This window comes from Triturus cristatus, chromosome 7 (assembly GCF_964204655.1).
Source record: "Triturus cristatus chromosome 7, aTriCri1.1, whole genome shotgun sequence".
Taxonomy (NCBI): domain Eukaryota; kingdom Metazoa; phylum Chordata; class Amphibia; order Caudata; family Salamandridae; genus Triturus; species Triturus cristatus.
In genome coordinates, this window is record NC_140590.1 from 1,571,363,158 (window position 1) to 1,571,507,336 (window position 144,179).

The 144,179-nt window shown below is 43.8% G+C and overlaps 1 pseudogene across 1 annotated transcript; it reads right to left on the reverse strand.

Moving 5' to 3' along the window:
- Positions 1-3,419: 3,419 nt before the first annotated feature.
- Positions 3,420-80,681, reverse strand: LOC146812413 (solute carrier family 2, facilitated glucose transporter member 10 pseudogene; annotated as a pseudogene). Its single transcript, XR_014966851.1, has 2 exons — positions 80,545-80,681; positions 3,420-8,440 (listed from the first exon to the last, which is right to left on the reverse strand). The product of XR_014966851.1 is annotated as a solute carrier family 2, facilitated glucose transporter member 10 pseudogene (transcript).
- Positions 80,682-144,179: the final 63,498 nt, after the last annotated feature.

Sequence of the window (144,179 nt, forward strand, 5' to 3'; positions counted from 1 at the left end):
CGCGTATTGACTATATTTTAATTTCCAAATCACTTTTACCTTGCCTCCACTCATCTGAAATTGGTTCTATTTTTGTTTCTGACCATGCTCCCATTTCTACCATTCTTGATATATCTATCAATATGCATAAACAAGGTCGCTGGCGTTTTAATTCTCACCTTTTAACAGACCACACTTTTATTTCAGAAGCAACCGCTTTTATTAATGAATTTTTTGTTTTCAAAAATTCTTTAGATACTTCAATTCACAATAATTGGGATGCTTTTAAAGCATCCTTTAGAGCCTTTACTATTGCTTACTCCTCCAAGAAAAAAAAGCTAATGAGTGCTAAATATAAAGATACCCTAACACTAATAAAAAACCTTGGAACATAACTATTTCTCATCCAAATCCACTTCTTCACTAGACGAGTTAATCAAAGCTAAGTCCACCCTCAACAAAATTGCTACGATAGACGCTTGTAACATTCTTCTTAAGGTTAAATCGAAATTTCACAGAGGCCAGAACAAAGCAGGGAAAATGTTAGCTAACTATTTAAAAATTAAATCAGAACGTAAGAATATTGGTCCTCTTCACTTTGAAACGAATAATAAACTCCTTTCATCCGATTCCGATATTATTAATACATTTCAGTCGTACTATAATCTCCTCTACACAAAATCTACTAATCCCTCTGAGGAAGATTTTATATCTTTCTTCCAAGATATTCCTAAACCTCAGGCCCCTCCTGATCTCTTCTCACCATTGAAGGGGGATGTCTCTCTCCAAGAGATATCCGATGCTCTTAAATCCTTGAAAAAATCTAAAGCTCCTGGCCCTGATGGCTTTTCAGTTGAATTATTTTTAGCCTTTTCCTCAATTTTTATTCCTAAACTATTAGAACTTTTTAATTCATTCCTATCTAATGCTAAGGCTTGTGGCTCTTTTTTAGAAGCCCTTATTATTGTTATACCCAAACCAGACAAAGATCCCTCTTTTTGTAAAAATTGTCGTCCCATATCACTCATTAATTATGATTGTAAAATCTTTGCAAAGATCTTGGCTATTCGCTTGGAGGGAGTTATTCCACTTCTCATTAATCCTGACCAAGCTGGTTTTGTCAAAGGCCGTTTAGCTTCCGATAATGCCAGAATGTTTTCCAACATCCTCACCCTTAGTGCAAAATACCCTTCTCCCTTAGCCGCTTTATCCTTAGATGCGGAAAAAGCCTTTGATCGAATAAATTGGGAATTCATGATTCACACTCTACGATGGTTTGGATTTGGTCCAAAGTTTATTTCTTATGTCAAACTATTATATACAGATCCAAAAGCATGTGTTTCCGTTAATGGTCTTTTATCCCCTTATTTTTGTCTACAAAGAGGTACACGCCAGGGATGCCCTCTGTCACCTCTACTTTTTTTGTTATGTTTGGAACCCTTCCTTGAAAGAATTAGAAATAACCACCTTATTACTGGTTTTACACTGAGATCCCACCAAATTAAACTATCTGCATATGCAGATGATATTTTCATTTATATGTCCAACCCTATTTCCTCTTTACCCCCCTTTTTACATGAAATCTCACTATTTTCTAATGTTTCTGTTATAAACTAAATTTTTCCAAGACTGAGATTTTACCTTTAAATTCCTCATGTTACCAACACATGTTTGAGTCTACCAACTTTACATGGTGCCCTCAAAAAATTAAATACTTAGGAACATGGTTTTCCTCCAATATCCGTGATACCTTATCACACAACTTTACTGCTCTAAATCTAAAACTCAAAATTAACAATTTGCTGACCTCTTGGTCTCCTTTATTTTTATATTGGTGGGGGAGACTAGATACGATTAAAATGATGATTGTTCCCCAGATATGATTTACACTGTTGATGCTACCATTCAAAATACCCAATTACTATTTCACACAGATTAATTCTATTTGTTCTAAATTTTTATGGAATAATAAACATGCACGTATTGCCCTATCCAAATTAATTTGTCCAAAATCCGAGGGGGGGGGGTTCGCTTTCCTGACTTTCGTCTCTATCATAATGCTTTCTTAATTCGTCAATTTTATGCTATGTCCAAAGATTACCAAGATTTACCTAAACCTTCTTGGGTTACTGTTGAATGCTCATTGTTAAATGAATTTTCTTTACAGGATGTTGCTTTTATGTCCAATTGTACCTTTATTTATTTCTAAATATCCAACTTTGAAAAACTCTCATTCTCTTCTGCATTCACTTTTCTTCAAACACTTCGACAACTATCAATCTTTCCTAGCATCCTCACTATGGTATAACAAATACATCAAATTTCGTCACAAATCCTTTTACTACAAGCATTGGAAAGAAAAGGGTCTTTTTTATGTCAATCAAATGATTGTTGATAGTGTGATTTTGCCTTTCCATCAATTACAAGACACTTTTAATCTTCCTGATTCATGTATTCAGCAATATGACACTTTAGTTCCTGTACTCCAGAGTTGCTTACAGAATTTTATCTGCCAGTCAGTCCCAATTTCATTTACTCCAGTTACACCTTTATACCAAGTTTCTCATGATATCATTCCAAGTGCTTCGTTCATATATAAAACTCTATCCACAGTTCATGGTACACGGATTAAATCTTGTATTGAGCTAGAATGGGAACAAGATTTATCCCAATCATTATCTATCTCTCAATGGGAAAAATTATGGCAAAAACTCTTCATGACATCCAAAGCAGCAAATATTACTCAATCCCTTTATTTTATTTATAATAGAGTTGTTATTACTCCACTCCTTCTGCATAAATTCAACACATCACTCTCGCCCTCTTGTTGGTCATGCCTTACTGCTGAAGGATCTCTTCTACACTTACTGTACTCCTGTCCTAAGGTACACGTGTTTTGGAAAAATGTTTGGTCAAAATGTCTTATGATTTTTTCCTATAGTATTCCACTTAATATCCGCAATATATTTTTAGGTACTTTGTCACCCGATTTTGACCAAATTTCCTCCAAATCAATTTTATTCGAATTATGTATTGCGGTTGCTTTTAAGGTTATATTAACTTGCTGGAAAGACAACTCTAAGTTATCTTTTTTACATTGGTGGAATTTACTTTGTGATGAACATAGAATTGCTTCGGTTTCTCATGCTTCAATTCACTTACAGATCAAATCTGATCTATTATGGTTACCGTTAACTACTTAACTGTCATCGAATTCACCTTCTCTAGAATTTCATCTGTTTTTCTTTCTTTTTTCTTTTCTTCTCTTCTTCCTAGTTTCTCCCCCTTTTATTCCTCTCTCTTGCTTACCACTTCTTTTCTCTTTTCTTTATTTCCCTATAAAACTTCTGAAACATAACATACTATCTTATATTTTCACAGATATACATTGTTTTTTTTTTGTTTTTTTTTATTCATTTTTTTTTTTATCTAGGGTTTAGTCCTATCTTGTTTATGTATTATCTATCTATGGTTTTTAACAAATTTGTAATTACAGTTCTTAGGCCATTTAATGCTCCGTACGTTTCTAGCTCATTTGCTTACCAATGTTATTATTGTATAGGTATATACTTATAGTTTCATCTGAACGATGTATTATAATGTATTTCTGTGTTTCTATTCTTCAATAAAAAATTATTTAACAAAAAAAAATATATATGATCTGCATGTAATAGTGCCATACAATGAGAAACATACAAAGAATAGAAAGCAATGAAGAGCAGCTTTTGTTATTAAAAGCCTTTTTATGGAGAGTGCATTCTTTATATTCTTTTAGACTCTATTTTCAAGAGGCCCAATGAAAACGCCTATTTCCAAAATGAGTGATTCATTTTACTATAAAGTATGCAGTAATCCGCTTCACCATTGCCCTTAATTTGTCTCTACGGTTTGACACATGACGGACGCTCTTGCACTTACCTGCCATCAGAGCATTTCCGGTTTGAGTCCTGCGTTTGTGAAAGCGCTCCTTTTCAAAGAAGGCTGCTGACATAGACCAGGTGAGGGGTGCACAGGGCATGGCGGGATGCGGGGAACCAATGTAGGAGGCCATTAACAAGCATAAAATTAGATTAAAATGTTTTGGTATTTTTTTATTTCACAGCGGAGTAATGCATGGTGGGCCTTTTGTCCATATTACTGTGCTTCTTGTTGGTGACTTGACATGGAGAGTAAAATGCAAGTTTTGTGTTTTTGCAGAGTAACTCACACTGCAACCACTATGTAAATATTTTGCCATCATTATTTCAGTATGAGCAAGTAACTAACTGTGAGTGATACCCAAATATTTTAATGAGATTAGGAAAGTGATTGTTCCAGAAAATGTGTTAACAACTTATTCAGGAATTAAGCTATAACTGAACCTTCCAGGATAATGTGCTGCATGGCTAAACACTTAAAAGGTCCCAAAGGCGAGACCTATTGGCTATGCCAATGCTTGTTTTGGTGAGTACCTGCACTTATTTTTTTCCATTTAAAGCACTGAGTATAAGTACCTCACCCCCGCCCACTCGGTGCACCAGAAGGAGCGCTGGACCTCGGAACCCCAGAGGTCGGAAAACTGGCCCAGGTTGGCTATGCCAAATGTGGCACTAAGTTGACCACCCTCTAAGGGTGCCCCCTGCGTGGGCGCGGGTAGACTCAGTTTGAGTTTGTGGAGCTGGGGCATGGAAGGAGCCTTTGAGAAGCAACAGTGAGCCAGATATTGGCTTCTGGAGTTTAACCATAGGGTGTGCATCATCTTCGGTTCTGTCACCGTGTGGGGAAGAAGAAGTACGCCAGGCTCATGCGGTTTCACTAATGAGCTGTCATTGAGACCGACAGCGGCTGCAGAGGGCCATGGTGAACAGACACAGGAAAACAGGGCAGAACTGGACATGATCACGGCCTACCTAAAGGTTTCGGCCTCTGGAAAACCACAGGAGCTGAGGTAGAGTCACTCCAATGTCAAACAGAAGACACGTATTGGGGATAATGCTCTTGTAGCAATTTATGTGTGTCTAATCGATCACGGTTATAAGTCTGCCTATGTCCACATTTTTGTTTTCTGACAAATAGGGACCGCTGAAGGGCTGATAGTGCTGGACAGAGTAAGTGACATAACAGGCAGGTCTGCTGCCGAGCACAGGTCCCCGGCTCTCACTTCTGCCAACACGTACTGCACCACACAGGCACAGATGTGGCTGCTGTTACAAAATATCATTCACACCTGACACAATGCCCACAGACCACCCAGAGGACGGTGATAGAGAACTATAGAACTAAAATGGATGCCCGGCAACAGGAGTCAGTAGCAATGCCCTTTACACACCCTGTACCACAGTGTAACATGGAGAGAGTTCATCCTTCACAGGCATTGTCTCGGATGCAGTGAAGCATGGCGAGGAGCTAGTGAGCTGGCGAACATGTAACCTGCTCAAGTAGAACATACTGACAAGTATCAGATAGAGTACAATGGAGAGCAGACTGGAGGGAATAAGCAGGCTGGGGGGGAGGGGTCCTTATGTGAATCAAACTACCTTGTACTGTAAAACAAATGGATATCTGTGTTTTAGTAAGACACACTGTGTGCGCCCTTTATTTCCGCTGTTCTTGGAAATCAGGTTCCTCCAATTTTTATCAGCCTGCCTCAGCCTGTGCCGCCATGTTTATCGCTGCCACAGACACAACCTCTCCTTCACTCTGCTGCGAATAGATAACATGGTATAAAAATATTTGATCGACACAGTTAGCCAAATTCCATTTTTTCAATATTGTAAGTTTTTCGTAAGCAGCGCAGCGCGCCACCTGTGCAGCGCTGGTTACTAAAAGCATACAATATTTAAAACAAGCGGCCGCCATTGTCCCAGCTGCGCACGTCGTCCTGCCTGCAGTAGGAAAAAAGAAAATTGTGCTTACAGACTAATCTTACAGACTAATAAACACGTACCGTCTAACATCAGAATAAAAGAGCCAGTAGCCATGTGAGGTTACAAATGAAAAAAAGGCTGTACTAAGGAAAGGCTAAAAAACCGATTACTGAATCAGAAGCCTGCATTTACGAAGGACAAAGACAGAAGCCAATAACAAATATAGGCAGACGGTGGGCGGGGCTTCTCTTCCATACTCCACTACAGCAGCTCACCAGAGCAGCGCATGCGTGCTGAATCAGGCTCGACCTAAAAAGGAGTTTCCTAAAAGTGAGCAATGAACAGATAGAAGGCAGCCAAGCAAAAGCATGGTAAACCGTCAATGCTATGAGGAAGGGAAAAACACAAGATGGACAAGAGGGTGCCAGGAAAGCCACTGAGTTAAATGAAGCAAAACGGAGGGAAAATAAAGCCAACAAATAGCAAGCAACAGGAAAACTATAAGCCCCCTGTAAGTTGTAGGTAAGTCCACAATAGGTATTTCGCAACCAGCTAGTTTGCATTGCTTTGTAGGCAAGAGCTAATGAGACGAGCACCCATGCCTCCAAGTTGTTTTCTCTGATCACACTTGATATTGACATTTTCATATACAGTAACAATAATTGCACTCATTTTTTTCAATGTTATGAACTTTAAACAAAAAGACAGCTTTCTTTTTCTCGCGGTCATGATGATTTGGATAAAAACACATTCTATTTAAACTCTAACGTAATTTTGTAATGCATGAGACTAGCACATAGTGGTATGTTACTTGCGGCCTAGACATCCTTTGTACTATACGGTTTAGCTAGTTAAAACGCAGGGTGTTCAAACTTTGAACTTTCTTGGCCTAACCCCAAATTGAAAACATGCTCACAAGTTCCATCATGCTTCATAAAGTGATACAGTTCAGAGCGATATGCTCAGAAAACTGTGTGCTATTGAAAGACATCAGCTTTTTTTGTAGCATTATTTCCTTTGACTGGATGTGGTCTCCCACATTATGAACATAACAAAATTGTAAACAACTTTAAGCTTGCAGTGGTGATCAAGTCTGTGTTTGGGGCATGTGATCAATTTACAGCAACAGTCAGATTGATGGAGTCTCTCCTGACCTCCAGAAGGTGAGTAGTGGTCTAACGTGGGAGTCACTCGAAACTAGTGAAGCACTTACCATGTACAACAAAAAGTTTGATACTCTGATGCTGTTGCAACTATTGTGGGACTTCAGTGGAATTCAGAAACTTTCTCAACCAATTCCTGTGGCCTATATTGACATCATAGCACATCCAGCAAGCACCAGGATTCTTCCTCCGGCTTTGTCAGCACAGCCCTTGGAAACCAAGGTGGACATAACATTCACCATACTAAGCCTAACGGGGGACAAAATGGCAGAAGAATCATGCTGGAAACCTGCAGAGCTAAAGATCGTTCAGGCATAGCAGTAAAGGACACTGGGTTGGCCAGTTAGCTGCTGAAAGAGGACTAAACCAACGTCAACCAGTTCTTATCCTCATGTTGTCCCTGGAGCAAAGGAGGGAAATAAATGAATATTGGCGCTCACAATTGAGTTCTTCGGTTCTTCGGTTTCTTCAGTTTTCTCTAATAGACTTATTCCCTTATGGATTTCTTGATGCTGTATGTTTAATTTTTGGAGGATGAGATGGGAGGAACAGAATATTGAAAAGTTGAATAGGGGTTGCCACAGTAGGCAATCCAAACATATTTCCAACCCTGCTATATATCCTATAGGAAATAATTTCAATACCAACGTCTAAAATATCAATCATCGTAATCCCATTCTCATGAAGTGACCCCAGCATGCCTTGTTGATGAGGGCCCACTATCTCAGACAGAGATACAGATGGATGTGCATGAGATGGAGATGGTAAACCCGAAGATGACGCGCCAGTCACATGCCATTCAAATGATCCTAACAAAATTAAAATTAGGCTTCTCACTAGAAGTACCACTTTGCGGGGTAGCATTGAGGCTCTACTAACAGGATGATTCCTGCCAAACTGCATGTAATGAGATTGCCTAATACTAAAGCATGACTTAGGATCTCTTCTAGGAATAAATGGAGCGAGACGTTTATCTAAAACTGACACAGGGGAGTACGGTGGTCAGAAACCAGCATACAAAGATGGCCCCAAAGATCAAATACATGACCCTGGAGAACAGATGATAGAGGATGATTCTTCCAAAAATCCTTCCCAGAACAGCTCCAATTGCCATAGCACCTCCAAGGATCTTTTCTAGGAACATCCGCTGGGAAGCGCTTATCTGAAGTACATACAGGGCGAATACAGTGCGCACAATCATGTATCCCTGCATGAACCCAACTGTAAAATCCACCGCGGTGGACAACTGACGATAAAAGATGATTCTTCCAAAAAGGCATGCAACAACAATTTCAATTGCCAAAGCAGGTAAGAGGATTTCTTCCATAAACCGTTGGAAGTAGGTGTTTATCTGAAGCCGATGCAGGGCACTTAAAATTATTGGATATCCGTATACACAGACGCAGGCAAGGAGCAGATTCACAACGAACAAGAGGAATTTCACACCAGCCCCTAAAAGACAATTTAAAAAGGAGGTTAGTTTTCAAAAATAATTTTGTAATAGCTTTAAAAGTTATCAACTGTCATCAGAATTACAAGCTGATATTTGATTTTTGTTCATTTACATTGTTCCATAGCCCTCACGTCACTGCTTTTGATTGCTTTTATGGAGTGGAAAGGCAGGAACAGAGTTAAAGGGCAAGTTCATTAAAGGGGCCATCCAATGGATAAAAAACAAAGCTTGTCCTCCTCCCTGATGACATATGAACAACCATCAACAATAGCATACATGCCAACATTTTTGAAAAGGAAAGTGGGAGATTTTAGAACAATAATCGGGAGATTGTTTGTCTCCTATCTACTTCTATCAGGGCATGAATAGGGTCTATTGTCATGTTTGTCATGTTTGGGACTTGAAAGTATGTTGATGCAGTATCGTATATCCAGTGAGTGTGTGTTTCTGAAAAATGTAAGTATGTTTTATATATATAGCTATAAACCAAGGTGTATTGAAGAATGAGTGGGTGTATGAGTGGGTGTATAAGTGACCAAATGGCTGATTTAGTAGGTGACTGACTGTATACGTGAGTGATTAAACATGTCTTACTGAATGCATGGTTGAGTGACTAATCTGTGTGAATGTCTGTATCAGTCTTTCAGTTGGTATGTAGGTGGCTGAATGGGTTGGTGAGTACCTACAGGACTGTCTTTATGGGTTAATGATTGGTTGTCTGAGTACCTGTATGGGTACCTGAGTCTCTGTGTGGGTGGGTGTGGGAAGTGTGACTCCCTGCATGGATGTGTGAGTGGGTGATTCACTGGGTATATGGGTTCATGAGTGCATCTCTGAGGGGTTGTATAGGTAGCTCACGTGTGTATGGCTGTGTTGGTGAGTGAATGGCTGTCTCAGTGGTACATGTTTGAGTAACTGCATATGTGAAAGGCAGTGTATGTGAGTGTTGAACTATATAAGTGACTATATGTGAGAGTGAGTGACTGTGAGAGTGGCTGTATGGAAGAGTGTGTGCTTGTGTCAGTGATTGTAGAAGAGAGTAAGTATGTGTTAGTATCTGTATGAATAAGTGAGGTGGTGTGTGTATAACTGTATAATGAGTAAATCGCAGTGTGATTAATTCTTTGGGTGACTGACTAGGTGTGTGAGTAACTCCATGGGTGAGTGGCGGTATGTGAGTATTTGTATAGGTGCATGAGTGCATATATCAGTGGCTGTATTGATGAGTGACTGCGTGTATGAGTACCTGTATGGGTGAGTGAATGTGTGTGTAGACCTATTAATCAGTCAGTGGGCATGTACTAACTGGTATTGGTGTATCTATGGTTTAAAGAATGGTAGTCTGTATTTTAGAGTAGGTGTATGAAAGGTTATATTAGGTTGTGATGAGGCGCATAAGATAATAAATGGATGATGTCATCAGTGATATCATTTGAGATGTCATCAATGATGTCACTGACCATGTCATCAGTGATGTAATATGTGACGTCATCAACAGTGCATTGCGGGGGCGTGAGTTATAGTTAGCTCTGAATTTCTCTGGTTTTTGTTCGAGTGAAATGCCCAACTAACTATAATGTCCCTGAAACCTGTGGTTTTTTCAGTGAAATTCCAAGGTTTTTTAAATGCTAATTTCTAGCTATAATGTCCCCTGAAACCTATGTTTTTTTAGGGGATTTCTAAGGTTTTTTAAATGCTAATTTCTAACTATAACGTCCCTGAAACCCATGTTTTTTTCAGTGAAATTGTAAGGTTTTTTAAATGGTAATTTCTAACTATAACGTAGTCATTTTTGCACAGTGGTGCAGAAAGGGGCCTGGGCCTCCGACCAGCGCTCAGGTATTCTGCTGCGTAGGACTTACAGGAGGTACTAGGAGGGCTACTTGGCCTCCAAAGTCCCTGAGGAGTAAAGTGGACTTCATCCCCAACCCTTAGTATTCCAGGAGGCACGTTTGCAGAGTGGTGGAGAAAGGTGAGCATGGCCTCTGAAGACCTCTTAGCAATCCCACTGTGTGGGACTTACTGGAGGTAACAGGAGGGGTAGTACCCCAAGGGCAACCTTGGGGGCCAACTACCCCTCCTATTACCTCCAGTAAGTCCCACATAGCAGAATTGGTAAGTTCCCATAGCAGGCTAATCTCCCTTTCCCCACCACTCTGCAAACACACTTCCCCGCACAAGCTCTTGGATATGGATTAAAGTCCCCCTCACTACTGGGGGTCCTTAGGGGCCAACTAGCCTACCTGATACCTCCATTATGCCCCAGATAGTGGGATTGCTGAGATGTGGATAATGATAGCACGTTCCTGAATAGGAAAATGTCTTTCGTTTTGCACTCAATCTCAGAGATATGATCTCTTTTGTGAAATTAAACTCAGGTAAATCGGAATTTATTCAAGTGTAACTTGAGTTTATTAACCGTTGTTCAAAGTTAATGAAGTCAAAGAATTGTATTCATTCTTTATCAATGCATCATATATCCAACTGCCCAATGCATTTCGGGCTTTTTTTAAGCCCTTCTTCAGGGGCGGTACTAGTTGGTATGGTGATGTATAGGTTCTCCTGAACCCGGGAGAATCAAATTGGAAATGCTCCGGAGCAATTCTTTGACTTCATTAACTTTGAACAACGGTTAATAAACTCAAGTTACACTTGAATAAATTCCGATTTACCTGAGTTTAATTTCACAAAAGAGATCATATCTCTGAGATTGAGTGCAAAACGAAAGACATTTTCCTATTCAGGAACGTGCTATCATTATCTACGATTTGAATTCCCTACTCAGGGGGATTAATTCGTTTGCACCAACTAATTTTGCTTAAAATATTGACCTGGAGAAATTTTGAGTGCGCAACTTCTGTTCTAACTTTTCATTGCTGAAATGTGGACACAGGCCACGCCCCCTTTTTCCGCCACTCTGCAAACTTGCCTCCTAGCGCGCTCTTGGTTGGGGGATGAAGTTCCCTTGCCTCCTGAATGTCCATGGATGCCAATTAGCCCTCCTGTTATCTCTAGTAAGCCCCAGACAGCTGGATTGCTGAGAGTGGTCCGAGACCACGCCCCTTTTTACACCACTCTACAAACGCACCTGTCCTGTCTTTGCAAACTGCAATGTACCGGGCATCCGCAAAGGACCCCCACATTAGTATAATTAGTGCCCTGAGGAGGTGGTGGTCCCCGGGGCAGTGTGGGGGGCAGGAGCCCCACTCACACTTACTTCTAATTTGTGTTGCCTTTGGCAGGTGGCGGATTCCGGGGCTGGGAGGGCACAATCCTGCCACATTTAAACATCAAAGCCCCGGGGAGGTGCTGGTCCCCGAGGCTTGGAACCCCCCACCAAAAATGGGTCTGCGGGGGACAGTGTGCCACCTTCACAAATTATTATTCATGTCCCGGGAAGGTGGTGATTCCCGGGGCTGCGCGGCCCCTGCAAATATTAATAACATTGCCCCCAGGACCTGGCTCACCCGGGGGCTTCTACAAAACAAAGCACGGCAGCCACACTTCGTTTTGTTTTTAAATTTTCAACGGGATTCGCAAACCCAGCGCGAATCCCACCCAAAAAAACATAAAAATGCTTTTTTGGGCCCTCGGGTTCCTTGTGGGACCCCTTGAGCAGGCCTAGGGGATCAAGGTGTTTATACACTGCACCCTTATCTTCTTTTCTAATCGTTTTTGACCCTTTTGCTTGTGACTCAGTTCAACCGAGTCAGAGGATGGCTGCCAACACTTCTTGGTTTGGGGTGTTGGCAGCCAATCAAAATGAAGCCCATGGTTGGGAGGGTTTGCGAATCCTCCTTGGTCACCAGATATCGATATTTTTTTTATTTTTGAATTTCTCAGGAACTACAGAATAGATTTACACAATTAAAAAAAAAAGAACGCTTTCTGACCCAAGACCTACCTTTTTTCCAAAATTTGGTGTAATTCCGTTTAGCTGTTCAGGCTGTAGCTTTGTCTACATACATATATATATATACACATACATATATACATATATATATCTGTCTCACACAAAGAAAGATATCAAACCCCAGATCTTCCAAATACCAGCATTTATTCTTTTCAAACTGGCAGCATCTCTTTGCCTGAAGCGTTTCGGCTGTTCTGCTCCGCCTTATTCACAGGTGATGAAAATCAAATGCACATGAATGGAGGGCCTTCAATCCAAGTTGGCACGTGACCTTAGGAGAAAGCATACATCTCCCATAATCCTCTTGCAGTGTAAATATACTTGCGGTGTAAATACCTTAATCTGACGTTTGAAGCGCAATCCAAGACTGTGGCGGGGTTGTGCTTTGGGCTTCTTTGCGGTCTAAGACCTGTGATTGGCTTTCCCCCCCCCCCAATGTACGTCAAACCATAGTCCAGGCCCTCATTTTATCTAGGCTGGACTATGGGAACGTACTTTATTTGGGTGCTAATTATACCAGCATTAAACGTCTGCAGCGGGTCCAGAACGCCGCGGCGCGACTGTTGGTTGGGCTTCCTAGGTCGAGCTCAGTTACTGCTTTGCTCCCTAAACTGCATTGGCTTCCGGTGGAAAAACACGTTCAGTTTAAGGCCCTGTGTGTGGCGCATAAAATCCTGTTGGGCAGGGCCCCTTTGGGCCTGGCGAATTTAATCATGCCTTATACTCCACGACGCCCACTAAGATCGGCCGGCTGCGCCATGGTCTGCGTCCCTCGCGTTTTTAAAGCCAGAGCTGGTGGCCGCTCCTTTCGGAACTTAGCCGCCAAGCTCTGGAATTCTCTACCGGCTCACATTAGAACTATGCAGAAACACTTGGCCTTTCGCAAAGCGATAAAAACCTGGCTGTTCTCTGGTCCTGTTAAGTCTTTTTAGATCTGGCGGTTTCTCTGCATCTGCCTCCTGGGTACGGGTCTCGGTCAGGGCCGCGCTGGGACGCCCCGTTGCTGGGGCAGCCATGCGCGCTATAAATCGGACTAATAATAATAATAATAATCTAAGTTGCAATGTTTGTATCCATCCTGCTTAATAGCATCTGACAACATCGCAATCTCGTTGTAAAACATTTTATGTAAGTGTAAGTATTTCAAAATAGAAAAGTCACATACTCCATAAGGAGGCTTCCTTTGTATAACGCGGTTCTCGCTCAGTTTGTTTGTTGCCAGCATTAATTACAAATGATAAATCACGAGTGTCTCAGAAAAGGCAAGAGGAGACACTTTCCCTCCTGTCACCCTTTCTCACCTCAGTGCCTGTATTGCCAAATAAATGCTATTAAGCAGGATGTACAAGAACTTTGCAACTTGGATTAAGGTATTTATTTTTGGGAACTTGGTTATTCTCTAAACAGCTGTAAACAAATTGAATAGCGTTTTCAATGAGGGTTTTCTAAATGTCTGTGGTTGATTGTTAATGTGAACTATGGCAGCTAAAGGGAATGGTATAGGCTCAATGTTGCACATAATTCATGCTTTCTACACCTAAGGGAGTTGTGTCTGATGGCAGTAATGATGGCTGATATTCTCCAAAGCTATTTTGTACTTACGGTCAAGCTTTTAATGTCATAGTAATTTATCGAGCAATATGCAGCAAAACAACATTTGGATGATTTAATCAGTGATGTTATCAGTGATGTCATCAATGATGGCATTTAAGATGTCATGAGTGATGTGACAAATTATGTCATAGAACACGTCATGAGTGATGTCATATGTGGGATCATGAGCAGTGCCTGGCGGGAGCGCAAGTTATACTTAGCGCTGCTAACTCTAACTGTAGTTTTTTTGGTTTAAAATGTTAATGTTGTCACTGACAAATTCCCCTAATCATAACGTCACTTCAACCTTTCCATTTTCTCGATGTGTATCACAGAACATGCCACTTAAACCTTTGTGGACCTTTCAGTGTTAGGTAGGTACCACAAGGTGCGAATAAATACATACAAATGCCTGTTGCCCACCACTGCCACCTCTTTACTTCCTAGGTCCTTTAAATACTGTGTAACCCTTTACTGCACAAGTCCTTTCCCATTGTGGCTGGGCTGTCTGTCACTGCAGGGAGACCACACAACGACCTTGTCCACTCATATTCTCTACCATTATGGCTGTGCACTCTGTCAGGTATACCAAATGTATGATCCTAGTAGGGATTCTGCACAATCGCAATGGCAGGTCTGTTAGGGACCAGCAATATGTACTACATGAGAATATTATAGATTTGGACTTTAATATCTAGTGTCAGTGCATACATATTGTGAAAGTGTATCTGCCATTGCAAAGTGAAGACCAGATCCAGCCGTTACACGGGGAAATCCTGCAACAGTATTGAGGTACATAGATTTTTTGCTGCCATTCCCTTGTGCTCCCACCACTTACCTGCATTGGCCTGGCTGTGCAATGGTGTCAATACATAGATTCGAATGTGAAAAGTGGGACTTTTCCGAGGAGCTCACCTGTTAGTCATCATCAATAGAGTACTAGTTGAAATGAGGGAAATGGTTAAGTAAATGGCGGAGCATATGGTAAAGAATGTTGTGATCGATCCGGCACAGTGGGTGTCTCCTGTGGTCATACGCAACTAACCAAACAAAAAAGAAATCAGCTGGTAAATTAAAATTCTACATTGGCCTTTGCAGCTTAAATCAAAACATTGCTGTCGACAACTTCCCTCTGCCCAAAATGTTGACGGTAGGTACATTTTTTCAAAGCTGTCTGGTAGGTAACATTTTGGAGCTTATTATAGAAGGAGTGCCCCAAGCAAAGTGGTGGGAGTGTTGGACACAACTTTCTTTAAGGTGTTGAATGAGTTTTGCCTTGAAGGAAGGACATACCACCTCATACCTTAATGAAGGGCATTTCTGAACTGGTACTTGAAAGTCACTTTGGACAGAGCATGACTGTTAAGCATGTCAAGACACAGTTTTGGTGGTTGAATTTGTATGATAAGGTCACTCAATGTCTGAGAGAAATGTTTTAAGGCAGAAGGAGGTGCATATTTCCACAAAAAAAGACCATGGCCAGCACTGGAGGAGGTGTGTTTGGACTTTTGTTCAATATATACTTTGCTGGAACACTTGAGATACATAGTGGTTACATCTTTAATTTTAAAGTGACATACCAACCATTATTCCTATCAGGATCCTCCCTAACTTTTTTTGCAAGAGTGATCGTGCCATCATATCTTGACACAGATAGTAGGAAATAACTCATCTCTGAGGAAATGAGAAGCTTTTTGATGCAATTGGGGGAGAAAAGCAATGCAGCTGTGTAGAATCCGCAATCAAATGGAATGGTAGAGAAGGTGAACTGTATGGCTAGAGGAGTCACAGAGATTGCAATGAAATGTAGGTTGGGTGTGGAAAGAACCATGTCGTAAGCTGTATGAGTACAAAGCCAAAGGTAGAACATGTTTTTTATGATGGCAGAACAAGTAGGTCAGACCAAATTTATCCCAATGTAGTTGATGGAGGCCATCAAGTATGAGAGCACTTGCAAGGTTGGTAAAATGAAGGGGTATAGCAGTGAGAAAGTGGGTGAATGAAGGGGACTGAGTGCAAGTGATGTTGTAACACATGGATGGGGGTTGTCTAAGTTTAGAGGCCTATAAACATTAATTGCAATGAGAAGGAATTATGTGAATTTGCAGAATGGCTAGAAAGGGAACAAGCACAGAGTAGCTTTGTATTAAAGAGAAAATCTCACTGGCGAAACACCTTGTGGGGAAGATGATGGTGGTAGTTGTAGAGGTGCCATGCTGTTGTCAGATGTGGAGTGTTTGAGAGACACAGTGGTTCATTGGGATGTACAGTTGTGTGCAGGTGGTGAACATTCTATTTCCATGATGGGGTTGTGATTAGCGCCTTGTGGTCCAACAACCAAGTTTGAAGGAATCCAGTCAGACTCAATGACTGTGTGGTAATATATCTACAACTGACAAAGTCAAAGGCATTTTGGGCATTCTTTAAATTTGGTAATGCCATTTGTTTTCATATTGTTTGCCATGTGACTATTTATTATTCATGTGTACCATCATATATCTTTTCTATGCAATTTATTATGGGCCACATAATGGGCCATTCATTAAGGGATTACGCTGCCTTTGCGTCACGTAGGGTGTCGCAAGGGCAATGCAATCCTTAAGTCAGATATACCAAGCAACGCAAAGCAACATTGCGTGGCCCTGCGTTGCTTGGTAAATCTGAAGTAACACAAGTTTGCGCAAGTTGCTGCCTTGCATTACTCTCACCTGGAAAAGCGTTGCATGGGTCGGCACGGAGGTTCTCACATATCCACCAATGGATTGTAGCGCATTCATAGATTTACCAACAATGGCTAACCTGGTAACACATCAAAGTGCTACACCATCCCAGGGTGCGTGCAACATGAAGCAATTTGCTGTAGAGGAAGAGGGAGAAACTGAAGATCTATTTCAAATTCCACCGTATGATGTTGCTTTGCACTTTGATATAGGGGAGGTTGAAATAGCGTTGAGTGCAGTTACTAGTGGAAGAACCCCCAACCCGGACAGCATCCTGACAGATTTGTTTTTATATGATAGGGTCATCCGCCATGAGTATATATTGCTGTTAACGAATGCAATAGCCAGTGGTGCTCCTATACCCGACTCCTGGAGGGGCGCAGAGATCTTACCAATATATAAGAAAGATGATCATTCAAGCCCCAGTAATTATAGGCAAATAAGCTTTATTGATGCTATACAAAAAATAATGGCAAGGATGATGCTAAATAAAATACAGGAATGGATCACTGACAATGATATTTTATCACCGTTACAGGAATGATTCCTCACTCATGTGAATACGGTGGACCATATCTTTCGTTTTGTATTAATTTACTGGCATGTTGTAGTGCTGGTGGGAGGTACCATTTACGCCACCTTTGTGGATTTAAAATCTGCATTTGACCTGGTCCCCCGTAATAAACTTTGGTGGGTCCTTAAGGATCTAGGGATGCCACTAGAATTATTATCCATTTTGGTGAGGCTACAAGAGGAGGAAAACTTTGCACAGGTCTGATGGAGTACGCAGGGTAACATTACTAACCGATTCCCTGTATCCAAAGGGGTACACCAAGGGTGTGTTATGGTTCCACCACTTTTTTCCCTATTCATCAATGTGGTCATCAATCAGTTTACCACTTTCCTGACCAATGCACCCACGTTTGCAGGCACAAAAATACCCATACTCATGTTTGCAGATGACACACTTATCATCTCGAAAACACAGAGCGACCTTCAATGGGTGTTAATGAGGTTTGAAGAATTCAGCTAAGCCCATGGTCTTGCGATAAGCACAAGCAAAACTAAATTTATGGTTCTTCATAAAAATCGGGCCATCAACAGGAGGGTATCCCTAAATAATGAATATCTTGATCAAACAGATGTTTTAATTATTTGGGAATCACGCTTAGAAATAAACTTAACTGGTAACCCCAGATGGAAATCATGGCCTTAAAACACCAACAACTAGCAGGTGCATTGCTGAAGGAACATAAGTCCTCATTTAATAAGCCTATAAACCCAGTTCTGAAGACTGAAGATCTATAACACCAAAGTTTTAGGTACTGTACTATATGGTGCTGGACTCTGGGGTTATGAAAACTTGATGCCACTTGTTCTAGACCAACACAAATTTTTGAGAGGCGTCACTGGTTTACCCCAGAGCACTCCACTTAAGCCTTTATACTACGACCTAGGCTGCAGTAGATTGAATGAGATAGCAAGGTTTCGCTCGATATCTTTTTGGCGAAGAGTATGGACCACTCCTGAGCTATCACACTATGCCATCGCCCTCAAAGATGTCTGGGAAGCTGACATTTCTTGTAAAATTACATGGTTGCTAAAGGTGAAAAAGATATTGGTTAACCTGGGTGTGCGACATTTATGGGATGATCCAGAGGGTCGACAGCTCCCCGCAAAAAAAGAAATGAAAGAGCTCTATTTGTCTATGGTTGTAAAGAATAGTACCCAAACTTCTGAAAGTGCTATGATGACAGGTACATTCATAGAGTTTAAGCCTTGTCCTCAGTATGAACCCTACTGGGATGTTATATCTACGTCCAGAGACAGACGACTCTATTTTCAATTCCGGGTGGGTTCACTACCAGTGAATTCCTTTATGTGTAAATGGTGTAACTTAAATGATAGCAAGTGCAATTTGTGTGTAGAACTCGAGGAGATTTACTCACATATTTTATTTGTTTGCCCGGCCTACAAGGCCCCCTGGAATAAATGGTTGAAACCCTTATAACATAACATAACATAACATGTGTATTTGTAAAGCGCACAATTACCCAAAGGTGTCCTGGAGCTGAATAACAGATGTTTATTGTTACCCAACTCAATGGTACTTATGCAGAAACATGGGTACTACGTGCAGCACTGTTGAATGAGAATATTGTTGACCAACACAAATGAATCCTGTTTAATAGCAACTGCCAAATTCCCAAGTTGGATGTGGTCAATTCGTGAAAAAATGTTAAAGACCTCCGTTCCCAACTAACATAGCGATTAGTAAAAAGAGTAAGTTGACACATAAAATGGTTAGGCAAATTTTATATTGGTAGACCAATTAGTAATATTTAATGTAAACTTTTGTCTGGCACAATCCTGGTCTTAGGTATAGAACTCTACTTTTATTCCAGTGCTGTATTTACTGTTGTATATTTGACAGTTCCTATGCAAACCTTTTCATGGCTATTTGTTGTCGCATGTTTTTCTTTTTTCTCTTTTTCTTATAATTTGTCTTTTTTATGACATTTTGATGAAATAAGATATTTTAAAGTTTTTATATTAATGTTTTACATATGAGATACAGTGGTTTTATGATTAGTTCTGAATCTTTTAATCCATATATTGCCTCGAAGCCCTTAAACTCTAACTGTAAATGGCTATCGACATCTGCCAATTACTATGACCATAGGGTGTAGTACACCCCTAATTGGAATGTCGTGTGTATTTTTGTGAATGTCTTTTGTGATCTTGGCGATCGAAAGAAAGATTTTGAACCGAACTGAATATCCTTATTTCTCCTCATTATTTTCTCTAAGTGATCTGCTTTCTGTAGCACACTTAGATGGAGAAAAAAGCCTCAGAGGAATGACTTTGTTCAGGAAGGTGTTCTTTCCTGTACAAATATAATCCTATCTGCAACACAAGAACCCTAGCACCATGGCACAAGGGTGCCTGCATTGGCGCTAGGCAGCAGATTGTCATCAACACAGGGAAAGAGCAACAATGCACAATTTATCGGTAATATGGCACATTCTTGCCCTCTCCCTTTCTTGCAGCACAGCAAGTTGTCTCGCTGTGTTGCGTGAAACCTTGATAAATTTGGCCCCTTTGCACCATTTCAGAAAGGACCTCATCGGACCTCTTCGGATGACCTCAACGGAGTTGCGCACACCCCCCCCCCCCCCTTCAGCACCTTGAGACCCTTATAGGTGAGTAGTGGGCTCTACAAAACCCTGATTGATTGATTGATTGATTGATTGTTTGCTGTTTTTTTTCTTGTAAACAAAGAGAGGGGATGTGTTGTAGTGCGACTGCTTTGGAACACTGGAACATTAATAGTTCCCTTGTCATCATGACTCTCCTGGACATTTGAGGCTCTGCTGGCTGACTTGGAAGAACTCTTCTGTGATTGGTCAGATAAGAGTAAACATTTGACACTACTGTCGTTCCTGCATTTTTGCTACTTCATAATGCCTCCTTTTTAGGTCGAGCCTAGACAGCGATTGTGCTATCAGGATTAATTGTCATATGTACTATGTGGACTTTGACTCCTCCCAACGCTTTTTTGATTTAACTAATCATTTGTCTTGTGAAATTCTTTGCTTGCCAGTGGGCCAATTTGGCTTCCTGGTCCCTCCTTTTTGCAAGTTTTTCACTCCCTTGGAGTATTGCCACAGGACTTGTAGGCTTTTGCTTTTCTATATGACTTTCTGTTCATGATTTTTTTTTTAAATTTGTACAGCGTTTCCACGGCTCAGCGTGGAGCCCGCTTCACGGATGCCGCAATTTATCTTTCATGGATGCTCACTCTCCACTCCCTGCTCTCTCTCCTGGTACTGGCATAGCCTCTGTACCGGGTCTCTCGAATCCTTCCCTGGCTTCAATGTTTGTATGAGAAAGTAGGGAAGTTATGTATGCAGATCCCACAAGCTTGTATTTAAAAACAACCTTTGTCAATGAGAAACAGGCACAAAAACGGTCACCAAAACACTGCAACAGCAGCTCCGAACCCCTCAAGGATATAACTGGCATTGCCTCTGTAACAGGTCCCTTGAAACTGCCCCTGGTTATAATTGTAGCTATCGCTGATTCCACAAATAGAATGGGGGACTGGAGAAAATAGGCCGGGGTTACAAACTCTAATTTGAAACTCTTATTTTGTGACTTTTTTTTATTGTTTTACAAAGCCACAAAAGTGATTTTAGTTCTGCGAGTTAAGTATTAGATTGTCAAACTTTGTACTTTTTCCAGCGCCTTTTTTTAGTAGGGTTATTTTTATTCAACACTGCACGTCCACAGAAACCATTTACAAAAACTATTATTGTTATATTAAATCAGTAGGTGCCTTTTTAACAGAAATGGTATGCTTATTAAGAAACATTGATCGAGCACCTCCCTCTTTCTCATTTTGCTCTATCCCATGCTTAGTGTTGGGTATCTCAAGCACTTGTTTTGTGCAGTGTCCCCCAGCCCTGTTTACACCGAGATTGCCCTATACCTTCACGTTCTCGCTTCACCGGTTGCTTGTGCACATCAGAAAATACCCTTTGGGAGTTTGCTTCCTTCAAAGAAAGTGCAGTTCTGGTCTGTGAGCCCCTGGATCGCGCCCATTAGTCCACATGTTCTGCTTTCTTTCCTGGGTAGAGGTTTAGTAAAGCGTGTGTTTGTTTGCCAAGCCGAGCCTACCACTTCTTCTCTGTTGGTAGTTTATTACCTAAACGTGGCAGGCATTCTCCATGTGCTCCTTGTGGGAAGTTGGCACTGGGCCTGTGGGCTCCACCAATGGCATTGATTCATTTGCTGTAGTTTATTCTTCAATTGCGCACTCGGGGGTATATTCACAAGAACGTGTGATAACTACCGCAAGAGTAGCGTAACGCAACTTTCAATATCGCAGCCTATCGTGGGAAAATAACCCTGTGTCAACGTGGAATTCACAACAAGGCGGTAGCATGCGATAGTCACCAGAGAACGCACCAAATCTCCGTGTGTAAATCAACGGCAAGTCGCATGAATGCGACAGGCGAACGCAAAAAAACATGCGATGAGGCAAACCGCTATTCAAAACTGTGAAATGGAAATGTACGCGTACGACATCACATCTGTCATGTAGACCAAATGTGCACTGTCCCGCAGAAAAATCCAGCACTCCCCAAACAGTCACAATGTACATTGCCATACAGTCTGCATGTAAACCTGCACAATGCGCCACATATATGTCAACACAAAGTCAATACGCACCTCCCCTTCACATCACAGAGGGTCACACAACGCCTTCAGCAGAACACAGAATACAACACATCAGTGATGCCGGAGAGGACCACCACACCGTCAACACCGACAGCACATGGATATCCCACGCAACCCCCCACCAGGACCCGGACAGCCAAGCTACTCAGAGGAGAACACCGAGCCTGCAACAGACCACACAGCCGGAAGAATCCGCAAGCACAGCTGCCTCATGACACTTCACCCACCCACCCACACATCGCACCCCAATGCCATGTTCCTGCATGCCAAAAGGAGGTGGCCCAACAGGTGTGGGTGGGGGCCAAACCCCTGGAATGCAAACCAGTACACAAAAGTAGGTGTCTATCACCCTTCAGGGGCCACCAACACCCCACTAAGGAGACCCACACTGCCATAGAGACACATGCAGATGCACATTCACTGTACAGAACCATGGGCAGGGGCACTCAAATAGCAGTCACACACCCATGTTGGCTCTGCGTACGATGGCCCTGGCCACTCCCCTTATGAATTGAGTAGGTGACGACAAAGCTACATGTCCAAGCTCCAACCCGCTGCCTGCGGTGACACATCTGCATTCGATGTACACAGCACAATGTAATGGCGTAGGGCCCTCATGCATACAACAAGACCACAGGGACACACGCAGATCTCATGTTGAACTGGCTACGGGCACATGCGCCTGGCCCCTTTATTGGCAGGGCCACATGTACAGTGACGCCTGTGCTTGATGTGTGTGGGTTGAGTGTAAGCCATTCCGCAAAGAATGTCTGGTACTGGCAACCACTTGTGAGAAAAACAAGGACCCCCTGAACAGTAGATAGCACGATTCCTAGGACAGGGTAAAATGATATGAGGAAAGTAACTCCTAGGCAATCAGGATAATTCAAACAAACTAAATAAACATCATAATATAAGGAGAAACAAAAGGAAAGAAGAACATGTACGAAGTATATTTCCCCTTAAATAATCATTTGTTAAAAACTTCATATATATAAAAAATTGTGTACCTTACACAATATATCAATATTTGTGATGACAACATATACACAAGTGCAACTGAAACAGAAAACACATGAATAAAAGAGTCAACTGCTGAGCAACATGGAGGGAGCCGGAGAAAGTCGAGAGAACAGCCAACATGCAAACAGAAGTGTCCGTGAGTTGCAGTGCACTGGGGATGTGACACTAGAGATGAGCGTGCCCATGTGAAGAAAAAGTCTTGGATTGTGTCCCTCCGGCAGATACCTGATGCAGATGCAGTGGGATGTGTCATACCTGCATCATCTTCCCCATCAACGTCTCAGGGCCCCCACTCTGTTTGAGGTGACATAGCTGCACAACCTCTCCACAGGTCAAAACTCAATCAGTAACGGACAATGGCTTGCGGTGCACTGAGTCACTGGCACCTGGAGTGCTGAGCAGGGTATCAGGCTGATGATGGCATCCACGACAGGTCTGACCAACTCCGTAAGTCTGTCAGGACCACAGTGTCGACTGTGGCAGATGGCTTTTGGAGGTGGTCCTTGCGATGGTGGTGTGTGCCTCCTGCGGCGATGCCATGTCTGGGCCGGTCAGGACTCGATTTGGTGTGTGAGCCATGATGGGACGCTGTTGGGCCCGGAGGCTGCGTACAGCGCAGGGCCACAGAGAAATGGCGTTGATGACCCCAACACTTTAAGGGCTATCCAATATCTCAGAAGAAGAGGTCCCGGACCTGACAAGTACAGAGTTAGTGGCCCCGGATTCACAGCAGTCGGCACAGGCACACAGCCACGGGACGGTGACTTGCAGTGCATTCAGATGGGCCATGCGACCTGAGCGGGTCACCATCAATGTCCGAGGTGTATGTTGCGGAGGGTTTCGCGGGTCAGTGGAAGGTGTCCTCCAGGGCCTGACGCCAAAAGGTTTGATTTTATCCGGAAGCAGCAAATGGGGGAGTGGAATGCGACGGCCTCGTTGCCACCACCAATTCGGTATCAGCTACATGAGGATGAAAACTGCCCCCTAGTCCATAGATTCTGACGCCACCAAAGTTCGACCAGGGAGTGTCCATGATTGTCGGGGAACACACTTAGTGGCACCGGGGCTGAGAGGGAATGCTGTCTGCGATGATGCCGGTACGCTGATATTAACTCAGCCATTGCAAAATGAAGAGTCTGTGACCTACTGGATCGCAGTGTAGGCCGAAGGCAGTGGTCAGCAGTGGCCCACAGCCATGTGTCGTTGGCTGGCGAGGCACAGAGTTAATGACACAAGGAAAGTTGTCGGTAGTGTTCGATCAACTCTGTTACGATGATCTTGTTCCCTCCGGACTGCAACGCGTCATCCTCTTACGCCTCAACGTGTGTGCGATGACATGTATTCTGCCTTTTTAATAACCAATGTTCAGTTCCAAATCTGTGACCCACTCATGCACAGTATAGGCCGAGGGCAGTAGTCCACGTAGGGTCACAGACACATATGGTTGTGATGCCATGCACAGACTTGTTGGCACCACATCAAAGTGAGTATAGTGACTTGTCCTATGCCTTAAATGGTGATCACTGCTATGGTGTAATCAAGACTCAGTTCCAAATGTGTTACCTACCTGACCGTGGTGTAGACCTGAGGCAGAGGTCAGCACGGGCCATTCACAGAGTGTCGCCGGCATAGATTGGCTGGCCCCACCAGCCTCCATAGTTCAGGTTCGGTGGCACCACATGCTCGGACACCTCTGTGTATGTGACCTGGGTTTTGTCCGGACTGACTCGCATCTTCCTCTTACTCCTCTCTGTGCGACCACTGGTGTGGACTCTGCAATTCGTGATTTGCGCCTAGGTGCTGGATGTGGGACCTACTGGTCCGCAGGATAGTCCTGGTTCCTCATCCACGTATCGCCAGCTGGCGTGGAACAGGGTTAGTGGCACCAGGTGTCGCAGGCTGGCGTTGAGCAGGGTTAGTGGTACCACGTGTCGCCGGCTGGAGTTGAACAGGGTTAGTGGCACCACGTGTCGCTGGCTGACGTTAAACAGGGTTAGGGGCACCACGTGTTGCAAGAAGCCCATATGGAACTATGCCTCACTGATCGGGTGGGGGCTGGTGCTGTTGCCGCTGGCCCGGATTTGGGGTCACTGCCATTCATGACTCAGGACACAGTTTCACACATGGGACCTACTGGGCCGAGGAGTAGGCCTGAGGCGGCAGTAGAGTACGTCAACGAAAAAGGACTAAAGCGGGCCCGTGTCGTGGAGGCCGTGATGGTCTGAGGAGGCTGCCAAGGTCACGGGATTCGGGCCTGGAGCCTGCGCCGGAACATGGTGGGCCCTCCTTGACACACGCCGCTGTCGGCAGGTGCTCAGTGATGCCTGGCTGCGCAGGGGCAGGCCTGACAGGTTTGTGGTCCAGCGTGCCGGGATCCGGTAGGCGCACAGCGTCGCAGGCAACTCTGCTCTAGAGGACTGCGTCCGCCTCGTGGTGGGGTGAAAGGCGCCGCCCTAGCAGAGATGTTGAGCTCTCCAGAAGAGGACCACGCCCAGGGCTACATGCTTCTTATTCACACCCCTACACTGGCGTGGTGTACGCCAGGCCATCCAACTCCGGTCACGCTTAGGGGGGCGTAACAGGCAAGATTTCCGTTAGGTCCCCCACTGGCTGTGGTGACATGGTTGCGTCCACTGTCCACTACACTCCATACACCTGAGGTGTATTTCGCTATGGATATGGGTGTGTGCTGCATACTTCGGTCTGTCTGGCACATCTCCGCCACTCTTGGCATTGTGTACTTTCCCAACCATGATGCTACTGCATCCTTCACACATGCCTGTTTGCCACCTCTCCCCACATTCGGCTGTTGTGTGGCTGAGGTGCCATGCCGTTGATGGTTCATGTTCATGGCTTGGCCAGGTAACCATTGTGAGTTGTTCTGTCGTGTCTGGTGGGTGGGCATGTTGTTGTGCATGTTGGTTGTGATTTTGTGATGTGTGCATTGCCAGAGTTGTGATTTGCTTGGTTGTGGAGTTGAGATGAGTGGGGTGTTCATTTGGAATTTGCCAAGGGGCTGTTTATTTCCCTTGGTGCCATCCTGGGAATGCAGGTTGCTGATGGACTGTCGGAGGATGGAGGAATCATGCACACTGGCTGTGTATTTGAAAGCGACATTGTTGGAGGTTCCACGGTGTTCTATTGTTGCCTGCACATTGGGGTGGGACGTGTGCTTTCTGTTGTGGTGATTGTGTGCTGTGTCACCAGGGGGCACAGGTGGGACATGTGTGCTGTGGATTGCCCCCAACATGTGCGTGCATCCTGCTATGGCGTATGGTCCTTGCTTGGTCTCCAGCGTGACCTGCACATTGTGTTGGACTTATGGGGACTGGGGTACCAGGGTGATGGTAATGTCCAGGACAGGTGTGAGGGACTTGGATGCGGCTGACAGTGAGACACCGACTCTGGCGGGTGTTTGTTGGGGGGTGCCAGGGGCCAACTGGTGCAGCCAAGCCAGCAGCTTGGTGTGGGGTGGGATGTTGGTTGTCCGCTGTGTTGGTGCCGCAGGACTGTTGGGCGATCATGGTCGGGATGCATGGAATGGCTGTCCCTTTCAGCCTGTGGTGGACGGTGACATTGTCAGAGGTTGGGTCTATGTGGCGTGTACGCTTTCTGTGAGTCTGCTGTCTTTCTCTGCACTGCGTCTGTGGTGGTCCGGGGGGGTGTTCCGGGTGTGGGTTGTGGTCCTGGGGAGGTGTTGGTGGGTGTTGTGGCCCTCTTGGGTGTCAGGGCCGCATGATGGGTGGCTCCATGGCATCTGTTGCCCTTCCGATGTGGCCCTGAGCTGTGCTCCCTTTTGTTGTGCAGGCTGCTGTCCGACTTTACACCAGGTCGGAGCAGGTGTAGATTTCCTGGTGCTAACGCGCCTTATCGCCTGTTTTGTGTTTTAATCGCAGTTCTGTCTGGTCATTGAGAATGTTGAGGGGGGCCTCTGTGTTGATGTTTTTTGCGGCTGATATCATGGGTAAACTGGTGCTGTGGGCTAACACCAGCTTGTGAATGAGGCGATAACTTTATCGCAACTTTGGCTGCGATAAAGTGCCATTGACCCAGTGATTCGAAGTACTTGAACGCATATATTTAAAAGATGCCCACAGATTGCAGCAGTTGCTTTGATGCAGAGTGTACAAGATGAGTGAGCAGGACTTTGGGTGGGTAGCTTTATGCTTTACTCCTGCGTGTCAGAGATGTCAAGAAGCACGTGAACCTGTCAAGAGTGCCTCACGTCTCACACCCTGCTCGCATTTATTTCTAAGCACTCCTCGTCAACTGCCTAAGATACATCACAACAGAATATAAACTGCATGAATGTGGGACTGGGGCCCTTGACAATTGAAAGGGAGTGATCTGCCAGGCTAGAGTCCAACCACAATTATGGGTAAGATATGTTAAGAAGAGAACTTGTTATTAAATGCAATTAGCGTAGTAAAATAATGCAATTGTTTAATTAATAGGAGTTGAAATTCCGAGTATAAACAAGCCTAATCGATAACTAATAAATATTAGTTATTTTGAAGTACTATAGAATATCCTGCTTTCTTTCAGTTATTGTTTCTGAGCTGGTGACTAAAGATCTGTTTAGTAGACCAAATGAAGATTGCTAGAACAAATTAAAGCAGGAGGGTGGAAGAGGTGAAGTTGTGACTCTGCACAGCCTGCATCATCATCATCATTTTTGATGTTTTTTGAAAGGTTTTCATGCCCTTTCTTTACTATGTAATCCCAGCACTTTCCACAAGAATAGAACATCGAGAAAGGCACAATTAAATGTTCCTCCCTTCTGCCCTGATTTCACTCCTGTTCAGTATTTAGTGAATTCTCATTTCTTACTTTTTTGCTTTTCCTTTTCCCACGCTCTCTGCTTTCCTTTCCTGAATGCTCTATTTGCTTTCATTTTTCAATGCTCTCTGTTTTCTGTTCTGCTAAGTTCTATGTTTTGCTTTCATTTTTCTATGCTCTCTTCTTTCTTTTCTCCTATGTTCTCTTTCATTTCTTCCCACATGCCCTGTCTTCCTTACTGCCATTCTATGCCTCCCCTTTTGCCACACAAGCTGCCTTCTTCTTTCACATACCCTCCTTGCTTTCTGTGATAAACTTTGCTTACTTTCTCCTAATCAACCTTACATTCTTTCCTTTGGACTTTACCCTATGTTTCCAATGCACTCTGCTTTTCTTTCTCCCATGCAATCTGCCTTACTTTCTCCCATGAACTCTGCCATCCTTTCTCCCTTGCTGTCTGCCTTCCTTTTTCCTATGCACTGAGCCTTTCTTTTCTCCCTTGCTGCCCGTCTTCTCTTTTCCCTTGCTATCTGCCTTTCTTTTTCCACAATCTAAGCCTTCCTTTTTCCAATTCACTCTACTTTCTTTTTCCTCATGCCCACAAGATCACATGCGGAGTCCCCCAAGGGTCTTCTCTCATCCCGGCCCTCCACAATGCCTTCATGACCCCCTAGCTACCACCGTCAGATCACACGGACTCAACATCCTCTCCTACAGCAAGGACACACAGCTCATCCTCTCACTGTCTAAAGATCACTCTAGCACTAAAGCTAACTTCCACAGATGCATGATGAATGATGCGGACTGGATGAAATACAACCGTCTCAAAATTAACACAAAAAAATGAAGTCCTCATCTTTGGGAACAACACATCGCCATGGACTGACATATGGTGGCCCACTGAGCTCGCCCCCCCCACCCACAGATCACGCCTGCAACCTTGGCATCATCTTGGATAGCAAGCCATCCCCAAAGAAGCAAGTCAACGCAGTCTCATCCTCCTGCTTCCACACCATACGCATGCTGCACAAGATCTTCAGGTGGTGACCAGCAAACACCAGAACGATGTCACGCAGACCCTCCTCACAAGCAGACTGGACGTTTTACCTAGGCATTGCTGCACACCTTCTGAAGAGACTGCAGACAATACAGAACTCAGCAGCAAGGCTGATACTCAACCTTCCCAGAAGGACCACATCACACCAAATTTTAAAAAACTATACTGGCTCCTTATTCAGAAGAAATGCCAGTTCAAGATGCTGACCCATGCCTTTGAGGCCCTGCACAACGAAGGACCAGCATACATCAACAAAAGCTTGACCCTCCACCAACTGACCAAACACCTTCGATCAGCTTCCCTCTCCCTCTCAGACACCCCACGGATCCGTCGAGTCAACAGTGGAGGACACTCCTTCTCACACCTGGAAGCCAAGGCTTGTAACAACCTCCTCCTGCCCCTCTGGACTGCACAGTCACTCCAGCAATTCTGAAGAGAATTAAAGGCCTGGATATTCGAATTATCAAACCTCTATGCAACAACAAACAGCTCCAGCTCCTCGAGACCTGCACAGGGGATTTGCCGCATAGTATAAATGTTTCATTGACTGATGCACTGTACCTTCCTTTTTCCTTGTCTGCTTTCCTTTCTCCCATGCTCTCTGCCTCCCTTTCTCCTATGCACTTTGTCTTCCTTTTTACCCTCGCTCTTAGCCTTCATTTATCCCACATCTGCATTTCTTTCTCCCGTACACTCTGCCCTCTACCCTCACTTCTCCTGTGCCTTCCCTTCTTAATTGCTCCTGCAGAAGGAAGATGAAACAAACCTTGCGTGGCCGAGCTTGCTGTTTGTAAAATGTAAAAAAGGGGGGGGGGCGATCCACTCTTTCACACTGTGAACAGAGTTCCTATATCTTAGCACGTACACAGAATGAATGACCTGTGATGCTTGAAATGTGCTATTTTATTATTGTATTTAAATACTTGCCCCAAAGCATTGAAGCACTTTAACTACGCATTGCTTGAGTGAGGGGACACTGCAGTGTCTGCTGTCCTTCTCCTGCTGATCTTCACATCCCTGACACCCCAGACGCCTGCCTTGCTCCACCCCTGCTCCACTCAGGAGCCAGTGCCACCATCTTCCATCAGCCCACTGGAGGCAGGCCTAGCCCGTTTTGCGCCTTCTGGTGCTGATTTAAACCTCCAGTGGCACCCGCCTCATGGGACACCGCAGTGCCTGCTGTCCCTCTCCTGCTTATCTTCGCACCCTGGCCCACAACGGACTCCTTCCTAGCTCTGCCCCTGATCCACTTGGGAGCCAGTCCCTTGTCCTGCATCTCTGCTGGGGCCTTCCATCTGCAGGCCTGCTGAATCCAGGCACCTCCCTCGTTGTTCCCTGCCATGCCTGGTATCTTTCCTTGTGGAGACCACTGCCACCATCACTCCTAGTGACCTCACCTACCCTCTAGTACTGAGACCACAGGTCACCCAAGCAATGAACATGCACAGAGAGGGCATGCCGTACGCACACACGGACTTCGCTCGGTGCCAGTACTTGGACCGTCACACTTTGGACAAACTTTGAGCCCGGGACACCAGAACAACAGTTGCGTCCAGTCCTCCCCCAGGACCACTGAAGGCTGCTTCTCTTGCCAGAACTGCTGCTTTGCCTGCATCACAATGGAAACAACTAGCTCCACATACATCAGCCACACCACGTCACTCACACCCAGCAGTAAAGCTGGCACCAACACCTCCAGAGAGATTAACTGCCTGCTGATCCACGGAGGCTTCTTTGGAAAACACGCCATAGAAATCTGGGACACCATCACCACCCACGCTCCAGACACTGTCTTCATCACAGAGACCTAGCTGAACCCCTTATCAGCACCCGACATTGCCACCTCAGCTGAATAAAAGATCGTGCAGCGAGACCGCACCCATAGAAAAGGCGGCGGCCAGGCCATAATCTACAAAGAGACCCTCAAATGTGCAACCACCACAGGTGACACCACCCACTTCGCAGAGCATCTCAACTTCCAACTCCAAATGAACAGCAAAACCACAGTCCAAGGCACCCTTGCATATAGACCTCTGGGACCCTGCCATCCCTTCTGAAACACCATCCCCTACTTCATTGCTCCCATCATAATTAACTCGAATCTGCATATCTTCCTTGGAGACCACAACTTTCCCCTTGAGAACATCGACGACACCAACACAGCTGGCCTCTTAAAAAGTATGGGCAATGTTGGACTCAAGCAACTGGTCAACGACCCCATCCACATTGCAGGATACACGCTTGACCCTATCTTCACAGCCAGCAACAGAGTAAAATACACGCACATTGAGGCGTTCTCCTGGACTGACCATCTCTGCGTCCACTTCATCATCTTGGAACCCCTCAACAACCCCACCTACACCACCAGCGAAACACGGCGCAGCTGGTCCAAGGTATCAGAACAATGCTGGACCAACACTCTCAACTACCACCTACCCTCCACCACCAGGACACAGAACAAGCAGTGGACAACTTCACAAACTGGATCACAGCAAGCACTGACAAGGTTGCCCCGAGGAAACCTACCAACCCCAATAAACAAACACGACACCCCTACTGGTTCATGGAAGAGCTAAAAACCCAGAAACGCAACTACAGACAGATTGAACGGAGATAGCATGCCATTGAGGCCTCCAAGGACCAGAACGTTTGAAGCTGCCCTCAACCCCTACCCACCACCTCCTGAAAAACACCAAGAAGACAGCCCTAGCTACTCGCGTCAATGAACACCATCTACCAAGACTTTGCACCCCAACCCCCTACCACAGACAGCATCAACTTCCTCATGCTGACCAACGCCCACTCACACCAGCTTACCTCGTGGAACCCCCTCACTGAAAAGAAAACAGCTACCATCATGAATTCCATCCAGTCTGGAGCCCCTGCATACCCCAGCCCCGACCGCGCTTTCAATCTCGGCAATCAACTCATCAGCAAAGAACTCATCAAGGTCCTAAACTCCTTGATCACCACAGCCCACTTACCCCAGAATTGGAAAGACGCTGAAGGGAAGCATTTGTTGAAGAAGCCATCTGCAGACCCAGGAGAACTGAAGAACTATCCGTCCCATTTCTTTACTCTCCTTTCCAGCCAAGGTCCCTCCCAATCTGACTTCAGAGCAAGCCACAGCACTGAGACAGCAATAGTCGCAGTCACAGATAACATCTGAATGCTGCTAGACCAGGGAGAAACAGTGGCCCTCATCTAGCTTGACTTCTCAGCAGCTTTCAACACCATATCCCACCACACACTAATCAACTGTCCACCAGATCAGAATCCAAGGATCAGCCCTCAAGTGGATGGCATCATACCTCACAGGAAGAAAGCAGAAAATCGTCCTCCCTCCCTACTCCTTGCTCCCTAAGAACATCACCTGCAGGGTACCTCAAGGCTCATCCCTCAGCCCAAGTGTCTTCAATACAGACATGACCCCCCTGGCCAACATTGTCAAAAGCCACGGACTCAAAATCATCTCCTATGCCGACGACACCCAACTCATCCTCTCTCTAACAACCCAAACAACATCAAAGACTGGTTCCAAAGGTGCATGAAAGATGTTGCCATATGGATGAACAACAACTGTCTCAAACTCAACAACGACAAGATAGAAGTGCTCATCTTCAGAAAGACAAGGACACACACTGGAACAACGAATGCTGGCCCCCGGAGCTGGGCCCAACCCGATACCCACCGAACATGCATGCAACCTCGGCATCATCCTTGACAGCCAGCTATCCATGAAGAAGCAAGTCAGCGCTGTCTCCACCGCATGCTGCTTCACACTCCTTATGCTCAGAAAGATTTTCAGATGGCTCCCGACCAACACCAGGTGAACTGTCATGCAGGCTCTCGTCACCAGCAGACTCGACTACGGCAACTCACCCTACATAAGAATAACAGCCCAACTCATGAAGAAGCTCCAGATAATCCAGAAAACAGCAGCCGGGCTCATCCTCAATCTCCCCAGATGGACGCACACAAATTACTCACCTCAAGAAACTCCACTGGCTACCAGACAGGAAGAGATGCTAGTACCAGCTACTCACTCACCCATGCAAGGCACAACACAATGAAGGACCTGCGTACCCCAATTACTCCACGCAGGAAATGGACCAAATTCAACGCTGAGAGGTTCACCCAAGCTCTTCAGCAGAGTCATCCTCAATTGGGAGAGGATATTAATGCAGCCAGCAGCCAACACAGCAGTGGGCAAGTGGATTGTTGAAAAACTGGATGCAGTTGCTCCATGGACTACTAATATCCATCAGAGACTAACTAAATCGGCGCCAAGGTTCAATGAAGATCTGATAGTTAAAAAATGATTGCAAGCGCTAAGAGTGCCAATGGAGGAAATAATTCTCTGATAGCAATAAGGCTGCCTACAAGTCAGAACTAATGAACCACCATTCTCTCATTAAGAAAACCGGCGCTCGGGGGAGGAGCCTAGCGCTTGACCAAGATGGCCGCGTGAGCTTAGAGCTCCCGAGACCCTCGCGCCCTCCGTCGACTATCCTGTCTCAAATCCTGATGGTATGCATGGCACCGTGTTGCTGAGTAGTCAGGGAGGCGATTGATGCTACCCGCGACCGGATCGCCCACCGGGAACCGGACTTATGACTGGCGAAAGGTTGCGGCCTAACTCCCGGAGATGCCAGGGGCTAGAGTTGGCAGGATGCCCGACTCCTAGTTGATCAACAACGGCCTGGTGAGGTGTGAACTACCGGACGGAGGCCCTCGCTCTTTCACTTTCGGTTTCGTTCCCTTTGTCTGTCCGGACACTGTAGTGCTCTGGGTGGTTCTATAACCCCAGGGACGCTCGGTGGGCGATTTTGGAAGAACAAGGCGGACCTGCTCACTCCTTATACCTCTCTCTGAGAGGGGACGGTCCTCACTGCATTGGACTGCTTGGAGTCCATTATGTCGGGCAAGGCAGAAGGAGATAGGCTGAAGACTAAGTCCACCAGGCGGGGAACGTACTCCCAAGTTAATAGTATGGACCGCTACGCCCTCCCGAAAACATCGCCGAGTGGATCGAGCCAGGCGCCGGATGCCCAGAAGGAGGACTCGCCTGGGACCCCGGAGCTCTCCCTGCAGGATGTCATGGGCGCGCTGGAAGGGATGCAGACCTCGATGGGGAGGCAATTCGAGGCCCTGGCGCATAAGGTGGATGCCATCCTGGTGGATGTCAACTTGATCCGCTCGGACCTGGGCAAGACAAACGAGCGCGTTAAGGACCTGGACCACAAGACCACGGGCCTCACTGATGAGGTCGCGGACCTGCAGAACGAGGTCCGGAAGCTGAGGGCCGAGAGTGACCTCGCCGCCCGCCGGCTGGAGGACTTCGAGAGCCGGTCCAGGCGCAACAACGTGCGCGTAATCGGGATCCCGGAGTCCTCGGATGAGGCTTCGGCGGACCTGCTTGTGGAAGATTTGGTCCTCAATCATCTGAAGCCTAAGGGCCTTGGGAAGTTTTTTGCGGTGGAAAGGGCCCATAGGGTGCCAGGCGGACGGCCCAAGGTGGGTGCCCCGCCGCGGCCGATTGTCGCCCGGCTCTTTCATTTCCGAGATCGGGACGCTATCCTGCAAGCTTCGAGGGTGATGGGCCCAGTCCCCTTCCAGAATGCGTCGGTGAATTTTTACCCGGACTTTACCCAGCAGGTGCAGAGACAGCGACAGAGCTTCCTGGGGGTGAAGCGAAGGCTTCGGGAGCGGGACCTAAAGTATGCCATGCTTTTCCCCGCCAGACTACGGGTGGTGCATGAAGATCGGACATTCTTTTTTGACTCTCCTGTTATGGCCGATGAATGGCTGGACGCTTTGCCCCGGCGACGGACCGGGGACGACACAGCTGAGCATGGAGACAGTGGCCGGGATGGACAGGGCTGGTAACTCAAAGCCGGCCTGACTTGATTTGACCATATTTGTAGATTTGAATAGAGTGCAGTAACTGTGGAGGGTTGCGGGAGGATGAGGGGTGCTCTTTTCCTCCCTTGGGGTACTTTTTGTAGATTTTTGTTTTTGTGGGGCGACAGGCACACTGCAAGTTGGGGGGGCTTTTTAAGCTGCAGCAGGGGTGCAGGGTGGGGGGAGTTATGGGGAGTTTGAGTTTGTTGTTGGGGGGTTTATTTCTGCAAGGCATGATGATTATCCTCAGGGCTGTTCCATGGTGGCGCCTCGGGTGTGGGGTGGGCCTCTTTCTGTTTGAGGATGGGGGGTAGAGGCCTAAGTGTTATAAGCTGGAATGTTAATGGTTTGGGGGATCGCATTAAGAGGGGGATTGTTTTGCAATTTCTGAAACGCTCAATGCCAGACGTTGTACTGCTGCAGGAGACGCACCTCGTAGGCAATACGTGCTATGCCCTGAATAGGAAGGGGTATAAATTCATTGCACACTCGGGATTCTCTTCTGGGTCCAGGGGGGCGGGCATCTTCGTTAGAGCATCGTTGCCTTTTGAGGTGGACTCCACCATTGTTGACGATAGGGGGAGGTTTGTGGCGGTGGCGGGGCGGTGGGAAGGAAGGACTTTGGTTTTGGTTTCAGTTTATGTCCCGCCGGCCCTGCAGGCCGCCACATTTGCTGAATTGGGCAGGGCTTTGCTGACTCTCCCGGGGGGCATGCTGGTAGTGGGAGGGGATTTCAACGCTGTGGGTTCCGGACTGCTGGATAGATACCCGCCCAGGGACACAGGGGGGGCTCAGAAATGGCTTCCAGACCTCCTAGATATGTTTGGCCTGATAGACTGCTGGAGGCTCCGGCACCCCACACAGAGTCAATACACGTTTCACTCCGGGGCGCATGGTAGCCTCTCCAGGATTGACTACCTGCTCACTTTGGCCGCACATGCCTCGTTGATATCTGAGGCGAGGCACATGGCACGTGGTATCTCTGATCACTCGCCAGTGTGGATCCGGCTGGATCTCGGTCGGGAGGGAGGAGGGAGGGTGGCCCCCATTAACCCTTGGTATTTCCGAGACCCCAAGATGCGCAGCGCCCTGGTAAAGAAGGTAGATAATTACTTTAAGGACAATCTGGGATCCGTGGACTCGGCGATCTCGCTGTGGGAAGCTTTTAAGACCGTGCTTCGGGGGGAGGCCCTCTCCCTGGTGGTGACTGCCAAGAATCGGAGGGATTGCGAAGTGCGGCAAGTAGAGGAGGAGATTGCGGCCCTTGAAGGGGATATGGAGGAGGAGGTCACAGAGTCCTCATTGCATGAGCTTTGCTTGAAGCAGGCGGAGTATAGGGACCTGGTGACTGACGCCGCCAAGACCCTCAGCAGGGAACAACAGGGCCGTCTGTATGATGTTGGAGATAAGGCAGGGAAACTCCTGGCGTGGCTGGACAGGAAGGAACGGGTCAATAGAGTGGTGCCAGAGTTGATTGGAGAGGGGGGAGAGGTGATTGTGGAACCTGAAGGGATCGTGGAGTGTTTCGCGGAGTATTTTCATAGGGTTTATTCCTCTGTGTCGGACAGGCCGCCCGAGGACTCGTCGGATCTCCTTCGTGATATCGAGTTGCCCTGCCTCTCTGACATAGATAGGGACGATTTGGATGGCGACATCACGGTTGACGAGGTGGCGGGGGCGATTCGCGCGTTGAATTCGGGTAAGGCCCCTGGACCGAACGGACTGCCGATCGATCTGTACAAACTGTTCCCGGATAGGGTCGCCCCTCACCTGCGCGCCATGTTCTTGGAGGCGCGGGGAGATGGGATCCTTCCGTTGGATCAGCGGCTGCGTCGATCGTGGTCATACACAAAGAGGGTAAGCCCCGAGATAGATGCGCCTCCTATCGGCCCATTTCACTCCTCAACGCTGAGCCGAAAATTCTGGCCAAACTCCTGGCAACCCATCTGATTAGAGTACTTGGCGATCTGGTCCACCCGGATCAATCTGGCTTTATCCCGCACCGAAACACAGCATTGAACCTTAGGCGCCTTCATGGCGTCATCGCCAGGGCGGGCACGCTGCGTGAACCGGCTGTTGTGGCATCTCTCGATGCCACGATGGCCTTTGAAACGGTGGAGTGGGCATATTTATGGGCCGTGCTGGCCAAGTTTGGTTTCGGTCGCGGGTTTGTGAGTTGGGTCCGGTTGCTGTACGAGGGGCCACTAGCGAATGTTGTGGTGAATGGTCGGGCATCTGCTCCGTTTCAGCTTGGAAGGGGTACTCGGCAGGGCTGCCCCCTGTCGCCTCTGTTGTTCGCCCTCGCCCTTGAACCGTTGGCTGCGTGGATACGTTGGCACCCGGATATACGGGGCCTTCGGTGGTCGCCTGATCACGAGGACCGGATTTCACTTTATGCCGATGATATCCTGCTGTATCTTGCCTCACCTAAGAAGTCACTTATAGTGGTCTGTGACGTACTCGCATCGTTCGGTAGGAACTCGGGGCTTGTGATTAATTGGGGCAAATCGTACTTGTACGTTCTTAGTGGCGAGGTCCCACCGATCCCTAGAACATGTTCGATACAGGTTGCCCAGCAAGGTTTTGTGTATTTGGGGATTTTTATATCCATGGATCCTGCTATGCGCTATGAGAGGAACCTGCTCCCCCCCTTGGCACGCTTGAGGCGAGATGTTGAGGGTTGGAGGAGGCTGCCGCTCTCCCTTGTTGGGCGTGCGGCCCTGTTCAAAATGATGTCTCTTCCCCGCTTCCTCTACGCCCTCCAGAACACCTTGGACTGGGTACCGGCTAAATACTTTCGGGAGGTCGAAGGCCTCCAAAGGACGTTGCTGTGGGATGGGAGGCCGCGAATAGCTATTTCAAAGTTGACGCTCCCATGGTACGATGGGGGCATTGCGCTCCCAGACATCCGACGGTACTACTGGGCCACGCAGTTGAGCGCGATCAACCATGGGTTTTACGGCCCTGCCCTCAGCCCTGGGTATGCCATGGATAGGTGGCTGCTGCGCGGCGGCAACTACTACAGGGCGTTGTATTCGCGGTCCCTAGACTCGTCCCTCACGGGGCCCACAGGTGTGGCGGTGCGCGTATGGAAGATGGCGACCGACTCGCTGGGCTGGAAGGACAGGCTAACCCTCGCTACCCCATTGTTTGAATCGGATCGGTTGGGAAGACTCTGGCATACGAAGGGCTTTGATAAGTGGGATCTGATAGGGATATCCAAGGTGGGGGATGTGCTGCAGAAGGGGAGGGTGAAGTCTTTCGAGGAGTTGCAGACTGAGTTTGAGCTAGGGCCTTCAGAGTATTTTAGGTATATCCAGCTGCGTCACGCCCTCCGATCAGTCCTAGTGGAGGGTGAGAAGGTGCCGGAGTCCTCTCCCCTTGAGGACCGAGTCCTTGATGGTCATATGCCCGAGAGCACGATTTCGCTCATATATAAGAAGTTGATAAACGTCCGGGCAGACTTGCTATTGGGGCTGAGAGAGCAGTGGACCAGGGATGGCCTCGAGTTGGATAATGAGGACTGGCAGTCAGCGGTTTCTTCGCCTAAGGAGGTTGCGATCCCGTCGCGTCTGAGGCTGGTGCAGCTCAAAATACTGCACCGGGTGTATGTTACGGGGCCACGGCTGGTCCACATGGGATTCTCGGAGGATGGCCTGTGCAGAAGGGGATGTGGTATGGTGGGTACTTTCCTGCACATCATTTGGGAATGTGGGGTCATTGTGGAGTTCTGGAGGAGAGTCCATGCAGTTATGGGGGAGGTGACGGGCATTGTGGTACAGCCGGAGGCGCGGTGTTGCCTCCTGAACGTTTGGGGGCCCACTGATCTTGACGAGGCACAGACCCAATGGGTGACTCTGGGTAACATGGTGGCTAAGAGGGATATCGCGCGATTATGGGGTTCCTCGGGTCCCCCTACACTGACCGCGTGGAAGGAGAACATGGATTGGAGCATGTTTAGGGAGAAGACGGTCTACTGCTCTAGAGGTCGCCCCCGGAAGTGGCATGCCATCTGGGGGCGGTGGAACCAATATAGGGGGGGAATATGTCTTGCCCCGGATCTGGAACCTCCCGAGGAACAGCTTTCCCCCTGACCTACCTTCCAGTACAGTTTGGTTTAGGTACCCGTTCTGGGCCTCTGCTGTTCCCCTTCTTCCTCCGCACACAGTCTTATAATTAGTAGATGAGTGGGGTCCTGCCTCCCCTGGGGGCTTTCGCCATGGGATTTCAATGTTCTGCCTTGCTGGGGTTTGTTGTGTGTTTTTTCTGTGTTTATTTAAAATTGGACCTTTGCATTACTCCTCGTACTGTATCCGGGACGCGTTACTGTATCTAACTTGCAATGCTGCCGAACCTTCGGGCTGTCGGCTGAATAGCTGTGTCCTGAATTTCGAAATAAAGGTTTTCAAAAAAAAAAAAAAAAAAAAAAAAGAAAACCGGCGCTGCTTACTATGATGACAGAATAGAGCAGGCGGTCAACTCCTCTAAAGAACTGTTCACCATCCTTAAAGATCTATCATCCCTAGAGAGAACTATGGTTTCTGTCATTAGTTCTCCAGAGTAATGTAACCAGATTGCCGACTTCTTTACTACGAAGGTATCCAAAATATATGATTCCTTTCCTGATGAGGCCCGTAACAGCACATTTTCTCAATCCGAGAGAATCCTTGTGTTTGAGGCCAATTCCATCTCGGAGTTCTCCCCCCACCTTCGTTGGAAGATTTAAAAGGCGTACCTCTAAGCATCAAATCTGGTTCCCCAGTGGACCCAGCCCCACCTAAAATCATTAGGGAAGGTTTAGATATAATTCTACCCTATGTACAGCAACTCCTGGAGCTCTCCTTCCGCTGTGGTGACGTCCCGAGTTAGTGGAAGCAAGCAATTGTCCTCCCCTTAAAGAAAAAACCATCAGTGGATCCTGGTCTCTTGGATATCCTGCGCCCTATTTCACTCCTGCCCTAGTTCTCTAAAATAGCAGAGAATGTGGTGAACACGCAATTGGTTACCCATATTAATCGGCACAACCTATACCATCCAACTCAATCAGGATTCAGAGCCAAGTACTCTACTGAGTCAGCGTTACTCCTCGCCATGGAGACACTACACAGGTGTGCGGATGAAGGTCAGGCTGTAGCTTTGGTCTTACTGGACCTCAGCCCAGCCTTCGACATGGTATCCCACACACTGCTCCTGCTGTGACTTAGGTCAGGTGGGCTTAAGGGAGTAGCTCTAAAATGGATGATTTCCTTCCTCCAGGATCGCAGCTTCCAAGTTGCGCAGCACCTACACATTTCCAAAAGCATTCCACTCTCACAAGGGGTTCCACAAGGCTCAATTATGAGCCCAACTCTTTTTAATCTTCACATCGGACCCCTGGCGGAGACTGTAGAAAGACACAATGTCACCATTGTGTGTTATGCGGAAGACATGCAGCTTGTTGTCACTTTTTCTCATAACTCAGAAGCAGCAGCCATCCAGTGTTCTTCCTGCCTGAGCGACCTTGCTTCCTAGATGTGAAGTAATTGCCTCAAATTGAATGGCAGCAAAACCGAGGTCCTGGCCATAGGAAAGCCCCCTTCCTTCTGGCTCGCAGCCTGGTGATCCAACAGTGTAGGCCCTACACCCATCCCAAAGGAGTAAGCCAAACATCTAGGAGATTGGCTGGACCCCAAACTCTACTTCGAGACCCACACTACGAAGGTTACAGGGAAATGATTTGGAATTCTCAAAATGTTGTGAAAAACCCTGGACATGCGTTCTGTCTCAGCCAGGAAAACCGTGGTTCATGCTCTTGTAACATCCCAGTTGCACTATGGAAATGCCCTCTATCTTGGAGCAACAAAGAAATGTTTCCACAGTCTGCAACGTATCCAGAATGTGGCAGTACGCCTAGTCCTTAACTTGCCTAGGAGAGCTTCCTCTCCAAAATACTTATAACTGACAACTGGTGGGAGAAAATGGCGCACAATACAGTGCACAAATACAAGGTGCAGTAATCTAATAAAAACAGGATATGAAATACTAAGTTAAAAATGGAATGAATCACAAGATAAATGAACACCATGTGTCAGAACAGACAACAGGAGCATTCAATGGAAAGATAATGGTGTAAATATACTAAGTAAAGACAATCATTTGAAAATTTTATAAGAAATGAAAGTATGAAACAGCTGGTTCTACTCTGATTTTTTTAGTAAACATACAGGTATATATTTAATATATATATTCCTGCTGAATATAGCACCTTCAGCAGGAAGCAAACACGCAAGCTCATGCCTGAGCAATGCCGGCTGGCCAAGATGCGTCACATGACCAGATGTTGGTTTACCTAATAAAGGATTGTTTGCATAGCCTTGAGTTTCCATGTTTGCTTTCTGCTGAAATGGCAATATTGAATATAACTTTTGTGTCCGCTTCTGATTCCACGCGACTTGCAAAACTGATATATATATATATACATGTGTATATATATATATATATATATATATATATATATAAAGTTCCACAAGTTACCCACTGGGCAGGGCGCACTCACTAATCGACGCTTCATTTGAGCGAGGAAGAGTCAGGCACATCCAGCGTCTGCAGTGACCTGATGCGTTTCGAGTATTCCACTCTTAATCATAGGTTTCTCTGCTGCACAAACAACTGCCAACAAAATGGTTTCCAGCGATCTCCCTTTATAAAACTCAGGTGAGTACAGCTTTGCATACTGGGACTGGAAGTCCATACAATAAAACCCAAGTGGGCTGAAGGCAGTTCTTGTGTAAATAAAAGTTCAATCATGGTTGCGCCAACACGAACACTTCCCAATCAAGCCATACGTCTGTATGTTCCGCTCCGCTGAAAACAAGTCCAGCAGCAGAGCCGCCTGCTTCGCGGCGGTGCGCCCCTCGACCGGGTCGGCCGAATTATATAAAGATCCACAAGTTACCCACTGGGCAGGGCGCATTCACTAATCGACGCTTCATTTGGGCGAGGAAGAGTCAGGCACATCCAGTGTCTGCAGTGACCTGACGCGTTTCGAGTATTCCACTCTTAATCATAGGTTTCTCTGCTGCACAAACAACTGCCAACAAAATGGTTTCCAGCGATCTCCCTTTATAAAACTGAGGTGAGTACAGCTTTGCATACTGGGACTGGAAGTCCATACAATAAAACCCAAGTGGGCTGAAGACAGTTCTTGTGTAAATAAAAGTTCAATCATGGTTGCGCCAACACGAACACTTCCCAATCAAGCCATACGTCTGTATGTTCCGCTCCGCTGAAAACAAGTCCAGCAGCAGAGCCGCCTGCTTCGCGGCAGTGCGCCCCTCGACCGGGTCGGCCGAATTATATAAAGTTCCACAAGTTACCCACTGGGCAGGTCGCACTCACTAATCGACGCTTCATTTGGGCGAGAAAGAGTCAGGCACATCCAGCGTCTGCAGTGACCTGACGCGTTTCGAGTATTCCACTCTTAATCATAGGTTTCTCTGCTGCACAAACAACTGCCAACAAAATGGTTTCCAGCGATCTCCCTTTATAAAACTCAGGTGAGTACAGCTTTGCATACTGGGACTGGAAGTCCATACAATAAAACCCAAGTGGGCTGAAGGCAGTTCTTGTGTACATAAAAGTTCAATCATGGTTTCGCCAACACGAACACTTCCCAATCAAGCCATACGTCTGTATGTTCCGCTCCGCTGAAAACAAGTCCAGCAGCAGAGCCGCCTGCCTCGCGGCGGTGCGCCCCTCGACCGGGTCGGCCGAATTATATAAAGTTCCACAAGTTACCCACTGGGCAGGGCGCACTCACTAATCGACGCTTCATTTGGGCGAGGAAGAGTCAGGCACATCCAGCGTCTGCAGTGACCTGACGCGTTTCGAGTATTCCACTCTTAATCATAGGTTTCTCTGCTGCACAAACAACTGCCAACAAAATGGTTTCCAGCGATCTCCCTTTATAAAACTCAGGTGACTACAGCTTTGCATACTGGGACTGGAAGTCCATACAATAAAACCCAAGTGGGCTGAAGGCAGTTCTTGTGTAAATAAAAGTTCAATCATGGTTGCGCCAACACAAACACTTCCCAATCAAGCCATACGTCTGTATGTTCCGCTCCGCTGAAAACAAGTCCAGCAGCAGAGCCGCCTGCTTCGCGGCGGTGCGCCCCTCGACCGGGTCGGCCGAATTATATAAAGTTCCACAAGTTACCCACTGGGCAGGGCGCACTCACTAATCGACGCTTCATTTGGGCGAGGAAGAGTCAGGCACATCCAGCGTCTGCAGTGACCTGACGCGTTTCGAGTATTCCACTCTTAATCATAGGTTTCTCTGCTGCACAAACAACTGCCAACAAAATGGTTTCCAGCGATCTCCCTTTATAAAACTCAGGTGAGTACAGCTTTGCATAATGGGACTGGAAGTCCATACAATAAAACCCAAGTGGGCTGAAGGCAGTTCTTGTGTAAATAAAAGTTCAATCATGGTTGCGCCATCACGAACACTTCCCAATCAAGCCATACGTCTGTATGTTCCGCTCCGCTGAAAACAAGTCCAGCAGCAGAGCCGCCTGCTTCGCGGCAGTGCGCCCCTCGACTGGGTCGGCCGAATTATATAAAGTTCCACAAGTTACCCACTGGGCAGGTCGCACTCACTAATCGACGCTTCATTTGGGCGAGAAAGAGTCAGGCACATCCAGCGTCTGCAGTGACCTGACGCGTTTCGAGTATTCCACTCTTAATCATAGGTTTCTCTGCTGCACAAACAACTGCCAACAAAATGGTTTCCAGCGATCTCCCTTTATAAAACTCAGGTGAGTACAGCTTTGCATACTGGGACTGGAAGTCCATACAATAAAACCCAAGTGGGCTGAAGGCAGTTCTTGTGTACATAAAAGTTCAATCATGGTTTCGCCAACACGAACACTTCCCAATCAAGCCATACGTCTGTATGTTCCGCTCTGCTGAAAACAAGTCCAGCAGCAGAGCCGCCTGCCTCGCGGCGGTGCGCCCCTCGACCGGGTCGGCCGAATTATATAAAGTTCCACAAGTTACCCACTGGGCAGGGCGCACTCACTAATCGACGCTTCATTTGGGCGAGGAAGAGTCAGGCACATCCAGCGTCTGCAGTGACCTGACGCGTTTCGAGTATTCCACTCTTAATCATAGGTTTCTCTGCTGCACAAACAACTGCCAACAAAATGGTTTCCAGCGATCTCCCTTTATAAAACTCAGGTGACTACAGCTTTGCATACTGGGACTGGAAGTCCATACAATAAAACCCAAGTGGGCTGAAGGCAGTTCTTGTGTAAATAAAAGTTCAATCATGGTTGCGCCAACACGAACACTTCCCAATCAAGCCATACGTCTGTATGTTCCGCTCCGCTGAAAACAAGTCCAGCAGCAGAGCCGCCTGCTTCGCGGCGGTGCGCCCCTCGACCGGGTCGGCCGAATTATATAAAGTTCCACAAGTTACCCACTGGGCAGGGCGCACTCACTAATCGACGCTTCATTTGGGCGAGGAAGAGTCAGGCACATCCAGCGTCTGCAGTGACCTGACGCGTTTCGAGTATTCCACTCTTAATCATAGGTTTCTCTGCTGCACAAACAACTGCCAACAAAATGGTTTCCAGCGATCTCCCTTTATAAAACTCAGGTGAGTACAGCTTTGCATACTGGGACTGGAAGTCCATACAACAAAACCCAAGTGGGCTGAAGGCAGTTCTTGTGTAAATAAAAGTTCAATCATGGTTGCGCCAACACGAACACTTCCCAATCAAGCCATACGTCTGTATGTTCCGCTCCGCTGAAAACAAGTCCAGCAGCAGATCCGCCTGCTTCGCGGCGGTGCGCCCTCGACCGGGTCGGCCGAATTATATAAAGTTCCACAAGTTACCCACTGGGCAGGGCGCACTCACTAATCGACGCTTCATTTGGGCGAGGAAGAGTCAGGCACATCCAGCGTCTGCAGTGACCTGACGCGTTTCGAGTATTCCACTCTTAATCATAGGTTTCTCTGCTGCACAAACAACTGCCAACAAAATGGTTTCCAGTGATCTCCCTTTATAAAACTCAGGTGAGTACAGCTTTGCATACTGGGACTGGAAGTCCATACAATAAAACCCAAGTGGGCTGAAGGCAGTTCTTGTGTAAATAAAAGTTCAATCATGGTTGCGCCAACACGAACACTTCCCAATCAAGCCATACGTCTGATTGAACTTTTATTTACACAAGAACTGCCTTCAGCCCACTTGGGTTTTATTGTATGGACTTCCAGTCCCAGTATGCAAAGCTGTACTCACCTGAGTTTTATAAAGGGAGATCGCTGGAAACCATTTTGTTGGCAGTTGTTTGTGCAGCAGAGAAACCTGTGAATAAGAGTGGAATACTCGAAACGCGTGAGGTCACTGCAGACGCTGGATGTGCCTGACTCTTCCTCGCCCAAATGAAGCGTCGATTAGTGAGTGCGCCCTGCCCAGTGGGTAACTTGTGGAACTTTATATATATATATATATATATATATATATATATATATATATATATATATATATATATATATACATATATATATGTATTGTTCTCTGCTTTTTTTTTGCATAATTTTTTGCGTCATTGTATGCCTGCCAGGGTATTGTTTTGACTTATACTGGGTGCTCCCTTGTGTCTGCACAAAGCTAAACCCCTCTGAAGTGCTGTAATGACAGCGAAACACATGTCAGGGGTTGCTTTTATTCATTTCAGGTTGGCTTGGATTATATTTTACTAATCCAAAGCTGTAATACTGTGCCTGGAGTGTTAAATGGCTTTTGTCATTTTACAGCTCGGCATGGATAGCACTGTGCTAATCATATGCTTAAAGACTTTGCTGTAGAAATGGCAAAAGACTTTGTCCCTTTTTTTTCTCTCTGCGTGGATAGAACCGTGCTAATCTTATGCTTAAAAACGTTGGTGGAAAGCAGAGATTTGAGGTGAGCAAATTTATAGTGTCGCTGTTGCTGAGGGTGCTCTATACAGGAGTTGCCTTACACCTAAACCTGGGAACTAACCAGAGTTCTCTGCATCTTTTTTGCATAATTTATGCTTCACTCTATGCCTGCTAGGGTATTGGTTTGACAAGGTGCATCCTTTTGTCTGGATAATGCTATACCTCTCCGTAGAGCTGTAATGACAGTGAAACACGTGTCAGGGGTTGCTTTTATTCATTTCAGGTTGGCTTGGATGCAGTGGCGGCTCGCAAGGAGATCAATGTCAATTCTCAGGTTAATTAGTGGAAATTGCACATCGAACAGTTTGAAAGCGAGAGGTAAATTAAATCGTCATCTCTTGGAAAATGTGGAGAAATTGCACAGGCTCCTGGTTGTGCATCCCGGGACATTGCCATTTGCTATGACAGGGCGGGAGCATGGCTTCCAACCTGTGATAGCAAACCGTGGTTTTCTTCATTGAAGCGAGAGGAGGAAAACCTCGTCTAGCTTCAATAAAGGAAGGATAAATGCTTTTGAGCAAGAGAAGCTGCATGTTAAGAGCTCCCGTTACCCAAAAGCAATGCCGGCTTCCGCAGGAGTCGGGGTGCCGATGGGACTGTGGGGACATTTGGGCTCCCTCACGGTCCCCAACAGAGAGGCTAGGCCCCGGGGGATGGGGTCCCTTTAAAAAAATATTTAAATTGAACATTTTCTTTTTTTAAAGTTTGGAGTCACGATTCCCCCCATCCACCCCCCACAAACAAATGTGATAGCAACCTTCCCAAATCTGGAACGTAACAAATCGGCTGATGTGGCACAATTATAAAAATCAAGATGCATGTGATGTTGGACAAATGAGAATCAGTCATCTATGGATTTATATATAAAACATTTTATTTAAACAAAAACAACAAAATAAAAGTAGGTACAGCCATGACGTGTCATCCCTCAATAATCTGTGAGTCACAGCCTGCAAGACTAAAATCAAGATAAGATTGTGCGTCATGCACCCATCAAAGGCGAGAGAGAGAGAGAGAGAGGGAGAGAGAAAAAAAGAGAAAGAGTGTGAGAGAGAGAAAGGAAGAGATGGAGAGGGAGAGTGAGTGCCGACACTACAGACAAAATTCTCACAGCTCAATTTTCCGCCACTGGTGTGTCTCTAACCACATGTCAGTACATACTCTAGCCCTCAAGCTCACTTATCTGAAACATTGTATAGAATCAGTAATGGCAGAATACATACAACTGCACATGTCTTCATCGTTGTGCCGCCACTGCGCACCCAGGATGCTGCATCCCATCCACTCCCGCCTCCCAGAGGTGTCTGCATGCCCCTGCGCATCCAGGCTGCTGCACAACATGCACTCCCAATGGCCAAACGTGTCTGCCTACCCCTGTGCACCCAGACTATGGCACAGCATCCACTCCCACCGCCCAGAGGTGTCTGCCCGCCCCTGTGCAACCAGGCTGCTGCACACCATCCACTCCCACAGCCCAGAGGTGACTGCCCGCCGCTGCGCAAACAAGCTTCTCTGTTCACCCTCCTCCACTGGCGAGTGTGTGAGAGGGCCCATGAAGTGAAGGTCACACATTTGATTCTGGGTCTTGATATCGCAATGGCCGAGAACATATCAATGCACCGCGCCGAGGAGTGTGTGGCATACACGCGGTCCAGCCGAGCTCACAATTCAAATCGGGTCTAGATTGCCAGGATGGTGTATTGAGGCCACGCATTATCGCAGGCTGCACACCCGCTCAGCTCTGGAGGCACTAACTCAGTGGAACTCAAGTCATTACCACATGGCGGGAGGCCCATGTCGGGGAGGGGGGGTCGACAATCTGTGAATTACAGCCTGCAAGACAAAAAGCCAGATAAGATTGTCCGTCATGCACCCATCAAAGGAGAGAGAGAGAGAAAGAGAGAAAGAGTGAGAGAAAGAAAGAAAGAAAGAGTGAGAGAGGAAGACAGAGAGAAAGAGTGAGAGAGTGGAAGAGATAGAAACAGAGACAACAGTGTGAGAGAGAGGAAGAGATAGAAAGAGAAAGAGTGAGAGAAAAAGGAAAAAGAGAGAAAGAGTGTGAGAGCGTGAGAGAGAGAAAGGAAGAGATGGAGAGGGAGAGTGAGTGCTGATACTCCGGACAAAACCCTCACAGCTCACCTCTCCACCACTGGTGTGTCTCCAACCACGTGCCGGGACATACTGCAGCCCTCAAGCTCACTCATCTGAAACATAGAATAGAATGAGTAATGGTAGAGTACAAACAACTGCACACGCCTTCATTGCTGTCCTGCCCCTGGTCACCCAGGCTGCTGCACCCCATCCACTCCCGTCGCCCAGAGGCGTCTGCCTACCCCTGCGCACCCAGGATACTGCACACTATCCACTCCCACCGCCCAGAGGTAACTGCCCGCCACTGCGCAAACAAGCCTCTCTGCTCACCTTCTGCCACCGGCGAGTGTGTAAGTGGGCCCACCACATGCTGAAGCAACCTCCTCACCTGTCACTGGATTCCGCGGCACAGGCCCCCAGCGCATCCTGCTGCACCAAACCGAGGAATCATGTCTGTACAGCCAGCTGCCTTTGGCGTACACACGGTCCAGCCGAGCTCACAAATTCGAATCTGGTCTTGATTGCCATGATGGTGTATCCAGGCCACGCATCTTTGCAGGCTGCACACCTGCTCAGCTCTGGTGGCACTAACTCAGTGGAACTCAAGTTATCGCCACGTGGCGGTAGGCCCGTGTCGGGCAAAGTGCCTCGACTGCCACCAACTCTGTGTACTTCAAGTCATGGGAGAGAATGGAAATGGCCTCCAGCACGTGCGCCCGGCCCTTTTTATTGGCAGGGTTACGTGTCCAGTGACGCCTGTGCTTGATGTATGTAAAGCAGCAGTGAGGGACTGGCTGTGGCATACTGAGAACTAGTCCTGTGACCAGCAAATCACTACAATGAAAACCTGGGCCATGTACCATTGTCGTCCCTCCCTGTAAGTTTAAGTGGAGTGCGCTGGCCTGGCGTATGCCAGTCCTGCGTGAGGCTGTGAGCAATGACTATGGAGCTATGGGCGTGGTTCCATCCTGGGCTGTATGAGGAATCAACTGATGCGGGTGTCTCTGTTTTAGTGCTGCTGCCACCTACCGCAAGCGCCAATGTGTCAGCTTGTGACCCAAGTCCCAGAACATGGCCAACATGGAAGGTAGGGGGAATCACTGACCCTACATTCATCCATACTTCCACACATGAAAGATTGTGCCCATGACACGTGTGTGTAATAAATGTTTATTGCAAATTTAGTAGAGTGTTGCAGCTGTAGCAATACAGGGCCATGCAAAGCCCAAATTTCTGATTTTGACACATGGAGGGCCGCCAATTAGAGTCAAGCTCGTGCTCAGGGGTTAGGCTCCGCTGACATATGTACTTATCCAATCACTCCGCCAATCCCCAAGCACTTATAAATTCACTATACACTCTCCTTGCTGTACTCTAATGATCCAGTCTCTACCTAAGTACTTATACAATGACCGAGACAAACTAACATAACCAAAGTTTTCCCCACTGTCAGAGGTAACATGGTTGCGTGCGCTGTCCACAGCCCAATGTAATGTTGTAGGGACCAGGGACAGCATCATGCATACATAATGAACACACGGACACAGTTAGATAGATAGTGGAACTGGGTGTGGGCACGTGCGCTCGGCTTCTTTTTATTACCAGGGTCACATGTCCAGTGACGTCTGTGCTGGATGCGTGTGGGCTGAGTGTAAGCCAGCCCTCAGGAAATAATTAGTGCTGGCAACAAGTACAACAGCAATTATAGGATTACACACAGAGATTCAATCATAAAGGGTCTATGACTTGTGGTGGACTGAGGTTGGGACAGCAGATCTGAAATTATACACAAAATATTCCATCATAAAGGGTCCATGAGTTGTGGTGCACCGAGATAGGGGTATCAGAAGCATTCAGCATGTGCACAACCAGCGATGATGCGTGGTCCGGGAGGGCCGCACTGGTAGCAATGTCTGTTGCCTACTGGACTGCGTCATCTGCAATCGCAACTCGATCTCAATTGTGAGCCCTTCTGTCTGCAGCGTAGATCGAGGCAGTAGTGAAGCACAGACATCAAGGAATGCTTTTTGTCACTTCCTCTTGACAAAATCTGTTGACATAGAGTACTATTCTGTCTGCAATTAATAAATCAAGACTGAATTCAAATTGTGAGCTCTGCTGACCACATTGTAGGTGTATGGAACAAAAGATGAAATATGTAAGGACTACATTGTCGAAATATGTAGGTTTCATGGGACGTTATAGTTAGTTGCCTACTGGACTCTGCAATTAATGAATCAAGACTGAATTTGAATTGTGAGCCCTGCTGACCTCAGTGTAGGCCGGAGGCAGCGGCCAGCAAAGGCCCACAGCCACATGGCGTTGACCTGAGCTGCACAGAGTTAGTGGTACCTAAAGCACTCAGCGTGTGCACAGCCAGTGATGATGCGGGGTCTGGACGGGCTGCACTGGTAGAAATGTCTGTTGCCTACTGGACTTCGTCATTTGCAATCGCCACTCTATCTGAACAGCCAGCCCTGCTGACCGCAGTGTAGGCTGGAGGCAGCGGTGAGCAAGGGCCAACAGTCACGTGGCGTCCACTTGAGCTGCACAGTTAGTGGCACCTGAAGCACTCAGCATGTGTGCAGCCAGCGAAGATGCATAGTCCAGGCAGGTCATACTGGGAGCAATGTTTGTTGTCTACTGGACTGCGTCATCTGCAATCGCGACTCGATCTGAATTGTGAGCCCTGCAGTCCGCAGTGTATATCGAAGGCAGTAGTCAGCACAGACATCGAGGAATGCTTTTTGTCACTTCCTCTTCACAAAATGCGAGGACATAGAGTACATTTCACTCTGCAATTAATAAATCAAAACTGAATTTGAACAGTAACCGCTGCTGTCCGCAGTGCAGACTGCCATTCAGTGTTCCTTTGGACTTGCAAGATGAATGTGGTCATTGTACTAAAGCTATAACTGATATAAAACAAGTTCTTGAAGCAAGGATACTAAAAGAATATTATGTAGGTTTTAGGGACGTTATAGTTAGTTGTGTACTGGACTCTGCTATTTTAATTGTGAGCCCTGATGACCACAGTGTAGGCCAGAGGCAGTGGTCAGCAAGGGCCCACAGCCACGTGACGTTGAGTTGAACTGCACAGTTAGTGACACCAGAAGCATTCAGTGTGTGCGCAGCCTGCGATGATGCGTAGTATGGGCGTGCCACACTGGGAGTAATGTCTCTTGCCTACTGGACTGCATCATCTGCAATCGCGCATCGATCTGAATTGTGAGCCCTGCTGTCCGCAGTGTAGATGGAAGGCAGTAGTCAGCGGAGACATCGAGGAATGCTTTTTGTCACTTACTATTGACAAAATCTGAGGACATACAGTACAATTCTCTCTGCAATTAATAAATCATGTCTCAGTGTAAATTGTGAGCTCTGCTGACCGCAGTGTAGGTAACAAAACATGAAATATGTATGGATTACATTGTCGAAATGTGTAGGTTTCGGGGACGTTATAATTAATTGCCTACTGGACTTTCAAATTAATTAATCAAGACTGAATTTGAGTTGTGAGCACCGCTCACCGCAGTGTAGGCCCGAGGCAGCAGTCAGCAAGGGTCCACAGGCACGTGGAATAGAGTTGAGCTGCACAGTTAGTGGCACAGGAAGAATTCAGCGTGTGCGCAGTCTGCAATGATGCATGGTTCGGGCAGGCCGCACTGGTAGCAATGTCTTTTGTCTAATGAATTGTGCCTTAATAAGGCTACGTGGCGATGACTTATGGTGCAGAGAGTTAGAAGTACCTGAAGCACTCGGCGTGTGCGCAGCCTTCAATGATGCATGGTCTGGACGGGCCGCACTAGAAGCAATGTCTCTTGCCTACTAGATTGCGTCATCTGCAATCGCAAGTCGATCTGAATTGTGAGCCCTGTTGTCTGCAGTGTAGATGGAAGGCAGTAGTCTGTACAGACATAACTCTGTGGTGCTGTGCCGCTGGATTCACAGGGGGCCTGTGTTCGAAGAGGCCTGCGGTCACGCCGGCAGCCTCGTGACAGGGTGAGGGCCGCCGCTCTGGCAGATGCATTGGCCTTTCCAGAAGTGAACCACGCCCAGAGCCCCGGCCTATTTATTCACACTTCTATGCTGGAGTGGAGTACGTTGGACCAGACCACTCCGCTTCCAGTTACACTTACAGGCAGGGGGGGGACACCTACATGACGAGATCTTCCCCACTGCCTGAGGTAACATGGTTGCTTCCACCTTCCACAACAGTACAAGCACCAGCAGTATATGAACACATGGAGAGGACTGTGATCTGCATAGTGAGGTCTGTCCAGCACCTTACCGCTACACTTGGCATTGTGTGCATTGTAATTGATGGGTGACTTGCATCCTTATACTATCACAGAAAAGAGAGGCAAGGGAGAATTTGAGCCTTCTCTGACTCCCCTAACAAATGTTTTAAACTCACTACACAGAGAAGAACTCCACATAGAACTTATTTGTCACCGGTTATTATGATAGTGAAGAACACAGTACTATCCCTACTATCAAAAAAACCCCGAGTATTTTTTAAGAAGGAAAAGACATTATTCTTTTAATACTGCCCTCACACACTTTGCAGTGTCATGCTTCATCATTGGGCCGCGTCAAACGCCCCCGTGCAGACCAACACAGTGGGCGGAGCGCAATGTTTTTTGAGATGAAAGGTAAAGTGGTGAGGTAACAGAAAAGAAAAGGGAGTTTGACAAATAACACAAATAGTGACTACAACACCAAAGCAAGAACAATATTCCCTAAAGAAGGGACCACAAAAAGTGCAGACATATATATTAAAACTGTCTAGGAGGGAACTGTCTTTAATTTGATTCCTGTCACCTCCTGGCAGGATTAAAAATAAATTATCGGGATTAGTTCGGGGAGGTAAAGGCCCCTAAATCCCTGCTGCTATTACCAACATGTTTCTGCCCAAATCAAACGCTCATAAGAGTCGCGCTGGCATTCATCAGGGTGTTGGTCCCTTGGTTTTTTTGGTCTACCCCCAGCTTGGGGATTACGTTACCTTCAACTGACAAACAGCCGTTTGCTGTATATGGTTCTGTACTCTGAATAATTTCCGAGAGCGAACAATTATCTGAAAAAGAGTAGAAAATATTTTATCGTTCTGCTTCTCTCCAATCCCTTCCCTAAGTTTAAAAATAAGAACTTTCCTCTGTACTATTATGCCACAGATTATCGTGTCTCCCAAGAGTGTACACCACACTACACCCCTCAGTGAATTTGGCACAGGTCTCAAAAACACAAGTCTTCATTGTACACATAACGTGAGGAACAGAGATGCGATTACTAAATCCCCGACCCCAGAAGTGTACACATCTTCGTAGAATAGAAAAGAGCCATGCTATTACATGTTTGTCACCCAAAGTGCATGCTGGTTCAGTTGCGTACAAACAAATCTAGAAAATGGACTTACAAGGGTTTATTGGAAAATCTCCAAACCCGGGACCGGTGAGGGACCGTGGTCCTATAGTCACACTCTATTCACAAAAAATGGAAGGGACATGAAAAAGCATTATTTACATCCATTCCACTTCTCATTGGCGCTTAATATACCATAAACGCTTCTCTGTCATACTCTGTCCACTGATATCACTTACTACTCCAAGAACGCACGGTACTATTCGTCCCCACGGAGGTCCTCCGTCGATAGAGATGGGACCAAAATACCTTCGTTTTTAAAGGTGGCGTATTGATTATCTCTTCCGGTACGGGAACTTCCGAGTTCAATGTTAGTTCGTTCGTGGTTCCGGCCCTCAGGCACTACGCAAAAGAAAAGACGGACAACTCACGCGCGGGAGTCTGTTAGTAGAAAACTACCCGCAGCCATCTTAGAGATCCTAAGTCCCCCGTGATCATTAGGGACTTCTACATGAATGTCTGTATTCCCGAGAATAGGAGTTACCTCTAATCGTCATCTCTGTATGGTGCAATGATGTTAGGCACACTGCGCTAACTATCAGATTTACACCTACAGAAAAATGTAACGACTTGCATCCTTCACACATACTTCGTTCCCATGTTTTCCAACATTCAGCTATTGTGTGGCTGAGGGGCCGTGCCATTTTGGGACGGTTCGCTGTTCTGTTCTGTGCTGCCTCAGTGGTAGTAGGGGGGGGGGGTGGTCCAGGGGAAGGTCCTGGGGAGGTGGCGGTGGGTGTTGTGGCTTTCTTGGGTGTCGAAGCTGCATGATCAGTAGCTCTATGACATGTGTTGGTCTTCAGATGTGGTTCTGGGCTGGGCTCCCTTTTACACTGTAGGTAGTCGACCTGCTTTACACGAGTAAAAGGCAGATGTTAAATTCCTACTGCTAATGCGGCTTATCGCCTGTTTTTGAATCGCATCACAGATTTCGCTGGTCATTGGCAATATCGGGAAGTTGTGTTTTTGTGTTATTTTTGCATGGGAACGCCTATTCTGCATATTATTAGCGTTAGTTGGCGCTCTCATTTGTGGCAATTTTTTTTGCGGAAGCTATCACTGGAAAACTGGTGATATCGGCTGATAACGCAAGGAAATGTGGGAACCCAGAATCCGATGTGCCTACAAACTGCCTCTGAGGAAGGAGCGCGATTGCTCTGAAACGCGTCAGGCAACACGGACATAAATTATCAGATTTGTAACGCTGTTTCTGGAAAATTTATGGTTCTGTGAACTTTCAGCTGGAGGAGTGCGCCTCTCATTGCTTGGGCATCTTTGTGGAAACATATATATATACATATATATATATATATATATATATATATATATATATATATATATATATATATATATATATATATATATATATATATATATATATATATTCACTGAAAAAAACATAGGTTTCACACATGTTATAGTTAGCTGGACATTTCACTCGTACAAAACCATTGAAATTCCCCCGTTATAGTTAGTTCAGCTAACTATAACTCGCGCGCCCGCAATCCACTGCTGATGACGTCACATATTACATCACTCATGACATGGTCAGTGACATCACTGATGACATCACTGATGACATCTCAAATGACATCACTGATGAAATCACTGATGATATCATCCTTGTGTAAGAGTGGCAGACCTCCTCTTATCCTAATATAAACTTTGATACACACATTGAAAAATACAAACTAAAGTTTTGAAATCTATAGAGATACAAATACCAGTTAGAACAACCTATTCAGTAATTCAAATATCTACATACGCATCCACTCATTCATCAACACTTATATATAGTCACTCATACATGTACTCAGTCATCATATTTACTCATACACCTATACATCCTGTTACACACCTACACTCATACATAGAGTTACTCACACACATACTCACACATGCAAATAAACATCCATTTACTTGCATATACAGCTATACACACACCACTAAAATTACTTCTAAAGAAACATACACATACTTACTCTCTTAAACAATCACTTATAGAAACACATACTTATTTATACAGAAACTCTTCCAATCTCTCACTCATATATCCTCGCTTATATACATCAATACTCACATATACTAGTTTAAAACATATAGACTTACTCATAAAGACACTATTGAGACAGTCATTCACTCTCTTACTCACCCATACACACACTCATTCACCCATACTGTCCTGCTCACATACTGTCTTCAAAACACATACAAATAGTGAGTCACTCATTCATGCATCTATACGCTAAGTAACATCCCCCACTGAACCATACAGACACTCATAGTGATACTCTAAAAACGAACTAATAACCCATATACACACTCATGTAGCTACTCACCAACCCATGCAGCCACGTATACACAAAGTGAGACACTGATACATATATTTAAATTTTTTAACGTTACTTACTAATACTCGTATTCACTAAGATACTGTTAATAAGTCAGTTATACAATTAATTTTTACAAAAAAGAACATCCATTTAGACACTTATTTACCCATTTATTCTTCCATAAACCTTTAGATATACATATATAAAATATATTTATTTTTCAGAAAGACACATATTCACTGGATGATGTCATCAGTGATGTCATCAGTGATGTCATTTGAGATGTCATCAGTGATGTCATGAGTGATGTCACTGACCATGTAATGAGTGATGTAATATGTGACGTTATCAGCAGTGGATTGCGGGCGTGCGAGTTATAGTTAGCTGAACTAACTATAACGGGGGAATTTCAATGGTTTTGTACGAGTGAAATGTCCAGCTAACTATAACATGTGTGAAACCTATGTTTTTTTCAGTGAATTTGCAAGGTTTTTTAAATGCTAATTCCTAACTATAACATGTGTGAAACCTATGGTTTTTTCAGTGAATTTGCAAGGTTTTTTAAATACTAATTCATAACTATAACGTTTGTGAAACCTATGGTTTTTTCAGTGAATTTGCAAGGTTTTTTAAATGCTAATTCCTAACTATAACGTGTGTGAAACCTATGTTTTTTTAGTGAATTTGCAAGGTTTTTTAAATGCTAATTCCTAACTATAACGTGTGTGAAACCTATGTTTTTTTTAGATAATTTGTAAGGTTTTTTAAATGCTAATTTATGTATGTATTATTATATTTTTTATATATTTATTTTACAATAAACTACCTATGTATATAGTTATAGACTGACTGTATCCTGTAATATGGAATGGCTCAGCTCTTTTTTTTTTTATGTGGATAAAGTTGAACAGCATAGTTAATATCTTCTATAAACTTATAAACACTTTAACTTTTTTTTTTTTTCAGGGTTTTTGACCGTGCGCGCACCGTGTGTGCACGGTGCGTGCTCCACGTGCGTGCACGGTGCATGCTCCACGTGCGCATGCGTACATCGTGTGTGCTCCGTGCGCGCGTGCTCCGTACGCGCATGCTCCGTATGCGCATGCGTGCGTGCACCGTGCGCGTACGGTGCGCGCACCGTGCGTGCTCCGAGTGCGCATGCGTGCATGCTCCGTGTGTGCTTCGAGTGCGCATGCGTGCGTGCTCCGTGCACGCACGGTGCGCGCACCGTGCGCGCACGGCAAGTCATGTGATTACGAAACAACACTTTTCATTGGTTCATATTAGTTTCTGTTTCAGAATCTTCAAACACCACACCCACTCCCCTCACTTTTTCTACTACTTTCCTGGGAGAAGGAGCAAAACAACCTTTTCAAGCAAAAACTTCAATTGAAAATGGCAGAGCACCACTCCACTTCAGAAAGTGAGGAAGAGACCTTTTTTGAACCAGCAAGAAAAGATAAACAGAAACACTCCTTCATTTGGAAAATTTTTACATTTCCTGATGGACAAAACAAGGTAAATGCACCAAAAGTAACTTGCACTGTATGTGGGACAGTCTTATCACGTGGAGACCCAACCAAAAAATACTCTTTCAGTATTTTTTCAATGATTCGACAGTTTAAAAAAATGCACCCTATAGCATATGCTAAGGAGTCAACACGGGCCATGAGGGAGAATCCTGAATCTGCTCAGCCGAGCACTTCATCTGCGGCTGCAAAATCACCATGCTCCAGATCTCTGGACATCCGTCCTGTCTTCAAAAACGTCCACATTCATTGCAACATGTGCAATGTCACACTCTGTTACGGAGAGACCAGCATCAATCTTATAGAACAGAAGATCCAGCAGCACACTTGCTCCCCCTGTTAATTTTTTTTTTAAATAATTTTTGTTCCTGTTGAACAGTTTTTTTTTTGTTGCTCTAAAAAAATCCACAAAAAATTACAAAATTGTTTAAAATAAAAATAAAATACAAAAAAAATACGTTTTTTTCAGAACTCACTTCACTTCTCCAAGAAGAGCTATATTCTTAATATATATACTGTGTTGTAAATTAAATGAGTGAATGTGTAGTGTATACATGAATGATTGAAATGAATGAAATGACTGAGTGAAGAGGAGGAAAGGACTGACAGAATGAGAGTGACAAGGAAAGTATGATCAGTCATGAAAGGGAAGTGAGAGACTGACTGCAACAAAAGGACAAAGGGTAGAGGATACAGGTAAGAAGAGTGAATGAGTAAGAGAATGGCAGTGAATAATGGAGAGTGAGGGAGGGGGAGTGAGAAAAGGGAAGTAAGGGACGGAGATAGGAAAAGGGAGTAACAGACGAAGCGGATGAAGTACAGCAGGGTAAAGGGATTGAAAGTAAGAGAAGTGGAGTGATGGTGAGATAACGGGTATCAGGATTAGAAAAGGTGGTAAGGGAAAGTGAGAGATGGGGAGTGAGGGGATGGAGGGATTTAGGAAACTGGGGTGAGAGAAAGGGAGTCAGGATTTCAATGATCAAAGCAGAGTGAGGGAGAGTGAAGGAAAGAATGCTAAAAGGTGAAGAGGTGTGAGATACAGACAGGAGGAAATGAAGTAGGAGAATAGGAGTGACTATGAGTAAAGGATAGTGACAGTTAGGGAAGGCGAGGGAAGGAGAATGACGGAGAAGGTTAAAAAATTAACATAGATGGAAAATGAGTGATGGAGAGAGGAGGAGTGGTAGAAACAGAGGGGCAGATTTATAACAAACTAACACAGCACGGTGCAGCAAGTAATTTTGCTGCGCCGTGCTGCGTTAGTTTCGAAGCATGAAAAGTGACGTAGTGGTGGCGCAGGGGGCTTCTAAATCTGCCCCAGAGATGTTAAGGAAATTAAGGGTAAGACAGACAAAGGGAGAGAGACAGAAACAGAGACACAGAGCAAAGAACTGAGAAGGAGTAAGGCAGTTAGAATGACTGAGACATATGGAAACAGGGAGAGAAACATGGTTGAAAAAATAGTGATGGAGGCAGTAAACCTAGGGGAGTAGTAGAGTAGGAGTGAGGGAGTTACGAAAGAGCAGTAAAGGAAGAAGAGAGAGAGAAGGGGAATGAGAAAAGCAGAGTGAGGAGAAGTGATCAAAAGGGAGCATGAAAGTGAAGGGATGAGAAATACAGATATTTTAAACTTACCTGACCAACAAAAGAACTTAATTATAAATAAATGGGTTTTTTTAATTGCAAGAAAAAAGGATTCAATTTCCTAAATTTTCCTTCTCGATCTGAAAAAAAAGAAATACAGTAGTAAAATTTAACAATACATTTTAGAATAAAGTACACATATTTTCATATTTAACAAAGTAATTTTTTGCCCTTTTTTTGCTGTTTTCAGAATATATTGAATTTCACTGACAATGGTGATATCAATTGCATTCATCACTTAACAGCGGGCAAAAAAATTAACAATCTTAAAGATTGTTTAAAAAAAGCCCTGAATCTATCCTCAGTAAAACATACCTTGATAGAAATGTAACATATATATTAAAAATATCTTCTAAGAACAATAACTATTTGCAATAAATAACGTCTGTAAATCTTGTTGCTTAAGCACATACACCAAAATAATATCTGTCAAAGAAGTCCACAATAGAAACAGTTACCTTTCCATGAGGCCAAATGGTAATTTTTAAATTCTTTTTTGGTGAAATATCCAATGGTAATCCAATAAAATCGAAATAATGGTTTCTTCAGATGCTGCAATTTGTATCTAAAATTTTGGTTTTAGAAAAATTAAGTAGAAATTTGGTAATTCTGCAGGCAAACGTTGCTTGAAAATCAATTGTGAATCATTACACAGTGTCCAGCCTTTTTCACATTTTAGATAAACTGTGTAATGACCAGAAGTTATAGAAGGTCCATCATGGAAAATTATTGCATCTGCAACAAAAGTCTTTCCTGATATTGATAATTGATTTCCTGTAAACTTCTTTATTAAACTGTCCAATTTTGTTCCATCAGCTCTACAACGTTGCATCATTAAAATTATATACTGTCCATATTTCTTTAAAAATAACGTTGATAACATTTCTGATTTACATTGAGAACATTCCATGTTGTGATTTGCATCTTTAACTAATTTACTAAAAGTCACTGATTTACTCTCTGGTAATGTTAAATATATGAACCTTTCAGAATCAACTTTAGAGCTGCATGTGTTCAAACAGTTTTCACAACAATGTTCCCATTTATACGAGAGACCAAACATATTTTCTATTTCTACCCCTTCATCTTCCAGTACCATAAGCATATACATAAAGAATTCCTTGTATCTTGCTGGACATTTTGTGTAAACTGTGTATATCCAGAACATACATCTAAAAGATTTCTAACATCAGTAGCACTTTCTATTTTAGTTTTATCATTACTCAACTTTTCATAAAGGAAACTCAGCAGAGAACAAAATCTTTTTTCATGATTTAGTATTATCTGCTCTTGCAAACTTTCAAGATAAAATACAACATTCAGCACTACATTAGCGTAGCAGTTGACACCAGAGCTATTTTCAAAATGACAACCAACAACCTCTTCAACATTGTCCTTTTTCTTTTTGCTTGCAATCACATCACTCTCCTTTTGATTTCTGTTCTGTACATCCTCATTACAGATATTCTCAATTCTCCTTTTCCGACAAACAACACATTTTTCAAACACAGGATACTGACCTAAATGAGGAGCATAGCTTCTTCTTAATCTATTACACTCCTTTACACAATTTGCATCAGCACTCACTTTTGAGTCATCAAAGTCTATCATGAATAAACCAGATAATGTTTTTACTCGTGACAAAGCAACATATGCCATACCTTCTTTAAACACACTAGATCCAATGTTTACAAAAGCACTATCTACAGGTAATCCTTGAGATTTGTGAATAGTTACAGCATATGCTAGTGAAAATGGAAACTGCTTCCTCCGGTACATATAAGTCTTTCACAAGCAAAAAACAAACTGAACAACGACTAATGTCTTTAACCTCTTCAATCTGATCAAATTTTATTTTTAAAAATTCAATTCCATCTTTTTTCTGGTAATTAACAAAACCCACAACTTTACCCATAGCTCCATTCACTAAACCTTTTTCTACATTCAAATTACGTCTTAAAATTACTCGACAGTTCATACATACATAAAGATTCTTTTCTAAACCAGCTGTTTTCGATATGTTTTTCTCTAGAGAATCCAATTTAGTTTTCAATTTGCCTGTCAATGTAATAGTTATTCCTTCATGCTGTATTTTGTCCACTGCTTCCATTTTCATAATCTCTTGATTTTCCAATTTCAAAAGTTCTTCATTAAATATAGAGTATTCATGTAGTGTTGGCATTAAGCAGATTACAGTATTTTTTCTGCAATTTTCTTGTATATTTTCTCTGGAACTATTTGTTCTGTTGGAAATAAATTACATAGCAATCGACTCTGTAAAGCTTTTCTGCCATGTTCGGTGAGTAGTCCAATTCTGATATCTTTGAGAATACTTGCATAATCATCATCATTTGCTTGCCGAATATTGGTAATGAGTTCTTTGTACTCAAAGTATGTCCAAATATTCACATTACCTATACTTCCTAATGACTTTTTCGTGTCTTCATGTGTAACAGTATTAAATACTGGTTGTCCTTTAACTGGAGTGAGCTGCAGTAGATCCCCAAAAACTATAACATGTTTTCCTCCAAATAACACGTCATAGTCTGTCTTTAGAATTTGCTGCATTCTTAAATGCACAAAGGCAAGCATTAAGTTTGATACCATGCTTACCTCATCAATAATGAGAACTTTCATTTTCTTCAACAGTCTTGAAACTTCAAAACATGCTTCTCCTGTTAGCTTGTGGTATTCTATTTTGTTCTCATGCTCTACTGGTAACATTAGCAAACGATGTAAGGTAATTCCTTTTATGTTATATGCTGCTAACCCAGTTGGAGCAGTAACAACACAAGACAAAGTTGAATCAGTTTTTTTCTGTAGGAAGCTTCTAATTACTTTAATCAAGAAACCTTTTCCAGTTCCAGCTTGTCCACTCACATACATTCTGATTGGTTCAAATGCTGTGCATGAGCACTCTTTATTTTCATGTAGTAATCCATGATAATTTTTTTTTGTGTTTTGTGACTTCTTCATAAATTTGTTGTTGTTCATCATTCAGTTGTTGTTCCAAATTTGGTAAGTCTATTAAATCTTCCTGAGCTTGATTCATAGCTGTTTCCACTTCAGTCATGGCTATTGCAGCTTCATTTTCTACGATTGGTTGTCCTAGGGGATCTTGACTGAGCGTACCAGAACTTTGACTGTCTTGAGAACTGTCTCTAGCTACTTCAGCTGCAATTGTAGCTTCTTGTTCAATTTCTTCATTTAACATTTGTACATAATTTGAGAAAGTACTGCATTCTATGTTATCTTTGCATGCATTAAAGGAATGTTCATAGCTCTGAAAATCTCCAAGTAATTCATCCTCTGAACGCTATGGTTTAAACAGCTGTAAAAGTGATAAGTAGTAAAATTCCTTTTTTTCAGTAGTGTCGCAACTCAGCTTCCTGTGATTAATCAAACTTCCTTTTGTTTGTTTCACCAAACATCCTTCCTCACCAATGACTTTATATTTTCCATTGTTGATGTCTTCTGTAGCATTCCGTTTAAAAATGTAGTTCTGCAGCACTTCATAGAGACACATGTTCTCAAGATGATGACATCTGTTTGGGTAATATGTGTCCAACATATTTGTTTTCAAAATGTCTGTACTTTCTGGTTCTTTCTCTGCTAAATATTCAATTTCTTGAATAGATTTCAGTACCCGATTTCGCATTACTGCAAGGCCTAAACTTACCCAAATTATTCTTCTGGATTTGAAGTACAGACTTGCAGATGATAACCTATCTGAGCATTCGTAAGAGCCAATTTCTCGATGCGATAACATCTTTAAACTGAAACTGTATAGCTTTTTACTGACAGTCTTCTCGTGAGAAATCTCTTCCCACATTTCTTTCGATTCCGTTTTCTCAGATTTAGTGATGTAAGATGTGACATACCGAGCAACAGCAATAGAATTGTCAACTACATACTGAATATCAATGTTAGCATTCCACATGGATAAAATGACTGGGTTGTAGTCATTTATATATTTTGACTCTTCTTTTCTTCTTAGGTTATAGGTATTTTTCGGAGATTTTCTTGTAATGGTATGTCGCACAGCTGACATAAAACTGTTTACTCTTCCTTTTGAAAGAACAGGTCGTGGAAATCCAAATCGACATTTTGTGTAGAATTTATCTTTACTCTTGTACTTTCGTCAACAGTATTTTCCACACCGATGACTTTGGAAGCGTAAAACTTGCTCTTTTAAGTTTTTTTCTTCTGTGCTTTTAGGTATACCACTTGTTGCATATTCTTCAATGAAAGATAAAACTGCATCATCAGAATCTGTTCCAAATTTTGGGGCATCCTTGATCCACAACAGCATATGAATATGAGGAGCACCTCTTGCTTGGTACTCTTTTCTCCAAAAGAAATCCACAACTTCTCCAAGAGGTGGATTTTTTTTATTGCAGATGAAGGACATCATAGCCTCAAATCTATGATTGAAATATCTGCAAACATTAACCAGATCCAATGAGCACAATTCTCCTGCTGTCTTGTGTTGGATGTTTTCAATATTTGAATTTGCCTCTCGAAGAAAATCCAGTAAATCATCCCAAGCGTACTCAGCACAGCTTAGGGTAAGGAACCATGTAGGAGTTCCTAAATTCCGTAACATACATTTCAATTCTCCATGGCGTCGGTACCAATATTTATTAGTTCCACGCTGACAAGCCATCAGATTAATCAATTGAGATTCCAAATGATCATCTCGCTGTTGCACTTTGTTCATAAAATCCTTTGCAGACACATTATGTAGATGTACTCCAGTTTTTAAAATGTGATTTACTGCATAAGATAGTGCAGACAAGTCACTTTCAAATAAAAGATGGAACTAATAAGGAATACTTTGACTAAATCTTGGATCTTCTGCATATAATCTTGTAGTCCGATACTCAGAAGCAGGAATCTGTACTGGACGTTCATCATATCGTCCACCTTTTCCTGTAGGAAACAGCTGGGGAAAACAACGAGCTTCCAAGCTCTCCTCCCATACACTCACGGGAGTTCCTTTTGCTTTTTTCATCTGAAACAGATCAATAGTGTTTCCCATAACTTCTTTAGAATGAAGAGGATGTATGCTGAAATGTTCATAAATTTCTTCTTCTTTTGACTTATCCACTTTTTCAATTGGCCCAGTTAGTATTCCTGTGTCTGTTAGTAAAACTTCTTCATCTTCATCCATATATATTGATTCATAGTATTTATTATTTCTTTTCTAATATAAATTTGCTCTTTGTACTTTTCGTACATCTACTAGCTCCTGCCAAATTTTCTTATTCTTTGTAGGTACACCATTAACCAGAATAACTAATGGTTCAGTTTCCAAACTATCTGCATCAATTGTTTCAATATTTTTTTCAAATCTAATGGCAAATAGACAACTCTTCCTTTTAAACCTCTTTGTAAATCTGAAGGAGGTAATTTACCTGTTTTGGGCTCCATACGAACTATAGTCTGAAACGGATGGACACATTGAATGAGTATAGACTCATACGTATTTAAATCACTAAGTTCTGCAGGAATATCAACCAACTCTAAATTATTATGTACAGCTCTAGCTGGCATTTTATTTTCTTCTAACTTGTTATAACAGTATTTACAAATACACTGATCTTCACCCAAATCAAAACAATTTTCCAGAAACAAATATGTAGCAAAATTCTTCCACTCATAATTATTTTCTTTTTTCACTTTTTTTATAGAGATCAACATTCCTTGTTTGTGTTTTATAATGGCTTCTCCGGCAACAAATACAAGTAATATTTGGTCTTTCATTCGAGATGATAGTAAATCTTGTCATTTGATCTTCAAATGTTTTACTAACAGTGGGTTCTACATTTTCTTCCACATTTTCTTCAATAACTGTGTCATTTCCTGCACTTTCTTGCTCTGGACCAAAGTAACAAAACTCAATATCCTCACAAACCTTCTTCACATCTGATACAGATCCACGGAACAGAGCACTATTTAACTCATGTAACTTTAGTGCTGGACTTTTAGCAAAATACAATCTTCTCACACACTTTCTCATTTCAGTATGATGAACTGCCAGCATCCTAAAATGGTGAAAAACACTTTGACAAACTTTCCTAGAGAGACAAGCCAGAGAATGTCCTTGCAAACCAGTATTCTTTCTCACTCTGCATGGATCTAGTCTTTGAAGCACCTTAATCTTCTGTTTAACACTTTTTTTTACTATATTCTCTTAGAAAGTCACGTAATTTATCAATAGATTCTTGTCGTACAGTACAAATACTACTACAATTCCAAGTGTACACTGGGGCTTTAGGACGTTTGCCCATAACCTCATCAGCTAACACTTCTTCCTCATTTCTTGGAACCATTTTCTCCTTTTCCATTACACAACCATCCTTAACTTCATAAGTTCGACCACTGGTGTCAACTGCATGCAACAAACTATTACTTTGAAGATAACTCTCTTCATTAAAAAATGGTTCAGTACTTGAACTATGCTTCCATTCTCCTAAGAACACTTTACAAAAGTAATTTTTTTTCACTACTCTTTTCCTTTTGCTTTTTGACTTCATTACATTGACTATTTTATCTAATGTACGGATCCTGTTCAAAATTAAAATGAATAGTTTTCTTTTTAAATCCAAAGCCTTTGCAACAATTGATTCAATATGTTTCTTTTTCTTATAAAATTTAGCTTTCTTCCTATATTTTTTCACATCCTTTAGCAAATTGAACATCACTCTTCTCTGAAACATTTTTCTACGAATGTTTTGAAATTCTGTTTTTCTTTTTAAGTCATTCTTTCTTGCTTCTGATTGTACATTAGCATTTAGTATTTTCTGTCTATTGTCTTGTTGTTTTCTACTTGAAACACTATTTGCAGTAGATATATTTTTTACATTTTTTCTATGTTTGAAGATATTTTTTTTTAAATCCTTAGTCTGCTTACCAGAAGACTTTTTCTTTTTTCCAACATGAGGTTCTTCAACTAATTTGTGTTGTCCAGTTGTCTTCAAATATAGGTGTTTTTGCTGTTCTTTTCTCTTTCTTGATTTTATAGGCATGTTTAATTTATTTCAGTGTTGTTCACCAATACCTAAAAGAAACTAAAAAAAAATACCTTCATGTAATTTAAATATATTACTACATTTTTTTGAGCTTTTCAAATCCTATCATATGAGCAGCCCCTTTCCTACGAGTGCAAGTCTTACAGAACAAGAGCAACACAAATTAAATCTCTGACAACAATTCCTGTGTGCACACAGACTCATGGTGTGATTCTAGGCAGAAAATGATATTTGATTGGCAATTTAAAAGCACATTTACTACTGTGGTTTTGCAAGTGATAATTACTGTAACAGCGTGACACATTTTTCTTATAGTTTAGAGAAGCAGCAAAGAGCACATGTCCTAACAGCTACTTGAGACTATGAGCATGTGTAACCTGGGTGAGTGATTAGACTACCGCAAAGGAAATGAGCCTTGGTGACATTGAATGTGTTAACGTTACCCACTGCTATCTGAAATACCACACAGTGCTGAATAGTAAGCATGAGAGTGCAGGAGAAGCAGCTGGCTGTGTGCTAAGTGTGTGCTTCTGGAGACTGTGTATTGTCAGATGCAAGAGAGATCTGCATGGACGCTTGCACGACTGCATGAAGACTTCACAGATGTATGTAAGAGTACATGTGTGGTAAGTTTTAATTGGAGTTTGGAACATGTGGGAATTACCTCACCCATTGCAGGAGTGGAAGGAAAATCTACCATGTTGATTTCAAATGTGTTAGCATTTACCTCTCATCTGTGAGATATTGATTTGTGCTGAATGCTAGCCATCACAGTCCAAGAAAACAAGCTGTCCCTTTCCTACGAATGCAAGACTTACAGAACCAGCCCAACACGAATTAAATCTCTGACAACAATTCCTTTATGCACGCAGACTCATGGTGTGATTCTAGGCAGAAAACGATATTTGATTGGCAATTTGAAAGCACATTTACTACTGTGGTTTTGCAAGTGATAATTACTGTAACAGCCTGACACATTTTCCTTATAGTTTTGAGAAGCAAAAAAAAGAGCACATGTACTAACAGCTACTTGAGACTATGAGCATGTGTAACCTGGGTGAGTGATTAGACTACAGCAAAGGAAATGAGCCTTGGTGACATTGAATGTGTTAATGTTACCCACTGCTATCTGAAATACCACACAGTGCTGAATAGTAAGCATGAGAGTGCAGGAGAAACAGCTGGCTGTGTGCTAAGAGTGTGCTTCTGGAGACTGTGTATTGTCAGATGCAAGAGAGATCTGCATGGACGCTTGCACAACTGCATGAAGACTGCACAGATGTATGTAAGAGTACATGTGTGGTAAGTTTCAATTGGAGTTTGGAACATGTAGGAACTACCTCACCCACTGCAGGAGTGGAAGGAAAATCTACCATGTTGATTTCAAATGTGTTAGCATTTGCCTCTCATTTGTGAGATATTGATTTGTGCTGAATTTTGCCTCTCATTTGTGAGATATTGATTTGTGCTGAATGCTAGCCATCACGGTTCAAGAAAACAAGCTGCCCCTTTCCTGCGAATGCAAGTCTGACAGAACCAGCCCAACACGAATTACATCTCTGACAACAATTCCTTTGTGCACACAGACTCATGGTGTGATTCTAGGCAGAAAACAATATTTGATTGGCAATTTGAAAGCACATTTACTACTGTGGTTTTGAAAGTGATAATTACTGTAACATCCTGACACAGTTTCCTTATAGTTTAGAGAAGCAGAAAAGAGCACATGTCCTAACAGCTACTTGAGACTATCAGCATGTGTAACCTGGGTGAGTGATTAGACTACAGCAAAGGAAATGAGCCTTGGTGATGTTGAATGTATTAGCGTTACTCACTGCTATCTGAAATACCACACAGTGCTGAATAGTAAGCATGAGAGTGCAGGAGAAGCAGCTGGCTGTGCGCTAAGAGCGTACTTCTGGAGACTGTGTATTGTCAGGTGCAAGAGAGATCTGCATGGACGCTTGCACAACTGCATGAAGACTGCAGAGATGTATGTAAGAGTACATGTGTGGTAAGTTTTAATTGGAGTTTGGAACATGTAGGAACTACCTCACCCATTGCAGGAGTGGAAGGAAAATCTTCCATGTTGATTTCAAATGTGTTAGCATTTGCCTCTCATTTGTGAGATATTGATTTGTGCTGAATGCTAGCCATCACAGTTCAAGAAAACAAGCTGCCCCTTTCCTACGAATGCAAGTCTTACAGAACCAGACCAACACGAATTAAATCTCTGACAACAATTCCTTTGTGCACACAGACTCATGGTGTGATTCTAGGCACAAAACAGTATTCCTGAGTGATACCAGTACACCTTAACTTATGGTGAAGACATAATCTATAATATCTTACAAGTTCAAGGCAGTTAAATATGTTCCAAAACATAAAATGTAAAACACAACTTTAAAAGAAGAATCACATTTCTATTATTTACATCAAAATGCACCAGATCCATCCCCTCTCAAATTCATAACTCACCTTTAAAAGTAGTTAGTTGAGAAAGAAATGTGGCACTCACACAGCAGATTATCAGAGCCAGAATCTCTGAGCTGTACACCTCTCACCAGAACCAGTAAATGGCAAACTTTCCCTCTCTTTTTTCACACATACATGTTAACTTCAAATCACAGTGCTTCCCACATTTTTTCAAATGCAAACACACATTTCTATTGGTTGCAAATTTCAACCCTTTCCAAATGATCCCTACCCCCAACATGACTTCTGCCTGCTACCATTGCAACAGATCATGGAACACTGGTGTGAGCAGAGAGGTCAGAAGTTCAGCACACAATGTTTCTAATCCAAAGAGCAAGAGTGCTTGACTTTTCAAACCTAACAGCAAATCCAAAGTAATGATCTGTGGGAACACATTTTTCTGAACCAATACAAAACATGCTGTTAAAAATTTAAACATACAGCCTAGTTTTTAGTGTTGAATGGTCTGAAACAGCCAATTAGTTCATTTTATTAAAAGAAAAGTATGTAAGCCTCCATTTTACAACTATCTTTCTTTTCATATTGCCATTCTACTGAAAGACACCTTCTGAGTGCATCCAGATCTCCTTGAAAGATGTTCACAGTGTGAATTGTAGGTCATAGTTATGTCTTCTGGAGTGAAAAGTATGCAGAAAAAAGAGGTATTGTGAAAGACCTTGCTTTGCCAAATGTAGACATTAAATGGATTGGATAGAGAGGGTTAAAGTGGCACCAATTAATGCCTTTGTTGAAATCCTTTCTACATCTCCCACAGCCTAACCTTATAATGGTGCACTGTGGTGGAAATGACCTAGGCACTTTAACTGGGGTAGGTCTGGAAATGCTTGTTAAGGACACCTTTTTGCAATTGATGTCACTTTTTCCACAAACTACATTTGTATATTCTAATATATGCCAAAGGCAAAAGTGGAACTGGTCCAACCAATATTGTCCGCAGATTGAGAAAGCAAGAAAGCAAGTCAATAAGTCTGTTTCTGCTTTCCTCAGAGACTATGGTATGGGTTCTATATACCACATCAACTTGCGTTACAACATGCAAGGCATTTATAGAGGAGACGGTGTACATTTCACAGATGAAGGCAACAGAGTCTTCCTCTTGAACTTTAGACTCTGCATCGGTACTTACTTGTAGGTACAAAAAAACACTCAATGAACACAACGGCTCTTTTTAGAGCCAACCAACATCTAAACACGTAAATTTGATTTTTAATTCTATTTTTTTAATGAATTTATTGCCGCCGTGCGCGCACCGTGCGCGCACCGTGTGCGTACTCCACGATATGTATTAAAAATATTTTTTTTTGGGACCTATGGTGTTTTTCATGGTCCCCCTGAGAAGGCCTAGGGGGTCAGGAACTCTCTACCCTGCCCCCTTTTAACGTTCTCCACTTGTGTTTTTAACTCTCTTCTTCCTCTAAAACTCAAAATGGCGGCTAGGGGTGCGCGCACCGTGCACGCACGCCGCGATTTTTTGAAAAAAAATAAAATGTTTTTTTCACCCTTTGGGGTCCTTCAGGGACCCCCTGACAAAGGCTAGGGGGTCAGGAACTCTCTACCCTGCCCCCTTTACACGTTCTCCACCTTTCTTTTTCCCCGTCACACACACAACACACAAAATGGCGGCCGACACTTCCTGATTTCGACCGATTCGAATGTTGACTGACATGTAACCACCAATCAGAATTACGCTCCCGCACGGCACCGTGCGCGCACGGTGCGCGCACGGTGCGCGGTTATAGATATTTATGTACATTTAACTGCAATTTTCCTCAGGAACTACTGAACAGATTGACATCATATATGCAAAAGGCACATGCCTGACCTGAGGACTACCTCTTTGCCAAATTTCAAGTAATTCTGTTCAGCCGTTCGGGATGCACCTTCGACTAAAGGTCCTATGGGAAAATGCATGGGGAAAACACATTTTGGGACCCCCCTTTTTTCTCTGCCCCCGCTTGACGAATCACCCCGAGACTTCCAGGGTAGGAGCTGAGCGGAGCGCCCCATTAGTTTTGAAAATTTCGCGAGGTTTCGTCAACCGGTGCCAAAGTTATTCAAAATAGAATTTTGAGATTTCCTATGGAAACTCGGTCCTAACTATAACTATCTACTGGCGACCGCCAGTAGATAATATATATATATGTCACTACACACACTGTCCATACTGCCTATACTAGCAATCAGTAGATTGCCCATTTGAAAAAGAGCAACACCCCTGCACCACCATTAATCCCCAAAATGTCAGAGACCCACCAGCAAAACCGATCACACGAGCCAGGGAGGATATCGGGGAGCCAATGGCAGCAAGGAAAGATCTTAGAGCAGGGGTGGATGAAAGTATCGACCAGGAGCATCGCTTTGGCCATGACACCTACCATGTCAGAGAATCTGCTATTAATCAAAATCACATAAAACTTGCACCCACCCGAGGTAAGGGGGCACAAGATTTGCTCAATCTACCCCAGTTTGTACCCCATACACACTGATATTAACAGGAGTTTCACCTTTGCCGATAGATCATTATGAGGTTTGCTACAGTCTTATTAACCCACTGGTGCATTAAAAAAACAGGTTGCCAAGTGAAAATAATAGAAAACATCATAATGGCATGTAGGGTTAGATGGGTAGACCACACAGTACAATCGGTGGAGGGCGATTATGTGGTCCTAAATTTGAAAGATCCCAGATGCATGTACTTCTTGCTAATAGGCCTGAATGATGTGACTGGGGAGCCTGGCTCTATTAGGGTGAGTCCCCTAGGTTTCTTTTATCCTCCCAATATAGGTCCTACCCATCACCAATGCCAAGTCCATGATCAGACCAAACAGACTAACTTTCTCACCGTACAGCCCCTTGAGCAGATAGATCATTTTGAAGTTCTTTCTGGCTTGACAGATATAGATTGACAGTTGGCCTCGGCATGCCAGGAAAAAGAGCAGGCTGAAGTAGGCGGCGCAGTAAAACTAAGTAACGCCTCACTGGTAGCAAACCCTGAGGGGGCGGCCAATGTAGTGGCACTATCTACTCTCAACTACACCACTGACACAACTGTCAATGCTAAAATGGGGCACGCAGTTCATGGAAAGATGACTACTCCCTTCAGAATCCTGTCATGGAATATAGCAGGAGTATGTACAAAACTAGGGAACAGTGATTGGCTAAGCTTTGTGGGTTCTTGTGACTTAATCTGCCCCCAAGAAACTTTGTACCCAAATGATTTCTTATAAATGGGTACCACTCTTTTTGTTTCCCATCAGGAAGGGCCAAGGGTTGGATCGCAGTGATAGCAGTAAAACATGCATCTGTAAAAGTTAAACACAAATGTTCCTCTCCCTGGTATCAATTGCTATCAATCTCATTACTGGCCAAGGTTGATCTGCTATTGGTGAATCTATATTACAACATTTTTGATAAGGGTAATTGTCAAGTAATAGAGGATTTATATGACAAAATTAGTACTCTCTGTAAATACAGCACCCATCGAGTTTGTACGCTGGAAGATAATGATGGCCAGTCCGCGGCCCATTTTAGCCATTCATGTTTGGGGGAAGATCGTAATGGAATTCTGTCCGTGAATGATTAAATTTTTTGAATTATTATCTCAGTAATCCTTTTAAACAGTGCCCAACCTTTTTTGGAGGTGGTTGGGAAAGCTCAATTGATTCTATGTTACTGTCTAAGAACTACACTGCCCTGGTTCAGGATTTTTAAATTATACCAAATTGTTCGAGTGATCACAACCCGCTTATAACTACCCTTATCATAAACTAACAGATGAACACAATGGAAGAACCGATGATTCAGTACAATCCCAGTAAAGGCATTAGTTTGAAATGGGACCAGATAGACTCTCAAAGACTTGAGCAAGAAATCATCTCAGGTACTCGTAATCTTATAGACAGGTGCTTGAAGCTAGACTCTACACCGATTGAAATAGTGCAGAACTTTGAGGCGCTTTGCACCAAAATCTCCCTGAGGCTGGTAAAGAAGATCTCTCAAAAGCATGCTCCATCAGTGCGCTGGTTTAATAATGAATACACCAAAGCGCACAAGGAGATAAAAGGGGCCCTAGCTACAACTCCCGTGATAGAGCATGAGTAAAACTCCTAAGGGGCAAATATAAAATGGTGATTAGACAGCGGAAATGGGAACTGAGGAAGGAGGTGTGGGAGGACTTGGAAAGTGCAGGATCCCTTAAAGACTCAAAAAAATCTGGGGAAATGATAAACCGCCCAATGTTCACGAAAGATGTGAGACAGATGGACTAGCTGATTCTAGGCAAAACCTGGGAGGCTGACTTCACCTGCATCTTTAATCCCTCACATAGGTTGGTCGATACGGTAGTACAGGACACACCCCATGACCCAAATCAAGCTTTACAGCAAAGGTCCTCAAACTCAGTCCAAGAAGTAGAGGTGGCTATTGCATAGTGCATTCGTTTGAAAGCCCTGGGCCCAGATGAGGTGTCCCTTGACCTTTTTAAGTGAAATCTCAATTTGTGGGCATCATTATTAACTAATATCTTTAAAGCAGCCATTATTGGTCCAATACCTGGGCCTTGGAAAGAGGCGATAGTAGTCACATTTTTAAAAAGGGAAACAGGACTGACCCCGTCTGTTAAAGACCTATATCATTGATTGAAGTAACAGTAACAGTCTAGGGCAGGGTCCTCCTAGCACGTCTAGATGAATGGGCATATGCAAAGGAGGTCCTGTCCAACATACAATACAGCTTTTTAAGGGGCATGGGTACGACCGAACAATGTCTCAACCTGTCCCTGATTATCAGTAAGCACATGAAGTCCATGAAGAACTTTAAACATCAGGCCTTCATGGACTTATCCAGTGCCTTTGATACTGTTAAACGGGACAAACTGTAGACCATGATGGAAGACATGTGTGTTTTGAAAAAGCGTTAATAGTCCTCCCACAGAGGCTTCACACAAACACATCGGTTGCCGTAAGATATGACAGCAAGGGCGAAAAACACAACCTGTCAGCTTTACTGGAGGGGTTAGTCAAGGCTGCATCTTCGCCTCATTTTTATTTCTTATTTATACTATTTGGCTTGAGTCCTTCTTACTAAAAAGGGAACTTGAAATTCCGAGAATTGACAGGGAATTTGCACCTCTGCTCTCATATGTAGACGACACAGTTTTAATGGTGAGGACAGCTATGGATCTTCAGAAATCCCTCGATGCCTTCACAGAATTTATATAGAGATCAATTGGTTTTCTTGGGTGATACAATTGCTGTGATTGCTGTATTCAATACGAGGGTAATGATGTCTTACAAAATCCAAAATATTCTTTTATTTTATGTCACTTGTGTATGTCATGTATATAGTGTACCGTTTACTTCACCAGTCACCATATGTCACTTTCTCACAATAGTCACTTTTCTATTGTCACAATTTACTTGTGTCTGTCACAGCCATTAATATTCAATACTTTTTTGAAAATATGAGAGTAAATCCACTCTGCTTTTGAATAGTTTTCTTTTCTTGGTTTGTTCTTACCTAAATTGTTTTCCATTTATTGTAAATAAGGAATTGTGAAACATCATTACCCTTGTATTGAATACAGCAATCACAGCAATTGTATCACCCAACAGAACCAATTGTTCTCTATATTACCAATACCCAGGTTCTGATTGACACCGGGTCGCCCTATTATCCTTAATGTTCACACAATTTATGACATATCTTGATTTAAAAGTTAATACTAATAAATCATACATCATGGTATGTGGTCCTCGTACCACAAAAACCAAAATGTTTGTCATGCAGTGAAAGGTGATAGAAAAAGTTAGACATTTTTCTTACTTAGGTAATCTATTCTACACTCAGTTGAAATGGGATCCCCTCCTGACCGTCAGAGCGTAGCAGACAATCAGGGTCACGGATGCACTCTTTCGGTTTGCATCTAAGTTGAGGTAAAAACAAGTAAAAGAATTACCAACTCTCTATAGAGCTAAATGCCTCCCTTTTACAGGGGTATGGGGTATAATAGATGTCATCAGCTTCAAGTAGTAGAAAACGATTTGATTAAAAGACTTCTGGTGTTAGCAAAGAGTACCTCTATAACATTCTGCCATGCAGAATTGGGCCTAGATATCATAGAGTACTGTATTGGTCTTGCCCTGTTGTGCCTATGGGTTAAGATTTGGCAATCGGAGGACTTAGAGTTCTCAAGATACATCATTATGGATTGCCTTACTGCTCATATTGCTGATAACATCCTCTGGCTCTACTTTTCGAAAGACAGGTTTTATGAGCTAGGACTAGGTCACTATTTGGAAAACCCCCATAGCATTCCCCAAATGCTAAAGATATTATTAAACAGGCTTTCTTTCAATATGGGCAACTTCCCCCATGCCACTATGGCCATCTCACAGTTTTATTTAACCTTTACCATGTGTGAAGACTAGATTTTATCTCACTAGGTTTCAGGCAGACACTGCATACTTTTTGGTAGCGTTCCCCCGTGCCTAACAAAAATGAATGTGTCCTCATGTAATGCAACTGGTGCTATGTAAATCGCTCTGATACCCGATTCGGGTCAAGTTCGCGCTATATAAAACTCTGAAAAAAAAGTAGGATGGTCTGATAAGCTCACGCCCCATGCCCCGTGACAACTTATCTAAGCAAAGCACGTTGCACTTTGTACTATTCTCTGCACTTTAAAAGTCAGTGAGAGTCAGATTTTTTGGTACCATTATTGAATAAGCTTCGACCATGCACATTCAGCGACGACTTTAGCTATCTACAGTCTTTGGCTTCTACTGATACCTCTGTCGTAGTAGCAAACCTTTTTCGGGGCGCAGCTGTGATCAGAAAGCGATATGAGTAAAATCAATTCTAGTTTTTTTGTAGGAATGCCTTCCTGCCTTTTTTAATGATGATGTCCCACGTGCTATGTAGGGGCAGAGTGAGTGATAAGGACTGGTTTAGCTGTTTTGATATCTAATCATGGCTTTGAGGTCTTTTATTGGTTCAGTTGTATTTTTGTATTCATTTATTCATTTTATTTACCTTATTGACCCTCCAGACTCAGGCTAGGCTGGAAATAGAATAGCAACCTGGCTGACTGGGTGGACCCTATATTGGCTTTTATTTTGAGGTTCCTGTCACCTAGGTGTTGATCGCAATATTAGCGTATCATCCAACATCATAAATAAGATGCACCTCATAGATTATTCTGTTTTAACTGGTATGGAATGTTATTATGTTTGATGTTTTTTAACTGGTATGGAAGGTCATTATATTTAACGATGTCTCTTTAATGCATTGCAAACATTATTATGTGCGCTTTTATGGCTCATCAAACCCAAATAAAGCTTATTTGGCCTGATCTGACATGATCAGTGACCTCACTGGTGTCATTACTGATGACATCACTGAAGACATCATCCAGTGAGTGCGTGTCATAAAGGTTTCTCAGACTTAAAGGTATGTACTAAGCTGCTGCATCAGTTAAATTACTATTCTATCTGCACTACTAATGAGACTCTATTTGTAACCTATGCCATTTGATCTATAATCCAATTTTTAAAGTGAGTGCACTATTTATTACTAAGCTAACCTCAACACTGACACTGGTTCCTTGCTGATACATGCGTGTGGTAGTGCTTTGCAACAGTCTAAGCAATTCATTGAGACTTCACTACACAGAGATGGCTGAGTATAGTTCTGTTTTATGACATACTAATCAGTTTCTTTAGACCTCTCTGCTTTGTGGTCAATAACTGTAGAGGTAGATGAAATAAATGCATCTGTATGCTAAGACCTTTTTCTAGGGTGATGGCTCAGTATAGTAGACATTTACAATAGTTTCACCTCTCTCCTCACAACGTTATCCATGGTAAAGAATCATTTTAGTAGAGGTTTGTCACTAGAATATCCCTGTAACCTTTGTTTTTCTCAGTAAAGTTCTAAGGTTTTTAAATTCTATTTCCTAACTATAACATCTCTGTAACCTTTGTTATGGGTAAGTGAGTGGATGTATGGGTCTCTGAGGGGATGTGTTAGTTACTGTATGGGTTCGTGAGTGGCTGTCTTAGTGGCTATATGGGTGCGTGAGTGGGTGTGAGAGTGGCTGTATGGGTCTGTGAGTAGCAATGTGACTGGCTATTTGTTTGTGTGGGTAGGTGTGTGACTGGCTGTATGGGTCTGTGAGTGACTGTGTGACTGGCTATATGGGTATATGAGTGTATTGGTGGGTGTGTGAGTGGCTCTATGGGTCTGTGAGTGGGTATGTGACTGGCTATATGGGTCTATGAGTGGCTGTATGAGTTTGTGAATAGGTGTGTGAGTGGTTGTATGGGTCTCTGGTGGCTATATGAGTGGCAGCATGGGTCATTGAGTTAGTGTGTGAGTGGTTGTATGGGTCGGTGAGTGGCTGTATTGGCCTGTGAGTGGGTGTGTGAGTGGCTGTATGGGTCTGCGAGTGGGTGACTGAGTGGCTGTATAGGTCTGTGAGTAGGCGTGTGAGTGGCTGTATGGGTCAGTGAGAGGGTATGTGAGTAGCTGTATGGGTCAGTGATGCATGATTGGCTGTGTCATGGTGAGTGGGTATGTGAGTAGCTGTATGAATCTGTGAGTGCATTTGTGAATGGCTGTATGGATGTGTGACTGGGTAGACGAGTAGCTGTAAAGGATTGTGAGTGGCTGCATGGCTGGCTATATGGGTAGGTGAGTGGCTGTAGGGGTATCTGAATGTTTGTGTGAGAGGCTGTATGGGTGTGGGAGTGAGTATGTGAGTGGCTGTGTGGGTCATGGCTGATGGTGTATAAGTGGCGGTGTGGGTATGTGAGTGAGTATATTTGTTTTTTAAATTGGGGAAAAATCCATGAATCCATCGCACATTCACAGGAGAGTGGCACTGAGTGCAGCAGTGGACCTGATGCAGTGGATCTGGAAAAAACATTTTGGGGCAATTTATTGCCCATCAGGGATCCTTCACAAACCACTATATTGCACCCATGGGGTCAGGGTACCTCTTCCCTGACCCATTTTATCAGTTTACACTTCCATTTTGAGCCCTGGGACCATGCTCTGATATCTAAAATGGTGGTCAATCAAGGCATTGGTGTTGGCAGGTGGATCCACGGATCCTCCGTGGTGCACCAGCGATGGATTCCCGTTCCTAGATATATACATTTCTTTCTCTTGTAAAAACTCCAAAACTGCTGAAGGGATTTACACCAAATTACAAAAAGAGATCTTTCTGGACCTAGATCTATCTTTCTGCCAAATTTGGTGTAATTCTGTTCAGGGGTTCAGGCTGCAGTTGTGTCTAAAATCCCTATAGGGGATTACATGGGTAAAACATATATGGGACCACCGTTTTTCCTGGCCCCCAGTTGATGAATCACCCAGAAATTTTCCAGATAGCAGCTGAAGTGAGAATAGTGCACTACTTTTGAAAATTTTGTGAAGATTCATCAAACAGCGCCAAAATTATTAGCAAAACAAAAACGCTTCATCAATAGAAACTAGGACCTCACTGTAACCACCTACTGGTGCGCCAGTAGGCAGTATGAACATCTGGGATGAATCTTACCCTCTTAGATCTACTTTTAGACACAGCTATAGTAATCACGGCTCCAGGAGATTGATCCTGTAGAGAATTGTGAATTCGTTTTTCAGTCATGTTTTTAAATCAGAGGGCTGTTTACTGGCGATCCAGTGAAGGGATCAAAGGGGCAATATGATAGTCCTAGACAATTTGAGCTTCAGGAGATTCTACATCAGTGTGGATGCAATGGCCAGGCTGGCTGGACTTCTGTTAGAGAGGCAAAGGATTCACAGCCCTTTGGTGTCTTTGATCAATAGCAGCAGAAAATAGATTTTTGCATTCATATCTGAACATGCATTAGACAAGCAAAAATTTGAGGAGCATGCCCGATGCACTTTTGAACTTTTAGGCAAAACATGGTGATGATGGCGACAAGCAAAACATAGGTGGGTATATTTAGAATAATTTTGTTCTTACTTTATATGGTGTCTAGTGAATGCTATACATAAATACCCTGATGAAGGAGTGCAAACAACTCTGAAATGCATTGGTTGAAAATTACATTTGCATGAACTACTATAAGTGCTGTCGTAAAGATTTTGTAAAGAGGATTCTGTGAAAAAGAGAAGAAATAATATGAAATAAATAAATAATTGGTATGAGAGAAAAGGCGAGTCCTCCTTAACTTTATATATTTTAGATGAATCTTGCTGTTGACTAAAGAGAAGATAAGTGAAGGAAGTTTTCCATGCACTTCAGCACCAGTCCTATCAGTGTTGTTAAATCATCAGGCTGGTAAAGTGGTGCATTGTGGTTCACAGTGTCAAAGACTGCAGATAGACCCAGCAGAAGTATTGCTCCGGAATGGCCACGGCTATCATCATTACTCCGAGCAGTTCCATGCTAATTTCTGTGAGGTTTTAGTTTATTTTAATTGTTGCAAAAAGATCTTTGGATATGAGTTAAGTTTGAAACCTCAACCCTTCAGTTTCATAATCCAAAAAATGGGTATTGCAATATGAATTGTACGGACATTCTCATGAGGCTCCAGCTATTTTTGAGGCCAAGGTAAGGTGCTGTTTTTTATAAGTCTTGATTGTGTACTTGTTTATGTGCTGAATTGACAGTACCAACTAATTCCTCAGGAAGCCTAGGTGTGTGGAAGCAGGACCCAGACATATAGATCAAATGCAGTGAAACATTTGAGAAACGTTTCAACATACATTGAAGATTTCAGTCTTCCATTCAGGAACAGAAAATTGTTTTTCCAACCACGGCTAGGCAGTATGCCATTTAGGCCCTAAATCGTGCCTGTTTGTGGATGATAGAGCAGCTTTCCTGAGTACGAATGGCAATGAAGAAGGGTACTAGTTTTATGAAACTCAAAATGCAGACTACAGCTCTTCATAATCACAGATGATGTGTGCATGAATATGGAAAACAGAATGGAAGAGGCATGTGACTCCTTCATATGTCCTCCAATGCAGACAGTCTATTGCTAAAGGAAATCCTGGTATTTCCTCATGTTAAGTTCAGATCTTCAAACCCTTAAAAGACAACCCTTTTTCAATCAAATATGGAGTTTGAGGCCCCCCATAAGGATGCAGTGGTTCATGGTCCTTAAGTCACCTCACAGCCAACTGACATTTGCAAACTGCCCTCTGTAATGCACGACCAGCACCCCTCACTAGGCATTAAGAGATGTGACTCTGTTCAACTCTGGTGATTAAATTCGCAATTTGTTTGTTTCATTAAGGGATTTGCCACTACAATGGTCAGCAGTGCTTAGTAACCATGAAAAGCATGTTTTTTATTATTAGTGGAGATCTTGAAATTGCACAAACTTGTAAGTCTGTGTTTGGACCTTTTAGTAGAGAATTAACCCATGTATGTCCTTACATACCAAAATTCTGGATCAAGAACACCTCAATGTTAGTTCCTTTTGCCTTGTGCTCATAAAGAGAACTATTGATGCTTATCATCAAAAGGTGTTCACTCCTATCTACCCATCATATATACTGAGGCTACAACACATGTACAGTGAAGTGAGGACACCTCCCAGGTTCACTAAATATCTGTAGATTTGCTCTTGATGATGAAGTGAGCAAGAAAACTCTCATGCATAACCTGCATTAAAAAGGTCTCAAAACAGCTTTCGCTGCTGAAGCAAACCTGCTGTCAGCAAGAGAAGAGGAGACACTTAGAGATGAAACAGTCTTCAACAATTACTCTACAATTCTGAAACATAAAGACTATTAAGTGATGGAGCACTAATCAGATGGGACAAATGAACTGTGGTAAATCTATTAATGTCCAACAAATTAAGGCAGTACCTTCTAGAAACAACATCTTCTGAAATATCTTGATTAACGCATTAGAGTTAATTTATGGTAACGGATACTGTTTACAAGATTGATTGAAGGAACCAGTCCATTCCCAAACAAATAAAACATTAACTAAGTCTTCTTCGAGACATACAGCCATCTTGCAGGATTGTGTTCCCAAAATTCTAACCTTTGGTTAAAGTGAATTTACTTTACATTTATAGGGCCTGCTCATATTCAACCTTGACTATCTGTAGACCTTTGCCAGCAAACAAGAGTCTAAACACATGCTCTGAGAACTCTGTTCCACGAATCGCATGCTTTGACTATAAAAAAGGACATCAGGATACAGGATATTGTAATATAATTTACTCCATGCCATCAAAGTTAAGTTATCTGAACAAGAAGCAGCTAGAATTCCATAGTCAGATATTAAATTGTAATCTGGTGAATTGTAATATAATTAAAATATAGCTATAGACTTGAAATAAACAAAAAAAATCACTCACCCATTATTATTCAGTGACAAAGATCTCTTGTTCTAAGGTGATTTAAATAATTCGATGAAATATAGGAGCACTGATCAAAAGTTCCACAATAATTTGTGAGGAAAATCTGACGGGTTTTGCGAAGACGTGCTGGATCCTCAAAGTACAAACTAACATTAAAGTTTTATTTCACAAGTTGCAAAATAAGTATGGTATGTACAGCTACATGACACTTGTTTTGTCAGACAGGTTGTGGCACATTTTTGCTTTTAAAATAGACACTGTGAAATACTTGTCAGAAAGGTTGTGGCACATTTTTGCTTTCAAAACAAACACTGTGAAATCTCTTTCACAAAATACTACAGTAAGAGCAGCTGGGGCTTGTTGTGCGAATGTCGTGCCTGCTATGCCAATCACACCCAGTCACAAAGATCTGAGTCTAATCCATCGTTGTTTTGCTCACCACACCACCCAAGTTTGGACTCAGCCATATGCTTTTGCTTGTGGGAAGTGGGAAGGGTATGCCCAGACCCGGGCCCATCGCTCACTGAGACACTGGATTCAAGCTAGCCTGGCTGATGAGAGGTGATGCCCCGAAACCGGATGCTTATTTCCGGTCCAGGGAGGATCTGGCTTGGCAATTCGGTCTGTACAATTCCCATGAGGAGCAGGGTTGAGACTCATTTGCATATGGCTGGGTCCAAACTGGGGTGGCATGGTGAGCAAAATAACAAACCCAGGTGTTTGTGATTGGGGTTGAATGCTTTCATTGTTCAGCATTCTGTCCATTAATTTTTCCTTTTGCTAATGCCAATCTGGCATACTTCAAACAGACTGAATAAATAAGGAACACAGAATAGGGAGGCACACCCTTTAATTAGAGAAGCTGACCTGACATGATCTGGGAAGGGGCTAATGAAAAAAGCATTGGCAAATACAATAGGTCTGGTGTTTCCCACCAGCCTTTTGGCGATTCTTGTTTTGTTTTGTCATGGCTTTTGCAAAACTTTATTGTTTGGAAAGCTGCCATTTGTCAATCTAAAAAAAAAAGTTTCCTCAAAGCAAAAATGTTTTTGGTCTCAAAAAAGCATACATTAGCATAGAACTCCCCGGCACTGAAGGGAACTACTTTGTGTGTGGATTGCTCCTTGGGAAAGGGCAGCATGCCATAACTCATAGTGAAGTCAGCATATGGCTGAAATGGGGTGACATGTTGCCCCTTGATGCGTGCTTGAGTGGGTAGGATTAAAATATGACTGACAGGACCACCGACAAATGGAGGAAGTATGGCGAAAACCACTATGACTAATTTAGTCATACACATCATTTTCGTAAAATCAAAATGTCTTGGCTAACACAGACCTAAAAAAGCCACTTGTCGTGCCAGTGGCTGCCAAACTCTTGCCTTTGAGAAAGAAAAAAATTAAGAAAGCACGAAAGAACGAAAGAAGGCAAGAAAGAACAAAGGAAAGATGGCAAGTAAGATGGAAAAAGGAAAGGAAGATGGCAAAAAAAAAAGAAGACAAGAAATAAGTTAGGCAAGAAAGAAAGAAAGGACAGCATGAAAGAAGAAAAGAGAGAAGGCCAGAAAGAAAGAATGAAGGATGGAATGAGAGACAGAAATAAGGAAAGAAAGAACGTAAGGATAGAAAGACAGAAAGAAAGAAAGAAGGAATGAAAGGACGAAAGAAGGAAAGTATGAATGAAACCAAAGCAAAACAAGCAAAACAAATCTTTATCGCCTAAAGAGTCTATATACCTATCAGACCTTCCTGGTGTACTCTAAATTTTGATCTACGTAAAACGGGGATAAAAAATGAGCGCCTAGGTTCTGCGTATAGAGAACAAAACAATATAAAGTGACAAGTGCTTTGCTTACCCGCATTATAACAGCGACATGTGGGTAGATCATTTGGCTATACACATTGTAGAAGAAAGGCAACCTTAAAATATATCATACAAAGTTAGGCAGCAGCGATGAATGGGATCTAAAATCCAAATAGGTATGGTTCTAGACTGTTTGTGGTTGATATCGGTACATATCCAACAAATGACACCAACGACTATGCCCTCTGTAGCCTCCGATCCAAACAGTGCTTAAGGAAACGGTGTTTAACTTACACTTTACTTTTTCAAGTTATTACCTGAGGATTATCAAACAGTTCTTTCAGCCCTATTAACTCAAAGGATTTATCCAAGTGTGCAATCCAAGGAATCCGAGCAACCCCATCCAGAGGTACATAAAATCAGAAACACAGTAGCTACCCAACGCTGCCTCTGGATTTCCCCAGATTTTATCCCACAGCAAAAGCGGGACAAGCGCTATCTGAGCCTCCAAAAATGGAGGTCTAATTCCTCATGACAAATCAGAGTGGAGGTCAGTGAGGAAACTGCAGGTAGCATACGAATAAAACGATTTTCTACTTGTTGGAGGATTGTCTCATTTGTGTACCCCACAAGCTCACTCCATAGATCCACGCAGAGATACATTTACTTTTATACAGGTTGGTCATCTCTCTGATGGGTTTTTGTCCCAACCTATAGGTGAATCTAAAAATTGCCTCTATATTCCTATTAAGTAGTTTTGCCCTTGCAGTTACAAGTGAGTTTTGCTTAAAAGAAGAACTAAAAAGGATCCCTAAGTAATTAAAACCCTTCATTTTCTCGAGAACTGACTTCACCATAGCAAAGGATTTTTTCTTGTACTAGGGGGCCCACAGGTAATGATAAATGATTTGAAATAATTGACCAATTCTTCCATGTATGAGGTGAATGAATCCAATAAGACCAGTAGGCCATTTGCTGAATGGGCAATCATCACTGCATCATCCGCATACCGCAAAATTGGGATTGATTGCCTACCAGTTTGTGGAGTTTCCTTTCCTACCTCATAGATGTTTAGAAATCCTGTTTACGTGAAAGAGAAAAAGAAAAGGAGCTGAGGGCCATAATGAACCCTGACAGTTAGGTCCTGATGTAGGCATTTAATTAGAGAGAGGAGTTCCATCTCAAGCCCCACACTCTCCATCAGGGCCCAGAGGTGTAAATGATTGACCAGGTCAAAAGCGCTAGATGAGTCAATAAACGTCAGATGCAGGGTTCCTTTTTTAGGCAATACATATTTCCCTGTTTTCATATAAAGATGATTTTAAATGCTGGTTTGTAAGTTCTGATACCTGATCTCAAACCAAATTGTACGTTGGGCAATATCTTATTTTCTACAGCCCATTGTTCCAAGCGGGACAATAGCACTCTGTATAAAATCTTCATACTAGAATATAGCAGCAAAATTAATTTATAGCACGATGGTAAGTGCTGGTCCACTTTTTATATATCAGGATAATTGTAGCTGTCATCCAGGAATCTGGAATTTGGTCCATCACATCACTCCTGAACATGTTGGATACCAATGGTGCTCAAAGGTCAATGTTGGATTAAAAAATATCTGCAGGTACATCATCATGTCCTGGCGCTTTCCCAAGTGCCGATTTCCCAATAGCACTAGCTACTTCATTCAATTCTATTACCAATAGGAAAGCCTGTGTACTTGTATCAGAGAGGTTAATACCATTTACAAGTGAGATTGATGATGATTCGCTAGACCCAGAATGAAAGATCTCCATAAAATGGTCCACCCATAAATCTGCTGGAATCAATACTTCAACTCTTGGGGCATCTTGCACTGTAAAAAAACAGGTGATTAATTATTATTTACGAAAATGAATGTTAGAAATGGTGTTTCTGGTTGACTAAGATACACTTTGCCACTGGATTCAAGATAGCCTGGCTGCTGAGGGTTATGAACCCGAAACCGGTCCCAGGATGCTTGTTTCCGATCCAGGGAAGACATGGCTTGGCAGTTCGGGCTGGACTGTTCCCATGAGGCACAAGGTCAGACTGATTTGCATATGGCCATGTCTGAACTGGGGTGGTGGAGTGAGCTAAAGAATGATGATGGATTAAACCCAGATCAGTTGACTGGGGGTGAGTGTTTGATTTGCTCAAACCCTCCGTACATCATCCCCTTTGGTATCGCTTTGTTCACCCTAAGTTGGCAGGGTATGCCCAGACGTGGGTCCCTTGCTCACTTTGCCACTGGATTCAAGATAGCCTGGCTGATGAGGGTTATGAACCCGAAACCGGTCCCAGGATACTTGTTTCCGGTCCAGGGAAGACATGGCTTGGCAGTACGAGCTGGACTGCTCCCATGAGGCACAGGGTCAGACTGATTTGCATATGGCCATGTCTGAACTGGGGTGGTGGAGTGAGCTAAAGAATGATGGTGGATTAAACCCAGATCAGTTGACTGGGGTGAGTGTTTGATTTGCTCAAACGCTCAGTACATCATCCCCTTTGGTATCGCTTTGTTCGCCCTAAGTTGGCAGGGAATGCCCAGGCGTAGGTCCCTTGCTCACTTTGCCATGGGATTCGAGATAGCCTGGCTGATGAGGGTTATGAACCCGAAACCGGTCCCAGGATGCTTGTTTCCGGTCCAGGGAAGACAGGACTTGGCAGTTCGGGCTGGACTGTTCCCATGAGGCACAGGGTCGGACTGATTTGCATATGGCCATGTCTGAACTCAGGTGGTGGAGTGAGCTAAAGAATGATGATGGATTAAACCCAGATCAGTTCACTGGGGGTGAGTGTTTGATTTGCTCAAACGCTCAGTACATCATCCCCTTTGGTATCGCTTTGTTTGCCCTAAGTTGGCAGGGTATGCCCAGATGTGGGTCCCTTGCTCACTGTGCAACTGGTTTCAAGATAGCCTGGCTGATGAGGGTTATGAACCCGAAACAGGTCCCAGGATGCTTGTTTCCGGTCCAGGGAAGACATGGCTTGGCAGTTCGGGCTGGACTGTTCCCATGAGGCACAGGGTCAGACTGATTTGCATATGGCCATGTCTGAACTGGGGTGGTGGAGTGAGCTAATGAATGATAATGGATCAAACCCAGATCAGTTGACTGGGGGTGAGTGTTTGATTTGCTCAAACGCTCCGTCCATCATTCCCTTTGGTATCGCTTTGTGCACACCCAAGAGAGGCAGACCCCACCACTTTAGTCAGGGTATGCTGGATACACAACAAAGATAACCTATGCTCACCCTCTGGTAGCTTGCGGCAGAGCAGTCAAACCTATCCACAGAGGCTATGTGTAAAGAATTTGGGCAACACACACACACACACACACACAGTAACACAATGAATACACCACAAAAAGAGACTCCACACAGGGTTATATAAATAGATCTCTGTATTATGAATATCACATAATATGCCAGTAATGCAGAATTTTAGAGAAAATCACAAAATTTGCTGTATTATCGCAAAAATTGCATCAGGAAAAACATAGGGCACAGGAGCACTAGACTGCTATTAGGTTCTTTACGGTAACTCTAAAGCGAAGTCAACCAACCAGAGCTCTCCTACTGCAGGAGCGTACTGGTAGATTTTCATCCCAGTCCTTGACGAGGAGTTTCAGAATGGTCCCTCAAGGCCGATGCGTGAAACACCCTTCACTCTGGGGACCTCCACTGAGGTTTTTGCCCAGAGCAAGTAAGGCCCAAATCACTGGGAAGACAATGTTTACCTGCGGACGTGCAGGCAGATACACGAATCTCGTGGATCCTCAAAGTGGCTCACAGTACCTTTTTCAGGTGCCACCGGGTTAACGGACTCGGGGCTCAAGCCTCTTCATTGGAGCTCCAAGATAATTGAGTGGTGCTGCAAGGGGGCTGTGTGAGTTGGTCACAGCTGTGGTGACTTCTCTCTGGTGGCAAAGCCCAACCCTTGGCTGACATCGACAGTACTCTGCGTTGCTGGGCGATCCTCCAACTTCACAAGGCAGGGTCTTCCCCTGGCACTGCAGCAAATCTTTGTCCTCAGAGAGTGCTGTGTTAGAGGAGGGGAAAGATGCAAGCACTCAACAAGCACTGTGAAGTTCAGAGCGCCCAGCACATTGTGATCTTGGTGAAACACAAGGGGCCCAACAAGCTCTGATCTCGGTGCACCACAAAGTGCTCCATACACACTCTGCTCTGTAGCAAAAGAAATTGCTCCACACATGCTGACCTCTGCAAGAGGTGAAGCAAGGAGTGGCAATCACAGCTCCTAGTTAGAATGCTGCTGCTGATCTCATGGCAGGGCAAGCAGGAGGAATATTTGATGGTCCTGAGATTCCACAAGAACAGGAGGGAAGCAAACAAGCCCTTGGAGAACACTTGGTGGGCATGAAAGAAGGTAGCAAGCAGCAGGCCAACACATCAAGGCAACTTTCATAGTGGCAGTCCCTCCTGCAGCCCAGCACTCAGCAGGCCAACACAGCAAATCAGTTAGCAAAGATTCTGATCCCTCCTGGCAGCACAGCAGTCCTCTTGGCAATGTGCAGATGTAGAGCCAGGAGTTTCTGAATGCAAATCCCATGCACTGTCTGATTTGATAGGGTCAGCGCCCCACTACTTACACCCAAAAGTGCCTTTGATGTAGGGGGTGACTTTAAACAAGCCCCCTGAAGTGCACAAAGATCCCTTTCATCCCGGCCCTGGTTTCAGACACCCAGTAGGGGGCAAATCAGCCCTTTGTGCCCAGGAAGACTATCTGTATGCAGATGAATGCAGATGTATCCCCTGTCACACCAAGCCCTTCCTGTGCTTAAAGTGTAGCTGTTACCCAGCCCAGACATGTACTGAAGGCAAGCTTTCAGGCACAAAGAATTATGAGTACAGAGAAATGTCAAATTTCTAAAAGTGGCATTTCTAAAAAGGTAATATGAAATCCACCTTCTCCAGTAGGGAGGATTTACCATTATCATCCTAAACATATCAAACATGAAACAGCTACTCCTTTCAGATCAGGAATTACCACCTAAAGATATATAAGGGAATCCCCAATGCTAGCCTATGAGAGGAGTAGGCCTGTTATGTCTCACCTATTGTTTCCGCAGGAAAGATATGCAAGATGTAGAAGAGATGGTCCCAACTTCCCTCACCACCAAGTATTTCCAACCTAGTCAAAGCAGAACTGGTGTACTAAGAGAAAAATGAGGATGTGTCTCTCTGCATAACCAGTGAAGCAGGTAAGAGTCAAATAGTTGTATGCTTTCCCTGTATGTAAAGAGCAAAGAAGGAGAATTAGTATATGAACTAGCTTAGTTTATGACTTTACAATTCTATGTAGCTGTATCTATGGTGTAAAGGCCTATGCTACCTGTTTAACTCACCGTTTCCACTATAATTCAATCCTACTCCATACAAGAACATAGATGCACTCTATATGAAAAACGAAATAAAGATCAGAGATATGTCTTAGTAATATTACTTTGGCAGAGCAACTACGCAATCATAAATACATAGCAACAAGAGTCACCAGCTATTGAGAGGTAGCAGTGAGTAAATATAGCCCACAAAATCTTATATCTATAAATCAACTCCTAAGGGAGAATAGAACAGTGAATATAGAACTTTTTTCTTAAAAAAGAACAAATAAAAAATAAGCAAAAATATGCAGGCTATTAATATGTCTCCTTAACTTCAGGAAAACATTCAATGTGCTGTTTCTCAATTTATAACTTTTCTTGCGAGACACTTCCTGGATGATGCGAGACGCTTCCGCTCGATGCGATGCTGCAGTGGCGACACACTTTACGAGATGCGACGACATCAGCTCCGACGGCGGCACGCTTCTCCTTCTTGAGTCGCGCTTCCAGCTCCTTGCGACACGCAGTCCCTCAGAAGGCCCAACAACAGCAGCAGGCACTTCCAAAGAACTCTGGGGAGCTGGGGGGTGAAGTCTGTTGTTCCTGAGACTTCAGCAGGAGGCAAGCTCTTTTCCAAGCCCTTGGAGATCCTTCACAAGTTGAGCAAAAGTACACACGAAGTTCCTTTCTCCTCTCTTTGGCAGTAAGGCAACCACTGTAGGCCAATCCCCGAGTTTCACGGATAGTTTCCTCCTCAGCTTCTTCTGGTTCCTCCCTCAGCAGAGGTTCTTCTTGTTTTCCCAAAGTGATCTAAGTTCTTGGGATCAGGGTCCCAATATTTATACCCAGAAATCCTATGTCCTCTGAAGGCAGAGGGGCCTTTGCCCAGTCCAAACCAGTTCCTGAGCACTCTGTTTACCAGACCTCTCCTTTCCTTTTACAGTGCAGGGCAGAAACATTAGACGCCCCACAGGAGGAGGAGCCAGCATAGTGGAAGGCAAGTACAGCACTGGAGCACTTTGTTGACAGGATTTCTTCTCTTCATTCACTGTGCAGGGCAGAGACATCAGCCGCTCCCCAGGAGGTGGAGCCAGCATTGTGAAAGGCAGGCACATCCCTATTTAGGTCCCAGGTGCAGCTCCTCCAACCCATCTGGATGTAGATCTCTCTATTCACCACTGGGACCCCTCACACTGTCTCCTGGAATTCCCCAGCCCTGTCACTCAAACTCCAGACAAAGGAATACACACAGCCTAGCAGAGGCAGGTTTGAATGGTTAGACAAGAAAATGCCTATTTTCTAAAAGTGGCATTTTCAAACACAGAATGTTAAAACCAACTTTACTAAAAGATGTATTTTATCTTCCTGAGTTGAGGCATACTAAATTCGAATTTCTACCATGTTCTCTGAGTCAGTTAGGATTATACCCCTATGGGCCTACCATAGGGGTCTCTGATATGAAGAAAAGGGAAGGTTTAGGGACTGGCAAGTGGGTGCACTTTCCCAGTCAGCATGACAGTACCAGATTGCACGCAGGCTCTGCAATGGCAGACCTTAGATACATGTTTACAGGCTGCTTCTGTGGGTGGTACAAAAGGAGGTGGTGATGGACGGAGCATCAGAACCAATCGAACACTCACACCCAGTCAAAAGATCTGGGTTTAATCTATCACCGTTCTTTAGCCCACTCTGCCACCCCAGTTCAGACATGGCCATATGCAAATCAGTCTGACCCTGTGCCTCATGGGAACAGTTTAGCCCAAACTGCCAAGCCATGCCTTCCCTGGACCGGAATCAAGCTTCCTAGGACCGGTTTCTGGCATTTCAGCCGTCTTCAGCCAGGCTTGCTTGAATCCAGTGGCAAAGTGAGCAAAGGACTCAACGTCTGAGCATACCCTGCCAACTTATGGCAAACAAAGCGGTACAAAAGGGGGTGGTGATGGACAGAGCATCAGAACCAATCAAACACTCACACCCAGTCAAAATATCTGGGTTTAATCCATCACCGTTCTTTAGCCCACTCTGCCACCCCAGTTCAGACATGGCCATATGCAAATCAGTCTGACCCTGTGCCTCATGGGAACAGTTCCGCCCGAACTGCCAAGCCATGCCTTCCCTGGACCGGAAACAAGCTTCCTAGGACCGGTTTCTGGCATTTCAGCCGTCTTCAGCCAGGCTTGCTTGAATCCAGTGGCAAAGTGAGCAAGGGACTCAACGTCTGAGCATACCCTGCCAACTTATGGCGAACAAAGCAGTACAAAAGGGGGTGGTGATGGACGGAGCATCAGAACCAATCAAACACTCACACCCAGTCAAAAGATCTGGGTTTAATCCATCACCGTTCTTTAGCCCACTCTGCCACCCCAGTTCAGACATGGCCATATGCTTTTGTGGGTGGCACAACCAGTGCTGCAAGCCCACCAGCAGTATTTGGATTTACAAGCCCTGGGCACTCCTGGTGCACTGTACTAGGGTCTGACAAGTAAACCAAACCAACCAATCATGGAATCACAAATCATACATGAATTTACAATAGGGAGCACTTGCACTGTGGCACTGGACAGCAGTGGCTCAGTGCCCTGGGCAGCTAACACCAACAAAAATACATGAGGCACAACGAAAAAATGGAAAGGAGACTCACGCCAATGTGCCAGGTCTAACACCAAACAATTGTAAACTAATTATACCATGTTTAGAGGAGAGAGCACATGCACTTTAGCACTGGTTACTAGTGGAAAAGTCCTAAAGCCAAAAAACGAAGGTCAGAAAAATAAGAGGAGGAAGCCGAAAGGTTTGAGGTACTCCCTCAGGAAGGGTCATTTCCAACAATGAGGTATTATTCAACCTGACTGCTGGGGGAAGATCATCCCACGCTTTAACTCAGATCTCTTCTTTCTCTCCTCCATTGTGTTGTGGTAAATAAAATATTACGCTCTATGTATTTCAGAATATCAATAGGATCATGCATAAAGCAAGAGGCTGAGTCTGTGGTATCAGGTTCTAAAAGGGCTTTATTCCAATAACTCGAGTCAAAGGGAGAATATTACCATCACCAAAAAAGGATCTGGAAAGGGACTCAAAAGTATTCTCAATATTCTCAAAACATTATTCACAGAGTACAGTATATATACATTTCTCAATTGTACGTAAGCAAAAGAGCAAGAGAGAATGAGATAAGAGCATGTGGGCGTGTAAGTAGGCGTGAAGGTGGGCGTCCATGTGGGCGTCCACTTGATGATAATGGGTAATTTGTCATGTGTGGGTGGATACCTGGAGGGGGTTGCGTGATCTGCTGGAATTGTACTGGAACTTTGCCTTACTTGTGCTCAACTCGAGCATGACGTGTAACTGACGTGGGGAGGGTTGCTATGCAACCGGACAAGTCTGGAAGTGAGGCCTTCAGTGAGTGAGGCCTTCAGTGTCAAGACGACCAGCACATCTTGTATTATCTGATATCCGATGTCTGGAGCAGGGACTGATTTGTGACATAGGTTGCTCATCACCAAGAGCCGATGTGGCATCTATTTCTTCATTTACTTCATTTACTGCAGAAGCCTTACATGGGGGCTATGGGCTTTTTACTGACGTGAGCTTTGCAATCTCACAAAGAGAGACAGTAGGGCTGGGCTCCCTCCTTGCAGATGGGTCGCGTTCATTCCTCCTTCACCAGGCAAGAATGTGGTTTCAGTAAGAGTAAGCAGATAACCGTGCTCAATACTGTCTCGACACCTCGGTCGGGGCCCCTTTGGCTGAGGCCCAAGTGTGCAAGGCCAAGGATACGTAGCTGTAGCTTTCAGAGCATTCTGAGGCATGAAACCTCTTTTTGGCTCTGGCTGAGCCATAAACATGGGCTTCATGAAAATGCAGGAAAACATGATGAAAAACGTGTAGGCCTCAATACAGATTTGTCGTTTCTCTCATGGGAGACTGGATGATGGCAGGCCACGTTATAGCATAAGCATCATGATAGAAAGGCCATGGAGGGGAAATACATAGGTTACATGTATGTGCACATAAGCGTTCGGGGGGGGCACATGGGGACACATAGGCCTCATAGATTTTTATTTTCCTCATTCCCTCCTTGTACCTTAGTGAACCCCCTATGTAACGTCTATTTTCATGAGACAGTCGATCTGTTCTTGCAGCATTATTTTTCCATTTTCAATGCTTTGTAAATAGGGATGTGGAACACATGCAGTAGCACACAGGCCACAAATGGCCGGGCCACACTGCAGACATAGGCAACAACTGAATATCATTAATAGTATCAACCCACAGACGGTCAACACTTTCCATCCCCAAGCCGATATTAATCCCCAGAGCCAACCGGACCATGTCCACGTGCCTGGGTCTTGATGTATGTTTTGGGCAATCTTGTGGAGCCTTGTTATTGCTTTGTATTCTTTGGCATCACCGTTGATGGATGTCATTAAGGCAAACCATGCTCCGCAAGAACCATTATGGGAGAATGGAAAAGGAAAAAGAGGCAACACTCCCTTTACCTTCTGATACGGGGGAAATCGGCCACAGACCCAGCAGTCTGATGTGAATGGTGCAGTATCTGAATAAAGGTATTGTTGCGTAAGGCAAGTCGATATGATAGCTCATAGGATGGCAGATCACTAAATGTGTGCTTTATGGTATCATTAGTGGAGGAGTATAAGAGTGAGGCAATAGGAGGAAAAATAGCATGTAGTATTAAGCTGATACATATTATCGTGATGCACATCTTGCTCTTTTTATCAATGTTATTGTCCAAGATCTTATGCAAGCCAGAATACATGTTCAACCGCTTCACCACCTAGTGGACTTAATTGATCAAACGGGTTCTGACTTTTTAGATCTAAGTTTAGCTTTGTGGAAACTGCTGGGGAGTCTCCTCTAGAAAATGGTGTTCAAAGTCTTTCCTTTGTAAAAGAGTGGTGAAGGTGCAACCATCCTTTCCGCCCTTTGACTTTAACGGCCGTCCCCGTGGTCCAGAGCACTGACTTTGGCGCCTTCCATCCAGGAGCGATGGAGTATTCTTTGACCTGGGTGTTGTCAGGGAAGGCGGCAGCAACCTGCGAACAACAAGAGAGTAGTGCAGACATCAAGGAAGCCAGGTAATCTGTCAGCATCAGTAATCTTTTAGGCATTGGAGTGCCCCACATATTTGGTGGTCTACCAAAGACCACTTCATAGGGAGATAAGCCTGTTCTAGAATGAGCTACCATTCGCATGTAAAAGAGAACCATATATTCTGTAAGCTGTCTAGCATTGCTTTCTCTCCTAAGTGTGCAGGACTATGTGCGGTATTTATGATTATTTGTACCATTGAATCAGGAAGAAACCATGTGGATTTGCCCTTTGTCATCCAACCCTGATCAGTCAGTACCCCTCCTTGTTCCGATCATTTCTTTAATTCGTCTACAGTAGCATGTGTCTGTATGTCTTGTACATCCTTGGAAGGATCCCTAACTGTCATGGCTTTGGACAGTGATAGTATCTGTGATTTTGTCATGTCTAGTGGGGTCTGAGCTGTCTGTTTAGCTGTTCGGTCTGCCAGATCATTGCCTTGGGAAATGGTATCTGTGGCTCTAGTATGTGCTTTACATTTTAGGATAGCTATGGCTGTTGGTAAATGTATTGCTTCTAGTAGGGCTTGAATAAGGGGGCCATGCTGTATCTTGACCCCATGAGAGGTCAAGAAACCTCTTTCTCGCCACAGAATCGGTGTAAATGTTTACTCTCAGGTGCTTAGCTCTTATGCACGCTTGTGTCAGGGCGATGAGCTCTGCTGCTTGTGCTGACAATATGTCTATTCTTTTAGTCTCTATTATTACAGTATCAGTAGTCACTGCATATGCTGCCACTAATTCTCCCGCCCCTGTCCTCATGCATGAGTCGTCAACTTATAGTGTTAGGTCGGGGTCTGGGAGTGCAACGTCTGTCAAGTCTTGTCTTGGTTTAGTCACGGTATGTATTACTTCAACACAGTCGTGTGGTGAAACGCTTTCTGTACTGGAGGGCAAAAGGGTAGCAGGATTCAGTATGTTGCATCTTCTGATCTCTATGTGTGGTTGAAATAACGTTGGCTCATAGCCTGTCAGTCTAGCTACAGTCAGGTGTTGTGTTTGTGTCCGGTTCAAGAGAACCTCTACTGCGTGTGGTACTTGTACTGTCAGAGGGTGGCCCAGCACTATCGAGTCACTTTGTCTTATGGCTAAGGCCGTTGCTGCAACTGATTTTAGGCACGCAGGCAAAGCCTGTGCTACTGGGTCTAATGTACTAGAAAAATAAGCACAGGGCTCGTGTTTTCCTGCATGATCTTGTGTTAGGACAGATAGTGCTGTTCCATCCCGCTCTGTCACAAAAAGCATAAACGATTTGTTGTAATCAGGGTTTGCTAAAACTGGTGCTTGACATAAAGCTCTCTTTAATTCTTCAAATGCCACAGTGTGTTCTTGTGTCCAAGGGAGGACTTTAGAAGAAGCTGTATTAGGGGCTTGGACTAATACCCCTGAAAGATCACAATAAAACATGAGAAAAAGGGGAAAACACCATACCTATTTCCTCGGCTTAATTTCTAAGGGGGCTAATTTCTAAGGGGCTTAATTTCTTAAGGGGCTAGCGGGAAGCGAACATCCTCAGGGGCCAGCAGAAAGCCAATATTCTCCTCCTTCCCCCCCCTTTTTGACAGGAGGAAATCTGAAACAGATTTCACTGCTGTCAAACACTATCAAACCCTGTGTCTTGTCAACACTATTAATCCCTGTGTGTAGCTACTGGGCGTAAGCAAAATTATAGGAGATACACAGCCTAATAGGAATGCTAAATTACCTAAATATTCGGAAAATCAAGTTTAAGAACAGTTGTTAATGTTGATAATTAATAATTCATCTGCTAAAGAAATCAGTAATTCTGCAATAATTTCCACCTATACAATAAACAGCCTAATTTAAAAACAAGTCAACTTTTGGGGCCACCACTTACAAGAATGAGCTTACTAAAGCAAACTTTAAAAAGGAAATCCTGTCAGATATTTTCTCATTACCCTAAATACCGAGCCTCATTTGTCACTCTGGGGTGGCAGTCCTTATTTAAAACAGGCCTTTCAAGAGGTAAGATGCGAGTGCACAGATCATAATGGTTCCTCAATGTCCAATCTGGAAACATATGACCGAGGCTGCCTGTCTATAAGAGAAAGGCAGTCATGTGATACATATTTAAGTCTTGCATAACTATTTTCTTCTTTTATTCATCACCAATACCAATTAGACATACACTGATAACGTGTTGTCCGCTATTTTGACAGCATGATAAAGGTAATATCATGTCTGTGAAATTTAGTAATTGTGAACAAGTTCCAGCCAAGCGCTGCGCAAAGATTTACGTCGTCACGTCCATCTCCGTAACGCCCAGGAGAACTTGTATTAATGCCAAACATACTGGTCAATACAACACAAAAACAAAACATATATAAAATACATATGCCAAGCCATCAGTATACCAAGCACAGAAAGCATAGACAATTACACTAACATATATAAATGAGCAGCGATGCGCAATTATAGTACCTACAGCTCAGAGGCGAACACTCTGGCCTGCTTAATTTGTCAGGCTTATAATCAATAACTTATTTACCTGCCCTATACACCCCCATCTGAAATCACCGTGTCAAGTCTGACACACAGAATCAGCAAGAATAATCAAAAACGAAGAACACACGAACCTGTTTTTTTTTTTTTCATAAAAATGAGCTATGCATCTTCGTCAACACAATGTACCCTAATGTCCCAGACGAAGACGCACCTCTCATCTCTCCTCACAGACTTTTAACCACTGGATCATTTATCCAATGCAACTGGTGGCAGCTTGTGGCCACAATTAAAAAATGTCTGAATTTGAAAATCGTTTTTATAAAGGCATATAGCCCTTAAAATTCCAAGCAAGAGCAACATTTTACTTTCTGGCCAGAAGCAATATAACATTTGCTAAAAAATAAAACAAATCTTCTCCATAGACATTTCCCCGGGGCACTGGTTTAGCACAGAATAGACCAAGGGAATCTTTCTCGACTTACATTTCTCAGCTGCCCTGTCTTATCAGAGAAGCTAAAAATAGCCCCTCAGCGCGGCCTGAGCCTTGGCTGCCAGCCAACTTTTTTGTTGTTCCGGCTGCAGGCATTACACAGATGCGATGTCAGAGAAGCTTTCTAAGCAGTGCCTCTGTTCTGCTCCTCTCACCGGCCCCCACCTACACTGGCTACAAGGTCAGAATCTGTCTCCGATTTCTGTATCACATACTGCTCTACACAGCCCCCACCTTCTCCTGACTCTGAAGCTGTCAAAGACAAAAAGACTACTCAATTCCATAAAAACTGCAATAATTCGCCCAATTGAAAAATTATTTTTATATACAATTTGCTCTCAGGGGGTCATAATCTTACCGTCTTGACCCAGCTAAACTTTTCACTAATTATTTTTCATTAACACTTTGTACATTAGGGGTGTCATCAAATCACAGGTGTTGCTCCTTCTCTAGCTACACCCCTCTCAATTTCCTATTGACAACGTAGTCAAATGTTGGACCATGTAAACACCGGCTATGCGCTGTTCGTTTGGTGGGAGGCTCAAGAACCTTTGGGCTACTATATCATTATTATATGTACCGTGGTACTTGCGGTGGCACTCTAACTGGTCTTTCTACTGGGGCCACTCTTGCTAGGTCCTCTGAAAGGACGGGATAAATACCAGCAACGTCAGTATTTCTTCCTCTGTCAGCCTGCACTCATTTCACCTGCTCCACTTCCTCCTGTAACATCTCTTCCTTGGCTTTTCCAGACTCCAGTCTACTTCTCTCTGCTTCGTGAAACACTTACTCTGTCCTCCTATGTGACTCCTTGCGCCAAAACTCAATGGCATCTTTCTGTTACTGTCTGGCTTTCTTTTTCCATAATTCTTCTTCTACTCTCATGATGCAATCTGCATCCCATGTCCCAACTGCGGGCCACCTCTGACTTTCGGCTAGATCCTTGGTGTAGTCCACCCATAAATCAAGAAATAATACGGCATCTAGGCCATGCTTATGGTACATAAAGTACCCTGGGGTGTCCCTAGGTGGAATGGGAACAGCTTCCTCGAGTACCCCTTTTCTAGTTTTGATCTGTCTTAATTTTGAAAAGAACGGCATCTTTAAACTTTGCTACTTGATTTTGAACACAATAAATTACAATAAACACAATAATGAACACTCATTCATACCACAATTTTTAAAACATATTAAAACATTTAACATTTAACATTTAACGAACGATGATAACTAATAGGAAACTAGTTACTGACATAATACTAACACTAGAGAATACTGAATTATATGCAAGACATACTAGATATACTGCTAAACAGTACAGATACACTGCTGAAACAGTGCAGACCGGATTTGTGTACCCAAACCCGTCTTGACCGGCACAACCTAATGTGCACGTCTAACTGCCTCCCCAGCAACGGTACTCACCGGGTAGCACGGAACGGAAGGCCTCGGAACTGAACTGGACTAGACCAAACTGGACTGGACTGGACTCGACTCGTGACTTGGATACTTCGGAACTTCGGAATCTGGTGGGCCTCTGTATACCTCGGACACAGCTCTCTCGCAGGTGGGCTCTGGGTAGGACAATCTGCGTTCCTCACCGCCTCGTATGGATGCCTGGTCGCAGTCTGTCCCCTTCGTTGGCCTGAGGGAGTTGGCGGGAAGACCCGCGACGTGCGCGCTTGAAGTCCGTCACGGTTATGGAAGGGGGCAAAACTGGACCTTCATCTCCGGCGTGTGGGGAAAGAGATGTAACTGTTCGGGCGCCATTATGTGGTAAATAAAATATTACGCTCTATGTATTTCAGAATATCAATAGGATCATGCATAAAGCAAGAGGCTGAGTCTGTGGTATCAGGTTCTAAAAGGGCTTAATTCCAATAACTCGAGTCAAAGGGAGAATATTACCATCACCAAAAAAGGATCTGGAAAGGGACTCAAAAGTATTCTCAATATTCTCAAAACATTATTCACAGAGTACAGTATATATACATTTCTCAATTGTACGTAAGCAAAAGAGCAAGAGAGAATGAGATAAGAGCATGTGGGCGTGTAAGTAGGCGTGAAGGTGGGCGTCCATGTGGGCGTCCACTTGATGATAATGGGTAATTTGTCATGTGTGGGTGGATACCTGGAGGGGGTTGCGTGATCTGCTGGAATTGTACTGGAACTTTGCCTTACTTGTGCTCAACTCGAGCATGACGTGTAACTGACGTGGGGAGGGTTGCTATGCAACCGGACAAGTCTGGAAGTGAGGCCTTCAGTGAGTGAGGCCTTCAGTGTCAAGACGACCAGCACATCTTGTATTATCTGATATCCGATGTCTGGAGCAGGGACTGATTTGTGACATAGGTTGCTCATCACCAAGAGCCGATGTGGCATCTATTTCTTCATTTACTTCATTTACTGCAGAAGCCTTACATGGGGGCTATGGGCTTTTTACTGACGTGAGCTTTGCAATCTCACAAAGAGAGACAGTAGGGCTGGGCTCCCTCCTTGCAGATGGGTCGCGTTCATTCCTCCTTCACCAGGCAAGAATGTGGTTTCAGTAAGAGTAAGCAGATAACCGTGCTCAATACTGTCTCGACACCTCGGTCGGGGCCCCTTTGGCTGAGGCCCAAGTGTGCAAGGCCAAGGATACGTAGCTGTAGCTTTCAGAGCGTTCTGAGGCATGAAACCTCTTTTTGGCTCTGGCTGAGCCATAAACATGGGCTTCATGAAAATGCAGGAAAACATGATGAAAAACGTGTAGGCCTCAATACAGATTTGTCGTTTCTCTCATGGGAGACTGGATGATGGCAGGCCACGTTATAGCATAAGCATCATGATAGAAAGGCCATGGAGGGGAAATACATAGGTTACATGTATGTGCACATAAGCGTTCGGGGGGGGCACATGGGGACACATAGGCCTCATAGATTTTTATTTTCCTCAGTGTATTTGTATAACCTTTTTGCAGCTCTGACATCAGGGTGATTTTCTAATATTGCCTTTAACTGCTTGTGTGTCTATGTGCAGGATAAATTGAACCATCAATATAGTGGCCCCTCAGTTGGGAGTTTCTTTGAGGTCAATTTATCTGAGATGGATCTACATAAAATATCAAAAATTCTAAGATAGAGTGAGCTGCTGTTTTTTCTGACAAGCAATTTAAAACAGTAACCTTATTCTGGGACACAATCTGAGTGTTAAAGGCCGAGTCAAGATCCACCTTTGCCCATTTAATTTTAATATCCTTTTTCTTAGAGCTCTCTATGTTTCGATATTTATTATTAGAGAGCTTTTTATCTGATTTTTTAAAAATAGAATTAAAGGGTTATGATCACTAGCACAGACTGCAACTATATTGAAGTAAAAAAAGCATGAAACCAACCCAGATGCCATAAAGATTAAATCTATGGTGCTCCCTCAAACACTGCCCGTAAAAGCTGGGAGTTTACTTTTCTCTTTGCCAACCATGTTACACGTTAACATAAGATCATGCCTCAAAATGAGAGTGTTTAAAGTCTTCCAATATGGGGTATGCTTAAAAGTTCCATGAGCTGCCGAGTCTGGTACGTCACACTGTTCGTGCTGATTTTTAGCACCAGGAGTTTCTTCTGCACTGCATCATGCGGAGTACCAGAGGGCTCTGATTCTTTCTGCCTATCGGGTAGATTTTCTCCTTGAGCAGCAGCTTCCTCAAGCGAGCGGTAGCGACCTGCCAAGACCACCCGCGTTCAGAAATCTTGCCAAGAGGTGGTCTAGTACACGATTTCTCTCTCTCACCAACTTAACATTGGTGAGCCAGTCGGAAAAAAATTCTGTTCTGCATTGCTTCCCATCGCTTTGTGGAGTTCTGGGGAATTCTGCGCGGAGTGCTGAGTGGGAAAACTCTGTGAACTCTGCTGGCAGAGCAAAATTCTTGGCCACCCCTACATAAAATGGGTGAGGTTTTCTTTGTTTTAATTCATTAAACCACATACCCTTTTCCCCCTGTGACAACATAATGTGATATTAAAATCGCACATCCAGATTAAAACTGTCTTACGTTTGTCTACCAAGTACAAAGAGTCCAGAAATTCATAAAAATGTTCTATGTCAACCGTCAAATGCGGATTAAAATTATTTTAATTAAAATGTACCAACAAGATATCCTAGTCAATTGGGAAGGCTAGCAGAGTTACCAGACAAAAGAAGAAGGACCAAACTTTTAAGATCTTAGATGCTGGAATTCGAACTGATATAAAAGATGCAAGGCTACCCTTAGTCCTTCCTGCTGAGGAAGCAAAGGCTGGTTCAAGGAAGCTCTAATACCCATCTAAGTAAAAGTCCTCAATCATCCATTTTTCTTGGCAACAGAAAATGTCTGCTGAGCGTACAAAGTCAATCCACTCAGGATTTTGTGGCTTTGAGCGTGCGCCTGCAATGTTCCAGGAAATAGTCCTCCAGCCATCGATTACTGAAGCAGAACTGGGCCTTTCCACACTAGAACCGAGTTTAGACAGGAAGTCAATCTAGCTGGCCCAGCTGTGCAATGGGTGAAAAATCTTTGGAAATAGACACAGGATGCAGGGGATCGTAGGGGCTGGAATTACTCTCCCATTTAAATTTCTTTGTAATCTGTGGTTAATTTGGAGCCTCACGTGAAGGATGATCGGCCCACCCAGAAGCTACAATAACAGACTCCCCTGGAGTCTGCATCCCACTTGATGGCAATTGGGTTCAAAATGAGGCAAACTAATCCAGAAAGTGAAGGACCAACCGACCACCCCTCAGCAAAGAGAAGGTTCAAATCAGACATGTTTTCCTCAATTTTTGCTAAAAGTTTTAGAATAGGGCTGAAGACAACTGTCAGAGATGTTACGATGCAGTTGTAGATCTCCTCGACTAGTGAACCTGATTTTTTCCCCTCCATACAGCAAGCTGTTATTGTTTGTAACTTGACCTGGGCTTTGCGGGCACATTGAGGGACTAGGACACACTCTTTTGGATTTTGTCCCCCTGTTAGATTAGAAATGGGGTTTTGGATTGGCTAGTGCATGCACCTAATCCAGGCAGAACCCACCACTCTAGTCAGGGCACGTAAATTACACACAAAAGATAACCTATGCTCACCCTCTAGTAGCTTGGCGCAGAGCAGGCAGTCTAATCATCAGAGGCAATGTGTGAAGCAGTTGCGCATCACACTCACACGGAAACACAATACATACACCACAAAAGAGACTCCACATAGGATTATACATCAAAATCTAATCTATATTGTACATAGAACATAGACCAAAATGAGATGAATCATAAATACTGTGCACACTATCCAAATCCTGAGCTAATACTCATTATACCGACAATGCAAGTTAAAATGACATCTATTTTAACATCAGGGCATGAAATGCCGCAGTTTGGTTAAAGCAAGAAAAGACATGAACCACCATATACCACCATAAATACTTTGCAGGAATGCAGCCTTTTATAAAGGCCACCTCATGAAATCCACCTGTAATCACTGAGCATAAGATCCAGCACCTCTGTGCTTCTACCAGCAGAATTACAGTAGATTTTAGGAGCCTCATCTAAACAAGATTGTTTACAAATCAGGTGTAGGCCACAGGACCACCTAGGCACCTACTACATGTGAAGAGGTCATTTTAGAGGCAGTAAAGTCATTTTCTTCCTTTTGAGGGACCTCTATTGAGGACACACCCTATCAGCACAGTCAAGCAAATGCCCCAGGTATGCTAAAGAAGAGATCAGGATTGTTAGTGGGAACATCCACACCTCAGGGGCTATGCGCAGCTTCTCCCACTGCACCATACAGCAGTGAGTCTTCACACCAGGCCTGTTCCTGAGACAAATAACCATGAAAAAGAAGAGAAGGGCATTCAAGGCGTGCCCGGCTGGCACGAGTGCGGGTAGTCACAGAAGTGTTTCCCCAGGGCCGCACCGGCCATAGGGGGAGACAACCTGGTTCGGCAGTGCCGAGTCCGGGAATGGGCAACAGTGCAGCAGTCTCCCCTCTTTGAGGGAGAGGTGGGGACTAGGGTTGCCTGGCAACTTGGCCGCTGGGTGGTGTGGGGACACCTGAGCTTGTGTCAGCCTGGTGTGGGACGGCGGCAGGCCCCTTACATCTCCTCTCACATCGAAGGTGCTGAACCTGGCTTGTAGCGGCGTCTGACCTCAGCATACACACCCGCTGAGGGCACAGCACGAGTCCTAGCACCACTACTGGCAGAGCGAGAGTGGCTTCTCCACTCCCAAGCAGAGCGCTAGTCTGAAGGGTCAGTAAGTGGCCAACACAGCATGCTCTGCCTCTGGGAACCATGAACAAAGCATTCAACAAGCGCCGCAACGCTTAAAGTTCCCTGCACATACTGGAGGAACAGGCATTTAAGTTAAGCTGGGAAAAAGCGCTCAACGCACACTGTTTTGCAGAACACAGTGCAAGCCAGCATGCCCTTGAAGAACTCTCTTAGAGGCGCGCACGTAGGGGGCAGCCAGGCAGCAGGTCAGCACACAAAGCCACTTTGCAGAGTAGCAGTCCCTTCAGCAATCCAGCAGGACTCAGGTTAGCACAACAAAGCAAGTAGCCAAATGGCAGATCCTCCTAGCAGCACATGGCAATGTGCAGTATGTAGCACCAGCAACATCTGTCTAAAACCATAGGGGTCAGAGCCCCTGGACTTATTCTCCAAAATGTATTTGTTCAAGAGGTGACTTTAAAAGAAACCTTCGAAGTGCACAACACTCTCTTTCAACTGAGGTCTGGCTCCAGACATCAGCTTTGGTAAATCAGCCCTTTCTGTGAAGACAAGACACAGCCTATCCAAATGTAAAGTGTAAAAGCCCTATCCCTTTCCAAGCTCAGGAAGAGCATCAGTATGAAAAATAATCCAGATGTAAACCTGTCACATGCAGCCCTTCCTGTGTTGTGGCTGTCTGGGAAGTATGCACAAAGTGTAGCTGTCACCCATGCCCACACGTGGATTGGAGTCAGGCTGCAAAGCACAAAGGAGCATATTTACAAGCCTGCATTGCAACCACAACACCACTGTGTTGGACGTTGTGGTGGTGATAGGGGCTTCGCTTTATTTACAATGCAGTAAATAAGGCACAGTTGTAAGCTATACTTAGCATGAAAAAGAAGGGCAATGGGTGTTTGTTAGAAATGGGATCTCTGGTTGGCTAAGGCTTGCGGCAAAGCCAGGCAGAGACCATCACTCTAGTCAGGGCAAGGGAGTTACACGCCAAAGATAACCCCTGCTCAACCCCTTGGTAGCTTGGCACGAGCAGTCAGGCTTATCCCGGAGGCGATGTGTAAAGCATTTGCGCACACACACAGCAACAACACCCCTGGCACACCACAAAAGGAACTCCACACAAGGTTATATATAAAAATAGCCTTTGTATTATAATAAACACATTAGATCATAATCACATAATGTACACGGTGCCAACTGGCACTGGGCAATATTTACAGGGTACTATTTACACACGACAGGGCCAATGGGGCCACTGTCATAACCATCACCAATTGTAAATGTAACTCAAATAATAAATGTAGAGCACAACCAGTAACTACTGGCGGAATACTGAACTGAGAACTGGATCCTGTAACATAAAATATAGGCTGCCTAAATCATGTCAGGCATGAATCACCTTAGCATAGACCACATTAGCATACCCACAGTGTGCACTAACCTCCTAAACATAAATGCATTACACCTGAGGTATCACCATTAGGCCAGAACACTGCGCATAAATCTCCTAAGCGTAAACACAATGTGCCCCAATTGGGGGCACTACACACTAGACTGGCCCCAGGCCAACTGGCCTCTCTCAGGGGCTCAAAAAGGCCCTATGTCCTGCAAATGTCAGGGCTGGCTGCACGAGCAGGGACCACAAAGTGCGCAATGAATTTGCCTAAACGTTGCAGCTGCCCACTAATTGCTGGGCAGCTGTAGAAATGATCATGGTCACCAGCATGCCCTCTGAGCCACTCTCTGGGACTCTAAAACAGAATGGGCCCCCAAACGTTGCAGCTGCCTGCGCTCTTCGCAGGGCAGCTGGGGAAACCGCAAAACAAGCACTGGCCCTCCGCGTGATAAAGGAGCCCCAATGCGGGATTTAGCTTTAGCCCCCCAGAAGCAATCAGCGTGGGCACCACTGTGCCTTTGGAGCCCCACTGCCGCTTCTTAACAAAATCTGCCCCCATGTTGCAGCTGCCCTCTGACAAGCGGGGCAGCTGTGAGCACCGACAACGTGCCCCAAAGCGGGCACCAACCATGTGCGTGTGAGCCCTACTGGGCTCGGTCACCAAATGTAGGCTCCCGCCCAACCCCACTCCCCGGAGCTCTTCTTGATGGCTCTGTCTCCTCTCGGGCAGACTCCTCATAACAGGGTAGGCTCCCGCCGGTCTCTTCAGGCTCTGACCCTGTCCCTGGGCTGGCCCCCAGGCAGACTCCGGCAGCGTGCGGGGCTCTCCTCGTGGACACGGGAGCCCCACCTGCAATAAGGCTCCTTTGCCGGCCACGCTGCAATTGGCCAGCTGGCCACTTAGCTCCGCCCACTACCGGCAAGGCTGCCGGTGTTCCGGGTCACGCTGGAAGCAGCCCTGCAACTTTCTCCTCTCGGCAGCGATGCGGGGTGAGCACCCGCTCGTCACTTCAATAATCAAGGCGGGGTAGGCACCCGCCGGAAACCAGCATAAGCGGGGTGGGCACCCGAAAAATAATAATAGAGCGGGGTGGGCACCCGAAAAATAAATAATAAAGCGGGGTGGGCTCCCGCTCGAGTGCACCCAAATGCGGGGGAATCCTCTACGCCGGGGATTACATGTTCCTGATGAGCAGCTCAGCGCTGCAGGTGCAAAATAGAAGCGCTCTCACAGCACAAAGGTAAAGTCACCAGCCCTCTCCTTAAAAAGCACTCCCAGGGGTAAAAGTCAAAGGTCCAGGGTCAAAAATGGCACGCTCTTCCCAGCAATAAAGAGCAAAGCGCCCTTTCAAATAGCGGCCAAGTTCAGGGGGGCACAAGGCTGGACTCAGGCAGGCCAGCACACAGGGCCCTCCAGCAGGGAGGCAGTCCCTTGTGGCAGTTCCTCCTGGAGCCCAGCAGCAGCAGCCCCCAGCGTCAGGATCAGCACAGCAGAACATTTTCATGGGGTCACAGCCCCTTCTTTTATACACCTTTTTCCTTTGCCTGTGAGCACAGGGCTGGGGCGAAACCAGATGCAACTGGTTTAGGGGGGATTTGGAGCACTCTGTTTGCCCAGCTCCTCTTCCCCATTCACAGTGCAGGGTAGGGACATCAGACGCACCACAGGAGGTGGAGCCAGCATTGTGGAGGGAAGGCACAGCCCTATTCAGGTCCCAGGTGCAACTCCTCCCTTCCATCTAGATGCAGATCTCTCCATTCACCACCGGGCAGACTCACCCTGGCTCCTGGAATTCCCCACACCATCCAGCACCTGTCAATCACAAGCTAGACATGCACGCCACATCAGGCAGGCAGACACACAGCACACAGAAATGCCAACTTCTAAAAGTGGCACTTCTCCACAAGTCACAATAAATCTGCGCACACCATTGCGCAGCATTTATTCTCACGAGTTCGCACATACTAAACTGTGCACTCCTCTCACACCAGGAATTACCATGGACACACATATCCCTCATGCATTCCTATGGGAGGGCAGGCTAATCTCATCACACGCACTCAGAGCGCGCACGCACTTTACACTGGGCCACAGTGCTAAAGTGCGCAGAGGCCAAAAACCACCAACACTACACAGGGAAAAGGCTAAGAGACAGGCAAAAAGTTTAGGGGTGAACCTGCCAAAAGGGCCAAGTCCAACAGTGTTGCAGTGGGCGTTCCACCACAACACCCATTGTGTTTGATGCTGCCCCATATTTACAAGGGTGGTGTAAATATGGGGCAGCGCCATCATTAAGACCAGAGATAACCTGGTTTTACCCTTGTGAAACGAGGAGAAATGTATAATTTCTCCTAGTTTTTGCTGTTTCCATGTGTGTTGCATTGTGCAGCACACATTGAAACAGCAAAACACCATTGATTGTTTATGTGCAGGAAGGTGTCCCTTCTTGAACATAAAGCATCATTAAAAAAATGACGTTTTGCAACTTCTATGTGTGCTGCATTAAGCAGCACACATAGAAGTTACAAAATGCCATTTAAATATTGTTTATGTGCAGGAAGGTGTCCCTTAAGCAGCACACATAGAAGTTACAAAACACCAGTTGAAGATTGTTTATGTGCAGGAAGGGACACCAAAAGGTCTTGTCTAACATCAGACCTAATAAACAAAAAGTGTGAAAGAGTGGCAAAAGTGGAGTTCCAAGGCTCATGGGCTCCTTGAGTAGGAACCTGCAGTTGCTATGTTACAACAACAGTGATTTTATGTTTAAATATCTTTATTAAGTTCCAACAACAAACCAGCATCATCCATAACAGTCCATGCATACGCCTACAACCACTGGGGCCGGCACGTATCACATGGAACATCCTCTTCCCCCTAGTTCCCCTTAGGCACTGTCGCCCTGTCTGTGTGATTCCTCACTCCCCCTTCCCTCATATCATCCTCTAAGAGCTGCCCACTTCCTGGGGCCAGACGCCGGCCACTCCTCCGTCCCCCTACCCCCCCTGTCCGTAGCTATTGTCCCGAGACCCCGCCCTCTGCTATGTCGCCCAGCCGTGCCCCCCTGCTCGGATGACCTCACCCATCCTGCCCTTCCGGTTCTGCCAGCCGTAAGAGTCTGAGGTATCTGGGGCATGTTAACTCTCTGAATTCGTTGGCGAGCAAAGAGATAAACGGCTCCCAGGTCTCCCGGTACTGCTCGACCTCTCCCCTCGCTGTCAGTGACATTTTCTCCATTCCGAGCACGTACCATAGTCTATGCAACCACCCTGTGACTGTGGGGAGCGTGGGTGTTCGCCAGTGTGTGAGAATGTTTTGAATGGCTGATCCAAGCGCTATCGCTATCTGCCTCCCTCTACGAGCTCTAAGCGGGTACATCAATGCGTTGGGGAGGCCTAACAGGATGTAGGCCGGTAGACGTGGTAATTCAATGTTGAACTGGGAGTCCACCGTGTCCAGCACCTCCTTCCAGAAGTCCCCCAGTCGCGGGCACTCCCACAAAACGTGGGTCAGCGTCCCTACCTGCTCGCACCCCCGCCAGCATCTCGAGTCTTTGCTGTGGTCCATTGCGTGAATGCGTGCCGGAGTGTAGTACCAATACATAGCAACCTTCGTGAGAGTTTCTGTCAGGCCTTTGTGATACGCCGAGTGCCGTGCCCTATATGCAACTTGTTCCCACTCCTTATTGCTCAGTGTCCTACCTAGTTCTGTCTCCCAGCGTGCCCGGCCCGGGTGATAAAAGTGTGAGGACGGTAACTGGAGAAATTTATAGAGATCACTGATAAGCTTCGTGTCGGACGACCGAGTCATAAGCCAGCGCTCGTATTGGGATAGTCTCCTATCCGCGGTTTCTCTCACCTGAGGGTTCAGCGCCCAGTGTCGGGCCTGCAGGTAGCGCAATCTCTCTGCTTCGGGCAGCATGTATTCCTGCCGAAAGCTCGAGAAGGGAATAATCCCCTCCACAGTGTAAAGATGACACAAAGCTCTACAGCCGGCCGCTCGCCAATGGGCGAACGCACCCTTCTGCATACCCGGCGTAAAGTCCGGGTTGTCCGCTAAGGGCGTCAGCGGGGATGGAAACGAGGTCAACCCGTATGCCAGGTTCGTGGCGTCCCACACCCTCAGTGGCACTCTGGTGACACCAACAGTGATTTTAAAAGTAAACACCATTGGCAAAGCCAATAGGTATTTCCATTAATTAAATTTTTTACGCCAAGACAGGCGTCAATCGCTACGCCCCAGGACACAAAACTACAAACCAGACAAAGAAGGAACAAAAAGCGCAGAGAAAGACGCAAACAACGGCGCAAACGGCAAACCGAGATTCAACAAAAAACTTACAAGCAATTGGAAACGCAAGTAAGAGCTCCTACCGCAAATACAAATACCATAATCAATTTATCCAACATCACTTTTAATGAGGCTGAAACACAGCTACTCTCGTTGGGTTTATCATTTTGCCCAGAAAGCATTTTTAATTACTCTCAAACAAGAATAGAGATCTACAAATTCATTCGAAAATTAAAGTTACAGTAATATCATCTTCTCCGCAAAAAAAGCGGTAGTTAAGAGATCATGACAGAGGCAGTCCCACCCTCTAGTCCTAGCATTATGACGGCAATGGATGTTCAACTCATGTGTCATCTGCAGGAATTACAAAACAAACACACTGGCCATACTTCATATGTTTCTACTCAATCTGTCATTGAGCAACAAGAAATTAACACCTTTGGTAAGGTGCACATAGAGTTCAAACCAAAGTCGACATTCCAAAATATAACTCCACGAGATAGCATTGATATCTTTAACGAGCAAGTAACTACTCAAATCAAAAAGCTGAATTTTCAGACACAAAGAGCTCGCAACCACCTGAGCCCACTTGACCAAAGGTACCACCAGCTAATGAAAAAACTACAAAGCAATGACCAAATATTCCTTAGAAACTCCGACAAAGGCGGGAATATAGAGATCTGGCCCAAAGTACAATACACGGAAGAGGCCATGATGCAACTAAATGACCGAGATTGCTACAGGAGAAGCAATATCCAAACACACATGCCACTAGGATGGAATTTTACTCAAAATGACTCGCCTGGAAAAGTGCAGGACTATTAAGTTCAAATGAACACAAGTTTCTTTAAAATGATCACCCAATTATGCCCAGAATCTATTTCATCCCCAAAATACACAAGAGTGCGGATAAACCGCCAGGAAGACCAATAATATCAGCACAAAAAGGTCCATTAGAAAATACTTCACGTTATATTGACTTCTTTCTTCAAGAACATGTGCACTCACTGCCATCCATTATACAGGACACCAGCGATTTGTTGAGACAGATACACAATTGCCAATGGGAAGATGACTTTTGGCTGATGACGATGGATGTCACCAAACTCTATATGAGTATCCACCATAAGGATGGTGTGAGGGCTTTGGATCATTTCTTAGGCAGCAGATCGATTCATTTATACCAACATAATAAAATGTTATTGTCTATGACCCCCTTTTGCCTAGAGAACAATTATTTTATGTTCCAAAACATGATATTCCAACAGATTAGAGGTGTCGCAATGGGGGCCATCTTCTCCCCCAGTTATGCCTGTCTCCACATGGGACGGTGGGAAGAGTTGGTCCTCAAAGCAGATTACAAGGTGGTGCTTGATAAACATGTAGTAAAATGGATAAAGTATGTTGATGACCTATTTGTAATCTGGCGGGGTAAAAAAGAAAGCGCCAAGAATTTCATAACACAAATCAATGTCAACAATATTAATTTGCATTTTACAGCCAACCTCAGCCAAGATTCATTTTGTTTTTTAGATGTAGAGGTATATATATTGAACATGAAAATTGTTACAAAACTACATCGCAAACCAACTGCTGGAAACTTCGTATTACATGCCAGGAGTTTCCATCCCAAACACCTCAGACACATCATCCCGTTCGTTGAGAGGCTTAGAATCAGAAGAATATGTAGCAGTGACATAGACTTAGCAACAGCACAAAGGGAGAGAAAACTAAGATTCGTAGCTAGAGGGGACTCAGAAAACACCATTAATGCAGCCATAACTAAAACTCAAGCTCTATGCAGATCTGACCTACTATTTAAAACAACGGCTAAAGAGACAACACCAGTACATTATGGCAGTCTAGCAATGAGAAAATTGTAGATAATTAAGTGATAGATGGTGGCAGGTTTCAAATTTATGGCTGCACACACACAGACATAATAATGAATATTAGTCTCAATAAATGTGTTATAGTCAGTGCCAAAGGCCTTTTTTGATATTTTTAATGTTTTAAATGTTTTTACACCAGCCGGTTTGCAACCTATTGACTTAAAGAACAATGTATTTATACATGTATATTTAATGTATTTATATGTATTATTATAAACAAAAGAATTATTTATGTATTGATCAAACTTGCTCAACTGACCTCCAATGCATCTGTCTTCTGCTGGGACCTTGTAAATTGAAACATGAGTCTGTCTTCCATATTGATTTCTGCACTTGTCACTTTAAATATGCACTGAAACGTAGCCCTTTCATGTGATCAAGACCTGCGCAGGCTGAAACAAGCCATGGCAGAGCACTAAGAAATAAAACATATCGCACCAGCAAAAGTGGATTCTGTTTCCTGTTCTTTCCTAAAGTATGAAGGGAAAGTGAGTGAACAAGGAATTGGAGCTATATATATATATATATCAAATGAAGACCAGATTAATCTCATATGAAAACAACATGAAGCGCCACAAACAAAATAAGTTTGCAAGAGACCAGTGCAGCTATGAGACTGTCAGGGTCCTAACTTTCGCGAAGAAATATGACGCACCGCGAAAGGCACTGCAGGTATCCAACAGCTCCAGATTGCCTACTCCTAAGGATACGTCTGAATCAGAGGCATACACAGACCAATCAGAAGCGGAAAATCCTAGGAGAGATGCTGGGGCTGCTACCAGCCATGAGCCAAATTTTCCACAGGAATATCAGCTCATAAAAGATTCTTTTAGAAGATACCCTCACAGAACCCGCCCACCAGAGCAAAACACTGGAAAAGTAGGTGAGGAGGGAAGAACAGGAAAGGGAAACTTTCCAAAATGGTGACGAGAAGCAAAACAAGAAGTAAGCCCCCTTGCAGTGGTCAATCTGTTGTCTAGACCGTTATCTCATGACTTACCTTCTGTCCTATGACCAAATGGGATTACGTTCAGACACGGATCGACCTCTATCACTTTGTGCGCGAACTCAAATTGAAAAAAACCTTTGTTTAACATCCAAGAAGCCCTGAGCCAACAACATCACATGCCCCAACCGACATCCTCACAGGGCATGACCTGGAGCCACTACAAACTTTACATGTGCTGCATGACAGTAATCAAGATGTGACGCCAAATCCCAATGGTGATGAAATGGACAGAATTGAGAATCTAGGAATCGAACAGAAAAGTGGTAGAAGTACGTTCAAAGTCAAATCCAAGTTTATCGCCAAAATGCCATTCGATGCAATCGACTGCTTCCACAAGACTATGATTAAAGATCTGGATACATTACGGACAGCCCACACACCAACAAGTGGGAAAAGAAAATATAATCTGACCAAAACTCAGTGGATAGCTGTGAAATGATTAAGGGATGACTCTTCCATCATCTTAAAGCAGTTCGACAAAGGTTGCAATGTCGTCATAATGTCAAAAGAGGCATATAAAGAGGAAGCATTGAGCCTGCTAGGTAACAAGGAGAGCTACACAAGAGTAAAAAGAGACATCTTTAATACAAGTGTCTTGACGTTTTATGACTTACTCGATAAATGGAAATCTAGTGGCATTTTGGAGGAGGACGAGTACCAGTATATGAAGGTGGACTTCCCCGTACTTCCCATGTTCTACCACGTACTGAAAGTCCGTAAAGACATTGCTAAACTGCCAGGATGACCAATAGTTTCCAGTAAGGGAAGTTTAATGGAAAAAGCATTAATCTTTGAGGATCACTTTCTTTTTCCATTGGTGAAGGATTTGAGTTCCTTCATTCAGGATACGACTGATTTCTTACGGCGTATACAAGATATTCGATGGAAACCAGATTTCCTATTCATCACGATGGACATCACAAGCTTATACACACGCATAGCTCATGAACTGGGCCTGTTGTCACTTAAATACTTTCTTAAAACTAGGCCTCTTAAATTCCAGACCCAGAGTAAAATGGTACTTGAGATTGTTGAATTTTGCATGTGCAACAATATTTTTCTGTTTGGAAAGCAGCTCTACCTGCAGACACAAGGAACTGTGATGGGCTTGTGCTTCGCCCCCAGCTATGCAAATCTTTTTGTAGGCTGATGGGAGAAGCATGTGGCCTGGGCGGATGACAGTGAGAGGTGGGTCGAGAAGATAGCCCTTTGGGCAAGATACATACACTACCACTTCATTGTCTGGAAGGGCACTGTTGCAGACGCAGGGAAATATATTAAAGCTCTTAACAACAATGAGCACAATTTGAATTTTACCAGTAATATCAGCAATGAAGAGGTACCTTTTTTAGATCTTTTGATGTTTGTGGCAGAAGACAAAATCTGTACACGAAGCCAACAGCGGGCAGTACTGTATTACATTCTAAAAGCCAGCATCCACGTAGCTTGATTCATAGTATCACATATGGGGAACTGCTGCAACTAAAGAGAAACTGCTCATGTGAAGAAGATTATGCAGTAGCAGCAGGTGAATCCCTAAATAGATTCAGAAACAGAGGGTACCAGAATCACATACTACACAACACCGCAACAAAGGTACAATCCATTGAAAGACATGCACTCTTAACATACAACGCAACTGATGTACAAGATACTGGGAACGATACAGCAGCTGTAAGGCTGATTCTTGTTTTTTCAGCTGAATCGCAAAAAATCAGGAGTTTGGTACAAAGGAACTGGAAAGTTCTACAGGCAGATAGTGTCATTGGTGCACTGTTACCTAGTAGACCAAACATTACATATCGAAAGAATAAGTAATTAAAAGATATTCTGGTACACAGTAATTTTTTAGAGGAGTCATCATCTATGAGAACCTCAGTTGTGGGATATTTCCCGTGCTCCTTATGTAAGGCCTGTAAGAATAGTGTCAAGGTTAAGGAATACGCAGTCCCAGGCAAAAACACTAAACACGTGATAAACAAATTTCTTAATTGCAGCACAATTTTTGTGGTGTATTGTCTGGTCTGCCCGTGTGGTCTCCAGTATATCGGCAGTACGATTCACCCAGCGGAAAAGCGCATACTGGAGCACACACGGGCAATCACAAACCACGACATACGCAGTGGCCAGACACTTTGCTGAAGCCCATGATTTCAGAATTGACAACTTACGTTACTTCTGCCTGGATCAGGTTCTGATTAAAGAGAGAGGAGGGGACAGGGTAAAACTGCTACGGCAGTTAGAAGCAAGATATATTATCGAGCTACAAACCCGTACTCCCTAGGGACTCAATAGTGAGGAGGAACTTTGGTCGTTTGTGGGTTAAAATGTTGTGGCAGGACATTGGTCCATGCAGGGCATTACGGTTCAGAAACTCTGCTATTTTCACGTATATGGGCTAATATGTTGTGGCAGGACATTGGCCCATTGAGGGCATTATGGTTTAGATATTTTGCAAATCAATTTTTTTGTGACATGAGACAACGAGCATTTTTTTCTGTGTAATCATTTTACGTTTGCTAGCAGTCCCTGATTTATGAAGGGATACACAAATGCCTAGATTAATGGTTGCCATGTTTTAAAAAGAAACATATGGCTCGTTTGCCCATTCAGGCCATAATTCATGTGTGGTAACAGTGGTCCACATTAGGTACCTAGCTATCGATCTACGGAAGTCCCTAGCTTTGTGACAAATTATACTATTGCAAAAAATGGATGAAATATTAAAATGTCTTTAATCTAACAATCATTGTTACTTGACAAACTAGGGCAATCAATTTAATTCTCAATGCTATTGATATCATGAGTGCGTTTTTTCAAACTATGTCTTTCAAATGAATTGATCATATACCAAGTGATTGTGCTGAGCTGGCAATATGGTACAGGCTAAGATGGCCAACACGAAAAATTGAAAACAACCACACGTGCTTAAGTCTTTTGTTTATTTTGTAATGAAATTTTGGTGATGAATGAAATGTTTTGTTATTTAAATGGGAATAATTATTGTGGTAACTAACATTGACGAAGGCCAGGCGGCCGAAACGCGTTTGTGTTAGCTTGTATCCATGGAGTAAGCCAGGATAAATACAAATATTCTCTAAGAGCCCGAGTATGCAGCCTTGTGTGTCTCCTGACATTGGTTCCTGAAAAAAAAAATATATATATATATATCTAATTATATATATATTTTTTTTTTTCCACCAATTTCCTCCAAGGAGGAATCACTGCACACCAAGGAAGTTATAAGTTTAAGGGTTTTATTCTTTTGCGTGCAAATTATCACCAACTCCACCACCAACGCGTTTCAACCACAATCGGTCTTGCTCACGGTATGTGAGTCTTTTTTCAATGTCCTTTATTTATAGTTTCACCCATATTTAGCCATTAGGAGGAATTATGGGAGTTGTAGTTCGTTTTTCACATATATCATTTCACATGTTTGCGATTTATCGATATCAAAGCAATGTCATGTTTCGGGGTATTATGGAGTACATCTGCATCCTCTGACTATTTACATTGTGTTTATGTAAATAATATGATCATACATTGTCGTATGTTATCTTAAGGTTCATACTGTTGATGCCAATATAAATGCTCAGTGCATTTTCAGTCGCAGAATCTGGGCTAAGTGCCCATTTTTATTCGCAGAGTCCGGGCTTAGTGCCCATCTTATCATGTTCAGTTCAGAAACTGGCAGATGTAATTGTTTCGAGTTCATACCCCTTCAACGTTGTTCTAATGTTTTTGTTGTATGGTAGGCTCATAGATGGCTGTGTAATTCTTCATCGCCGTTGAGGCCAAAAGGGGCCTTCGTCTTGAAGCGTATGATCATCTTGCTTTCCATTCTCCTTAGTTTCAGTGTTCTATTACCTCCACGTTCGTTTTTCGGGACTGTTGTTAATCCGAAATATTTTATCTTCTGTTTCATGTTTTCTTTGTGAATTTTTAGATGTTTCACAATGGCATAGTTCGTGTCATCATTCTGAATTGCCCTCAGGTGTTCCAAGATTCTTTTCTTCAGGGGGCAAATGGTACTACCTATGTACCATAATCCGCATCCACAGACAATGACATACACTACGTATGTGGATTCACAGGTGATCCTTTCCGAGATGTTGAATTTGTTACCCATGAAGTCCACAGTTTCCTTCATGTTCATGCCGTGTTTGCATGCTTTACACGTGTTGCACCGTATAAAGCCTGTTTGTTTATTTGTCAGCCAGTTTTGGGATTTGCTGGTGGTTGTCAAGTGGCTCTTGACCAGTTTGTCTTTTAAGGAGGGTGCTTTCCGATACGAGATGTTCGGATAGTTGCATACTGGAGCACACACGGGCAATCACAAACCACGACATACGCAGTGGCCAGACACTTTGCTGAAGCCCATGATTTCAGAATTGACAACTTACGTTACTTCTGCCTGGATCAGGTTCTGATTAAAGAGAGAGGAGGGGACAGGGTAAAACTGCTACGGCAGTTAGAAGCAAGATATATTATCGAGCTACAAACCCGTACTCCCTAGGGGCTCAATAGTGAGGAGGAACTTTGGTCGTTTGTGGGTTAAAATGTTGTGGCAGGACATTGGTCCATGCAGGGCATTACGGTTCAGAAACTCTGCTATTTTCACGTATATGGGCTAATATGTTGTGGCAGGACATTGGCCCATTGAGGGCATTATGGTTTAGATATTTTGCAAATCAATTTTTTTGTGACATGAGACAACGAGCATTTTTTTCTGTGTAATCATTTTACGTTTGCTAGCAGTCCCTGATTTATGAAGGGATACACAAATGCCTAGATTAATGGTTGCCATGTTTTAAAAAGAAACGTATGGCTCGTTTGCCCATTCAGGCCATAATTCATGTGTGGTAACAGTGGTCCACATTAGGTACCTAGCTATCGATCTACGGAAGTCCCTAGCTTTGTGACAAATTATACTATTGCAAAAAATGGATGAAATATTAAAATGTCTTTAATCTAACAATCATTGTTACTTGACAAACTAGGGCAATCAATTTAATTCTCAATGCTATTGATATCATGAGTGCGTTTTTTCAAACTATGTCTTTCAAATGAATTGATCATATACCAAGTGATTGTGCTGAGCTGGCAATATGGTACAGGCTAAGATGGCCAACACGAAAAATTGAAAACAACCACACGTGCTTAAGTCTTTTGTTTATTTTGTAATGAAATTTTGGTGATGAATGAAATGTTTTGTTATTTAAATGGGAATAATTATTGTGGTAACTAACATTGACGAAGGCCAGGCGGCCGAAACGCGTTTGTGTTAGCTTGTATCCATGGAGTAAGCCAGGATAAATACAAATATTCTCTAAGAGCCCGAGTATGCAGCCTTGTGTGTCTCCTGACATTGGTTCCTGAAAAAAAAAATATATATATATATATCTAATTATATATATATATATTTTTTGTTTTACTTGTAAATATTTTCTTTTTTACTTTGACTATTTCTTTTGTTGCTTTTTAAAGTAAAAATCTTGTTGCATTACTTTTATTGTTACGCCACAAATAGGTCAGTGGGGAAACTCACTCATCTCAGTGCAATGTAAACACATATGGGTGTACAATGAAAAGATGTGCTATCATTAATAAAAGTGATGTTATACCAGAGAAGATTGGATGAAATAAAAGTGGTACCACTAATAAGCGTAATGGTACATAGGAAATAGTTACAGAGAAAAACGTAAAAGAAGTGCACTAGAAAGAAACAGTGGTAAAAACACATGTACTGTCATACGGTGCTGAACTACTAAGAAAAAAAAGAGTACAACAAAAAGTAAGCTGTGGTCGGACACAAGTAGTGAAGAGATCAACACAAAAAGGAAGGAAATCTATGCTACCGATAAGAAGCAAGGAAATTAGTGACCATGAAGCACACCAATGGTAAGTAATGGGTGGACTTTAAGCCCACTGTAATGAAAACAAAAGAGATCACAAGGTCTGAATTAGACAGGACCAAAAAGGAATATTATAGGTGAGATAGAAAATATGTAGCGCCTGGATGCTAATATCTTACCATTTTTTCATTCAATGTATTTCAATGCTGTTACACAAGATTAAAGTAAGAGGGTATGACAAGATTTGCAGCCATGGAACCCATAGCCTTTCACATCTAATATTTAGCAAGTGTAAACAATAAAGTGCTTCATTTGAGATGACTGTTTGATTGCCGCTGGGCTCATGGTAGCTGTGATTGATCCAGCTGCAAAAGAAAGCAAAGTGTGTCAGTGGAAGAGTTTAATTCATTGCTGCCTATTTTAGAAATGCCTGAGTCTACTCTCGGTCAAAGGGGTGGAGCAGCAACAGGCAAACACAGTGACCAGTGCATGTTAAATATCACCTACCCCAAGAGGGCACTCTTAATGCAGGTCTACATGTTCATAGGTCGAAACTCTAGGTATGCTTTGACAAACATTTGTGCATATCCATCATCGTCTCCAGAGATATATATATATATATATATATATATATATATATATATATATATACACACCATAGGTTTCAGGGGGGCTGGACATTTCACTCGTACAAATCCATAGAAATTCCTCCGTTATAGTTAGTTCTGCTAACCATAACTCGCGCGCCCGCAATGCACTGCTGATGATGTCGCGTCGGGTGCGTGCTTCGTGAGCGCAGAGTGCACGGATCCCATGTGACCTAAAAAAAGATTTCATTGGTTCATAACATTTCCCACTGTAACTATTGAAGGACCCCACCCATTTTAATCATTCTTGTTGTAGCATCGTTAGAGAGACATCTCTTTAACTACAAGAACCCTTTTTGCTTGTTTTTTTGGTGTTTTAAAAAAATATCAAACAAAATGGCATCTGGACAGCAGCAGGAGGAAGAATCTTCTGAAGAAGAATTCCTGCAGGAGGCACCACGTCCACAGAGGCCGGAATCTGTTGTGTGGAAATTCTTCACTTTACCACCTGGAGAGAAGAAAGTAAATGCGAGAAAGGTGACGTGCAAAATGTGTGACCGAGTCCTGTCAAGAGGCAGTGAAAAAAAATACTCTTGTGGCACTGCTTCTATGTACAAGCATCTCCGGACCACACATCATCTCAATCTTGCTCGAGAGGAAATGAGGCGAGCTGCTTTGAACCCCTCACCTGCTGTGGCAAGTACATCTGGAGCGTCCTCAGGAACACCTGCAATGGACATAAGGCCAGAATTCGCCTTTCTCGAGCAACACTGCGTGAAGTGTATGAAACTTACATGCTTCGGTGAGCAGTCGGTGGATGCAGTTTGTGCTGTGCAACACAACCATCGTTGTTCATTTTTTAGTTTTTTTGTTTTTGGAATGATAAGTAATTCCAAATGTTTCCGGTTTTATTTGTTCTTGTTTTTGTTCATTTTTTTTTTTAAAAAAACGAAAATACAAAATTGATTAAAAAAAAAAATACAAAAGAAGAAAAAAAAAAGTTCTTATCAGAACTACCTTATCTGGTTAAAGAAAGAACTATAATTGCAAGGTAATGTGTGAAAGTTTGGTTGAATATATGTATACGGCATGATTGACTGAAAGAATGTATTAGTAGTGAATGGTGAATTTATAGGTGAATATTTATGAGGAAGTACTGCAGCGTGACACTGCAAGCTCTTTAGCTGCACTGCACTGTGGCACTTCCGAAGCACAGGGATGTGACATATGTACATGAATATGTTGCAACTCTGTGCTTCCCTCGGCACTGCTGCACAAACTGCAGCCATGCGGTGACACAGGCACCCTTGCACCATGGTGCAAGAATGTCTGTGTCGTGTGGAGATTGTTTTTGTGCAGGAAGGGACACCTTCCTGCACAAAAAACATTCAGTGAAGGCATTTTCCTCTTTCAATGTATGCTGTGGAATGCAGCATGCATTGAAAGAGGAAAAAATGAGTAGAAGTTAAAACAATTCTCCTTGTTGCGCCTTGCTACACCAACTCTAGGATGGCGCAGCATTCACACACATCTCCAGATTTACGATTTCTCATAAATCTGGAGATGTGTCTTGTTCTATGAGTGTTTCGTGGAACACCCACAGCAACACGTATGGGACGCCCCTTCAATGCAAAGTTCTGTGTATGAAGGGGTCGTATTCACAAGGAGAGAAAAAACCATGCAGGGTGGCTTTTCCTCTCCTTGTAAATATATAGGAGTGCCTGGCGCCATCACTACGTTACAAAAAGTGATGTACTGGTGGCGCAGGGTGCTTGTAAATCTGCCCCATAAGTGCTTAGGTATTGGCAGACTGATACAATAAGAACATAGTGTTGGATGGGTGATTGAAGAATTGCATGAGATTGACAGGAGGTATCCTACGCTGCATTGATACTACTTCAGTATTTAATGGAGTGGACCAATAGTATGTATCTGCTTAGAGATTTGTAGGGATTATGCACAGAATATTTTATGTGAACTTGTGTTGGTGCCTAGGTCATTTTATAAGAATACCACTAGTAACTGGAATGATGACTGTGCTGCAAACAGAGTGAACACTTAATTTATAAGTGCTTACATATTGGTGGGTGATAGGATAAGTAGATAGTGGTAGATAAGTGATTAAAGAAGTGCATGGGACAGACTGGACGATTCCTACACTGCATGAGTTTTATTTAGAAGAGTGTATCAATAGTATGTAGCTAGTTAGAGGTCTGCTTGGATAGTGCACAAAATATTATAGATGTACTTGTGTTAGTAGTTAGGCCATTCCATAAGTTCATGACTAGTAACTAGAATAATTACAGTATTGCAAACAGAGTGGATAGTGAATGTATAAGTGCTTAGGAATTGGTGGAGTAATAGGATAAGTAGATAGTGCTGGATGGGTGATTGGAGAAATGCAAGGGACAGACAGGAGGATTCCTACACTGCATAGGTACTAACTGGGTATTTAGAAGAGCGTATCAATAGTTTGTAGCTGGTTAGAGGTGTGCATGCATAGTGTACAAAATATTGTACCTGCACTTATGTTTTTGACTACGCCATTCCTTAAGTATACGACTAATAACTGGAGTAATTTCAGTGTTGCAAAGAAAGTGCGTGCTGAATTATAAGTGCTTAGGTATTGGTGGAGTGATAGGATATGTAGATAGTGCTGGATGGGTGAATGGAGAAGTGCATGGGACAGACAGATGGACTACTAGACTGCATAGGTACTAACTGGGTATTTAGAAGAGCGTATCAATAGTATGTAGCTGGTTAGAGGTCTGCATACATAGTGTACAAAATATTGTACCTGCACTTGTGTTAGTGGCTAGGCCATTCCTTAAGTATATGACTAATAACTGGAGTAATTTCAGTGCTGCAAAGAGAGTGCATGCTAAATTTATTAGTGCTTAGGTACTGGCAGAGTGATAGGATACGTAGATAGTGTTGGATGGTTGAATGGAGAAGTGCATGGGACAGACAGAAGGATTCCTAGACTGCATAGGTACTAACTGAGTATTTAAAAGACTGTATCAAAGCTATGTAGCTGATTAGAGGTCTGCATGCATAGTGCACAGACTATTGTAGCTGTACTAGTATTGGTGTGTCTATGGTTTCGAGAATGGTAGTCTGTATTTTAGGGTGTGAGGTGGTGCATCAGATGAACATGTAGATGATGTTATCAGTGATGTCATTTGAGATGTCATCAGTGATGTCATCAGTGATGTCACTGACCATGTCATGAGTGATGTAATATGTGACGTCATCAGCAGTGCATTACTTTAATCCAAAAATCTGGCGGCCATATTGGCCTGGTCACAATGTGAAAATTCAGGAATTGATACAATAAAGAAAAGAAAACAAGTGTTAATATGCACACAATGTCATTTCAGCATATCTTGCCCCGTGGCCGCCATAGATGTATGTTCGTCAACATGACTTATTCATAATAAACATACTTAGAATTGCAACCATCAACATAAACAATGGACTACACATTACTTTAAAGTGAAAGGCTATTGGCCATATTAATCTGGGCACGTTGCATATTATAATAGTTCTTACACGAAAGAAAAGGAAAAAAAAGGGTGTTAATATACACACACTATCCCTAAATAAAGTTCTAGCGATTATAGTTCCATTCCATTCACAGCTCCTTAGAGATGTCATGAGTGATGTCATGAGTGATGTAACCATGTCATGAATGATGTAATGTCTGAGGTCATCAGCAGTACATTGCGGGGGCATAAGTTATAGTTAGCTCAGGTAACTATAACTGCTGAATTTCACTGGTTGTGTATGAGTGAAATCTGAGTCTAATTATACCGTCCCTGTAATCTTTGTTTTTTTCAGCAAATTTCTCTTTTTTTTTTTTAACGTTAAGTAAGATGCATATCACAATGGATGGTGGGGGGTTGGAAGCAGGGCCTGGCATTGAGCTGCCCCCACCCAAGCTTGCTGTTCCTGCCTTCCCTCCTCCTAGCCATCCATTGTCCAAGTCCATGTCCCTGCTCCCTTATTACAGCCCTGTGTGGCCGTTGTTCTGCCACTGACCTTCCCGCCTTCTCTGAACAGTTACTTGCTGCCCCATCCACCTCCTCACTATCCTCTGTTGTCTGAATCCATGGACTAGCCTCCTTCCTCTTGCCATGCATGGTCTGATGTGCTGCCACTGCCCTCCATTTAGCATGATGTACCAATCCACTCCTCCTGTCTCCATTGCCCAATTCTATGCCCCATCATTGACCTCCTGCTTAGCCTCTGTGCTTAGCTTGCTGCCCCTGTTCTCCTTCCCTCTGCCCTCCAATGTCTTTGTGCATGCCCCTGCTCCATCCTTTTTGCCCACCATGTTCCATGGACCTGCCACTCCTATCTACTCTGAGTGTTCTGTTGAGCTGCCACTCCCCTCCCACCTGCCTAGCATTGTCAGACGACTGTAACCTGTCCCTGCCACCTCTACCCTGCCTGTTCACATTCCATGCCCCTATCCCCTTCCTCCTGTCCTCCATGGTCCATTTTACTGCCACACCCTTCTGCCCTCCCTGGTCTGTTGTGCTGCAACTGCTCCTCCTGCCTGCCCCACGTGATCCGTTGTGAGGCCCCTTCCCCTGAACTCTCTTGCCTGTGCCCAGGTCCTGACCCTCCCTTCTATCCTCCATGGTCCTTTGTGCATGCCCCTACACCCTCCTTCTTGCCCATCATAGCCATTGTGCTAACCCTCCCGCTTGCCATGCATGGTCTTCTGTACTGCCACAGCCCCTCCCACCTTCCCTGTGTGATCAGCTAGCTGCCCCTGACCTCCTCCCACCTTCCCTCCATGGATGGTCTGTGTATGCCATCATAGTCTCACTGTTGCTCTCCATGGTGTGTCTTGCTTCTAGTGCCCATCCTGCCTGACCTCCAGGATCATCTTGCTGCTCCTGCCCTGCCCCCTTGCCCCCAGCCCTCTGTTTCCATGTGCAGACCCCTATTCCCTCCTTCCTGGCTTGTCTGTTCCATTGTAATGCCCCTGAACCGTCCCTCCGTCCCTCCTGCCCGTTATGGTCTGTTATGCTGCAGCTTTCTCTCCTGTCTGTCCATTATGGTCAGCTAGCTACCATTGCCTCTTTCCCCTCTGTTCTCTGTTGTCCATGTGCATGGTCCTGTCCCCTCCCTATTGCTTTCTATTGATTGTTGTGCTGTACTCCAGTCCCGCATGCCCTGTGTGGTGTATTGTGCTGCTGCAAACCCTGAGGCCTGCCCTGTAGGGTCAGTTTGGTGCACCTCTCCATGTCCCTCCTGTCCTCTGTTATCCGAGACCATGTCCCTACTTCAATTCCTCCTGCCTTCCATGATCCAATGTACCATACTTGCGAACATTTTGAACTTGGTAAGAGGGAGATTTTGAAAAAAAACTGGGGTATTGATTTTCCCCTTTGAGTTACATTGAAAAAGAGGAGATTGTAGACAGGAGACAGATCAAATAAAGCCCATATGAGCTTAAAAACATTGGACGTTTACGGGCTGAATCGAGTCTGTTGGCATGTATGGTTTTATTATCATTGCCTCTTCCTTCTCCCCACAATGGTCTATTATATTGCCACAGCCTCTCTTGCCAGTCCTGTATTGCTGGTTTGTTGCCCCTGCCCCCCTTTCCACTGCCCTCCATAGTCTGTTGTACTACCACTGCCCTTCCTGCCTGCCCAGTGTGGTCAAATTGTTGCCTCTGCATCCTCCTACCTGCCGTCAATTTTCAGAGTCCGTGCCCCTGGCCTTTTCCTCTCAACAGTATCCTGATGAACAACTAGATTGCTAACATTCTACATTTATTACAAAAGTGCGGAACCCCTGACGTCATCTTGATGTAATCAAAACTGTAATACCTAGAGCATTTCCTTTAGAAATTACATATATGAGAGGGTCTTCTTTGCATCAAAATTATCGTTAGTGCTCTAAAAAACTAAAATGAGGACATATTTTCTGAGTTTTCAAATTGCGACAATGCAATTTTAAATTATTTGTTATCTTTATGTTTTTTATCCAGTTGACCACTTGATTAAATGTTGCACTTAGTGGAGAGGATGTGGTGTTACTTCCAGAGCGGCAGACTTTGCAACTGGGGAACCAGGTTGGAGTTTCTTCTTCAGCTCGACATTCTGTGATTCTGGTGAAATCACTTAATCTCCCCATGTCTACAACCAAAATGAATTTGTTCTTGTGTGATGTAACCAATGCTCATGTAAAGCAGTCCAATACCTGACAAGTCTGCACTATTTAAAACGTCAAAAACACAACAAATAAAACGTGTTTTGCACACTTCTGTCATTGGGCTACATGTGGGCTACATCTGGGTGATATTTGTGCTGCATTTGGGCTCTTTTGTCTCTGGTGGCCATCTTGGGAGATTTATTTGGGGTGAAGTTTCCTAATTTCCTCATTTACTGCAGTCTCCTCAGTAGTAAATGCTTTCAGTTTGTTTACTTTGATTCCATCAAGAAGGTATTCAGATATGTCACACATTTGCCATAAATTCTGAATGTTAGCACTCTAGTTGCTCATTAGATCACTGTAGTAAAGCTACAGCTCACCACGGAAGTCTGCTGCTGGTATTAAAAGTGCATGTTTCAGTCTGAATGGCAGAATTTTTTAATGAAATAGAAGAGGATTTGAGAAGTCAAAACTTGCCCTGATTTTTCTTTCCGCAGCACTAATCATAATTTCTATGGCAAAAGCAACCCCCTCATTTTGTTACTTTGCAAATTAAATATTTTAAGTGTTACCCCTTTATTCCAATCAAGATGGCTTCAGGTGTGCCATACTTTTGTCATAAGTAAGACAGTAAGCTCTCTAGTTGTTCTTAAGAACACTCTGGGACATTCTGTCATTGGGCTATACTTGGGCTACATCTGGGTGATATTTGTGCTACATTTAGGCTCTTTTATCTCTGGTGGCCATCTTGGGAGACTTATTTGTTATGAAGTTTCCTCATTTCCTCATTTACTGCAGTCTCGTCAGTAGGAAATACTTTCAGTTTTTTACTTTGGTTCCATCAAGAAGGCATTCAGATGTGTCACACATTTTCCATAAATTCTGAATGTTAGCACTCTAGTTGCTCATTAGATCACTGTAGTAAAACTACTGTTCACCAGGGAAGTCTGCTGCTGGTATTGAAAGTGCATGTTTCAGTCTGCATGTCAGAATTTTTTAATGAAATAGAAGAGGATTTGAGAAGTCACTCAAAATGGGCCCTCATTTTTCTTTCTTCAGCACTAATCATACTTTCTATGGCAAAATGAACCCCCTCATTTTGTTCCTTTTTAAATTAAATGTTTTAAGAGTTACCACTTTATTTCAATCAAGATGGCTTCAGGTGTGCAATACGTTTGTCATAAGTAGGACTGTTAGCGCTCTAGTTGTTCTTTAGAACACTCTGGGAAGCTGCAGTAGAACACAAAGGAATCAACTGACAGCCTCTTCCCTTGTTGGATGTACATGTTTCACTGAGAATGTCAGACTTCATTCTCACATGACTGAGAAAGATAATGTGAATTTAAAGAAAATATGCTCTCAGTTTAGCTTATAGATCACCTTCCAAACCTCTGTGGGAAAAGCATGAGAAAATAGTTTTCTTTTAAAAATGATTCATGATATCTCAGCGGAAGGCTTTTTCACATGGTAAAATCACCTTAGAACACACCACAATTCCTAAAATGAGTATGGTACCATCAACAAATGATTTATAATGTAACTAAAGTCTTAAAACCTTCTTTTGTCTGCAATGCTTTTTAATGAGGTGCTATCATGTATATTGGTCCAAAGATGGCTGCCAACACTTCTTGGATGAAGTGCTCACAGCCAATCAGATCTCACGATGAGACGTGTGGTTAGGCTCCACCCAGATATATATGTGATTTTACTTTTGATTTTCTCAGGAACTACTGAACGGATTTACACCATTTAACCAAAAGGCACGACTCTGAACCAAGGGCTACCTTTTTGCCACATTTGGTGTAATTCCGTTCAGCAGTTCGTGCTGTAGCTGCGACTAAAGGTTCCTATGGAAAATTGCATTGGGAAAACATGTTTTGGGACCCCCTTTTTTCTCGGCCCCCGCTCGATGCATCACCCCAAGACTTTCAGGATAGGAGCGGACCGGTGCTGGCCAAAAGTTTTGAAAACTTCACGAAGATTCGTCAACCGGCGCCAAAGTTATTGGGAATAGAATGTTACGGATTTCCTACTGAAAATAGGTCCTAACTATAGCTATCTACTGGCGACCGCCAGTAGGTAAAAAAAATAAATATATATATATATATATATATATATATATATATTCGCTCCACAACACCAGCCAGTTGCACTCACGAACGGGTGCACGCCAAGCGGGGGTGTTCCCGCTTCAAATTTTCAAGCTCCCAATTCCATTAGGTAATCGTACCCATCACGGACGACAGCACTCACGGGGGAGAGTTCAAAAAGGAATTTATTATTTGAACCCTGGGCAAAGACGCGTTTCGGCACTCAGCACTCAGCCTTCGTCAATTTCTGCAATGAAACGCGGCAGCCATTAAACATTTAAAGCATTTTCGAAGTTTCCGGTGTAGAGACAGAAAACAGACTATGCTCAGTTTGTCAACAAATCCTATATGGAATTCTGGCAGAATTACTGCATTATTTCATTCTCTTTGAGACATTCAAAGATGGCGCTATGATTTGTTGACAAACTGAGCATAGTCTGTTTTCTGTCTCTACACCAGAAACTTCGAAAATGCTTTAAATGTTTAATGGCTGCCGCGTTTCATTGCAGAAATTGACGAAGGCTGAGTGCAGAAATTGACGAAGGCTGAGTGCCGAAACGCGTCTTTGCCCAGGGTTCAAATAATAAATTCCTTTTTGAACTCTCCCCCGTGAGTGCTGTCGTCCGTGATGGGTACGATTACCTAATGGAATTGGGAGCTTGAAAATATATATATATATATATATATATATATATATATATATATATCACCATCTAACCTACTCCCTATATGATACATAGGTCTACCCCATAAGAACACTCCCCACCCGCAGAACAATTTCACCTTGTACTGACCATAGCCACTAACACTATCCTGTGATTCGCAACAACCAAACTAACTAAGCAATGATATAGACACTTACGGGGTTCTCAGGTTGTTTTAGTAATGAATTGACTAAAATTCTAATTATGAGTCAACAAAAAAAGATTATCTGTTATTTCCTGTGTTTAACACTGTTTATATAATTTGTGACATGAATGTATTTCGGAATGCCATGATTGACCAAGTCTGTTTGCACTGTCACTTCCCGCACGCTGTGACGTGCTCAACACGTGTCTATTTATGTACTTCCTGGTTCACTGTAGAGGTTATGTGACCAAGGCTGCTTGACAGCCGAAACGCGTCTTCTGCCCCCTCGTGTAAATAAATCTATTGATTTCCAGCAAGACCGGTGTGGCTCGTCTTCTTTCCGAGTGGAACGGTGGGGAGAATTTCTTTGCAATATATATATATATATATATATATATATATATATATATATATATATATATATATATATATTTATATATATCGTCGCTCCTCCTGCACTATACTCATGCACTCGCGAGCGGGTGCTGATACGGCAGAAGGTGCCTCTGCCAATATTGCAGCTTCTTGTTCTCTCTCACTCCCAGAAAAGACACAGCACTCACGGGGGAGAGGCTCCAGCTTTATTGAGACTCTTCAACGCACCAGACACGTTTTGGCAGTCGCCTTTCTCATCGATAATATGCCCTTTTAAATTCCCATAGAAGGCCAGGTTCACACCAGAACCTGGGCTTCTAAGGAAATTCACAAGGGCATATTATCAACCCCTTATCGCCCCTTTAGCAGCAGTTTCCTCCCCAGTCCTACAGAGACCCCGCAATATAATAATTTGATTGTCCACGGAACATTACCCACCCACCAGGGGCCTCATTTAAAAGAACGGGTGAGACCCCGCTTTTTTTTGCTTTGTTCTTTTCTCTCCATTTTTACCATCAGCATCCCCTCTATTACAGCGATACGAGGTTTTCCTTCTCTTGCTTCAAGTAGTCGAACAAGTATTTGCTATCACAGGGTGGAAGCCATGCACCACCCTCTAATAGCAAACACAAATGTCCAGCGAATGCACACCCCGGGACATTGTATGAGCTGTGCCTGAGAGCTCGCCCTCCCTACTACCATGATGTATTTGTTAGTATAAACGCATACTAACACACGTGTAGTACAGCGACCAGAATGTAGTGACGAAGTAGAGGAAGCGCAAAATCTAAAAATATAAATCCTACAAAAAGTAGGATAACATAGTTCAATGAGCCGACGACCCTGGCATGAGTAGAAACAGCTACACAAACAAAACGGGTCTTCAGCACAATGCAAGCAATTTTTAAATATTGCTGACTGGTGCCTTCTTTTTGCCTTCACCCACTCGTCGCCAAATTTATGTAGTGAAGAGGCAGACAGCAGTGAATCCAATAAGTAGATTTATTACAAAAAAAACAAGACACCTGAAACAACCACCAACAGGAGCAGACAGCAAAGCAACCGTCTTATCCAGCACCATGTACAAACTCCGCAAGGCTCCCCTCATGACAGCCCTACATTCTAACATTACATACTGAGGGCCATGTTATCAAGGAACGCCGTTAAAATTATCGGCGCTTTAGCGGCAGGAAACTGCTGCTGAAACGGCGATAATGGGCTTGATAATATGCCGTAGAGAATTACAATAGAAGCCCATGTTCTGGTGTTAACATGGGCTTCTATTGGAATTCTCTACGGCATATTATCAAGCCCATTATCGCCGTTTTAGCAGCAGTTTCCTGCCGCTAAAGCAGCAATAATTTTAACGCCATTCCTTGATAATATGCCCCTTAGATTCTAGTAGAATTACATACTAACATTCTACTGTGACTTACACAGAGCACATGACTTTCCAGCAATGAGCTCATAGTTTCATCCACGAGTCTTGACACCAGTAGGGGTAAGACTTTGGCTTCCCACTCCTTATATCATATAAACGTAAACTAATACTTATTCCACAAGTATGCTGCAGCACCCAGAGCACATCACTTTACAGCAATGAGCTCATAATTTAGGCTCACGGTTTAATCCCTGAGTCTTCACACCAGTAGGGATGAGTAGTTAGCTTCCCACTCCCTATATACTATAAATGCATACTAACACTACTTACATACTTATACTACAGCAGCTAGTATCCTACACCACCCAGAGCCCATCACTTTACAGCAATCAGCTTGGTTTCATCCCCAAGTCTTCACACCAGTAGGCGTAACTACTTCGCTTCCCGCTTCCGGTATTCTATCAACACACAGTAGCGGTCAGTAGTTCGCTTCCCACTCCCTGTTTGGTATAAATGCCTACTAACACTACTTGCACACGTATGCTACAAACACCAGACCACATCACTTTACAGCAATGACCTCACGGTTTAGACTCTCGGTTTCATACCAGAGTGTAGCACCATATCATATCACCACCATGCCACTCTAAGCAACACCGCACTTTCAGACCCTTAACAGTGATAACTACCTACTGGCGACCGCCAGTAGGTAATCAAGAACAAATTACAATAGTTCCTTGATTCTTTTAGCTTTCAAAAATTCTCTCTATTACTGTCTTTCTACTTTTCCATTTAAATAGTTTTTTTAATATTCAAGTACACATCGAAGTCAGAAATGCAACGAATTCTATCAACACACTTTCTAGAACATTCTACAACACGTGCAGGTTAAAAGTTCATCAACTTTTTTAAACCTAACAATATTTTTTTGCAACATTTTCTCGAACATTTAACGGCACGTGCAGGTTAAAAGTTCGCGATTGTTTTAAGTTCAAACAGTGCCTTCCAAATGCAAGTAGCAGGTGTGGTTGAGTTGAGCAAATTTTATCCTATAATATGTACTGTAATATGTAAGTGCAAACTGCTTTTTCTTAATCAATCACAATCATACTTTTCCACAAAACGAATGTGCACCCTACTTTTAAAAAACAATGCTTTTCATCTCCCAATAGGGTACCGTTTTGTAGGGGTGGGCGGAATTTGCGTTATCGCGTTACGCAAATCTCCGCGAAACGGTAAAAAATCTCCGCGAACACGCATAAATTCCGCGAACACGCGGAATTGCTTGTTCGCGATGCTTTTTTCCTGTTCACAATCGCTGTTTGCGTGCTCGGGGAGAAATATCTTGCGAACACGCATTTTGAGAACGCGAACAAGCCAAAAATTTCGCGAAATCGCGGAAAGCAGACTTTTGGGCAATTTCGCGTTCTCCGCGGAACGCGAAATTACGCAAATTCCGCAAATTCCGCGAGCGGAACGGAATTTGCCGCCCAGGCCTACCGTTTTGTATGCAAAAAGAAACTAGTTCCCCATCTTTAAACATATCTCTTATTCTACGAAGGAACTGCATGAGCTACAGACATCTTTCCATACCTTCCAGCCATACCTTCAAAATGCTAGTGTGGATCGTAGGACATAGCTATGTTTTCCAGTGCAAGAGGTATGCAGAACAGAGACGTATTGACTTAGACCTAGGTTTACAAAATGTGGACATTAAATGGTTTGGACAGACAGGATTGAAGTGGCACCAATTGTTGCCTTTGGTTAAAACCTGTTTGCATCTCCAACACCCTGACCTCATGATTGTGCACTGTGGTGGAAACGACCAAGGCACAATGACTGGGGTAGATTTGGAAATGCTTCTGAAGGACACTTTTGGACAATTGATGTTACTTTTGCCTCAAACTGTCTTTGTATATTCCAATATATGCCAAAGACAGAAGTGGAAATGGTCCAAACAAATTTGTCCTCAGATTGAAAAATCTCTGTAAAAAGTCAACAAAGCTGTCTCTGCATACCTCAGAGACCACAAAATGGGATCCATATACAACAACAACATACGTTTTGATATGGCGGATATATACAGATGTGATGGAGTACACTTCACAGATCAGGGAAACCGAGTTTTCCTGAATAACTTGAAGCTGTGCATCCGCACTTATATGTAGCTCCAACTAATGAACACAAGGACTCTTTTTAGAGCCACCCTATAACTTACAACTTAGGCCACCTATTTTAGGGCCATATAACGCCAACTCCCGCACCCTTGCCAAAATGCATTCTTCACGCAGCTGTGGCACAGTGGCCAGACAATCTCACTTTGGAGAAGTGTGGCTCAATGATTGGAGCGGCAGACCCTGATGCAGAGGTCTAGCCTGGGACCAGGGTTCAATTCCCCGCCTCAGCGGGTCTTGGGCTCACAAATTCCACGGACCTGATAATTCTCGCCTCAGTGCCATTCCAATCATGGAGTCCCACTCTGCAACTCTGGGCAATAGCTCGCTTAATCTCCACAACGGCCCCCACAACGCTAAGGATGCCTGGCTTCCACCTTGGAGGTGCCCAGGAGTGGACGCCTCACAGGGAAAGCCAGGATGGGTTCCACAGCGGTATTCGTACAAGCGCCTTGAGACCCTTGCGGGTGAGTAGTGCGCTATACAAGTATCAATTTACATTACATTTACATTACTTTGCAGCACAGACCTCTCGCTTTGATCCCCAGCTCAACTCACCCATAGGGGTGAGTAGTTTGCACTCAACAAATACCATATTGATTTACCTTCGCACTCCCTATACAACACCACCTAAGCACCATACACAAGCTCCAATGTTCTAAACAAAAGTTCATCCAAGTACCTATAACTACATGCTGACACTACTTGCAAAGATGTGGCACAGCGGCCAGAGCACATGACTTTACAGCATATGACACACAGTTTGGGCTCATGCTTTAATCCCCGACTCCGGCAGCAGCTCACCTTAGCAACATGAGACTCTAGACAATATCTCACATATATTCCGTACCCCAGGACTTTCATACCACTACGGGTCAGTAGTTCGTCCTAGTAGTTATAAATACATCCGGACACTACTTCCACAACTGTAGTGCAGTGGCTACGGCACATGACTTCACAGCATAAAACACACAATTTGGGCTCACGCTTTAATTCCCTAGTCCCGCACCAGCTCACCTTACCCGCATCAGACTCTACCCAATACCTCACTTAATTTCTGTAGCCCACCACTTACACACTGGTAGTGGTAAATACTTCGCTTCGCACCCCCTCTATAGCACACCCTAAACACCCCACAGAGGTTACAGTGCTCCTACCCTCCTATTTCCCACTTTTCCCCCTTTTTTCACCTTACTCGCTTCAACGCAATCACAAAATGGCGTCCAACACTTCCTAGTTGCAAGCGCTTGCACCGCTCGCAGCCAATCAGCAACAAGCTTGTGCTCGTAACGCCTCAGCCAATCAGATGGCTGAATTCCCAAATATCGATATCTGTAAATTTCGATACTTCTCAAAAACTACTGAACGAATTTACACCAAATAAACAGAAGCGTGCTTTTTAGACCTTCTCCCTGCCAAATTTGGGGTAAATCCGTACACCCGTTCGACCTGTAGCCATGTCTAAAGTTTCCTATGAAAATTAACATGGAGAAAACATGTTTTGGGACCCCCCTTTTTTCTCGGCCCCCCTTGACGAATCACCCCCAAACTTTCAACATAGGAGCTGATCTCAACAAAGAATTAGTTTTAAACATTTTGCGAAGATTCGTTACTCGTCGCCAAGGTTATTGGGAATAGAATGCTGCCATTTTCCTATAGTAACTAGGTCCTAACTAAAACTACCTACTGGCGATATATGTATATATTGATAAACATCTTCAGTACCTGATCCACAGATATTTCTGGGACACAACAGCAGCCATTTGCCAAACTCTTCATAAACCTCAGCCTGTGTATCTGCTCCTAATTTCTGCAACTTCCTTCTACACCACTGAATTGTCTATAGGATGAGATGCCCAAATATACATTCCATGGTACTAAGTGGTTACCATGTTCACATCTTATCTCGTTTTGACGTTGCCATAGATCTGTAGCTCAGTCTAAGTTAATGCTGAGCTGGATTTCTTTGAAAGCTATTTAAAGGAGCATTGGGTGTAATGAAAGAAAAACCTTCTCTTTACTCAATCTTGCCTTCCTAACAGTGACCAACAATACATATTCTAGAATGTTCCTTGTCTGATGAGGTCTAGTTGGGCTTTCAGAGCTATTGTGACATCATTCATTATTCATTGCCCTTTAAGCAAGAGGTTTTCCTGGATTATCAAATGCTCTATGTTCCTTAGTATCTCATTTTATCCTTCTGTAGAAATGTCACAGCCACTCTGATGTGCTTTAGCTTAGTTACATATTTTGAGACTATCACATAATTCACCATTATCTTTCTCAATGTCCCAAAAGTTTTGTTTCAGTAGTAGCTCACTCTTCCTATTCATGGGAGTCAGTCAGTATTTGTAGAGAAGCTTTCAATGAGGTAGTTAAACAGGCTGTTTTAAGACAGATTTTTCTTCCTGATACCAAAGGAAATATGGTCGGTTGTGACATGCCCAGTGTTAGCAACCTGGACTTCTGAGTCTTCACCATGAGTACTTTTTCCTGCAATAATGATGACAGAAAACTAGAAGCTACTGACGCACACACTGTACAAAATGCTCATAGCACTGGACTAATGATAAACTTAGTGCAAAAAAAATACAAAACAACCCTGGATATTTCCAACCAGTTTTTAAGCTAAAAGATAGCACCTGGAACCAGTATTTAACTGCTTTTTCGTTCAATAGATTTCGATGCTGTCACAAAAGATTAACTATGGTCTATAATAGTCCTGGTTTGTTTGTACCAAGAATTGTGCAGATCTTACAGGAAGATCTAGAGGTGCTTTCTTACATCAATGACATTCATATCACAGACGATGACGACTGAAAATCTGAGCAGTTTGGACAGGATAGTGCCATTACTAACCTCACAAGGGTATGAAATTTACTTAAAAAAATCCAAACGTGCATGTTTCGCCATGATTTTTACTGGGCACAGATTATCCAGAGCAAACAAGAAGAGAAAAGACCATTATTTATATAAAATGTAATATCTTGGAAGCAGAGCATATTTTCAACATTTTGCTGGGGAGAACTTTGGACACAAATGAGTTAAACTTTAGAAGCAGTCTAAGCAGTGGAAGAGTCAGAGCTTTGTGCCAGAGGGGACCCCATTGCTCCTTAAAGGGTACTGTGGTCAGTCATGCCTGTCAAAATGGGTGACAAATAGTTTACTTACCTTAGTTAACGGATTATCTGGTAGAGGCTATATTTAGCTGCAGGTTCTTTACTGTAGGATTTCCCCAGGCATCTGACGGGGTCCGAAAGATTTTTCGTAATCTGTACCCCTGCACCACGATAGCTGGCGTTGATCTGCTCCATACCTGTGGTCTGCATCCTCCGCACCGGGAAGTGACGTTGTGAGGAAATTCGATTTTTGATCTCGCTTGTATTCAGCCACCATTTTTTGTGTTCCACCGCCATTTTGTGTTGCCCTCACTCAGGCAGCACAATGAACAAAGTTTTTCTGCTGATCTTTCTGCGACGTGTCAAATAACCTTCTGCCTCTGTTTACGAGACCGATGTCAGGGACTGGCTGAGTCCACTAATCCTCGTCTGGTTTGACTAAACCCTGTCTCAACTGTCTGTCAGTTCACACCATTCTTTCCTGACTTTATCTTATATTCTGGCCTTCGCTATTCTCTACTTGTATTCTCTCATTTCACAACTGTCCTCCAAAGCAGACAAATATGTCCTGCCACCTGCAAGTTGAGTTGTAGACACTACCACTGATTAACTTGTGGGGAGGGGTGACAAAAACAGTTGGAAGAGAGGTTTATTTGGGTTACTTGATATCTTGTTTTCAAACTTTTCTCATTGGTTATATCTTGTTTTCAAACTCTTCTCATTGGATAAACATGTATGCATTGGGAGTGTTCTTGGTGAATCTATGTGCTATAAAAGATTGTGCGCCACGGAGTAAGGTGGCAGTCTCCTAAGAATTTAGGGGCATATCAACAACAACCAGCGATAATTATCGCAAAGCGCACTTAGCGCTAGGATAATTATCGCCGGCTAGCGTGAATTTTTATCGCTGAGATAGCGTGCTATTAGCGACGCTTATCTCAATAGCGATAAAAATCCTCACGCTAACAGGCTAACGTGAGATTATCGCTGGAAACCCAGCGATAATCTCACGTTACCTTGTTGATAGGGACAGGCAAACTTAGCCATGATATCCTCCTTCCATAGGATATCATGGCTAAGTCAGAAAAATACCAGACGTAAAAAAGCAGCGTTAACCGCGGTTAGCGCTGCTTTTTTTGTCTCTTAACAGGGTTAGCGATATTCTTGATAATAGGAGAAATGTCGCTTAGCGACATTTCTCCTATTATTTTACTCTGGAACGCCCCCTTTGCATCTCATTAGAGATGCAAGGGGAAGCGTAGAATAAAAGGGTGCTAACATGCGAATTTGCATGTTAGCACCCTGTTGCTGATAGGGCGCTAGTATTATCTCTGCTTTTTTGGCTTTTAAGGCCAAAAAAGCAGAGATAAAGCCCTTGTTGATATGCCCCATACTGAGTGTACTTCTGGGACAACTGTACTTAGCTGCAGCTAATAAACCTGATCTTCTACGCTCAACAGAATGTCCTGTGTCTCTGTTCAACAAAGCAGGTGAACTCAGGCGATTAAGGCGTGCCCTGCGCCGCCAGGCCCATAAGGCCGTGGTTCTTCAATTCGTGCCCTCTGTGAGGCGGCTTCAGAGGTAGCGATTTTGCCTGAGGGTCGTGAGGAACCCCGCAAGAAAATTCTGGAGGAATCGCGAACCACGTCAAGCGACCCCTGTATGTCGAAGTGGTCCGAAGGTCTTTTTCAGCACGGTTTCTCCTTCCTGACGGCTGCTGACGACTGCTGCCCTGACTGCCGCCTTGCTTTGGCCCCTTTTGGTGATGTATGGTATCGCGAGACGTTAGACGGGCCTCTGTTGGCGTAAGAAGACACTTAGTTAAGTATTGGTGGGTAGCTCCCACTATTTCGTTTTTGTTTTGGGCCTTTGATTCGGCTATTGCAAAAGCCGAAGCCGAGGGGTGAGTACAGATTGTGCTGTGTTATTTGATTTAACGTATCTCACAAAAAGTGATGAAATGCTAATGTCCTAAAGAAAAATATGTGTGTGTAAGGAAGGGAGGCAAAGAAAATATTTCTTTTAAAGACGAGAACCCTCACTCACCCGAGGGTGACATGCTTCATCATTGGGTCCCCTCTTGCACACTGTAACCGCAAGGTATACAGTGTGGGCTACAACTCTCAAAAAAGGGACAAGAGAGGAGCGTGAGGTGTTTTAATGGGGATATCCAAGGTGACAGGGGGAGTAAGGGGCAGAGTGTGAAATTAAACAGTGTGTAGGTAAATAAAACTAGCTACAGGGTAACAAAGTCAAATTTAATAATAGTTCCCATCAGCTAGAGTTAAAATGAGGTGATCTAGGATTGACAAAATATCCTAGTTATTGGTGGTCGACATGTTTCTGCCAGATGACTTAATTGTTCGCGGCATTCATCAGGACCTCTCAATATATCACTCTGCTCGTGTAATCAAAATAAAAGAATTACAGACCATACTCGTTGGTAGGTTGTAAATGACAAAAGGACCAGCTGCAGTCCGGTACAGTGTCTCTGAAAAAAGATTGTTGATCAATTCAGTATCATTTATACCAACTTTAAAGGTCAACCTCCACATACCAAAATAAACACCACACACGTGATATGTGTTGCACACGTGATAAAAAGGGGGAAAAAAACCACATCATTCTGGTAAGTGAGTATATTCTAGGAACTCACCTAAGGGTAATGTTAATTTACCTCTACCTTGCGACGAATGATGCTAAAGAGCACAGATTACTAGAAAGATAAAAGACCGGTTCAGTATGGTTCTCACATGTTGCACAATTATAACATATAGACTAATAGATTAGTGTTGCTGTCATTCGATATAGTTATGACAAGCACAATCTATAATTTACACAATCAGCAGTATTTAGAATAAAAACTTAATTAATCTCATGTCCCAAAAAAAGGGGGGGGGGGTGGGGTGTGACTCGCAGTCACTTCATCGCCATGTGTAGCTTGTTGGTGTATGAGACGGACTGCATGCCAAATCAATTGAAGTCGTCCGTATGTGGTATAACACCCATAAACCCAATATTCCCAAAGAAACGAGTGGGTCCAGAGCGTCACACGCAAGCTACCAGCCCTTAGGATCATGGAATTGAGAAAGATAATAATGGTTAAGTCAGTGAGAAGACTGCACAAACCCGATCGAAAAACACTCAATATCAACAACACCCAAAACATCACCGGCTACCCACACTCACTCCCTTAAGTACCTTCCGTTAATCCGTCTCGTCCTAATAGAGCACCAACCCGCTGGGGAGAAACTGCGCGTCTCGCAGTGGTTTTAAAACTCCCATGCACCTTCGTTAATGCGTATGACCGGAAGTGAAACAAGTAGCTTCCGGGTAACGCAGAATCATGGGAAATGTAGTTTAATGCGGGAAGATGGCGCTAAGCACGATCGGGATGCAGCATTGTACGCCGTATTGAAACTATCGTAATTGCCACAACCAGTTTGGACATTCAAAAGATGCTGATGTGTCCACAGTACAGTATCCTGATTGGTAAATTAAGATCAGGAAAGCGGGGTCATGACATGACAAGATGTAATGAAACACGGGAGATATGGTAATGGTCATAGGGGAATACGTTGCAGGGGATCAGGGGGCAACAGTCGGGAGACAGAACACCCCGCATTCTCGTAAAATCTCAAGACATATATACAGATACTCAAGGTGACTAGTGTGCCCACCATGTAATATGCAATTAAGTCAGTAATAAAGGGGCTCTACACCAGAAAAAAGCTATATCACCACAGCCTAACACATCCAGATTAGGTGGCTAAATTGATGGAAGCCCTCCATATATATAGTTTCCATACGTAGAGCCAGATGCCAAATCAAAAACACATAATATTTGTAATTAAGTACATAATGCACATACAAGGCTGTCTATCCCATAGGAAATCAGACCAGCATTCCAATGTTCGTGTGTGGTGTTATGCGGCATCTAAAAATTGGGATAAAAGTGATGAGGGAAACCTGGAAAGGTTAAACAGAGCACCAGGGAATATCTTCATTCAGACCTCTCAGGTGGCTTTTAAGACGGAACACCCACCGTTGTTCACGGCGGAATAGAACTTGTTCCAAAGGTCCCATATTCACATCATAATGAGGTTTGTCAATGATGACCCATTGAAGGTCGTTTTCTGAGTGGCCCTTCTCCAGGTAATGCCTTGTCATGCGTGTATTCGATTTTTTGCATCGGATGGTACTACGATGCTCAGTGATTCTTTGTCGTACTTTGCGACAAGTCATTCCAATATAAATCAATGAGCAAGGGCACTTGATCATATATATAACCCCACTGGTGTTGCAGTTTGTGTGGTTATTCAATTTCCATGGTCTTCCCGGTAGAATATCCAGCTCCGTTATGTGACTGGTAAAGGGACAGCAAGAACAGGATCCGCATGGAAAATGACCAACCACAGGATTAGTGTTCCATAGTGTTGACTGGCTGTTGTGATGTACAACAGTTCTTGGTCGTGTGTGTACCATGAGGTCCTGCAAATTACTGCTTCGTTTCAATGCAAACAGGGGTGAGTCCAGTGTCAGCTTGCCTGTGTTAAGTATGTGCCAATTCTTGTTGATGGCCCTTTTTACATTTGTGGTTAAGTTGCTGAAAGTTGTCACACATACCAATCTGTCTGATTTTGGTTTGGTGTATGTTTCCAGGAGTGCCCCCCTGTCATTGTTGCGGGCTCTTTTTGCCGCTCTTTTTACCAATTGTATTGGATAATGTCTGGCAGCTAGTTCATCAGTCAGCTTTTTGGCATGTTTATAATACTGAACCAATTCTGAACAATTTCTCCTGAGTCTAAGAAATTGACCGACTGGAAGGTTGGTAAGTAATGCCCTTGGGTGGAAGCTATGAAAGCTCAATAAGGAGTTACGGGCCATCGGTTTCTGATATAGCTCAGTATGGATCCTCCCATCTTTAGGGTATAGTCGGAGGTCCAAGAAGGGAATGGAGAAGTTGTTGTTCTCACCAGTAAACCTCAAGTTAGTATCCCGTGTGTTAAGCCATATAAAGAAGTCTTCAAGAGACTCCTGGTCACCTTCCCAGATGACCAGGATATCGTCTATATAGCGTTTCCACAGTTTCAGTTGATCATGGAAAGGATTATGTAGAGGATGGATGTGTTGAGTCTCAAAATTATGCATGTACAGGTTGGCCATACTAGGTGCACAGGTACTCCCCATGGAAGTACCAGTTGTTTGCCAATACAGTTGTCCTTCAAAACTGAAAAGTTTTCCTTAAGTGCCAGTGTCGCACATTGCATAACAAAGTCATTGGGTGTTTGGTCATCACGTGGATTACTTTCTAATAGATCCCGTATTGTCTCTAAAGTGGCATCCTGCGGTATGTTCGTATACAACGCTTCCACATCGTATGTGGCCATCAGTTGACAATTGGGATCAAAAGAGAGGGATTCAAGATGTTGCAAGACGTGTTTAGTATCCTGTAGATACGATGGCATTAAGGATACAAATGGTCGAAGAAAATGGTCCACGAATTTCGATAAAGGCTCTAGAAGGGACCCAATTCCAGATACTATCGGCCTCCCAGGAGGAGGTCGCTGAATCTTGTGGATTTTTGGGAGAGCATAAAAGGCTGGTATTTTAGGATTTTTTTGGATCAGGAAATCAGCCTCATTTTTCGTGATCCAGCCAGCCTCTTTCCCTTCCTCTACCAAAGACTTAATTTTCAGCTGTAATCGTCTAGTTGGATCTAATGCAATACGAGTATAAAAAGTGGTGTTCTCTAGCTGTCTATGGCATTCTTGTCTATAGACCTCTGTATCCATAACTACCGTCGCTCCCCCCTTATCAGCTGGCTTGATCGTGATTAAGGGATCATTACCCAAATTGGAGACACATTGTCTCTCTGAATTTGACAGATTGCAAAAACCTTGTTTAGTGTGGCTAAGGCCCAATTCATAGTCCTTCAGGACCGCTTTTTCGAACGTGAGGACTTCAGGGGGGACCTGTTGTGAAGTGGGCAAGAAAGTGGATTTATTGCGGAGTCCAGTATTGGAACTCTCATCATGTGTTTCTGTCTCTACATCACTAAAGAAAAAGCACAAACGTATTTTACGAAAGAATTCCGCCAGTTCCTTGTGTGTCATAAAGTCATCGCCAAGTTTTGTAGGTACAAAACCTAGACCTTTGGACAGAACACAGATCTCTAGTTCCGTGAGTGATTTGCTGCTCAAGTTAACAATTAGGTTGTTAGCTCGCTCGTGGAGGCTGCCATGCTTCTCGTGATTCTCTGTTCCAACGCCGGGTCCCAATTGACTCTGGGGGTCTCCGGTGTCTGGCCTCTGTTGCCTCTCCTGCGTCCCCTTCGTCCTCTGCCCTGTCCCAAAAAAGGTTGGTAAGACGGGCCACCATAAGGTGGGCCAGGGTGAAAAAGAGGGGGTGGAAAAGACCATGGTTGTGGTGGCCACCAAGGTGTTTGTTGATTCTGGGGAAAAGTGTAGCCTCTGCCTCTACCCCTGCCTCGTCTTTGTTGACGAAAAAGAGATTGGTCTGTGTCTGAGTCAGTGGAGTCACTCCACTCGTCAGAGTTGGAGGTCCACTCGTCCGTATCTCTGCGCCAACCTCTTGTACCTTTCTTATTACCCTTTTTAATAAGACCTGCCTGGTAACCGTCAGCAATGTAAGGATACACCTTTTCAAGAGAGAATCTGTCAAGAATCTGTCAAGATCTTTCTTGAGTTTGTCGATTTTATACTTGACCAGATCGTCTTTGATCTCGTTTAATTTCACACTCTGCCCCTTACTCCCCCTGTCACCTTGGATATCCCCATTAAAACACCTCACTCTCCTCTCTTGTCCCTTTTTTGAGAGTTGTAGCCCACACTGTATACCTTGCGGTTACAGTGTGCAAGAGGGGACCCAATGATGAAGCATGTCACCCTCGGGTGAGTGAGGGTTCTCGTCTTTAAAAGAAATATTTTCTTTGCCTCCCTTCCTTACACACACATATTTTTCTTTAGGACATTAGCATTTCATCACTTTTTGTGAGATACATTCATTTGGAGTCAGTGATGCCTGATGCTTTGTTTTACTCCATCATTCGTACCCCTTAGTGTGATATATATTTAGTACAGCAATTGCTGTGGGTCTTAGTGTTTTTAGGTTTTTGATTGGTTCGACTGGTTGTCCGGTTGCAGTAGACACACAAATTTATCCCATAAGCTGATGCTTTGTTAGCACTTATCTCTGTATGGACATGACTGAACATACAGGTTTGGCTTTTGATGAGGACACAGTACAGGCAATACTTGATACACCCAGCATCCTAGATACTCATATTTCACAGACTTTATCTAATGCAGAAGAATGGACAAAACTTAGCAACATCAAAAAACAACAAGTACGTACCATTTTACATGCCGCCATTTTGACAGAATATCTTAGAGGGAATATAGCTCCTCCCGGCCTTATTGTATCCAATACCCCTAGACTATTTTTAGACAACAAAGTCTTTGTTACCAACTGGTCCAAAATAGCCTGGCGTTGTACCAGGGATTGGCTCGTTTTAATAATCACGACAGCGAAAGAAACAGCTGATCAACTAGTCATCGAGATCCAATCTCTTGAAACACAACTTAAATCAGGCATACAGATCTCAGTATACAAAAAGAAACTTGATGAGATTACAAAAAATCTGAACGAGATCAAAGACGATCTGGTCAAGTATAAAATCGACAAACTCAAGAAAGATCTTGACAGATTCTCTCTTGAAAAGGTGTATCCTTACATTGCTGACGGTTACCAGGCAGGTCTTATTAAAAAGGGTAATAAGAAAGGTACAAGAGGTTGGCGCAGAGATACGGACGAGTGGACCTCCAACTCTGACGAGTGGAGTGACTCCACTGACTCAGACACAGACCAATCTCTTTTTCGTCAACAAAGACGAGGCAGGGGTAGAGGCAGAGGCTACACTTTTCCCCAGAATCAACAAACACCTTGGTGGCCACCACAACCATGGTCTTTTCCACCCCCTCTTTTTCACCCTGGCCCACCTTATGGTGGCCCGTCTTACCAACCTTTTTTGGGACAGGGCAGAGGACGAAGGGGACGCAGGAGAGGCAACAGAGGCCAGACACCGGAGACCCCCAGAGTCAATTGGGACCCGGCGTTGGAACAGAGAATCACGAGAAGCATGGCAGCCTCCACGAGCGAGCTAACAACCTAATTGTTAACTTGAGCAGCAAATCACTCACGGAACTAGAGATCTGTGTTCTGTCCAAAGGTCTAGGTTTTGTACCTACAAAACTTGGCGATGACTTTATGACACACAAGGAACTGGCGGAATTCTTTCGTAAAATACGGTTGTGCTTTTTCTTTAGTGATGTAGAGACAGAAACACATGATGAGAGTTCCAATACTGGACTCCGCAATAAATCTACTTTCTTGCCCACTTCACAACAGGTCCCCCCTGAAGTCCTCACGTTCGAAAAAGCGGTCCTGAAGGACTATGAATTGGGCCTTAGCCACACTAAACAAGGTTTTTGCAATCTGTCAAATTCAGAGAGACAATGTGTCTCCAATTTGGGTAATGATCCCTTAATCATGATCAAGCCAGCTGATAAGGGGGGAGCGACGGTAGTTATGGATACAGAGGTCTATAGACAAGAATGCCATAGACAGCTAGAGAACACCACTTTTTATACTCGTATTGCATTAGATCCAACTAGACGATTACAGCTGAAAATTAAGTCTTTGGTAGAGGAAGGGAAAGAGGCTGGCTGGATCACGAAAAATGAGGCTGATTTCCTGATCCAAAAAAATCCTAAAATACCAGCCTTTTATGCTCTCCCAAAAATCCACAAGAATCAGCGACCTCCTCCTGGGAGGCCGATAGTATCTGGAATTGGGTCCCTTCTAGAGCCTTTATCGAAATTCGTGGACCATTTTCTTCGACCATTTGTATCCTTAATGCCATCGTATCTACAGGATACTAAACACGTCTTGCAACATCTTGAATCCCTCTCTTTTGATCCCAATTGTCAACTGATGGCCACATACGATGTGGAAGCGTTGTATACGAACATACCGCAGGATGCCACTTTAGAGACAATACGGGATCTATTAGAAAGTAATCCACGTGATGACCAAACACCCAATGACTTTGTTATGCAATGTGCGACACTGGCACTTAAGGAAAACTTTTTCAGTTTTGAAGGACAACTGTATTGGCAAACAACTGGTACTTCCATGGGGAGTACCTGTGCACCTAGTATGGCCAACCTGTACATGCATAATTTTGAGACTCAACACATCTATCCTCTACATAATCCTTTCCATGATCAACTGAAACTGTGGAAACGCTATATAGATGATATCCTGGTCATCTGGGAAGGTGACCAGGAGTCTCTTGAAGACTTCTCTATATGGCTTAACACACGGGATACTAACTTGAGGTTTACTGGTGAGAACAACAACTTCTCCATTCCCTTCTTGGACCTCCGACTATACCCTAAAGATGGGAGGATCCATACTGAGCTATATCAGAAACCGATGGCCCGTAACTCCTTATTGAGTTTTCATAGCTTCCACCCAAGGGCATTACTTACCAACCTTCCAGTCGGTCAATTTCTTAGACTCAGGAGAAATTGTTCAGAATTGGTTCAGTATTATAAACATGCCAAAAAGCTGACTGATGAACTAGCTGCCAGACATTATCCAATACAATTGGTAAAAAGAGCGGCAAAAAGAGCCCGCAACAATGACAGGGGGGCACTCCTGGAAACATACACCAAACCAAAATCAGACAGATTGGTATGTGTGACAACTTTCAGCAACTTAACCACAAATGTAAAAAGGGCCATCAACAAGAATTGGCACATACTTAACACAAGCAAGCTGACACTGGACTCACCCCTGTTTGCATTGAAACGAAGCAGTAATTTGCAGGACCTCATGGTACACACACGACCAAGAACTGTTGTACATCACAACAGCCAGTCAACACTATGGAACACTAATCCTGTGGTTGGTCATTTTCCATGCGGATCCTGTTCTTGCTGTCCCTTTACCAGTCACATAACGGAGCTGGATATTCTACCGGGAAGACCATGGAAATTGAATAACCACACAAACTGCAACACCAGTGGGGTTATATATATGATCAAGTGCCCTTGCTCATTGATTTATATTGGAATGACTTGTCGCAAAGTACGACAAAGAATCACTGAGCATCGTAGTACCATCCGATGCAAAAAATCGAATACACGCATGACAAGGCATTACCTGGAGAAGGGCCACTCAGAAAACGACCTTCAATGGGTCATCATTGACAAACCTCATTATGATGTGAATATGGGACCTTTGGAACAAGTTCTATTCCGCCGTGAACAACGGTGGGTGTTCCGTCTTAAAAGCCACCTGAGAGGTCTGAATGAAGATATTCCCTGGTGCTCTGTTTAACCTTTCCAGGTTTCCCTCATCACTTTTATCCCAATTTTTAGATGCCGCATAACACCACACACGAACATTGGAATGCTGGTCTGATTTCCTATGGGATAGACAGCCTTGTATGTGCATTATGTACTTAATTACAAATATTATGTGTTTTTGATTTGGCATCTGGCTCCACGTATGGAAACTATATATATGGAGTGCTTCCATCAATTTAGCCACCTAATCTGGATGTGTTAGGCTGTGGTGATATAGCTTTTTTCTGGTGTAGAGCCCCTTTATTACTGACTTAATTGCATATTACATGGTGGGCACACTAGTCACCTTGAGTATCTGTATATATGTCTTGAGATTTTACGAGAATGCGGGGTGTTCTGTCTCCCGACTGTTGCCCCCTGATCCCCTGCAACGTATTCCCCTATGACCATTACCATATCTCCCGTGTTTCATTACATCTTGTCATGTCATGACCCCGCTTTCCTGATCTTAATTTACCAATCAGGATACTGTACTGTGGACACATCAGCATCTTTTGAATGTCCAAAC